The following is a 138,669-nucleotide window of genomic DNA, read 5'->3' as shown; positions in this document are numbered from 1 at the left end:
CAGATATCAGTTCTGAAAGAAAACAGGAAGTCCTATTTTGTCAACAAGACCATAAACTACTATGACTTATGACATACAACAATACACAGCAGAAAGGAAATTTAATGACCTGTTCATCTTAGACACAACACACCAAACACCCAAAGGATGTCAGATGCTAACTGGATGAGAGAACCACAAATCACTGTATGTAACCATAATATATACATTTATTTAAATACTTATTCAGATTCAACACAGCACATCAAAGTATTGCATAAACATCGGAAGGAGAGATGTGAGGACGGAACAGCTATCCAATCCTACTGTATAAAGAGCCTATACAGAGTAGAAGAGAGCCTCCATGTGTACATCCTCAAGCTACAACAAAAGGATTGAGTATGTCACATAAACAACAATTGCATTGCTTGAGCTTACATTTTAATCTTTGTATTCTATGCTTTTTAATTTATGTTTTGTTTTATTTTATTGTAAACTGGCAAGGTCAAAACAGTTTTCAGAAATTATCAAACTCGTGAAAAACAGTCTTTTAGCTACATGTCTCCATGGGATTCCATTTAATCATGGAATTTCCCAAGGAGTGGGCTTCTAGCAGTAAACAAAGCCTTAAAAAAATAAGCTTTGATAGTTTTTCACAGCTAAAATAAAAAAATTTTAAGTATGACATTTATAATAACAAAAATAATAATGCAAAATACATTCTTCATAATTTTTCTACAATTTTAAAGCTTAAAACAAAAAAGATAGAAACACTTTCATAAATTTCACACTCAGAAAATTGGGTAAGTTTTTTAAACATCATGGGCTTTTCAGAAAGATGAGCTCATGTGTTCCACCATGGCTGATTTGTTGCGATATGCCTAGTCAGCATTTGCAAACAGCTGGCAAAATGCTGACAAGAAGTGGAAGAAGTTATTAAGAAGTGGATGCCGTCAATATACCGCTAGTGGAGATGCCTAATGTGTGTTGCCTGTTGGGCCTGTAAGTGAGGCTGATGATGAGCCAGCAGAAAATCAGGGAGGCGACTTCCTCAGCTACCAGCTGAGGAAGTCGAACTTGAGGCTTATGCAGTGAGGCCAGCGGTCGAGACAAACAAACTGTCTAAGCAGCCCAAACCACCTAGTCGGTCGCAGCGTGTGCGACTGCGCATTTGAATGATTATGAGTGCTAGCCATTCGAGACCAACGTAGCTTTCTTGTAACCTTTGTAAGAAACTGGGAAGATGTGAGATATTATGTGAATATTCGAGGCGTTCCAGTGATTAATCGGTAATGCGGGTCTGGCTTTCCTGAAAAGCTGTGGGCATAGATCGCTGTGGTAGTAAAGGCTGGTGGCAAAGGAGAGGTTGGTGTGCCATCATAGCAGCATGGTAATGTGAAGCAACAAGGATGTTGCAACACATCACCAAGCTGCTACGTTGGCACACCTACAAACAACCATGTAAACAAGGATGTTGCTATGCAGCAGCAAGCTGCGTGCTGATGTTGCTGAATAAATAAAGGATGTTGTTGACTAAATAAAACTCGCTCTGTATTTTAATCCAAGTATACCAGCTAATTAGTGAACTATATAACAATTATATATATTAATTATATTATATATATATATAATAATTCATGAAATAAAGGTTGAAAATGTTTTGCTATTCACTGTTCAAAGTGGCGTGGAAATTGACACAAATATGATGAGCCATGCTACAAAGTTTAGTTAGTTAATGCTTGATAAATCCTTAGGTTGTGTAGAAACGAGAGGTTGACTTGTCTCTTACAATCTATTTAATAAACTGACAGCATGCAAGAAGATAGCAAGTTATGCCATATTAGGAGAATGAGTCACTCTAAGCAAAAACAACAATTGCGTAAGTAGGTCATTTCTGCTAGCTAGCTGACCTTGGGGAATAAGACAACACTCCTCCCGCACTAAATACAAAATACTAAATTTAAGCAATGTCTCCAGCATGTAATTATTTGAAAGTTGTATTTTGAGTAACAAGCGAACATAGTGTCTTGAGCACGAGCTTGAACGTTGTGACTGGTTAGCCCCACCGGCTATCAAGGTTAATACAAGGTGAGTTAAGTTAATAGTTTGATGCGTCATAGTAGTCAGGTTTACGATGGTTACGTCGTGGGTATCTAGGTGAGTTGGATGCCAAAACGGGTTGTTGTGGCTCAGGAACAGCAGCTGGTAGATTCTGGCGTATCGGAATATTGTTGTCAACAACATACACTCTTGGTTGCAGTTGATTGATATGGCGTCGCCAAATACCTCTATCTGTCTGGACCTCATACATTACACCACCAATTTTTGCTGTTACTTTGCCTTGTAGCCATTTTGGTCCTCCTCTGTAGTTTCGGGCATAGACCAATGAGTCAACTTCGTACTTGGTGCTAGTCATCAGAGATTGGTTGGGTGATTTGGTTAGTTGGGATGGTCCGAGCAATGAGAGCATATTGCGAGGTTGCCTACCATGAAGTATTTCAGCCGGTGACTTCCAGTTTAGCCCTGGGTGTGGCAAACATCTGTAGGTGTTTAGAAACTTTTGAAGGGCAATCTTTGGCGATTCTCCTCCCGCACAAGTCTTTTCAATGCTTCTTTTTAGTGACTGCACAAATTGTCATGCAAGTGCCAAGTATTATTGGTACTTTGCCAACAAACATTATGCTTTTTAGCTACAGCTTTATACAAGCTAATATTATATAGTACTGTCTCATTATAGCTATTAATAATGCTTGTAGCTTTTTACAAAGCTTTTCTATGACCAAACATATAAATACTTGGGTTTTCTGTTATCAAATCAGTTGTCTCTGGAGTGTGCAATAAACCATTCCTCTAATTTAATACTCTATTTAATTGCTTCTGTGCAGAAACATAACAGAAGCTAATTGGCGACAAGGATTTCTCTTTTGAACAGTTACAAAGAGTTTTGTTCAGATTTTATCATTGATAAAATCGATACAAAGAGTTCTAGTTTATTACAAGAGTAACTGTTCAAAATTGCACCACTACAATGGCAGAAGTAGCAGACCTGATCAAGCTAATGCAGAAGCAGCAGGAGGACCAGAGACAGCAGCAAGAGGAGCAGAGAAAGCAGCAAGAAGAGCATAGACAACAGCAGCATGAGGAGTTCAAGCAGCAACAAGAGGAATACAGACGTCAGCAAGATGAAAGAATGGAGGAGAATAAGAAACTGATGGAGCTACTACTACAAAACCTACAACGGAAACAAGAAACAGCTGCAACCGCTGTTCCAGCCTTCCCAGGTTTTGACCCAACAGCAGAGCTACTAACAGATTACATAGACAGATTCAACACATTCATTGCAGCAAATTCTATTCATCAAGACAAGATTGCTGGCACTTTTCTCACCAACCAACAGCCTACACTCTACAAGCAGCTTAGTAATATGGCAGCTCAGCTTTCAACACCCAAGCAGATCAACGACCTCAACATGGATGAAATACTGGAATTTCTCAAAGACCAGTATGACCCTAAGCGCTTCATTGTTAGAGAGCGTTACAAGTATTGGAGCGACATGCAGAGGAAACCTGGAGAAACTATTCAAGAGTTAGCTGCCAGAATTCGTCAAGATGCAACTACATGTGCCTTCATAGACATTACAGATCCATTAGATGAGGCTCTCAGAACAAGATTTATCTGCTCTGTAAACAATGAAGCAGTTCTCAAATCTCTCTTCAAGGTCAAGGACAATGAACTCAACTTCAACAAAGCTATACAGGTAGCACAGGAAACAGAAGAAGCAGCTAAAGTTGCCAAAGAGACAGTTTATGGAAACTCGTCTAAAGTCAACAAGGTTGCTCAACAGAAATCAAGATACAAACCAATCCAGAAAAACAACTCTACACCTGACAAGCAGAAGGAAGGAAAGCTATGCTACAGATGTGACCGAACTAACCATACAGCGGATGACTGCAGATTCAAAGCAGCCACCTGCAACTTTTGTTCTAAACAAGGTCACATAGAAAGAGCATGCAAGAAAAAGAAATCATCGGCAGCAGAAAAACCAGTAAAGATGATAGAATGCACATCAACCAAGATGGTGAAACTTGCTGAAAACATCAAACTGGAGGGAGACAACTTCACACTTGAACTGGACACTGGAGCATGTGACAACTTCATCTGTAAATCAATATGGGAGAAGCTAGGAAAACCAAACCTAAAACCTACTACAGTTAACTACAAATCAGCCTCAGGACATCTCATAGAGACGCTTGGCAGATGTGAGCTAACTGCCCAATTGGATGCACAGAAAGAAGTCAGACTACCATTTGTGATTAGTGCTGTACAAGATCTCAACCTACTAGGAAGAACTGCTATACAGCAACTAGGCATCTCTATTGATGACAAGCTACAACAGAACCTTGTATCAACAATCACAGAGAACCAGCCAGATGGGAGGTTACAAATCAAGTGTAAGGAGATGTGCAAAGAATTTCCAGAAATATTCAAAGACGAGCTAGGATGTCTCAAGAACTTTGAACTAGAGATAAACTTCAAACCTTCAACAAAGCCAGTCTTCTGCCGACCCAGACCAGTTCCTATTGCCTTGACAGAAGAGCTCAACCAAGCATACGAAGCAGGTGTAGCTAAAGGCATATGGGAACCAACTCAATTCAACCAGTATGGAACACCAGTTGTACCTGTACGCAAATCTACAACAGGTCAAGCTGCAGGGAAGATCAGAGTATGTGGAGACTACTCCAAGACTATCAATAATCAGCTAGAAACACATAGGAAACCTATCCCACTACCAGAAGATCTAATCAGAAAACTAGGTGGAGGCTATTGCTACACAAAGATTGATTTAGCAGATGCCTACAATCAAATATTGTTGGCACCAGAAAGTCAACGACGACTAGCACTATCAACACACCGAGGAGTACTACTACAGAAGAGGTTGCCCTTTGGCATAAGCTCAGCACCAGGGTATTTTCAAGAAATCATGGAGCAACTGACACAAGACCTCCCAGGAGTAGCAGTATACCTAGATGATATACTAGTGAGTGGAGCCAATGCAGAGAGCCATCTACAAAACTTACGTCGACTTCTTCAAAGATTAGAAGAAAGAGGGCTCAGATGTAGAAAAGACAAGTGCTGTTTTGCTCAACCTACAGTAGAGTATCTGGGACACAAACTCACTTCAAAGGGAATCACTAAAGGAAAGAAGGCAGATGCAGTACAACAGATGCCAGTCCCAACAGACTTAACTCAGCTAAGATCTTTCTTAGGAGCTACACAATTCTACAGCAAGTTCATACCCAATCTGTCACAACTCACAGGACCATTGCACAAACTGACACGCAAAGGAGAGACCTGGAAGTGGGGCACTGAACAAGAAAAGAGCTTCAGCAAACTGAAAGATATGCTATCAACTGATAGTGTCTTAGCACACTTCAACCCAGATCTTGACATTGGAATCTCATGTGATGCTTCAGAAACTGGACTGGGAGCTGTACTATTTCATCGTTATCCTGATGGAAGTGAGAGACCAATAGCCAATGTTTCAAAAACACTGACCAGCACACAGAGGAAATATGGACAAATACAAAAAGAAGCTCTCTCAATCATATTTGCTCTAAAGAAGTATCACCAGTACCTGTATGGTCGACGGTTTATCTTGGTAACTGACCACAGACCTCTTCTCACACTTCTAGGACCTACCAAAGGAGTTCCAGCTCTAGCAGCCAACAGACTAGCAAGATGGGCACTGGTACTAAATCAGTATGACTACACCATAGAATACAGATCTACCCAGCATCATCAAAATGCAGATGTCCTCTCAAGACTGCCAGTTGGACCTGATAAAGAGTTTGATGCAAGAGAAGATGAGGATGATGTCGATACAGTATGCACTATTCACACTATTGGACAACAGCTCAACTCTACAGACTACAATGTTCTAGCAAAGGAGACAAAGAAAGACCCAACACTAGCCACAGTAATGCGCTACACAGCAGAAGGATGGCCTGGTAACAAAGAGATGAAGGAGACTCAGCTGTCACTCTTCCACAAGATCTCAGATTCACTTTCTATCACTGAAGGTTGTCTTCTATATGGCAACAGAGTAGTCATTCCTGTCAAGTTACAACAGGAAGTATTAAAGATCCTTCACCTTGGACACTTTGGAAGGGAAAGAATGAAGAAGCTAGCTCGAACGGCTGTCTATTGGCCTCGCATTGACTCTGATATAGAGGAGACAAGCTGACAGTGCACTGCCTGTGCTGAACACCAGAAGCTTCCACAGAAGTATCCTATACATCCCTGGATGCTACCTGAGAAGCCATGGAGTCGTCTTCACTTAGATCATGCAGTGAACTTCATGGGCAGCCAATGGCTAGTGATGATAGATGCCTACTCAAAGTATCCATGCATACACAGGACGTCATCTACTTCTACCAGAGCTACCACAGACATCTTAGAGGAGATATTCGCACACTTTGGATACCCTCACACCATAGTCACTGACAATGCTACCAGCTTCACCTCAGGAGAGTTTCAGCAGTGGTGTCAAGAGAGAAGCATTGTTCACCTCACTGGAGCACCCTACCATCCAGCTACAAATGGCGCAGCTGAAAGACTAGTACAATCCTTCAAACAAGCCATGAAGAAATCGTCACTCTCACCTAAATCTGCACTACAACAGTTCCTGATGCACTATAGAAGGACACCACTTCCTACAGGATACTCTCCCAGTCAGCTGCTGAATGGAAGACAGATGAGATGCAAGATTGACACCCTATTGCCATCACCCGCACACATAGCACAGTTTCATCAATCCAGAGAAGTCAACCGATCGGCAGAAAAGACAGTTAGCAAGATACACAGCTACAATCTTGGAGCACCATGCTATGCCTTGTATCATGGACCTAGACGCAACAGACAACCTAGATGGGTTCCAGCCATTGTTACTAAGATATATGGAACTCGTAGTCTCAATGTCAAAGTGGTACCAAAGGGACCTACTTGGAGAAGACATGTTGAACAACTCAGACCAAGATACTCAACAGAAGAAGATCAAGACCCTGGAGATAAACCTGATATAACAGAGGAGACAAAACTGCAACTACCAGCCCCTACAACTGTAACAGAGCAACCTCCGTCTAGAAGAAGACCACGCAACCCTCGTCTACCTGATGGAGATGAGTATAGCAGAGACAAACCCCGAAGGTCTAAGAGAACCAGAAAGAACCTTTAGCTTAGTGAGGAGGTGTCATGCAAGTGCCAAGTATTATTGGTACTTTGCCAACAAACATTATGCTTTTTAGCTAAAGCTTTATACAAGCTAATATTATATAGTACTGTCTCATTATAGCTATTAATAATGCTTGTAGCTTTTTACAAAGCTTTTCTATGACCAAACATATAAATACTTGGGTTTTCTGTTATCAAATCAGTTGTCTCTGGAGTGTGCAATAAACCATTCCTCTAATTTAATACTCTATTTAATTGCTTCTGTGCAGAAACATAACACAAATCTTTCTGCTTCACCGTTGGAAGCTGGATGAAACGGTGCCGATGTGAGATGGTGTATGCTGAGCTTTCTACAAAACTCCTCAAACTCATCTGATACGAACTGTCTGCCATTGTCCGTTACTATAGACTCGGGAAGTCCTTCTGTTATAAAAATATGGCGAAGCATAGCAATAGTGTGGGACGATGTCATGCTTCCTACATCCATAATAGCTACATATAGATATTTAGAGTATGAGTCAATACACAGTAGCCACATTTTGTCTCTGAAGGAGCCAGCAAAATCAAAGTGAATTCTTTCCCATGGTTTTTGAGATACTGGCCATGCAGAGTATGTTTGTTGTGGTTCATTAGCTGAGAGTCGGCATGGTTCACAGGTTCTAACCATGTGCTCAATGTCCTTGCCAATAGAAGGCCACCACACATAGCGACGAGCGAGCTGCTTCATTCTAACGATTCCCCAATGGGATGTGTGCAGTGTATCAAGGACCTGAGGAATGGTAATTCTGGGAATAACTACTCTGGTGTGTGCATCTCGTTCTACCAACAGTATTCCTTTATGCATAAATAAAGAATCTTTCATTCTCAGATAGAGGAGTAGATGCAAAAGGTCTCCTGGCAGTTTCTTCGATCAGTTACCCTGCGTGATCCAGCCTCTGACTAATTCAAGGTCATCATCTTTTGTCGTTTCGTGCAGGATTGAGGAAGCATCAAGTGGTGAAGCCACCAAATCCTCTTGAATCATATGCAATATTTCCTCACTATCACGAGCTTCTTGTGAATCAAAAACAATGTCTGGGCCTTGGGGTAAGCAAAAAAGGCCGCCGGCATTGCCGTGTTGTTGAGTTGGTTTATATCGAATATCATATTGGTAGGCCATGAGAGTCAGTGCCCATCTCTGGAGTCTTTGAGCGGTGAGCAATGGGATGTGTTTGTCAGGGGAAAATATGGCAACTAAAGGCTCATGGTCTGTGACAAGGGTGAATTTATGACCAAATAAGTATTGTCTGAATTTGCTCACACTGTAGATAATGCTCAGCCCTTCCTTTTCAATCTGTGAGTAATTGCGTTGTGGTGCGTTTAACGTTTTTGAAGCATGAGCTATTGGCCTTTCTATACCGTTTTCTTCTTGTAGCAGTACTGCACCGATGCCATACTGTGATGCATCTGTGGATAAAATTACGGGTTTTCTGGAGTCAGAATGAGTCAGCTGAGTAGTGTGAATAACATGTTGCTTTAGCTGTTGAAATGAATTCTCACACTGTGGTGTCCACTGGAAAGTAACATTTTTGCAAAGCAGTCTGTTGAGTGGAGCTGCTTTGTCTGCGAGGCTTCTTATGAACCTGCCATAGTAGTTGATTTTTCCCAGGAAAGCCTTAACTTCATGGACATTCTGAGGTCTTGGTAGACGCTCGAGAGCAGCTATGGCTTCATTGGATGGTGTTTTACCATTTTTGTCAATGTGGTGGCCTAGATAGTCTACAGAGGTTTTGAAGAACTGACATTTTGACTGCTGGATACAGAAGCCATAATCTTGGAGTCTTTTTAGCAGTTTGTCTAGATTGCTCCAGTGTTCTTCACTGGTGCTGCCAGTTACTATGAGGTCATCCAGGTATGCAGCAACACCTGGTAAATCACTAGTCATTGTATCCATGCATTTTTGAAACTAGGCAGGACTGCATGCAACTCCAAAGCACATTCTAATATAATGAAAAAGCCCCAAAGGTGTATTGATGACGCAAAGTTGCTTAGCTTGTTCGTCTAACTCTATCTGTAAATAGGCATCGGCAAGATCGATTTTGGTGAAACGTTGGCCGCCTTGAAGTTTTTCCATAAGCTCATCTAATTTTGGCAAAGGGTGCTGGTCAACAGATATCTGTTTGTTTAGCATCTTAAAATCCCCACAAAGTTTCACTTTTCCATTAGGTTTTGATACGGCCACAATTGGTGCCGCATAGTCGCTGAAATCAATATGTTCCAACACTCCTGCTTTGACTAAACGCTCAATCTCTAGTTTCACAGCTTTCCGCCGGGAAAATGGTACTTCTCTTGGCTTGAAAAAAACAGGGCATGATTTTTCTTTGAGGTGTATTGAAGCTTTCAGTTTTTTACAGCAACCCAATCTTTTGTTGAACACTTCTGGATATTTTGTTGCCAGTGCACTGACTTTACCTGCCAAACCCATAACCTGGTCGCTTTGAATTGTGTTTACATTTTCTAACACCGCTGACAAGCCCATCTGTGACAAGGCAAAAAGATCACTCCAGTCTAAACCAAATAGGTTAGATCCTACCGGTGTATCGACTACTAACAAACACAGGTTTTGTTTTACCTGGTCTCCAACTCCAACATCTACATAGCATTCTCCTTTGACTTGAAGTCTACGGGCCCCATACCCACTGATACAAGTTTTTGTTTCCGCCAGTTGCGGTGAGCTGAGTTGTTTATATCCTTCCAAGCCTATCATGGAACATGTAGCTCCAGTGTCCCACTGAAACTTGGCGTTGATTCCATTGACCTTTAGATCTACCCAGATTTGTTTTCCAACTCGTTCAATTATGTCTACCTTTGTTTTCAGCTGGGCATGTTTTGTAGTGTCATGGCTATGCCTAACTGTGCACACTGATTCTTCAGCTAGATTTGAGTTTTTGACTTCAGCCTTTGTGGATTGCCCACCCTTCAATTTGCAAACAGGCGATATATGCCCTTTTTTGTTGCAGATTCTACAAACGAGTTCTCTACAAGAGCAATCTTTGTGATCGTGTTTGATAAAACAACTCGGACAGGATTTTAGCGAGTTAGAATTAGAGTTTCTTTGGTTACTACTTTCGGCGCTTTAGGCTCGTCTGGTTCTCTGTTCATATGTGTCAGACATTCTGTTAACTGAATCTGGAGGTAGTTCATTGAACTCACCTTTCAGCACTCTATCCGTTTTCGTAGTTTTGATGTATGTTACGGCTTTAGCAAGCACATCATCATGGGTAGGGTTGTTGTCCAGTAAGCACTGGCGCCTGACATCAGCATGGGGTATTTCTTTGATTATGACGTCTCTAATCTGATCATCTACATAGCTCTGACCCCAGCCATTATTTTTGCAAGTAAAATTGCAGTGGCGTGCTAAGCCCTGTAACTCTGCAGCCCAATCAGCATATGTTTGATTCTTTTTCATTTTACACTGATAGAACTCATACCGTGCTGCTTGTGTATGAACACTATCCTTATAGTGGTTGGTTAGTTTCTGTGTTAGTTCAGTAAAAGATTTTGTCGTTATATCTTTTGAGCCGAACAGGTTCATCATTAGGTCATACGTTGGCGTGCCTACCCAAGACAGCAAGCAGGCTCGCTTTTGTTTGGCATCAGTAGCATTGTAAACAGCAAAGTGTTGGTTAAAACATTCCAAATAAATTTGCCATTTCTCAGTCTCCTTGTCAAATGTGTCAAACTTCGGAATAGCTGGAGTGGAATTCGTACCTTGCAATGTTCTTGTTTCGGATTTCTTTATCAGCTCTAGCATTTGTTCCTGGAACAGAACCTGCTGCTGCTGCATAGCATCCATCATTGCCTTAACCGTATCCTCCATTGTCCACTTGAGCGTTTATTTAATTAAGAGTTTTTTTGATAGACATATCCGACTTCTGACACCAGTGATAATTCCTTAGGTTGTGTAGAAACTAGAGGTTGACGTTTCTCTTACAATCTATTTAATAAACTGACAGCATGCAAGAAGATAGCAAGCCATGCCATATTAGGAGAATGAGTCACTTTAAGCAAAAAACAACAATTGCATAAGTAGGTCATTTCTGCTAGCTAGCTGACCTTGGGGAATAAGACATAACAATGCTATATACCAGACCAATATTGAAAACCAATAAAAAATAAAGCTTCATGAGAAACAGAATTAAAGAGATGCAAAAAATTACATTAATAGCATGAACAGAAAAGCATGCCTATGATGGAAAAATGATATACAAAGTCTTCACTCAAATATATAGCATCTATAGCAAATATAGCAAGGTTCAAAATGGAAAAGAGCTGGCACAGTTACAAACAATCAGCCAGGGACCCGCTGCCGCTAAATCAAAGTGCTCAGCAGTAACACCCAGATACTATCAGAACAGCTGAAGTTGGGTGACCAAGAATCCAAAATGCAAAACTGTGTGCGTCGGAAGCCCTGTGGTCCGTCAAAATTAGTCGCGGTGATGCACTCTGTGACACTGGCTATGAGAAAGTTTGCTGAAAGTCAGACAAGAGGGAAAAAGGAAGGGGTGGGAAAGACAATGAGCTGTCTCCAACTTTCGTGGTACTGGCCCTGCCTGATAGCAACAATTTGTCGGCTGGTGAAAAGTTGTGAGATGTGCCGCTAAGAGAGATGTGCCGCTAAGTTGTGAGAGGCCGCTAAGCTTGATAGCACCAGAACGGCTGGCTGAAAGGAAAGACCATGGCAAAAGGTAGCCATCGAATTAGCCAGCCTTTTTTCCACTACCCTGAAAGATAACAGGTACGTGCTGGTATTCTTTGGCCACTTCACGAGATGACAGGGTGTGATGATCGTACCATCCTTAATCACACATCACCTCTATCATCCACTGACCAACGGAGTGCTTGGGAGAACTAACTGAGCGCTAGGAGAATCTCTAAGAGCCCTGTTGTTTATGTGAGGCCATTAAGAATGAGATTTTTTTTACCCAAAACTGAGGAGAGCCTTTTTTTGGCACACCCCACTTGGCAACCAAAAATATGGCGAACATGTCCAATCAAGTTTAATGCCACCCTCTCCCTACCGTTTTGCTTCAATGAAAAAGCATGTGATCAATCTGCTAAAAATACTAGAGAAGGCCCATGACACACTCTGGCAGGTACAAATAGCTATCAACCAAGGAGACCACTAGGAGCCTTACCCCTGTACACACCAAAAGATTTGCTGTGGATGAATAAAGAGGAACAACCCAAAGCATCAGGCAAAGTTTTTTGACTTTAACTAGGTCTTTAAAGCTTGGCAAAACCACCATATCTCATAAAAAGGCTGGGGTAATCCTTAATACAAATTGAAATACAACGGAAGCTGTACCATACCTGTCTAATGGAAATCGGATGAGCCCACATCACCTTGGAGTCAAGAAGAAAGTCAAACATGAAGAGAGCCAGGCCATCTTAAAGTAAGAAGGCACAACCTATGCTGAAACATTCCAAGGCCAGCTGGCCACCACTGGTACCTCAAAAACAAACAAAAATGATGAGAAATTTTGGATACAATAAAAGAGTTAAAAGTACAAAGAATTTCGACAAACAGGGCCCTCTACACAAAGTATGACAAGGACAACATAGAAACCAGACATCCTGCGTCTCCACGTCGAGCTGAGACGCCAAGTCTAGCTCTAGAATATGTTTGACACAATCTCAGGCTAGTTCAGATTGCCAGAAAGCCAGATTGATATGATGATTGGGCTTGTTGGGGTGTCACTTATGCAGGACAACCGCAGATTTATCTAACAAAATTAATTTGCCAGACGGATAAAAAAAGTGTAGTCAAGCCCTGTTTATGGGGAAAGAGAAATGAACGCCGAATACTACTCACATACCGTCATGCGCCATAAGCCAAACGTTTGTACACACCTCGCTACATAAACTAGAGCCAGAAATGCTGGAGAAAAAACAAAAGTACAGAGCCAAAGGAGAGACCAACCAAGCCAAAGATTGTGGTTGTCTGCAAAGGCCGGTAGTTTGAAAATGATATTGGATCAGGTTACTGCGGCCTTATGGAGCATGAGAGGGGTATGGTGTAGTATCTGTGGGTGGGCTACCAGCCATAGGAGAAGCAGGGTAACATGAACTACAATGCTTTTCTGTATTTGTATGCTCATGAAAATTTCATTACATCTCCCAAGACCAAGTCATGATCCAGCAAATGGCAAGTCCTGGAGAGGGATACGAGCCAGGCGTTTACTCACTGCATGTGTCAAACATTGCATGTATCAATATATTGGCTAATATGGAACTAAAATTGCATAATGCATATACGGTATATATGCATTTATATATATAAAATATTAATGCATTAATGTACATGTATATATATAGTTATATATACATTTGCATATTTATGTACATACATGTATATATTGGCTACAATATACATGTATATGTATATTGGCTCGTTACAATATGATTATATCTATAAATATATGTACATTTATAGATCTATATTCATATGTAGATCTCAACAGATCTGTTGAGATCTACAGCCTGATGATTGCGTAAGCAAGAAACTGGCAGTAGCTGACAAAGATAAGTACACTTTCTAATTCCCCACTAATTTATATATTTTTATATATCTATATATACACATGGTTTATAATACACTTAATAGATTAACTTATATTCAAATTAAATCATGCATTAATCTACCAGACTTATTTGTCAAAAGAGTGCATTCATATATATATATATATATATATATATATATATATATATATATATATATATATATATATATATATATATATATATATATATATATATATATATATATATATATATATATGTATATATATGCGCTTTTTAGGCAGATGAATTTGCTATTGAAATGACAAAATAAATGATTTAATGAATGTATATATATACTGTATATATGCATTATTCCATATGTATAATTGAATAATTTACACATTGTATATTATTCATTTATATGAATAACATATAATTATATTATACATCATTATATACAATATAATTTCATTCAGCCCATTTATATATAATAGATATTATATATATCATATATTATATATATTATAAATTATATATATAAAATGTATATAGATAAATATTATATATATAATACATATAATACATGCATGTATACATATATATATGTATATAAAATACGTTAATAATTAAATTTGCAAGCCATAGTTGCAGTTAAATTAAATTGAGCATCAAGTTTTCAGTTTCATTTTGTAAAGTGACTAAAATGTTTCTTGCACCACCTGATGTGGCATATAGTTGCTTTATTTTGATATTTTACCATCATGCAAATATTATGTATATTTGTATGTTTCATACATAAAATTTATATTTTTACATACATGTATATGGTATATAATTTATATGTAAAATATATGATATATATAAAATGTATGATATATATAATATTTATAACATACATTGCATATACTGTATATATAAAAATGCTGAATGAAGTTATTTTATATATTATATATATTGATATATAATTCATTATATATTAATCATATATATCAATAATATATAATGTATAAATAATTCAATATATAAATTTTTGATAATATATATTTTATATACTACATATATTCTTTATTATATCATATATATATTCTTTATTGAATTATATATAATATTAATTATGTATATAAATTATATATGCGTTTCATCTATAATATACATATACAAAAATAAATGTTATATATACCAATACCTATATATATAATTCAATGAATAATCTAGTTTCTTCAGTTGATAGTACATACATTGGAGTGCTTTTACGATAGACAGTTTAAGTAAAGGCACCCACATACGGTATTCAAATGAATATTACTGTGAGCTATTACCGGTATGTTGATATATCTGTTTAGCAACAGCACTTAGGGTTTTTACACAAAGATCAAAACATACAATTTCGTTAGAAACCCTGCTGCTATTTTTACTTATTAGAAATTTGCTGCTGTTTTTTGAGGAAAAATACCATTTCCTCTGAGTTCTGACAACTGGAAATGGCCAAGGAGATACAATTTTTCTGCTGGTGCACTGTGATGCTGGTAGACGGTTTGTAGACTAATGTAGACGGTTTCTAGCTTTTTGGTACTTGTAGAAAGACTAGCTAGATGCCCAGCGTTGCACGGGTAATAAAAAAAAGGTTTTTGGGCAGAAAATTTACTTGTAATCAACACATTCAACAGCAACATTTACCATTCTAACTTTTAAATAAAGGTGTTTTGTTTATTTCTGTTTACTATGTTTATTTCTGTGTAATTCATACGGCGCCGACCGCAGTGCCCTCATAAAGATCTATACTGAATGCAGTAGTCTTGCTGGCTATATGAGTTTAGGCATGTTTCTTCACATATAGGCATGCATTTTTCTTCTGGTAAGGCTTCACAGATTTTTTCTAATACGGCTTTACACATAAAGCTAACTGCAGTATTTATCATGAAGCCATGAAAAACTGGCATGTATTGCAAGTATGTGCCAAATTTATTCCATGGTGTAAGGAGTTGGGCAGTGTAGTGTATTGGATAAACAGATGTCCGCAGAACTGGAGGTTGAGAGTTCAAACCAGTTCGCAGCGGATTTCTCATTCTTAAAACTTTATCGCTATTACTGAACAGTCAGAAAGCCGGACATACGGAAGTACAGACAAACAAACATCAAGATTTATATATATAGATCCAGCAAAAATTGTAGTATGTTTTGTATTGTGCACAAGAATGAATATAACCATTAACCATATAGCTAGCAGAGGTATATCTTAGAGTGCAGGCCTTAACAAGTTCAAGAAGGCAAACAGGTTGGCTAGTTATATAAGAGTTATGATGAAAACAAGCCACACCCTCAGCCCACAGCTATATGATGGCTACTCTTAATATACACATATAATGATTACACACACAAAAGGAATAATTAAGGATATGTATAGTTTATTGTTTGTACCGGTCCACATCACTTAACCCAATTTTAATTTCTCAATAGCTTAAAACAAGATTTTAACAAAGCTTAAATTTTTCTGCAGTTATTTACTGTGAGTACAATAACAGGGCTTACAAGTTACACCAGTTACTAAATGCCCTAAAGGCCCCTAAATGATTACGCTCTGATGAAGATTAATCCCATCATTGTCGCTTGTTGCAGTTAGCTTTTCAGAGTAGATGACTCCAGAGTGAGATTAAACTCTTATTAGCCTTAGGAATAGTTACTTCATTTTGCGATACTTGAGAACGACTCGTGAATAAAAACCGTGTGACTAAATAAAACTTCAGTATAATTATCTCGTTTACACTATTTGTGTTTCTGATCAAACGACAACACAAGAGTAAGGGTAGCGTGCAGCGCTGGAAGAGAGAAGTCACTTTGTTTTTGTGCTTATGCGTCTTAGTCGGTATGGTGATTTGTTGATTCATTGTTTCGACTGCAGTGAAACTTTGCAGATTTCAAAAGTGTTTTAGCTCATAAAGCCAGCTGCTTGATGGCTCTACCAACTATGATATAGTTGCTTCGTTATAAATTGAATGCTATCGATTTTATTGCCATCCAGCCACTCTTTGTATGTGTGAATGTGCATTGAGACAGAAATTGCGTTGGTTCTTTTTGGCCGTGTGTGGATACAAAAGTTGGTCAAACTGTGATATATTCATATAGATAGGCTGAGGTCATCTGATAAAACTTTCCTTCACTAAAACATTGGCTATTAGCAGCTATCAAAAATTATTCTCTATAATAGGAATAATACATTTATGGTATAGTTTGAAAATATTAAACTCTTTTTAATATTTTATTGAATTTTTTTAATATGTATTCTGTGTCATTAATCATTCCTTAAACTAATAAAACTGTAGCTATTATATTGCTTTGAGGTCAGAGATATATGAAAATTGTCGCACTCATTGTATCTTAACATCGTTTGTGATTATGTCATGTTTCAAAGGTGGTAGGCATTTTTAAAAGGCATCACCATTTTAACAGGAAGCTATTTATCAGTGACAAACATAATTCCAAAATGAAAATTTATTCAGCATTAGCAGATTTAAGTCTGTATAAAAGGGCATTGCCCATGTATTAAAAACTTTTGATGTAAAGAATAGTTTTTATACTTTAAATGTACAATATAAATAGCATAGCTAAGGAAAAGAAGAGACAAACCTTTGAGTAATTGACAGTAGTAGGCCCTACTAGAACAAGTGTTTACATAGATATATCTTAAGCTTAATAAGGAATGGGAGCACTTCTGGGAATGCACATAGATAAAAAGTTACAAGTCAGTAAGTTATTACTTTAAAAATCAACACTTGTTCTAGACCCAAAGAGTATAGTTTAAAAGCAAACCTTCACAAAGCTTGCTGACGCATCAATATCTTCTTTGTAATCAATTGATCTGAGTTTCATCAAGTTAGTCATGCAGCAACTTGTACTAATGTGCTAATTATCACATTTCTGTAAATCTGAAGTGATTTTTTTCAGTCAATTTTCAGTATCACCAATGAAGATGGTATGTGATATCGAAATGGCTGAATTTGTAGACTGAACATCTAGATGAATTCTTACCTGCTGGAAAACTTCAGTATGCTTGACCAACAGTATGGGTTTTACTATGTTAATATATGATTTGTGTTATGCTAAACCATTTTTTCAAGTCTTATTCTTTGATAACCTTGATATGATTTCTATGAGTAGGTGTTTCATGGTATCCTGCAATGTTAGCTGCCACCACACTTTCCTGGGAGAGATTTATTGCGATCGACTGATATTATATATGTAATCCAATTATTTTACAAGTGGCATGAAGTTTTTTGTACGGTTAATAGTGATTCAACTTTATTTATCACAATTGAATATCTGTTCAGATGTGGTGAAGCTTTTATAGCGCGCAAAATTGCTTTATTCTAAAAAAATACTTGTTATATTTATGGAACATCAAGGCTGGGCTAATGGTAAGTAAAGTAGAAACTCCTATAATGTATACCTCCTATAACAAACACTTTAGATAATGTAAATAATTTATGTAAAAATTTTGCTTCGTACAGCGTAAAACATTTCATATAATGGAAATTGTGATATCAGCGCCAGTTCTTTAATTATATTTGAATAACGAGAATTTTGTAGTTAGCCTTAAAATTTTCGCTTTCTGTCTTGCCGCACTTGAGAGAACACGATAGATAGGGTTATCTCTATTATACATACTAGTACTGTGGTAGACTAGTTCGCCGTGAGTGATCGTCAGATAAAGATATGTCGATAAAGCGCAGAGAAATAAGTAGCTGTAGAGAATAATTGCCTACTCGGTGTAGGTGTTAGATTGTCACTCTACTGATTTGAATGTCATGAGTTGGGTTATCGTCAAAAGCTATCTTTAATCATAACCTTGAACCTTTTCGACAAATAGGTGGACGGACAAATAGACCTCGCTCTTATTATAGTAAAGTTATATGTTACTTACCTTATTTTAGACAAAAACATTTTTATTGTTTTATTTTTGCAAAATAATCCTTGCTGTCTAGAATAAAAGAAAAACTCGAGGTAAATTGCCATTGAAGGTGTGCGTTCTCTATAACTCATTGTGAAATTATCACAATCATGAACAACGAACTGAGTAGGAGTGATAAGGAGTGATAAGTTGTCAATATAAACCAATAATAGTACAGTTACGGTGAAGTCAGTGAATTAAAAAGTTAAGACTAGTCTTTTTTCTTTCTGAAGGTCCAAAGGGGTGAGTTTGGAAAGATCTAGGAGCGGATTAGGCAATTTACATGTATTTTACTGTTTGTATAATGTAAAATCCCTATAACGAAAACATTCCTGGAACAGGTTTGTTGTAGGAGCGTCTACTGTACTGTAAATCATGTCCAAGTTAAGCCTTGATAGGAAAGGCAGATTTTATCGATTTGGCGATTAACTTTATGATGTTTATACTGCTGTAAGCAATCATTTTTGCTTTTCTCCTGATACATTTTGTATATGTTAAACATTGGATATAAAACTGTTTTTTGTAGTGCCTGAACACGGTGGATGGAGTCGGTTTTAGATTCTGATTTCTCTGATCCTGATCTTCTTTCGAAGACTATTAGCAAAATGACTTCAAACATAAAAATTGGTTTGAATAACAAACTGAATGCACATTTTTTGCATGACCATTACGTGCACATCGATAGTGAAGAAACTGAAGATATTATTGACATTGAAACTTCTGCTGTTAATGCTGCATCCTTTGCAGAGGAGTATGTCATAGTTGATGAAATATCAGATTTTACTGAAGAGATCGTTGATGATTCAATAATAGAGTTTCATAGTTCGAATGAAAGAGTCATGGAGGAAATGGTTGAACAGATTCCTGTTGCAGCTGAAGAGGTCATTGAGGAAGCAGTGGAACAACCACTTAGATGTAGCGTGGATGAAGAAAATGTTGAAGAAGAGGTAATAGAAATAGTTCCCGGCATGGGTCAAGAAATAATTGCAGATTTCCTTGATAAAGCTCCCAATTTGGTTGAAGAAAATGAAATAGATAATCACTCCACTGTTGCGGAAGGATTGGAGAAGAATATTGTGGAAGAGTCACCAGAACAGTTTCTTATGGTAGAAACAGGAAATGCAATGGAATTTGTAACGTTACCGCATGTTGAAAATAGTATTTCAGCTGTTGAGTCAGAAGTCCCATACTGTGTCGAGGAAGAAGTTGTGTCTATGCCTGTAACAGCATATTCTGCACAGTCAGATTTAGGTATTTGCTACATCGCTTTCTTGGTCTTGCGTAAGAATTTGGATTTCTAATATTTTGAAGCCTGCGTCCAAAATAACTCAGAAACAGGTTTTTCCGCCTGATCCTATGCACGAGTAAGCTCGGATTCACAACTTCACTTTGTTTTTTTTTTTACTGCTGGTGTATGAAAAGCTATGAAGCTTTGAGGACTTTGTGTGGTATAGGATTTTAGTATAATTCCAAAATTTTAAGTTGATTGGACTATTAGTTTTTCAGATACAGCAAAAATACTAATGACACTTGTCTGAGCGATAAATTAAAAATGGCTACTTACGGAACACAAGTTGTGTTGGCGATTTAGGGCTTACATGTTTTCAGTGTAATTCTCAATTTTCAATTTGATTGAACTATTATTTTATGAGATATTGTTAAAATAAGGACACTTCTAGAAGACTTAAAAGGAAAAATGGCTGCAGACAGTACATTAGTTTTCTTTGTACTTTCTGTTTATGTAGCAAAACTAAACTTTGATCTCTTCATGAGGCGATACTGTCAGCATAATTCAACATTTTAAGTCTATTAAACTATTAGTTCTGGAGAAATTGCTGAAATATCAAGGACACTTTTAATTGAGAAGAAATGATAAATTGCTGTCATCATAACATTAGTTTTTGATTGAGTTCTACAAGCTTGGAGCTTCAATATGATATTCAGTTCAAAAAGAATTGTGCTATCTTAAGTACTTTCACAGTTAATTTAAAAGTTGTTAATATGGTCTAGGATCAGGAGGCTTGTTTGTGTATACAAGGTTAGGCTTGGCAGTGTTAAATATTAATGTTATTAAACTAATTAAATAATTTTTTCTGTAGCAGAGGTGAATGGAATCGTAGCAGAAGACATGAATAGTCTATTTGAGCAGTTTGAAAGTCAAGGTTTGTACAGTCCTTTTATATTTACATGTAGTTTAGTCATAAATATTGAAGATTAATTCTTTAAGACTTGAAATATGGTCCTCTTTGATCCTGCACCTATTTATTTCTTTCAGGTTCTGAATCTAAAACTGGTATATCCATTCTCCCCGACTCGACCAGTTGCTCTAACTCGCCTCTTTTGGATGCAAACCAAGAATTCCTTCATTCGGCAAAATCAACAGAAAACAACATAAGTAAAAATATTAAAAATGAGTTACCAATCGTGACTCTTCAATCAGCAGTTCAACTTATCGGTACTACTGAGACCAAATGTTCACCCAAATATGTCATAGTTACAAAGAATCTCAAAGACACCACCAAGAAGACTACGACTATGGTATCACTTCTAGGGCCAAGCAAGTCGGGTCCTTCAATGGTTAAGAAAGCCGGCAGCACCAGTCAAACTCTCCTATCAAACAATAAGCTGCCCTTACAAACTGTTCAACAACTTTCTACGTTACATAATTTAGCGACAGCTTATCCTAACAGATCGTTATTGAAGCCCAAATCTCTGGATGCTGCTCAACAAATTTTTTACACAGCCCAAAGCGATTTAGATAGGACTCATACAGATTCAAAGCTTCCAGAAAAAACACTTGATGATGAGATAGTGTTCGAAGAAGTGGACATTACACAAGTTCCTGAGGCAAAAACTGAGATAGAAGTTGGGTGTGATAATGTTGACCCAAAGATGATACCTCGTCGAAAAGCAAGCAGTAATAGATCCCTTCCCGTGTTGACTCATGCTAACACATGTGATATTTTTGGTGAGAAATTGAGTTAAAGCAATATGAATTAATTTTATATGTTCAATTTAAACAATACTCATTGTTTGAATTCAAAATCGTGTATCCCTTGACAGCATCTGCCGTATGCTTCCTTACCTATTGATCTATGCTTTATTGTGGAAGTCTTTGTCAATATCTAACAATTGTTATTTATTGGTAGTGAAGTTTATTTTAATTCTAACCAGATTTTATTTTTCCATATTGTATATCAATTATACTGTGAGGGCAGATTGTTTAACCAACTAGTCTTGTTTTTGCAGATACAGTTGAGATGGATTTGTTAGCTAAACCAACACCTTTCCTGTTTTCAAAACGATCATCTAAATGCTGCTCTCCGGAACCCTCTGCTCAACCAAAGCAGGACATGAATGTGCTCGACAAACTGCCAGGTTGATAGGCTTAGTAACCTTCATATCTATTTTTCAGTATTTTCATTATAAGTGTCACTATATATATTTTTATTTGGTCTTTTAGTCAAATTATCTTTTATTACTGTGGACCCTCGCCATACGATTTTAATTCGTTCCAGTGTGGACATCGTAAGGTTAAAATATCGTATAGAGAGATATGGAAACCCATAGTAATTACCTAATACAAACACGCCCTGCTAAAAATCATCAAAATTTTATATACGTACGCTACATTAAAAATTGGTAACAAAATAATATGTTAAAGGTTTACTTGCAACAAAATTTACATTACAGTTATTTGGTATCATAAGGTTTATCATGTCTTACTCTGCTGTGTAGTAGGTGCAAAATATGTGGAAATCTGATTACAAGCTCTTGAAAGCTCAAAAACGAATCGTTTGCAATCTCTTTATTTTGTTGACGTACTCAAACATTAGGGTTATTGTTTTGACACGTGATGTTATTACGTGAAATTAAAAGCCAATAAAAGGCTCAATATAAAACGTCTCGTAGCACCAGTTTACGACAAACACTTCAGGTTCTACCGGAAAACCCGTATTAAATATAGATGCTCGCTACTTTACAGTTTTGTTTTAGCCTGGTCAAATCATTTATTCGTAATCTGATCACGTGACGCATACTTCCTGCCAAATAGCGCGAACAATTTTTGCAGCATTTTTCCAAATATCACAGGTGACCAACAGGCTTGTCATGTTTATCAAAGGATGATTTGCACTCCTTCGAGCTAAGGTTAAAAAATTTAACTGTTTTTAGGCTAGGTTTTGAGATATCAGTGCTCAAAGTGGCAGCATTACAATGATGATGAAATAGACGCGTAAAGACGATAGACAAGGTTTTATTGAATGCGTGAAGTATATTTGTGAAAATATTTCGACGAATGAGGTTGCATGAAAGTGTAAACAGAAGCCATCATGTTCAGCTACGTCACATTTGAGCTATTTTGGAAAGGAATTCCAATCTATAATGTTTTCATGATGGCTGCGATTAACTGTTCGTTTTTGAGCTTTTAAGAGCTTTTAATCGCATTTCCGTATAATTTGCACCTGCAACACAGCAGAGTGTGAATTTCGTTGCAAGTCAACCTTTAACTTTAGTAACTATTGTTACCTACAATAACTATTATATGTAGTGGTTATGATCTGCACTAAATTAGAACACTGCAGTGTACTATGTCCAGTACGTACCATAGGGAGTTCTTACCTTTGAGACAGACGTGTAACGGATGGGAACATAGAAGAGTTGAGACAATCGTGTAAACATCGGTTTATATAAAGCCTCTTTTCCGGTGGCGGCATGCGTTCAGAAAATTTACATACACTTGCATGGAGCTGGATTTCTTTTTGCACTTTTTGAAGCTTAGAACCAGTGCTAAAAATATTGACTGGAGGACCTTTACATCAGTCTAAACTAGCAAAGAAGTCTAAATTCTATTAATAATAAAAATATTAATTATTACTCAAAAAACGGATTTTACCAATTATTTGATATACAATTTTAGAGTTATCTTTTTAAACATCTAGGAAAGAAAAACTCCCAATATATAAGAGTCACCAACAAAGTAAAGAATGGAGAAGTGGAATTGTTGTGGTTAAGTAACCCTAGCTACTTTTTGAAGTGGGTTTTTGAAGGGTGAAAGTTAGTGTTCAAGTAATATGTTATCAATTGGAGGCGTGGCATTTTCGCCGTCACGGCTAACTAGCTATGATGTCATGGTCTAAACTCTCATAATCGTAAACTCGGATGTGTAACATAAACATTGAATTTCACTTACCGGTAAATGAATTTGGCTTCCTAAACCTGCGCTTACAGGCTTAAAGCCAAGTTTTAGTATGTATTTTACTAAACTTCAACTTTATTATCGGCTAAAATTTTATCACCTATTAGTTTCCGGTTTCGTTTTTACTACAACTTATAACGAATATTGCTGAACTGAGAGAGTGAGCATCATATCTCATTCAGGCGTTGTGAGAGGAATTTGATGAATAGCATACCGGCATCTTTATTATTTTGACGTATTCAGCACACCGACTGCCCGATTTTAATTTCGAGAGAGATTTTTGTTGATATTGTATGGCGAAAAATTTTTACGTGGCGAGGATGAAAAAACATCGTTTGTGACATCGTAAGGCCAAAAAATCGCATAACAAGGCCATCGTAACTCGTGAGTGCCCTGTGGGTCTTTTTAGGCCTCATGCAAACTGCGGAAATAAATTACGGATTGTCTTGTCTTTAGGCTCAAACTAGTAAATCACATTTACAAACCACTATGTTGCAAAGTGCCAGATTTTCCACGCCCTAGGCGGCACCATAGGACCCAGTCATAGGCCTATGCCTAGCCAGTCATAGGACCTATCATAGGACCCAGTCTCAATTCCATGGTCTATTGTTGTACATAACCAACGTATAGTGGTGCACTGTATTATAAGACTAATTTTAAAACTTACGTAAAGTACGTTCATCAACAAAAGCAAAACATTGAATTTAGTCAACATTATTAGATAAAATATTTACTATTTTTTCAACATTCTGGGCTCCTCTTCATCATTGTCTGGGTCAGACTCGCCGACCATTTGCGGTTCAACATCGACACCTTTTTTCGAGAGCTCTGACAATAAATGCTGGATTTATCATAGCCCATGCATCCACAATCCACCAACATATGGTTGAGTAACTTGACCGCTGTAGCCTCAGTTTAAACTGACCTTCACATGCATGTCACTTTATTGGTGACATTTTAGAGTGTTTCAAACAAGCAAATAGCACACCGATACCTAGTCACTTATACTTAGCAGGAGTTTTCATTGTTTTAATGGGAAATAGTCCACGAAACAGTTACTGTAGTGCACTTACCAAAGGTCCACAACAGATTTTAAAACTCAGTTCATGCACAGACTACGAAGTATTAAATGGGCGCAGTCGATTTATTTAGAAAATTTTAGGCTTCTAGGTGTGGCTTATGGTGTGAAAAGTATGGTATTTTTATTTTGCGTATGTCATAGAAGGAGTGATAACATGACTGCTTACTCGGCACAGAGTGTTTTACCCTTTGTTTCTCTTCCTCTCAGGTTACATGACAGATTTGAGTGCGGGTATTCCACTCGACGATTCAGCTGCCACATTAGCCAGCTCAGCACTACTTGATGGCTCCGCTTGTTCAGCCTTGCTTCATAGGGACCCTTCACCAGACAGGGAGGCTGAATCAGTCATACTCCAGTATAACAGACTCCCAAATTACTGCAGGTTGTCCTCTGCCAGTAAAGTCCAAAAGTTCCGTTTGTCATTGCTAGATGTACCTATAATGTATGCAGCTCTTAGAGTATATGCAGCGGAGGATAGGATATGTTGTTCAGGGATCTAGTCGGCAACATGCCCAGCAGTTGATTTGATAAAACACCCAGCAGTCGATTGGATAACACACCCAGAAGTCGATTGGATAACACATCTAGAAGTTGATTGGATAAAACACCCAGAAATTGTTTGGATGTCATGCTTAGATATTTCCATTTGTTTAGAGGCAGATGATGGATAATATTAGTAAGTTATGTCCCTACATGTTGACACATTGAAATGTTATTTTGTTCAGTGAGTTGAATGCGGGCACCTGCCACAGTTCGCCTGATGGAGTCATGTCAAACAAAGCTAAAGATTATTTTCATTCTCGAAGCAAACACAGTTCTCGAACTCATTCTCATAAGCACTCCAGACATCACAGGTGAGTGATAACATCTTCATCAGATGGTAGATGGATATAGGAAAGACAACTCCATATTCTTGGCCTAATTTTAACCCTCATCACATCCAGATTTTATTGCTGAAATGCAGTTCAATTAATATTTTAATGAATTTATAGATGCTCTGGCATTTATTGTTAATATATAACATAAAATCTCTATTTGAATGTCATGGCTATGTATTTTTTCAACCTTTTCTCTATAGTGGCGTTTTATTTGAGGTGATGTTCAAATAAAGGGTAACACTGTATTTTTTGACTAGCTCATTAGAATTTTGGAAAGATTTTTGCGAACAAAAAACGGGAGAAGCAATGTCAATGTCGCCTATATTTTGTACTATCTTTCAGGCGTAGCAACATTAACGCGGTCGGCCTCATCATTTTTGCTAAACCGTTTTTCATATATGTTCAAGTATTAGACCGAGTTAAACGAGGAACTACTTTGACTAAAAAAATATTATCTGGATACAGTTATTAATTATTTCGATAGTGTCGATTTCAAATTTTTAAAGAAAAACCATAAAGCTTTGGAGTTAGAAAGCGGACTTCGATACACCATAATAAGGGACGCTATTACATCGCATGGTGTTTCTCAAGAGTATTCTCATCGTTCATCCAAATGCTTTAGTCCTCAAGTCAAATTGTAAACCACATTGTGTACGATTCTGAGGACAGTGGAGCAGATTTAGGCCTTGGTGACTTCGAATCAGAGTGTAGTTCTGATGATTGTAACGATCGATCATTTTAGGTATACCGTCACTAAAACCATGGCAACCACTGCAGCAGCAATGAAATAATTAATTGTTATTTATGTTACCGAGTCATTATTAATTTATTAGTACTATTTTGCGGACACTTTTCTACTGTTCACATTCGATTGTTGGTTCGTAAAGATCAAAGAATGTCAAATAAAGGTGGCGTTCAATTAAAAAGTGGCGCTGTGCTTTTCAACCCTTCTCCTGGCATGCTATTAGAGCTAGCATTCAAATAATGTTGGTGTTCAAATAAAGGTTTTATGATATTTGGTAATAGTCATATCATAAAGATAAAATAGTTCTGTTTTCAAGTTTTATATTTTGTAACCATATTTTGGTTGTGTTGTCATGGATACATGCGTTGTGATGCAATTTATGCTTGTAGTGGTGTGAAATACCTTATCTAGTTATTCAGTTAAACAATATTGATGTTTGCATAACTAGTAACTAAGGCAATTTTTAGATAATATGTATGAACTGCACCGTGGCCTGTCTATGCTCAGCAGAAATATGCCACTATGGACCGAATACAATGGACCCCGCCATATAACATTAATTCATTCTTGTGTTGGAATCATAAGGCGAAAATGTCGTATGAAGGGGTATAGGAAGTAATTATCTAATGCAAACTCCTGATAAAAACATCAAAATTTTGTATACTGACTACATATTAAAAATTATAATAAAATAGTATATGAACTATAATTATAGTTGCCTATTCAGTGGTTATGATCTGCAATAAAATGCAGCATTACTATGCAGCACTGTATGAAACGCTCACCTTCGAGACAGACGTAGTAGCTAATCACCTTGTGAGAGAGACTTGCACAGCAACACGTTCAGTACACTAAACATTTTGTGATACTACGTAACATTACATAAACTTAGAATTTACTTTAAATGAATTTAGCTTGGTGATTTTACACATCATTTACTTTATCATTCTACGCCGAACTCATTAAAACTTTTTTCCAACTAATTCGACGAGAAAGACACAATGATGTTGTTCAAATTTGAATTTTTGAGAAAAATGTGGAAGTCGTATGCTGGGGGAAATGCTGTAATGAGGGGCTGGTAAAACCTCGTGTTCCACATTGTAAGGCGAAAAAATCGTGAGACAGGGATGCCGTAACCCAGGGTCCACCCTACAGGGTTAGTTTAATCATGTCAGATTTGGTTTTTCTTTGTCTCATTGATGACACAACTTTAAATTTGATGATAGCCCTTCCTAACTGCTTGCTATTGCACTTCTTCACAACTCAATGCAATATATAAGTAATAAGTTGTTGACTATTACATGGTAATAGAGAACTTCAGTATTTGTCGAGCTGTGCATGATGGAGTGAGTGAACACTTCTACATCTACACCCCTTTTAGCAGACGGAGGAAAGTGTCAAAGTGACCACCTTAATTGTTTACGAGATTGTTTCATCGCTTTTCTCAGAAGTTGTTTTGTCTTGCTTATAAGGTCCAGGAAGCGCTCAAAGTTTCGTGAGTACAGTTCTAGCGGAGAGAGCAGCGATGATGATTTATTGAGAGTACGTAGACGAAAGAGAAGCAGTTCCTCCAGCTCTTCTAGTTCCTCGGGTCATTCTTCTGCTAGCTCCGTATCGTTCAGTGACTCCAATACGAGGTGAGCCTTTTAAGAATTGATTTGCATAAAAAGGACTCTGTGGTGTCAGTGATTGACTCTGGTAAACTGTCTGCATTAACTAAATTCATAGAGAAGACCGTTAAATGATCTTGAATCACTAAGGAAATTGTTACAAAAATCGAACTGACATTGTTGCTTTTATGTCGTCCAGTGATACGAAAGTATGAAATTTAATGTGTTAATTTTAACCCATATCTTTGTATATTGACGTATCATTAAATGATAATCTCTAAAGAGAAATTTCCGATATCAGCATACCATTGAGAAATAAAAAGAACTTCATGTAGCTAGCATGTTTTTGTATTGTCTATATTGCTTCTGTAAGCCTATTAGATGTTTACAGTAAGTGATTTCCTTTGATTGCGTTACTGAAAAGACAACATGGTTTAATCCTATCACATTTCTTCATTCATTAACTTAGGGTCAGTTGAGCATTGCTAAAGAGAAACTTCACACTTTACTAGCATACAGTATAAGTTGAAAGGTCATTTTGGAAAGCAGTTTTCCAATGTGGTTATTGTATTAAAGGTATTTTTTTGGCTGCTTTGACAAAAAAATATATATACAGTATCACTCGAAAAAATTTAGGGATAGTCTAGTACACAGGTGTCAAACACATGGCCCGCGGGCCACATGTGGCCCGCCACCTCATTTTATGTGGCCCGCGAGGACTTAATCACTCATTCGCACGAGACTCATTCTCCCATATTTATAACGTTGCCAGGTACACACCAACGCGAGTTATCTTGCCTCTGAAATTTATCTATTCCTTGTGTTGTTATTCTTACATTACTTAAGAATAATTTTGATTAGTCAGAAAAAAAATTTCTGGCTAATCAAACAAACGTACATAGATGCCTCAATGATCTCTCTGGCAAAAGTTATAACTAAATTACTACGCCCATTGCGACATCTAACTGAACCGAAAATCATTGCCGTCACTTTAAAATTTATCGTTCGCGATCAATTTTTTTCAACTCCAGAAGTAAATATGCAGATTCAGAAGGGGTAAGACAGTGAAAGACTGCATAAATCAAATTGAAACATTATTTTTGTTTCAAAGTTTTTACTAACTTTTAATTTTGTCAATTTGAATCGTTACACTCGAATAAAAATGCACTTTTTAGGCTGGCAACCGTAGTCAGACAAAAGTTATCATTCAATCTCGACAGGATCATATTCATTCTTAGAGCGGCCCCTGAAATCTGAAAAGTCAAGAACAGAGTTACTGAACATATTGTTATTGTTTGAAACATGTTTATGACAGTTTATTTGAGTTATATTGGAATGTAGATTTGCTATGCTTTGAAGATAATACTCGCGAGGAAAAATTCGAAATTATAGTTTCGTGATTTTCATGTTCATGTCTAACTACATGTACATGTATAAATAATATTCATAACTTTGTATTGTATGTAATAAATTGCTAATTTTAGTCAAACACTGTATATTTTGTAATTTCTTTGGTGCAAGTCTAACTTTGTTTCAGCAAATAACAAATAATTTTTTGATTTTTTGCTGCTTACATATTGATTTTGTGTTGCTGCTGTTGCAATTATTTAGTGTTTGCAGATTTAACGTGTGTATGCAAACAAATTCATGTTCTTAGCAGCTCACAATTTTTGATTTTACTGAAAGTATGCCCATGTTGATGGGTATTGTGTAACTTTTCTGATTTTTTTTCAAAAACAAGCGTTCTGCATGTTTTACTGTGCAACTGTTCTGTTTGCAACTTTAAGTAATAAAGTCAGAGTTATTTAATATCAAAGACTAGTTTAAGTTATTTTACATTATTCGATTACATTTCATTACAATTCTATGTTACATCTGGCCCTTTGAGGACAGCCATTACGCTGATGTGGCCCTCGGTGAAAATGAGTTTGACACCCCTGGTCTAGTATATTTGCTACTAAAATGCCTATGGACTAAGTTTTTAAGGAAAGTTTGTATTATATGATTAAAACACAAATCTTTTTAAATATTGTGAATGATGGGCGTGTCATTGGATGGAGAATTTCATTTAAGCTGACTTCGAGAGACTCGGTGTTTTTAATAGGCAATAGAATTTTGTTCCTTGTGTTGCAGTTATATATACGAATCTGTTACAATTTGTAATCTGACATCACTTAACTTTCTTCCACTAATGCTTGTTTGCACAAACAACTAGCAAAAGTGGAATGTATCATTAAAATAGCAGCTACAGTAATCCCTCTGTAGTAGCTCACTCTTTGCGTGTCATTTTTTAACCGTACACTGCGGTTAAAAAACCTCATTAAAAGTAAGCATTAATAAAAAAACATCAAAAAAATTAAAATACATGATGGTACATAAAATATATTTACAAACATGTGACTTTCTTCTCACAACGAACCCATTTAATCATAAGCAACAGTATTCAGACCAGATAAGGTCCGAACTATGCCTGTACTACGTAAGTGCATTCTCTGGCTTAAAGTACTGGGACTGAACTTGAAATATACATGTAAACTGAAAGTCAATCAAGATGAATTCAATTTACTTATTATATAGGAAATAAATACAATATGCTTACAAAGAAGCTTAAGTGTTCTAGTGTTAATATGTGGCTCATACATATACAGTCAAACATGGATAACTCAAACTTCACGGGACCGAGTGAAAGTGTTCATGTTATCAGAGCGTTCAAGTTATCAGAGCACTGTCATAAGTCCATGTATATATTAGTAGATACATGTACATATACCAACTATAGTATAAATCAAAAGCATGAATGCCTTGTTTCAAGTTGAATGCTTCTAATATAAAGTTTAAAAATTTTTTATCAGAAAGTATAGAGATTTTTCTATCACTTGAGATTTGTTTGTTGTTTTATGTGATGTGACTGACTGCCAGGATGTTTTCAGATTAAAATTGGCAAAACTTGATCGCTGTTAAAATGCTCCGAAGAAAAGACATATTTTTCTTTTGAGCGTTTTAACCAAGATCAATTTTGCCAAATTTTCTTGAAGTTGATGGGAAGGTTACCTCGCTTTTCCTAGCCTTCGTAGGACCATCGCTAAACGGATGTTGGTAAAAATCAATTTTCACCAAACCTTTAGAAAAGTCATTGATGAAAATATTTTGCCGATGGTGATAATGACGCCTACGAACAACTAAAAGTTGGGGTTTATTTCTATGGCTTGGAATAAAGTGAAATTCTAAAGCGATAACAACCATCTCGGTAGCCATTGGGCAAAAAACATTTCGAGTTAACGAAGTTGAGGTCGAGTTATCTGAAGCAATTTATCATTGCGTGGGAACCGACCAAACAAAACCGTTCGAGTTAACCATGTGTTCGAGCTATCCGAGGGCGAGTTATTCATGTTTGACTGTACTATAAAAAGTTAATTTTTATTTTACAGATTTTCACTTATGATGAGGCACACCGGCCCACAGTAAAAAGCTAAAAGTGAGGGACTTCTGTAATATATAGAATATACTACGAAAACAGTTACCTGTCAAACTACTGTTGTTGTAGTAGTACACATGGGAGTTGTCCTTCCTCACGACATAAACGTAGGAGTCGCTCTTCTCCAAGACACAAGAATCATCGTTCCAAATGTCGTCGGCATATCTTGAACTCACGGAAACATCAGAAGAAAAAAAGCATGCATAAATCCTGCAGACGACACAAAGAGAAGTGCAAGAAGAGACGTTACAGGTATTACATCCATCAGTCTCTCTACCTGCTGTCTACAGTCTAGTAGGCTCATTATACTTATTGTACTGTCTTCTACAGCTAAACTAATAGTAGGACTGGAGAGGACACGCAAGCAGTTGCCAATGTGAATTCTGTATTCGCATGGCCATCACATGTGTTCAGAATGCTATCACATTAAAAATATATTAAATCATGTTTAAGGATAATGCTCCTCATACAGCGCATACTTAACTCTTTCTCTTATGAGGTAATAAATTTAATTTTTCTACTTATTTTATGATTTACTATATTAAGTATCACCTCGTTATTAGTGACACCTATCGGCGTTGTCTATGGAAGCCCGAGTCAAATCTGTAACCTGATCAGCATTTTATTGATAAGGTAAGAAAATACACCCACACGAACATGCACATTGATTCTCATTAATCCTGATGGCCACAAAAGGTGCAGGTCTTGTAAATGTCGTGGAATAAGTTCAACGACTAGTTGATGAAAGACTACACAGTCCTGTTTCTAGCCACGGGTGGAGGCTTAAAAGATTAACAAATGCACTTTTTGTTTAGATCACTATTCTGAACGGCAACCATACTTCATCTTTCAATGTCTGTATTTCAAGAAAGCTCAGATTAGGAGCCTTTTTTGCTTACTAGCACTACAAGAGCCTTGTGAAGCCTAATCTATATAAAGTATGTATTTAACATGTAGTGGGGGGTAGGAGGAACATACTCCTTTGCGGGATTTATATCGAAAACCCATGTGTGAATGTTTAGCAGGGTATTTGATGGTTTCTTGCTAAGCTCGAATAGCGCGAAGTCAAAAGGAAAAAGTTTTAAAGTCCTCATGTCATAACTCTCTTTCCAGCAATCATAACTACCATAAAACCTCTATTTGTTTGCTACCTATGTTTGAACGCCACATCTAATAGAACACTATTATAGGTGACGTTCAATTAAAGGCGAGGGGTTGTCTTTTTCAACCCCTCCCTTTTAATTGAACGTCACCTACAGTATAATAGTCCGCCACATTGACATGTATTCTATATACAGTATTTGATCTTTATGAACCTATAATAGAAAGTGATCAGTGAAAAATATTCCACAAAATAGTACCAAAAATGACTAGAATACATCAATAACAATGAATTATTTCATTGTTTTTGTCGTGGCTCCTTTGGTTTCAGTGATGGTATGCGTGAGGCAAAGATCGACTGTCTAAATCATCAGAACTACCCATTGCCGTCAGATTCGCTCGGTGGTTACAAGGCGGTTTACAACCAGACCTAAAAACTTGCAAAAATACTGATGCTAACAGGATTAATGTCGATCTACCCTAGGGAAAGTGCAAAATATAGGCGATATTAGCTTCGCTCGTAACTTTATTTTCCCAACATTCTGATCAGCTAAACAAAAAATAAAGCGCCACCCTCTATTTGAATGTCACCTCTAGTTGAATGCCACTATTATAGTGGAAGAGTCGAAAAATATAGCTGTATGGCGTTCAAATAGAGATTTTACGGTATATAAATTTTCGACATTTGATCTCTGTATTGTAACTTCTTTTGATAAGCGTACTAGTTAAGTAGCATGAAATGACATCCACCTTTCACTTAAAGATCATTTGTTAATTGATAATCATTCTTTAAACTGATGCTAAGTATCAGCCATTATCCATAGTATTGTGTGATTAAGAGTCATAACTGTGGCCATAACTGTTACCAAGATTGCATTGTTAATAATAGTACACTGGCAGTTGAGTGTGGCGTGAGAGATCGGCAGGTGTAATAACTAATGGCACAATTATTCCAAAATTTGGATTAGGACAGATGGTAGTGTCATGTACCAAGCCAATAGTCGTGAGTTCAAATCTCGTTAAAAGCGATCTATCTCCTAACCTCCAAGTGTGGCTTCAGACAGGCACAGCTCTTATTATAGTAAAGATTGTATATTAATAACCAGTGTGACTCCATCGTTAAGGGGTGATGAGTGAAGCGTGTGAATGAGTGGTTTAAGGAGGGAGTTGCATCATGGTTGTTGTAGACTAAAATCACTAGTTCGCTGTCACTCAATCTTTTGACAAAAAATAATCTGCAGTTTTCCAGCGGATGAATTTTTACTCTTGATACATAGCCCTGCATTGCATGGGTAATAAAAAACAGCTTATAAACATTACTTCACCCGCTGCATTCCTTGCACACCACATTACTTGCAGCTGTTTGTAAGCTGTTTTTATTACCAGTGCAACACCGGACATTCACATAGTGAGACCAGTTGGTAATCACCACATGTGATGCAATGTCGTTATGAGTGTTTGAACTGATGTAATGAATATCTTCACCGTTATTGACCGCAATGCTTAGTCTAATGGAAAAGCTCTTCACCTCCAGAATTGGTGGTTTTGAGGTCAAATCCTAGGCAAAGTGGTTTTTTCGTAACAAAAACTTTAACGCTATAAGTGGGCAGGCGAACACTGAGATTTATATAGATTGTTGATTTATATATCAAGGATTCTTATACCGTTAGTATGGTGCAATACATGATATTACAAATGTTTCAGAAGTGAAGATGATTCAGAGACCCAAGAGTCAAGGTCATCCTCACTTGACAACAGCCGGCTTAAGGGACGCAGTTTTCGCAGAAGCCGTTCATCCAGTAGCTCTGTTTGGTAAGTAAAATAGCTGTCACTGTGGTACCCACTACCCACCATATCTGCTGTAATATGTGAAAAAGAGCTGGTTGTATTCTACGAGAAACTTGAGATTGCGTTGTCAGATCTTGTTTATGTTTCAACAATAGTGCCAAGACAACCCATTCATTACAAATCGTGCATGGAGAGTCCAAGCTGTGCTTAGTTTAATAAGAGTTGTCTTCTCATTTAAACAAAAATCTTTGGAAACTGCTAGCATCTTTCAACTTTAGGTTTTGACTAAGGTCAATAGCACTAATCTCACAATAGCTGCAGTGTTGGTAAAAAATGTTGAAGCATCAATTCGTATGCATTAATAATTAGCACGAAAGCATTCAACAGCTGTCTTGGATTGTGATGACTAGTGATTTCATTTGACTCGTTGTTGACCTTAGCCATTTATAATAGTTTTTACAACTGCTTACAGTACAGATATACGAGATAGATCAGAGGGTCACTGCACCACTGCATGCTCACCATATTTGCTGCAAGTCATACAATGCTAGACTCTACCTTTTGCATCACACAGGTTCTCACTATTTCTCAACAAAAAAGATAAAAAAAAGCTTCAAGACATTTCCATGGAAAAAGAGAATTTTTGGATTTTTCATCGTGTTGTTACAAAATGAACAGTGCTGCAGTATTCTCACAATACTTAGCTTGTTTATCTTCCTGCTGATTGCTCTTCATAATTACACACTCTTGCGCTCTCACTCTGTGGTCAATGGTTGGTATCTAGGAAGGTTAGTTGTTTGCAGTTCAATGACTCTGGAAGAGCGTGAACAGGAAGAGAAAAAACTGGCTCATGAGCGGGCGATGGCTGAACGGAGGGTTGTGTATGTCGGAGGGATATCTAACAAACATACTCCATTAGAACTTCGCGAGAGATTCGGAAGGTTTGGTGAGATTGAGACTACAGCAGTACACTTTAGACTTCGAGGGTAAGATAACTCCTGCATGCTATTCTTTTTTCTTTTATTATGTTTATTATTTTATTATATTGTGACAAGCATGTGAAATTTAATTTAAATTTATGTACCAATGTAATTATTCCTTTTTAAAATTGGCGCACATATGTACATGGGCATGTCCATAAATAATAGTTTGACATTTAGAGTTATTTGATGCCACTGCACATGCACATTTGCTCCCATTATAAAACTCTTTGAATTAATTGATGCAATATTTTCTTGGCTTTCAGATACTATAAAATTTACTGCTAGCAAAATAGTAGTTGTTCCAGGCGTAAATGATGGGACATTTTGTGATGTCCCATCATTTACGCAAGTTGCACTTCATAGCTCCGGAACTACTATTCTGAAAGCAGTAAATTTTATATTATCTGAAAGCCAAGCAAGAACTGCATCAATTAATTCAAAGAATTTTATAATAGGAGCAAGTGTGCATGTGTAGTGGCATCAAATAACTCTGAATGTCAAATTATTATTTATGGACATGCCCATGTACCTATGTGCGCCAATTTTTAAAAGGAAATAGTACCATTAGTACATATGCATTAGTACATTATGGCACCATTAGTAAATCTGTACTATGTACATGTACATATTTACTAATGCTCCTGCTGTTTTTAAAGTTTTGTATATGGTTAATAAATATTATGAACGGGTAAAGTTTGTTAAATCGTGGAACTTCTGTTAGATTCAAAGTTCTTTTCTTGTGTATTGTTAGATCATTCAAGTCTGTTTGCTGCAGTAGTTTAAACTAAAGGTTTCCATGCAGCATTTTTAGAGATCTCAAAAGTCAGCAAAATTTAGCTCTTTAATTTCTTAATTTTAATAAAATATTTTAAATTATTCTGATAGGTAGCTTAATTTGTTTTTCACAAACTACTGTACAGGCAGCTTGGAAAAGGCCTGGTCGTAATTAGTTTCTCATATCAATAGAGAGAAACGTCAATTATGTTTTAGTTGTAATCACAAAACAGAAAAACCATTTATTTACTGATTTACAGCAGCTAATCAGAGTAAAGCATAAAGGTCCGGCCACACATAACGCATTATTTGTTCAATCTGACCGAATTCACGAATTTCACAGAATTCACAGATTTATTCGGCCGAATATCACAGAATCGTTTGAGCTGTGCATGTACACCGAATTCGTCAACGAAACGGTTTTAATTGGCTTACCAATTTTTTTAGCGAGCACGATTCTAGTAGCTTTGACAAGTGGTATAGTCCAAGACATGTACGACGACACACAATAAAAGTATCGCCGCGATATGACTTGATGCATACGATGCAACTGCCTATATGCGCTAGAGATAACGACTGTTTTTGCGACGGAGCTTTTGTTGCATAAAAAGAAATTATTATTATTGAAAAAGAAACAACTTATAGCTTCTAAAACATCTAAAAGAAAATACTGGATTCACGATGAGAAGTTTCTGCCATGGTGAACCAACGAGAGAGAACCAACAATAGCGCGTATAGGCAGTTGCATCGTATGCATCAAGTTATATCGCGGCGATACTTTTATTGTGTGTCGTCGTACATGTCTTGGACTATACCACTTGTCAAAGCTACTAGAATCGTGCTCGCTACAAAAATTGGTAAGCCAATTAAAAGCGTTTCGTTGACGAATTCGGTGTGCATGCACAGCTCAGACGATTCTGTGATATTCGGCCAAATAAATCTGTGAATTCTGTGAAATTCTTGAATTCGGTCAGATTGAACGAATAATTTGTTACGTGTGGCCGGACCTTTAGACAGCTCCTCATTCATCATCATCGTCTCCTTAGTAATCATCAAATTATCCTTGCTAAAAGCGTTGTTCAATAGTAGCTTTGTGGGCACCAATTCTACACATTGTTGTTAATCTTGTTCTAGTGACAACTACGGGTTTGTTACATACACTTCCTCCCAGGATGCTCAAAGGGCTATAACTAGTGAGTACATTTTACTCCTTATAGAAACAATGATAGATGGGTCTGAGTCTTTTCTATAAAATCCTGGTAGAGTTTCCAAGCTCACAAGCACCAGGAACATTTTGTTTTGGTGAAATAAGAGTAAATCCTTGGGAACTCACAAATAAAATGCATTGCTGGCAAGTGACGTAGGTGTCTTTATGGTGTCTTCGCTGGATTTTCCAGTACAGTTATTGAAGTAACATCAGGGTATTTATTATCTAATATGGGTCATCAATAATTGGTGATAGTATTTGTCTAGCTATTTGCATGTCAATATTTGCCTCAAAAAATTGCTACACAATAATGATGAAAACAGCCAAGTACAAAACTCCTTGAAGTTCATGTCATAAATTAGACAGAAGCAAAAAAGATTTTAACTATTTGGTTACTAAAAATCATTATCTGAAGTTTTTCTTAAGCAGTTTCATTTTATACTATTTTATATTATTGGTTTTCATATATACGAGCATGTTCTAAGTAAAAATATCCTTGTCCATGTATTAATTGTTGTTTGTATGAAGCCCTCCTGTCGTTGTCATTTAAACGTCATTTCTGGATACAACCCGCTTGTATTGAAAAGGTATAAACTTGAATTATGATAATCATTACTAACTTGTTCAGCCAATCACAGATGCATAGTTTTATCTCTACCAATGTGGACCAACGCTTTCATTTCGAAACGACGTATCGACAACTGTTGATTACATTTTGTCAGTGTGTGTAGCCACATCTTAAATATGATTCAAGTGTAACAAAGCCAATTTTTGGCTCTAATATCAAACGATATCATTCATAGAGGTGCCGTAGCAACGAGTTGCATCTTTTGCCTCACTTTTTTCCTAGCTTGGTTATTGACTAGCTCCATATCTCAGTATGAGCAACCCTTCTGTTTTACTAGATGGCAACAAAGTACCTGGACCAACATACAACCTTTGTTATGGCGGCCGCAGAATATTCTGCAAGACTGATTATGCTGACCTTGGTAAGCACTGGTATCATCAGTTTGTTATGTAGGGGTCTCACCATGTCACTAGGTGTCACATGTCTGTTGGTTATGTAGGTGTCTCAAGATGCCACTAGTTGTCACATGTCTGTTAGTTATGTAGGGGTCTCACCATGTCACTAGGTGTCACATGTCTGTTGGTTATGTAGGTGTCTCACCATGCCACTAGGTGTCACATGTCTGTTGGTTATGTAGGTGTCTCACCATGCCACTAGGTGTCACATGTCTGTTAGTTATGTAGGGGTCTCACCATGTCACTAGATGTCACATGTCTGTTAGTTTTTTGTGGTTTCAACATGTCACTAGGTATCACATGTCTGTTGGTTATGTAGGTGTCTCACCATGTCACTAGGTATCACATGTCTGTTAGTTATGTCGGGGTCTCACCATGTCACTAGATGTCACATGTCTGTTAGTTTTTTGTGGTCTCAACATGTCATTAGGCGTCACATTTCTGTTAGTTATGTAGGAGTCTCACCATGTCACTAGGTGTCACGCATCTGTTAGCTATGTAGGGGGTCTCGCCATGTCACTAGGTGTCACATTTCTGTTAGTTATGTTGGGGACTCACCGTGTCACTAGGTGCCACATATATGCTAGTTATGTAAGGGTCCCAACGTGTCACTTGGTGTCATGGGTTGATTAGTCAGGCAGGTTGTCACATGCCTCCATCTGAGCTACGATACTTTGGTTAGCTGTGTCTGAAGCCACAGTTATTGCTTGCAGATGGTTGCACAGCTGTCAAGGAGGAGTGGGCATTGCATGAGATGAAAAGGGAGCAGCCAGCAGAGGACTTTGATGCTCTCCTGCAGCAGACGCTGAGAAAAATAAAGTAGACTTGTAGACTGTAGGCTCAACTTAGTTACTCGTAAACCGTCTTCCATACAACTCGCTGTGTGCAACAGTCTTGCTAAACAAGCATACAGTGGAGTCCTTTAGCTATTGCTCTCGCCAAGCTGGCTGACACACACCATTTGTCATTTACATGAACTGCAGCTTTTTTAAATGTTTTGAGATTAATTGACCTTGATGTTGATAGATAACGTACTTAGCATCATTTTCTGTTACTTTAGAGTTTTGAGTGATTTTCATTTCAGTATTCTTTATTGTATTAGTTCAGTGAACTCTGCAAGTAGTAGCAATGTTAACTTAGTCATAAGTAACTAATCTACTGGCACGCTCATCCGAATTTGATTCACAATGGGTGTTCAATTTCTTGAGATCGTCTGTCACTCATGTTCATCTGCTTTTTATTGTTCCTCAGTGTACCCGCTCGAGTTACTAGCCTGATTGACATCGTAAGTGGCGTCATCAACATGCCAGACTGAGAAAGGAATGTTACGTACCTCATCAGCATATTGGCCATACACCCCATTTTTGTATTCGGTGTTTAAAGCTGCTTTGTATTTTTGTTCGGGATGTATGATTACAAAAATAAACTATTTTAAATAATACCCAATAAAATGCCGATTTTCACTTTGCAGTTACAACTATTTGATAAGCATTGGACAAGAGCACTAAGAAAAAGCATCTACATGTATGTTATCATATAGGAACCATGGTATTGTAATTACTCCGCTCACTTCTCCAGAGCCTGGTTAACTGTCCCAGATAGTTCATAACTAGTGTTTGTGCTGTACTCATGTTTCTGTTTTCTCTCATTCACTACAGCATTAAAGATATCATATTTAGCATCCAGCGTTCCACTCTCAAAAAGGCGCTTGAACAGGTAAGACACCATCAGTATGACTAACAAGCCTATCAGCATGCAGGACGTCCTGAATGGAAAGTATTGGGTGTTGTATTCCTCGTCATACCATGGCCACTTCATAACAGCTGGGAATGAAAGGTAGCTTTCTCCCCCCAGCAGTCGTAGGAGGAGGCTGATGATGTAGCCTATAAAGTATCACAAATCATTGGACCAATTTTTTTTAGCATATATGTGAGACATTCAGAGACACTATCTAGAGACAGATAATTTATCACTCTTGTAGAGAAAGAGGAAGAGAGAGAGAGGGGGGAGATACATGTAGTTCCTTGTTGGCCCTTTTCACAGAAGTGAGATTTGTGACATTTTTTGGCTCCAGAACAATCAGCTCATATATTTTAGTTGGCACATATGAAGCTAGCTTGCTAAGAATTTAAATTCTTATGTGGCACCATGAACCAATATTAAATTTCAATTGAGCATTATAAATAATGGAAATATTCATCTCATCCATTGGAGCTTGTTTGTTATTACAATGTATCTTTACACTGTACCCAATTTATTCGGACAACCAATCAGCCTATGTTACATTCATGACTGAGTGGAAACATGCATGCTGCCAGCAGAGCTACAGTATAGCTCCTAGTAGTAACAAGTGTGCTTTTTTTCACCTGGCATCTGTAACATTCACAGCTTATCCATTTGTGCATGGGCACTCAAGAATTTTAAATAGCGGAATCTGGACACACAGTAGAATCTGACACCATAATCTATCAATTTGAGCATACCTATTATATATCAGAAAAATGATGGCATTTCTATAGTGATAGACATCTTTACAACCAACTTGTTCACCGAGTGTTCACAGTGAAGGATTTTGTTTTATTCATGAATCAGAGGTCACATTAAATTAGGTGAACAGTGATTCATTGCTATTTTTAAATACAATAGTTGTCTGTTCTATTCATATTTTGATTAAAGTGAAATAAAAAACAGTTGATTTCGTATACGGCCATGGACTATTGCTAGCAATACATTTGCAATCCGTTCACCAAGCAAGTACTTTGATTAGCTAAACACCAATTTTTGAAAATACATCGTGAATTTTCTCAATTGTAGCAATCATGTTTTGAGGAAAGAAAGGGTAGTAATGGAACGATTGTTTCTCAAATTGCTGATCACATTTATCAAGGGTGTGGTAGCAGACACATACCTGATAAAGAGCCATAGGTGTTGGTCCAGGGTACATAAAGGACGAGGGTTAGTTGGGGGAAGAGAACAACATAAACAAAGTCAGCGCAGAGTACAAAGAGTCCGTATATCGAGTTTATATAGATAGCCATGACCGTGGCGATGATACAGAATACAAGCTGGCCTCCACGCATCACCCAGACAATTTCTCTTTCACTTGCCTGTAGTAGGAAGCAGAAGCTCTTGCCAGCAACGCAAAGATTCAAATTAATTCAAAGCCTTGTAGGTAATCCTGAGCAACGTTTTGAAAGACTCATACATGTAAATTACACTATCTAATATTGATACAGTAGATAATATTGATACAGTAGATAATATTGATACAGTAGATAATATTGATACAGTAGATAAGATGAAACAGTCTTTATTCTAATAAAAACTGTATTCATCAATCATAAGCCACTGTTGGAAGTTCGGGGGAAAAGATTGCATTATGCAGGATTTGAACATCATACTTCAAGCATGATAGACCAACATTCTAACAACTGCACCAACTGCAGGACTTCTTTAAGGATAATTGTACTTAGTTATTACACCTGATCTCCCACAACACTCACTAGAATACTTGGGTATTAGTTTGGGATAATTATTCAAGGTGAGCCTTAGTTACATTCAGATATGTAATATCGTAAACAAGATAAAACATCTTGTGCATACAGTTGAATAAATTATCTATTTGAAAATATGAGATTTGAATGCAAATATTTGGGTGATATTTAAATTTCTATGTAATAAAAGCCTCAAAACAACTATTTTTCGGGGTTTTAAGGATACATCTTGGAGTGTGGAGGCCTACACCATGATTACCTATGCAGCAATCTGTTAAAATATTTGTCCACTCAAGGTTCAAACATACTTGAGAGAAGAGTAACAGCCAATAAGGACACCTTTTGGATGGCTGCATTTAATCTACCAGAGTTCTGTTTTGCTAAATGAAGTAAATTGAAATCCATCTATTAGACATCCTAGCTGTGTAAAAAATGTTGCAAGTTGCTTGCTAGCAAAGAAAAGTTGTGTATGCCTAATATATATATATATATATATATATATATAATAATAATAATATACATAATAATATATATAATAATATATATAATAATATATATATATATAGCATTCAGTATGCATACGTACATTTGGTCTAAAAACTAGCTTCCAGATATTTCTAGCAAACAAACAGCTGGAACTCAGCATGCTAGAGTCAGCGGATGACATCACAGCTGCTGATACTGCTCCAAGGCCGATGGCTGCTACTGCGGGTGGGGTGAGATACTGCAGCACTAATGGTAAAACTAGCCTATAGTCCTCAATATCACCCGTGTCAGTGAGGGATGAGGCGTAATCTGTTTGGTTCCAGTCTAAAAAATAACGTTCTTTGTTAAGACTAAAGCCTAATCTTGTAGGAAGAACGTAATGATTGAAGCACACCGAGTCTGATAGCGTGTGTATATACATGTATTTGTTATGAATAGAAAAAACATAACTTAAGTATAAAGCTCTTGTCACTGAAGAGAAGCTTTCTAGCTTTTCTTAATTTAAATCCTTCGTTACCATAAAATGTCAAACAATTTGCCATTAGAAACAATGTTCTATCAGAAGTCGTTTTTGGTCGGTTTGATGTGCTCTCAGTCTTGTGACAATATTTCAATAACTGATTGTCCAATCGCCTTAAAACCTTGGAATTAAATTGAAAAATTATTACGAACAAAGTGCCCAAAATTTCATACTTCTACATCAACCGGACACGTAGAGTTCACTTGGGCGTAGCGTCAGGTGGGAAGACAATTCCCTGAATTATCTCTGGTCCGGGCCTCAATGTGTCAAACAGTAGGACTGCCATTGCAGCTTCACAATCTAAAGAATGCTCCTAGGAACTCTAAGCTCAGCATGTTGATTGCAAAATGTATCTATGGTATGCTTATCCTATATGCAAGCATAAAGCGTCCACGACTCTGATGTAATTGATTACGTGATATAACATTTTAGAGTTCCGGCTAAACTGGCACAACAGCTATATTATACTAATTATTGGTAGTAATTTTTACCTGCCGAGTAGCCTGCTGCACCAATGAGGACTGGAGGGATGGCCATAACGATGCATCCAATCGCCCCCAGAAAGGACAGCACCCTTGCGCCATCTACTGTCTTGCTAGACAGTACTCTTTGGAAGTAGACCTTCAAACCGAACAGCAACAAATTCATATCATAGACATTCATACCATATACATTCATATCATATGCTGTACATTTATACCAAACACTTTTATATCGTATACATTCATATCACACACATTTATATCGTATACATTCATATCGTATACATTTATATCGTATACATTCATATCGTATACATTCATATCGTATACATTCATATCGTATACATTTATATCATATACAGATACATCGTATACAGATACATCGTATACATTTATATTGTATACATTTATATCTATGCGCCGGTTCCTTCTACTCATCCATATATTTCACAAATCAGTAATCTCAGAAAATTGCCATAATCTATGTATATGCATTGTACATGTATACTCTGTGTAGAATCGAAAACATTAGTTTGAGAAAGGTCTGATGATAGAGAGAATTTCCCACTCAAAGCAGCAATTGTCAGACAAATGGAAGAGATCAAGTGGCATTTAGCAACACGCTAACAGCAACTGGCAATCCCAAATGTGGGCAACTAGTGAATGAGAATTGACATCAAGCGTTCGTCGCTTATTAATTTTATAAGTGTGGAGTCAATAACTGTACGCATAGATACATCCGTGTTCATTTCTAAACTCGGTTATGTTATTATTACTTGGAGGTTACACTTATCAATGCTTTTATGCTTTTCACCCTAAATTTGGCACCTGCTCAGCCATTTACAATGTTATTTTTAAAGATTACTTGGCAACTTCCAGCACATTCCATTTGATTTGAATATACACTTTTTTTACATTTTCCTTTAGAGGTCAGTGATACCTCACGCCTGCCATGATATTATTAGAGCAAAACTTTACTCAACCTGATATAACATCAGTTTTTTCTCTCCCCTCCGCTTTATCGATTATATTACCAATAGTTTTAAGGCTAGGAAAGCTATGATTACTCTAAAAACAACTAAAAACTTATTATTGGAGAATCTCACAGTTTGCTCCTCCGCGTCCGCTAATTTGCGCTATACTGTTTTTATAAACTCAACTTTGGAGAAAGATGGGCACGTTCAGCCTAGCTTCCTTCCCAGATAAACACTGGCTGCTGTTATATAGCTAATATTAGTCAGGGCTCATCCAGCTCATATAAGGATGAATGTAAAAAATTGCTTTAGCCCAGTCTCCAAGCAACACTTATAATGAGATTGCAATTGTAAAAGTAGCTACGAGCTCATATAAACCCTGACTATAGTCCTAAGTCTATCAGTCCCAGATCAGCCCCAGCAACAGCAAATGAGACGTATCAATGTGTAGAACGTCTGACTGGCACTATAGCCAGGAATGAAGGTTGGTGAAGGTTGGTTATATTTTGGCATTTTCACTGATTGATTGCTTCTGTTGATGCAGCTTCCTATAAAACTTCCTGAATTTATTTTAAATTATTTCAATTAATACAGCCAAACCTTTACATTCAAAGTTAAATAATAGAGTCAAACCTCTAAACTCAAAATCAATTAATACAGTCAAACCTCTACAGCCAAACTTTACGGTTCAAGTTAATTTGTTCCAACCAAACAAACAGTCTCGTAAGAATAGATAATAATTTGGTCAAGTCATTTTTCAGTCTGAAAACTGATGATAACTCCTGAATAGTTCTTCACAATGATTTGCACATCATTTTCACTTAAAAAATGTGACTTTTTGAGAAGCTTCAAGCATCATATTTTGGAAATTACTCAGAATATGGAATTGCATGTTTGCTCTAATTTTACACCAACTGTTCAACGTACATTAAGTAGGAGGGATCATGTCAGGTTCGACGGCATTTTTTTCAGCAAACAGAACCTTTCTTATTCACCACTACTAAATTTAAAAAAACATTCCTTCAATATGGAACTAGCAGCAGGTGTTCAAAAAGACCACTGGCGGTGACAAGAATCACCTCCCACCTCAAGTTGCTTTCCGCAACCGGGCATGTCTTCAGTCGAAGTTCCCTTGACACTTAACTCGCGTGTCCAGCCATGATCACCGAGCCAGTGGTTGTGCAACAATGCTCTTAAAAACTTGCAGTAAGCTAGCAGACGCACTCCATCATTGAATGATTGTTTATACAGTAGTGGATGTCCAGCTGAAACCTCTATTGGTGTCCGGCTGACACCTCTATGGGTGTTCGACTGACACCTTTATGGGTGTTCAGTTGACACCTATATGGGTGTCCGGCTGACACCTCTATGGCACATTTTTAAGCTAAAAGCCTTGCTGGCTGATTATATTAAAATTTAGTTTTAATTTATTTCTCATAACTTGTCTTCTTTGTTATGGTGCACTCCCAAAAAAAAAAATTTTTAAATTTATCTGGAAACATAGCAACTGCGGCCGTGCAGTAACTGCGGCCGTGCAGTAACTGCGACAGTGCCGTAACTGCGGCAGTGCCGTAACTGCGGCAGTGCCGTAACTGTGGCAGTGCCGTAACTGTGGCAGGGCAGTAACTGCGGCCGTGCAGTAACTGTGGCAGTGCAGTAACTGTGGCAGTGCAGTAACTGCGGCAGTGCAGTAACTGCGGCAGGGCAGTAACTGCGGCAGTGTAGTAACTGTGGCAGTGCTGTAACTGCAGCAGTGCAGTAACTGCGGCAGTGCAGTAACTGCGACAGTGCCGTAACTGCGGCAGTGCAGTAACTGCGACAGTGCCGTAACTGCGACAGTGCCGTAACTGCGGCAGTGCCGTAACTGCGGCAGGGCAGTAACTGCGGCAGTGTAGTAACTGTGGCAGTGCTGTAACTGCGGCAGTGCAGTAACTGCGGCACTTGAGCAGCACTCGAGCAGTTAAAAGTCAGGTCTTTTTGACAAAACCTCTAAAATTTTGAATTTTAAACTCTCATCATTAATCTTGTTGCCAACAAGACTTACCAAAGTTGAGTTTTGTTGTATCAGGTCATGACTTGTATGACTAATTCGTATTTTAATAATTTAAAACATAATATCATAAATATCTAAGAAAACAAGCATACAAACACATTTTAATTTAAAAACTTAACCTATTTCAAGCAACTTCTTCAGATTACAAATTTTGTATACTGAATTTTTTATACATAAATGAATGTTAAAGACAACTGACTAGCCAAAATACTAGGCAGCACGTAGTTACAACTTCTGTCATGGACATCATTACTTACTTGCCATGGGATTCCTCCAAAGATTAACAGCAGCGCAAAGTCTATATAGAGGCCCCACCCTACGCCATCAAGATAGCCTTTCCACCCACCCATATCATACATGGACGTTTCTGTGATGGGGCTCACTGCATCATGGGTCAATGCAAAGGGGATGGCTAGCACCTGCAAATTATTTTCTGTATTAAGAATTTGCTTAGACTGCTACAAACTTAGCTAATAATATATATATATATATATCAGACTTGTATTCCGTTGTCCATAAAAGTGCTCGAAGTTTCCTGAGCTGATCTATAAAATAGATATAAAAGAGCGGTGTAAAATTTAATAAAAACTGTATAACTTAGAGTTTCATGCTAAAAAGATGTTAAAATATTTAACACTCATCAGACACTGTGTCAGACACTATATATATATTTATTTATCTATATATATATTTAACTATATATATATATACATATTTATCTATATATATATATATTTATCTACATCTCTATCTAGCTCTCTACATCTCTATCTAGCTCTCTACATCTCTATCTAGCTCTCTACATCTCTATCTAGCTCTCTACATCTCTATCTAGCTCTCTACATCTCTATCTAGCTCTCTACATCTCTATCTAGCTCTCTACATCTCTATCTAGCTCTCTACATCTCTATCTAGCTCTCTACATCTCTATCTAGCTCTCTACATCTCTATCTAGCTCTCTACATCTCTATCTAGCTCTCTACATCTCTATCTAGCTCTATACATCTCTATCTAGCTCTATACATCTCTATCTAGCTCTATACATCTCTATCTAGCTCTATACATCTCTATACATCTCTATCTAGCTCTATACATCTCTATCTAGCTCTATACATATCTATACATATCTATACATTTCTATACATATCTATACATAAATATATATATGATATATATATATACATATATACATATACACATATATACACATATACACACATATACAAATATATACATATACACATATATACATATACACATACACATATATACATATACACGTATATACATATACACATATACACATATATACATATACACATACACACATACACACATACACACATACACACATATACATATACACATATACACATATACACATATACACATATACACATACACACATATACATATACACATATACACATACACACATATACATATACATATACATATATATATATATATATATATATATATATATATATATATATATATATATATGGAATAAGAATTGAATGAAGACAAACAAGACAAACAAGACAAACATTTATTTTACATTGTAGCCCTAATAACACAGTTTAACATTAAAGCCGTGTATGCCAAAAATTTAGTAACATACCATACTATGTATACATACCATAACATACCATACCATAACATACCATACCATACCATACTACCATACCATAACATACCATGTGTTATTATTTACTATTTGACAAAGCTTTCTATTATACTTGCAAGAGAAAATTTTGTAAAAATACCCAAATTCACAATTATCATTAAAGACATGCTTCTCTGTGTGTAGTTGATATAAGCCACAACCAAACGACACCAAGTTTTTAGTTTTATAGATGGATTAGCCGATGTGTGTTTATCCGATACCAAATGTAATAATGCATAATAAACTGTGTTGTATACATTTAGGCAGAATGCTGTTAAAGCTAAAAAGCTAAAAGTAACAAGCTATCAAGCTTTAAAAATCTAATATGATCAATTTTATTGGCTCTGTGTTGGCATATATAAACTATTGCTAATTTCGAACACCAAAAATTCCGAACATATTGCTAACTCCCTGTAAGCTTATAATTCCTGCGTAGATAAATCTACATTTATTAATTATCTATAAATAAGTCTATATATTTTTATTTTGTATATATTATTATAATCTGGGGTTTACGAAGGAATGGTGTTTGTTATTCTTATAAATACCTAGTCTCCAAAGAGTAGAGCTGAAAAAATTAGGTGCAAGGATTTACCTTTTATAAACAACTAGCAGTGCCCTGGTAGTCCATGCATGTTTGTTGGAATCATTTGGTCAAGTGGTGCAGTTGTTAGAGTGTAAAGCTTTCATGCTGAAAGTCATGAGTTCTAACCTTGAACCATGCATTTTTTCCAGCATGTAACTGTGGTTTGAGACAAATAGACACGGCTCTTATTATAGTAAAACTTTGTAAGAACATTCTTAGGTTTTCATTGAAGCTAGGCTTTGATGGTGAGCCAACCAGCCTTAATGTTGAAAGTTGGGCTACCTCTAACCCTAACACCATGATAATCAGTGGTGTAGATGACTGTCGAATATTAAAAATTTGCCCTTAAACAAGAGTTGATCCAAAATCCTACCCAGTAAAGTCCTACACTTTAGCACTGAGCAACTTCAGGCAAACCACCTGCACTCACTGTCAATGTAAACCACCTGCACAGACTGTCAATGTAAACCACCTGCACTCACTGTCAATTTACTTACAAGGCCTATGAACATGAAGATGAGCTGTATTATGTCTGTGTAGGCAACTGAGTAGAGACCTCCCAGGACTGTATAACAGAGTGCAATCGCTGCCGATACTATGATAGCCAGCCATGTCTCCAATCCTATGATGACTGCCAGTGATGAACCTGCACAGAACTCAGGCTAGTTGTTAGACAGAATACATCTTGGGCTATAAATAGTACCCAACTAAAGGAAGCAGACTGTAGCCTATGGTGTTAGCTTTTGTTAACCCCATCCATTACAGGCAATATATCAACTATACTAATAGTTAGAATCTCTAATAAAAATAAAGCGTATATAATATCTAACGAAAAATATTTTGTAGCTTGTGCCTCTAAACATCCAAATCATCGTTAAGACACAACATTCCCCTTCCACCTTATAGGTATACCATGCAATACAATGTTTGCCTAGATGGCTATGCTATTATATAGTATGTGAAAACAAAGCTTCACTATGGCCTATTATGGTAGGAGAATGATGTTTCATCCTTGTCACTAAGTTGAATCAAGCAGGATAAGACTGAGGATTCATTGTTGGAGTCACTTCCTCTTGCGGAAAAAAACCAATATGAAGTCTTATACATTTAGCCATGAATTAAGCCTTTGACGAGACAGGCTAGTGTGTCTGTGCACTGAGGTTGGGTAAGGGAACTCAGGCTAATGCTTGGGTGTTTCCACAGACTAAGCATTTTTAGCTGTAGAGGGCAAGGTTTAGTGCAATTAAATTGTCTGTTTCTGTTTAATTTTATTTTCAATAATTATTCTTTGTTTTTAGCTGGTAAAAAAAGTTAGAACTGTTGGTAGTTTGTAAAAACAAAAATATTGAATTCAGTGATAACAAATTACTCAATAAAAAGATAACTACTACATAGAGTTATGAACAAATGCCTAATGGCAGTCTTAGCCTCAGTGCCTCCATAGCATATGCTTCCTACATCCACGTTAGTATTGATTCCAAAAATTTGTTTTTGTAGTTGCAGACTTTGGCAGAACCGTTATGAACACTTCAGCTTAGTATCTCCAACCTATAGGCAGTAACTAGGACAGTTTTTAAACATTATTTCTGACATGGCAGACATTGCAGATATGTTTATTGTATTTGGCTAAAACTTTGTTTATAGCCACTTGCGCTAGAATGAAGATAAAAGAATAGTTTTGACAGGTTGTTACTTTATATTTTATTTGCTTTGATTCAAGTTTTCTTACCCAATGCCGACAGAATAGACGCACTCCAGAATATTTCACCGCATAGTGCGGGCAGAACCAGCAACGCCCCCATCCGGTCTCCAAATTTTTGTGAAAGTGGATCGATCATTGTTACATAACCAGCACTTCTCATTTTCTTTGCATAAAATAAGCCACCTAAAAGAAAAATCACATAAAAAATTATTTTGTAGAGATTTTACTGACTTTTTCATATTATATTTTGCTTTTATTTTGCAGTTTGCTTCATAAATAGTGATATACAAGTATGTACTAACATTGCTATTACAAAACAATTATTGTAACTGCATGTGAATTACTGGGAAAAGTGAGTGGGCTAATCAACAGATCATAAACAATGTATAAAATGCATATCGTTTCTCCTCTTACCTAACACGAGGCTGATGGCAAACCCAACTGGCGCCTGCACCCAGATGAGACCAGAGCCATCACCCCTTCTGGCAGCATAAACCATCTCAGCAGTGCCGTTTATGTAGCCTCCGCCCACCCATGTTGCTGTCATTGTAAACACTCCAACAAACTAAAGATAATCACAAAAAGACAAAGTTGACAACTTCAAAATTATTTCAAGTACCTGCTAGCACTTGCAGTTACCTGCTGGCACCTGCAAGCAATAGTCGAAGCAGTAGACAAACTTCAGTGATATTTAACTCTTTCATACAGGACAGATATGTGTCAATTCTCAAGTATCAGATTTCCACGACACGATGCTTTTATTTTCTACTTACAAAAAGACGCACTCAAAAATTGTTTTGCTAATTTCTTTAATCTTTTGTGAAAAGAAATGCCACATGACAATACCTTTTTATTTATTTATTGTTTTTTTTATAGCACCATGCGTAAAACAAATTTTCTATAAAAAAGATTATGGACTTTCCCATAAAAACAATACATAGATACTAAAATATATACTAGTATATATACTAGTATATATATTAGTATAGTAGGAGTAGCATATATACAAAGAGTATATATGTATATTGTATATTATTATATATACAAATACATATAAAACTGAAAGTTTGCATGTCTGTGTGTGTGTATACTTCGGTTTGTTCAACTAAAGCTATTAAAAATTTGGAATGAAAAGCTTGCTGTGTGCTGGATTTGAACTCATTGAGATTGCAACTGCAAGTTGCAAACCACACATTTAACCACTGAGCTATACTGTAACAGTCATTAGCATTGATTTGCTCTTATCATATACCGTATACCGTATGTACACACTAGATGTGCACATTTGATTATTAACTAATATTACCTTTTGCATTTGTTATTTTTGGAAATTGTTTAAAAAGTAATTTTTTACTACAATTACCTAATTTTTAATTTGTAATTTTTAAATGTGCCGTTTCAATTTCAAATGTGCCGTTACACTCTTATTTCCGGTTTTTCGTAAGGTCCGATAGCTAAATCGGTGAAGGCTAATACTGTTCAAGCGGTCAATTGTATAATCTTGAGTAGGAATAGCCTCTACATTCTCTCTCCATTCGGTCTGACAAAGTACCGGACAAAGGCAGTCCGATATCTCATTTTCACATTTGTATCAGTATAGAGAGGTACTAGTATATATATATATATATATATATATATATATATATATATATATATATATATATATATATATATATATATATATATATATATATATATATATATATATACTGTATATATAATGTATATATACTGTATATATAATGTATATATATATACGGTATATATAATGTATATATACTGTATATATAATGGCCTATAATGTATATATACTGTATATATAATGTATATATACTGTATATATAATGTATATATACTGTATATATAATGTATATATACTGTATATATAATGTATATATACTGTATATATAATGTATATATACTGTATATATAATGTATATATACTGTATATATAATGTATATATATATACTGTATATATACTGTATATATACTGTATATATAATGTATATATACTGTATATATATATACCCACTGATTATTATACATATATCAGTAGATATATACATGTTTGTAAATTATATATATATACAGTTACCTACAATTATCTGTACAGTTATATACAGAAATCATCTACTGATTTATATATACTGATCAATATATATCACTTAGTTTGTCGATTTTACGCAGTAAAATGAAAAATGCATGATTATTTTTTCTCATTCATTTGTTGACTTGAATAGACAAGTGAATATGAAGCAAAATTGGAGTATTTATATATAGAATCAATGATCATACAGTTTAGAATGTAGGTGTAGCTCATTACAAAAGACACAATTTTTGCACCTAGTTGCAGAGTTTATAGTAGCATGAATTGTACATGTAATAAATCCATTAAAAATGAGTGTGCGAAGTTATTAATGAAGTTATTAACGGAATTAAATGGAGTTTTTAACGAAATTTGTAACAAAAGCTCGCAGTTATGCTCTACCTTGCCGATGTTCCTCCCAGCTAGCATTACTTCCTCCGTGTCTGCATTCTTTTCAGAGTGTTTAGCCTTCCTGCCAGCTAAGATGCCAAGCACGAGAATAACAACATAGCAGACAGCCACAGTCACGAGTGCACCAACGTTCACTATCATTGTGTCTCACAGGCTATGGAAAGAGTCCACTCACCTGTATGCAATAGAAACAATCATTATGTAGACACTTGCCAGTCTGTGTTAATCGATACATATTGCAATGTCCTCTTATTTGATAGCAAGCCTCACTAGAAAGGATGTAGTTGTCTTTCCCTTCATAGCAGGCAGTTACAAAAGCTATTAAATGTGCTAGCATCAAAAGCGTTTTTGAGCATTTTAACCGCAATCATGTTTTGTCGATTTTAATCTTAAAACATCCTGGCGGCCAGATCACCTCAAATACCAAAAACAATTGCAAGTGATAGAAAAATATCAATAAATTCTGATAAAATCTACTGAAATTTTGAGAAAAGTCATTATTAAGAATGTCTGTTCTTGTCTACTTTTCTAAGCTCTTGAAAACATGTTAAAAAGTTTTAATGTGAAGAATCAGCCCAATGCCTTTCATTTCATTGATAGCTTGAGAGAATCTACCCAAACGGCAGCAGTGTTTGATAGTTGGGGTTTAGCTATTTTTAGAAGCAGGAAGCTTAGTGACTCCAATAATAATAAACCTGACCACTCAGTGTTTGTTATGTAAATCTACTGTATTCCGAGAAAACTAACTGTCATCATTATCATGTTTAACATACGTGTGCTAATATTATAGATCTATATTTATGGCTACAGCATTTTGCAAACTCTATGGCCTTGATAGAAACCAAAATCCATCTTTCGATGGTATTGTGAGCGACTTGGAATTGCATTTCCTTTCATTTTTTGTTACTGAAGTCTACCATTGTTTTATAGAAAAGTTTCATCGCCTAAATTTTATCCGTTTTAGAATATCCACTTAACGCAAAAGGTCATATTTTGTAACGTGAAAGTGCGTCATTCGCAGGCAAAAGGAATTATGCAAATACATTACATAAACATGATTACAAGACAGCACAATTGGTAGAGCGTAGGAATTTGGAATTACAGTATACAAAGCAAATGATCCTCGACTACCTAGTACTTGACTACTCTACTTTGCGTATCAATTTATGTCATAATTGCTAGATAGTTGGTAGCGATTGGAGATTTATCAGTTTCTCTTTCAGTCCTATATTATAGTAGTAAAGTTAATAATCACAAACACAAAAGCAACAGTCTGTTGATAATAATTATCCCACTCTACAAGCGTGATAATTATTGTTAACATCTCCTGTGATGCTGGTGTAAATTATAACAAACTAGAAACTCAATTAACGTATTAATATTAGGCAGCAGAAATAATTGGAATATAGCATGGCACAACGAGTACTACTCCTTCAATACAGACAAATATCTTACTTGGTACAATAGCTGTTGCTGTTCAAATCAGGACATATAGGCATTTATAACAACACATGACAATACCTTTTTTATTTTTTTAGTGTGGTACGATACGTAAAACATTTTTCAATACAAATGGTTTTAAACAGCCAACTACAAGTATATATATATACATGTACCTATATATATTACACATATATTTATGTAAATTTATGTATAAAAAAAGGGCTGTCTATCTAAAAACGGGTCCTGTCCATTTTGCTATGAAAACTTCATGCAAAAAAGAATATTTATTCTATTAGCTACTTTTTAAAGACTGTCAGAGTTTGTCAGCGTTAGAAACAAGAACACGAGATTCCTAAGCTGCATTCAGCTTCAACTTTTGGTTGGTGTAAGAGCAGACTTTGTCATACATCCAGTAACCATAATAAAAACAATAATAATAATACATGAAATAATAGATACAAAGGCAGGTTTCTTATACCAGAGCTAGTCTGTAGGCGATTGTTGTTCTATGACAAACTACTCCAAATTAGTTTTTTATAATTTCAAAAGAAGTACAAGCATCTCCAAATAATATATATTTAGATACTATCACTGCTAGTATTCCAAGATGTAGTAATTGACTTATCAAAGATATTGTAAAAATTTGAATACATAGCTTACCCCCTTAGCCTTTTTATGATATCAACTATCCCTTGTACAGAGCATTGGTTCAACTAAAAGACAGCGAGCGGATCGGGTCACAATGGAACCCATTCATGCGTGAGTGAGCGAAGGTATTGTAATGCTCGATTAAGGCTGTCATTGCACCTTCGTGAGCCTCTCTCGAGTTTGTTGATCCTTGTCAAACAGTTTGCCTTCTCTCTCTCACACAATAGACATTTGTTAATATTTTCGTGTTTCACAATCAGTCATGCATAATGCTCTCATGTTATATTCTATTACTGCGAAATTTGTATTACTTATTATGCGCTAATTTGGTAGATTACTTGGCTTGTCTAAGATTACAGGCTATTTACGATGTAGATGAAGCCAAAGATTTGTACAAAAGCTTTTGCGATATTTCAAGATGCATATAAAATCTAACCTCAGGCCAGGGCTTGTAATGTACATTTTACGGAGCAAGCTACTATTTTGTTGCAAGATATTAAAACAGAACCACTGTCATGAATATTGCCAACTGATAGTATTTCATCTTTGAGTTAGCCATATAATATGATAGAATTTACACCGGTTATAATAATATTGTGGTCCTTAAAACTGTGTTCAAAATTGTAATTTTAACAATATTTACTAAAATAAACCCCTCTTCATTCAACTGCTTGTCTGTCTGTCTGTCTGTCTGTCTGTCTGGAGGTTGGAGAAAATATATTTCATTATACAGAATTTGAACCCATGACATTCAGCTTGGTAGATCAACACTTTGATAACTGCACCACTCAACTGCCTTACTGCGTCATCTAGAATGATTGTGCACATAGTTATTACACCTGATAATCTCCCATGGCACACTAGACTGTCAGGGTACTACTATGGATGTAATGTTAATTATACACATAGTTATTACACCTGATAATCTCTCATGGCACACCAGACTACCAGGGTCCTACTATGGATGTAATGTTAATTGTACACATAGTTATTACACCTGATAATCTCTCATGGCACACCAGACTACCAGGGTACTACTATGGATGTAATGTTAATTGTACACATAGTTATTACACCTGATAATCTCTCATGGCACACCAGACTACCAGGGTACTACTATGGATGTAATGTTAATTGTACACATAGTTATTACACCTGATAATCTCTCATGGTACACCAGATTACCAGGGTACTACTATGGATGTAAAGTTAATTGTACACATAGCTATTACACCTGATAATCTTTCATGGCACACCAGACTACCAGGGTCCTACTATGGATGTAATGTTAATTGTACACATAGTTATTACACCTGATAATCTCTCATGGCACACCAGACTACCAGGGTACTACTATGGATGTAATGTTAATTGTACGCATAGTTATTACATCTGGTAATCTCTCATGGCACACCAGACTGCCAGAGTACTACTATGGATGTATTGTTAATTGTACACATAGTTATTACATCTGGTAATCTCTCATGGCACACCAGACTGCCAGGGTACTGTATTTTATAATAATATTATAATTAAATAGTCTTATCAATAATATAATCGAGGCTAGAAAATCATTATAAAAACATACCTGTTAGTTTCAAATTGCTTGCTTTCGGTAAATTGTCACACAGGAAGGTATTTGCATGTAGAGAAAATATTTCTGCTGTGTATTACTATAAAGATAATAGTAATACAATAATATGAAGTTCTAGCTAATATTACACTGAGCTTGTTCGCAGTGTTCTAGTCTTTTAAAGGTTTCAAAAAAGCAAAACTTTCAGTCACTGTACCACAATTGGCTATCATGAATGTGTCACTTCAGTTTAGACCAACCAAATCACAGGAATCTATTATTTTTGAGTCCGGATGTCTGCAAAAGCTGTATAAATCAATTGAACTACCTATAGAGCTGGTGGGCATCAAATGCAACAGTTAATTGCAAGATGATATATTAGTCTAGGGTGGTGAGAAGAGACACTATATGCAGGCTGATGCTGAGATGAATACAGTACAGTGTAGTCAACCTGTGGCATATTATAACATGCACCTGTTACAATGACAATTGTTTTAAGACTGTATCTCTTGTCGTGGATGATTAACATTCACTGTAGTAGATTAATTACAACAACACAATATTAATGAGCTCAACTAAAATAAATATTTAGCGAGTTCTCAAAGAGCAATTAAAGTTTCTAGATTTTCTGTAATGTACTATAAACTATACATTGTAGATTATAAACTTTAGATTTTAGGCTGAAGATTATAGTCTATGAATTATACACTATTAATTATATATTATAGATTATAGACTATATGTTATAGATCATCCATTATAGACTATAGACTGTAGACTATGAATATAGACTATGGATTATACACTATAGATTATAAACTATGGATTATAGAAAATAGATCATAGAATATAGATTATAAACTATGACAATAATAAAATAATAAACAATATAGACTATAGTTCGTAAAAACTGCATTATACTTCTCAGATTATAGACTATAAATTGTAATCTAGTTTTGACTATAGAATATAAACTCTAAACTATAGATTACATTATAGAATATAGATGATAAATTACAGATAGTAGCCTATAGGCTCTAACTTATTTATGGGTATAATTATTATTATTTATTTACTGGTATTTTATTTATATATTTATTTATAATGAAGTTTAAATTACATAATAAATAATAAACTCAGTACAATGTATGTGTACATGATAGATTGTAGATGATTGTCTATAAACTGTTTTTAGAATATAAGGTTTGTGGTGTTTTTTATTGGTGGCTCCTGTTGTCATACATTAAATCTCTGCACCAGTTTTATAATATATTGTTTTTGTTACAACTTAAATAGGCTATACGTCATTTCGAGACAACTACGTAACAACCTGAGTTATTTCTTTCAAACAATAGTATGTTGAATCAGACAAAGTCTAAAACAGAAGCTAGCATTAGATTAATTTTATTTTCATCTAATTGCTCTGGTGTCTGTAATCTAAGATTATTATGCTGCATTTCTGGGGTCGAGAAAACCATACGTGATAAAGTTACATTTTCGTGTGCGGATGGGTACTGATATGTCCCCGATTAGAGGTCTATGTTACTAATTCAAAGTGGTGCTTAGGCTAACTATTCTACAAGACCTTTAGCTAAAGAGTGGTATTAACCAGGTTTATGTATAAGTAAGCACATATTACAACGGCGAATGCTATTTACATTCTCATGAAACTCTATGTGTATACAACGTATATGCTAGGTAAATTTAAATTTGTACCACAAAATACCTAATAATATATTTAGGCTGCCGGTATTTTTAATCGTATATAGCAAACAATACTGTAGGAGCCCTCCCTTTCTCTTGCAATCAGCTGAGTTGACTCGAGCTGTTTCTGGTTATGGCTATAGAGATTGTTACATTTGCCATTTATTCCATAGAGCTAAGTGAGAATGTTGAAGTGATTTCTGACTTTTGCTAGACCAGAGCTGGACCTTTTGCTGGATCACTCTCTCGACAGAAAGAATATGATATCCAGCAAGCAAGAGCAGGTCAAGATATGCTCACATTTTCATTCTGTAGGAGCTGCTGGCCAATATATAGGTTGGTTTACCCTCACCCTCTGGATCAGGAATGTCAAACTCAATTGTACAAGGGGACAAAATTCAAAACACACCTTAGGTCGCAGGCCGATCAGGATAAACATTTATTGAATGCACTAAAACTAAATGTTTTGGAACATAAATATGTATAAAAAACAAACAAAAATATTATTTTGAAACAAACTTAAACCTTAAATTCCTTCTATTCAATTTTTTGCTTGTCATAAAAATGTATTGTTAAAAATAAAATTCAAATTTCTTTGCTCCTATGTCAATGTATATAAAAAATAAACTTACATATCCCAAAAGATTTTGCTCTGTTTGAAAATATCTCCTGTCAAAATTATACAAGTTAGAAATATGAACACGCTAAAAAACCTGAAAATATACATAAAATGTGTGCTTTTCAGCAATAATAATTTAAATCATTCAGTTTTCTTTGCTCTTATGACTCTGATCTAAGTATATGTTCTGACCGAAGCCGGATACCTGGCATCTTTTTTGGCAACAAGTTTGTTTATGTTTGGTATAAAGTCCTGTGTTGTGGAGATTCTCAGGATGGACAGCAGGTGCTCATCAGGCTAACGGCTATCTTCGTAATATCTTGTAACAGCTAGACTTAACTGATGCGAGAAGTATGGGGCAACGCAGCTGGAGCACTGCATTATGGGATTTGCAGTTTTGTTCGTGCAGTATTATGTTATCAGCGCTTCATATTGAGGAGTCAAGAATAACGATAATGTAAAATGATCTTGCGGGCCAGATATGATCACAAGGCGCGGCGGATATAGCCTGCGGGCTGTGAGTCTGATACCTACGCTCTAGATGCTGCTACAGAGCATGACTGGTATATCGCAGTGATTTAACAAATGATGTTTTGGTTCTGCAAGGTTGTCCAGTTCATCCTCCCTATTTATGTATAGGTTGACAATATAGTCTGTGTCTGTCCAACCCAGGGACGTGTGGTACTGAGTTACATTACCTGTAGCAGGCCTATAGTTGGCCCGACCTGACTAAGGAAACAAAAAGGTGATTGTTTCTGACTTATTGATGCAAACTGTGTAAGACTATAATTAGATGCACATGGTTGCAAGGACAACAGCCTGTAGTTATAAATAGTTTGTATAAGGCTTGGCAAGCAGCCAACATTTGTAATGCCGTAATGAAATACACAGTCATTAATGATGCACTAATTGATCAGTTTCAAGCGCTTATTGCGTGTAGCAATCAACTCTTTATTTTGTTAAATAAACAATGTTTTAACGAAATTCAATGTTAAACTTTGGGTGTAAAAGCTTTGGGGTTATTCAGCTTGTGAATATTGTATGCTTCAAGCAGCAGCGGTCAGAATTATTGAAAAGTATCTGTATCCAAAGTCCAAGTATATAAACCTGTGGGCTTTTACACCTAAGCTACTATTTGCTGAGACAACTACCGACTGTCATCGTGACTTCTGTTCAGCACACTGTTGTCACCGATCACCATTGTCACAGTTCATCAATGTCATGGATCACCAGTGTATCAGCCTATTAATTAAAGATAAAAAGTTGTCTTTTCTGACAATGAGTACAGACAACTCTTGGGTATAAAATAAATTGTTGGAATGCAGTCCAAACAATTGGAGTTAGTTGGATCGAAACTTTATTTTACCAACCAATACCAACAAAAGGACATCAGACTGTGTAGAAAAAATGAAATAATAACATGGAAATTCTATAGTATTTAAAAAGTAATTCATATGATATATTGATCATCTAGATGTAGGATTGGCAAGATGTTTGTTGTTTATGAAGTGTAGCAATTAGATATAAGGAATAGTCTGTTAGAGTACTTCAGACAGCAGAGATTTAGAAATACTAAAAGTTCATCGAGCCTGAAGGCCTCTAATCTTTGGTCATAGCTCTCCTTTTGAGACATCATCACTCTAACACAAAGTATTTGTAGCCTTTTTAGCTTTTTTATCGCTCTATCTGATTAGTATGGAAACTTAAAAGAAGTTGTATATTAAATTAAATTTTACACTTCAGAAAAAGATTAAATTCTGTGTGTGTGCAATAATATTATATCATAATATGTTATACCCTAAAATACAGTATTATATTCATTTATTCTATATTAATTTATGTTATATAGTACTGTATGATATTCTATTAGCATATATTAATTTGCTACAGGTAATTTTATACCAGTATATATCTCAGTGTTTGTCTTTTTGTTAAACCCTGTGTCCAGTTATAGCTATTGAAATCTAACAATGAACAAATTCGCATGGCACTGAATTTGACCTCAGAACCTCCAGATCTAGAGGCAGCAAACTTAACCATTAAGCCACACACAATACAATGGATTCATGGGGCAAATAGTCATTACATTGGTTAAGATATTCTCACGCTTGCTTCTAGTTAATAACTAACACTGTTGACCGTTATGCGTAATGATAGTTAAGCTGGCTCAAAACGCTGGTATTGTTTTAGTAAAGATTTTAGTAAAGATCTAGCTTTGTGGGTTGGCAGTATTTGATGCCGTAAGAGATCATCAATCGTAATAATTATACATAGAAATTATTCTAAAACTTTGAAAAGAGTCGGGCTGTTAAGCTAAATGTTACGAATTGGAATCCTGTGCGAAGCAATGCTTTAAAAGCAGCCATTTGAATTTGACTCTGCATTAGGAGAAGACGACTTCTCATCTAGTGAATTATAAGCATTAGGAGATGGTAGAATAAGCTATTTCATCTTATTTCAAGTTAGTGTACTTTTTCAGTTGCTGTCTGCATGACTGACAAGCCTCAAGCTAAATTAATATACAAAGTGTGCGCATTATAAGTTGGGTGCATTCGTACTGCAGGAAGTAGAGGTATAAAAGGACAGGTATATAAAATGTGTTTAAATTTTTTATTGCGACAAAACAAAACTTCTCTATTTATAATGAATAAACTTGTTTTTTACAGCATTTCCTAGATTGTCTAGCCGTAGTTCGAAATGTCATTCGAAATATGTTGTTATTGAATAGTTATGCTGGTAGCTGGCACAAACAGCCTCTTATAGCCCAAACTTACCATCCACATATCATAATCAATTGGATTGCTAACACAGAAGGCAAACATTTTGTTGTTTTAAGCTCTAACTCACATCAAACTGCTTCTCTCCTGCGAGGTTTATAGTTTTGCAATGGTAATAAATTGCACAAATCTATTTCTGTTCAAAAGACAAAAGAAAAATTATAGTCAATGGGCCGGCTTATGCATGTCAGCTATTGAGGATTAAGTACTAATAGCCTGTGTTCCAGTCATCAAAGCACTCTTGTACATCAAATTCTGTAAGTTATACTCTATCTTTCTAGATTTCTTTATATAACGAAACAGAAGTTTGAGAATAAGTTTATTTATTCTGTTATATGTACATATATGACTTTGTTATGTGTACATATATGACTTTGTTATGTGTACATATATGACTCTGTTATGTGTACATATATGACTCTGTTATGTGTACATATATGACTCTGTTATGTGTACATATATGACTCTGTTATGTGTACATAATATGACTCTGTTATGTGTACATAATATGACTCTGTGGTACAAGGTCAAGTCAGCTAACTAGCGTTAATCTCTGTGCAAATCCTTTTTCCAAAACTGGCTAGCTCTGCAAGTGAAGGGAACTTGATTTTGAGAAAAGGAAAATCTCTAAAAGGTGAGCATTCATAACTTACAGGGGAAATATTCATGAGTGTAGCCACACCTATCATTCAAGCTAGAAGATTAACTGCATATGTTTCTGAGAAGAATGAATTTTATGGTTCCAGCTATATTCTGTTATCTGTTATATTTATGTCCTACTGAAAGAGATAATCTGTCACAATATTCTGAGCTTACCTCTGAATTTATGTTTCATACTTCTTGGCAGGTAAAAAAGGTACCAGTAGGTCACACAGCTAGTTGGTCCTAAATGAATTCTAATTTCACTTCACAGACTACAGAGCTTAGATTGATTCGTCATAGTGCCATAGCTTGCAAACGACCATGAGCAAAAAGCCTATCTTGTGTCTATGTGTAGGCCCTATCATCTCATAGACACTGGCAGCTGACGCAGTGTTAATTATACAAACAGGTAATAAAAGACAATAGCTAGTACATTATTGACAGTTAGCGCTGAAGTTTTATCAAACTAGCAATGTCAACAACAGCCAATCAATACCTCTCTAAAGGAAGGCTTTAGCTGAGTGGCAGCGAAAGACATGACAGCGCTTGGCAGCAGGTGTATAAATCTCTTATAGCATTATTGTACGAATAGACAAGGTAAGATGGATTGACTGTACATTGCACGGATAATGACTTGAAGCGAAATTGATTCTATAAAAGTCACGAGTCGATGAACTCATGAAGTGAACTGAATTAGTCTATAAGGTGTGAAATAGTAAGTGTGTGCGACAAAAAGTCTGTCGCCTTTCTTTCGCAGGTAAAAGTATGTATAACAGTTACATACTTTTAAGCGTGCAACTGTTATACATACTTGATAACAGTTACACTCTTATATATATATATATATATATATATATTATTTTTAAAATATATTATTTTACAAACATTTAAAAAAAAGAGGCACATCATATCATTTTGTTAAGTTGTTTTTCCAGTTTTAATGTGAACAAGAAAGCTATACAATACATTAAATATGTATTCTTTTAATGTCTAATTTTTGCTTTCAAGTTTAAAAACTTTTGATCTTTAATCATAGATGACTGTCAGTAGCGCTAGCATATTCGTCAACCGGCAGCACATTATTCATGTCTGCAGGCAGCACTGAAGTTTATGTCAATCTGCAGCACTAATATACATGGTTGTCAGTAGCATTGAAGTACATATCTGCAGGCAGCACTGAGGTGTATGTTTATCTGTAGCACTAATATACGTGGTTGTCAGTAGCATTGAAGTACATGTCTGCAGGCAGCGCTGAGGTGTATGTATATCTGCAGCGCTAATATACATGGTTGTCAGCAACATTGAAGTACAAGTTTGAAGGCAGCACTGAGGTGTATGTTTATCTGCAGCACTAATGTACATGGCTGTCAGCAGCATTGAAGTACATGTCTGCAGGCAACGCTGAGGTGTATGTATATCTGTAGCACTAATATACATGGTTGTCAGCAGCATTGAAGTACATGTCTGCAGGCAGCGCTGAGGTGTATGTTTATCTGCAGCACCAATATACATGGTTGTCAGCAGCATTGAAGTACATGTCTGCAGGCAGCACTGATGTATGTTTATAACGCTCGCTCATATATATTTTTTTGGCAGAGCTCCAATACTTATCTGTCAACACTACTGATATACATAACTGTCTGAAGCGTTGAAGTACATGTCTATCAGCAGTGTTGGTGTATATTTTGTTGGCAAAGCTCATATATATATATCTGTTGGCATCACTGATATACACGCCAGTCGGCAGCGATGAAGTGAATGTCAGTTGACAGCACTAATTTACATGCATGGCAGCATTACTGATAGACATTTCACTTGTCAGTATTTATGTGAAAAGTAAGCTTCATGCAGAGGGCAAAAGGAGATAAAGGCATGAAATCGCTACACTAATCCACTGACTGCGATTGATTTCTAGTCGGAAATGTTCAAAAGATTCTATCGTCACCGGCAGCCGCTGTCGAACACTTGTCCTACTCTGCCACATGCTATGATTTCAAAGGCTATAACTTTTTGTCAAACTCACTGATGAGCTTGACATTTCCCACACAGTAGGACAAGTGAGTGGGCTACTAAAATGAGTCCTGCAGTCTATGCAACCTGCCGGTATTGTCAAATATCCTGTTCGTATATTGGCACCAGCATGTTGTTGCCAGCTCTGCAGAACCTTGTCAAGGTCATTGCTAGTTTATATATTTATAAATTTTAATTTGATAAATTTATATAGATATACATTTATGTATGGTATATAATGGTATATAAACTTACATATCATTTGTGTGTATACCACACGGAAATGGTTTCCCAAGAGCTCACTCTATTGTGATCGGTTTCATGGTTTCCAGAATCCATTCGGCTTTTTCAAATATGTTGAATAATAATGACTTTTTATGTAGCTGAATTGGTCAGCTACAAACAAGCCAATTGAAGGATAAGTTGCCATGTGTTAGTTAGCATCCATGACAATGCTTAAAATCATTTTTAATGACTGATAAAATAGGAGTCGTCTGACATTATTTAAATAATCTGTGTTATGCATTATTTAAGACAATATCGAAAGATTCGGCGCTCCTCATCATAACTTGCAAAACTTTATTTCAATCTTGACAGTTAGGAATACTAGATTTTCGGTCAAATTTGCTTTGCTTCCAACAACTTTCAGTAACAACAAAAATTACATCAATTCTGCTAGAATTTTCAGTTGGAATGTCACTACGCTATTTATCTATGAAAATGGTTTACCCATAAACGTGAGAAAGTAGGTTACCATAGTATATATGCTAGATAGACCAACACAGGAGTATATTAACACTCTGTACCAACACAGGAGTATATAAATACTAAAGTCTAACTCAAGGGTATATAAATACTGGAGTCCAATGCAAGCACCTACAAATATATTAGAAAAGAATTGTGTACTACTCAAGGCATTTTTTGTTACATTGTCAAAAATGCCCATATTTTTTTACTGTGGCACAGGGCTGCTTAACCATTTCATAATCCATATTTTTCACGGTGTAGCATTAACTTCAAAGGACTATAGTTAAATATGATATACTTATGATCTACATATATCTAAGTGTTTGTCTTTTTATTAAACCCTGTGTCCAGTTATAGCTATTAAACTCTAGCAATGAGCAATTCGCATGGCACTGGATCTGATCAGAACCTCCAGATCTAGAGGCAACAAACTTAACCATTAAGCTACACGCAATACAATGGATTCATGGGGCAAATAGTCATTACATTGGTTAAGATACTCAGCGCTTGCTTGGGATTAATAACTAACACTGTTGACCGTTATGCGTAATGATAGTTAATCTGGCCCAAAACATGAGCATTGTTTTAGTAAAGATTTTAGTAAAGATCTAGCTTTTCAGGTAAGTTACAAAAATTTATTAGGTAATTGTTCTATTACCCGTGCAATGCCAGGCATTCCGGCTAGTTTTATATTGGTTGTCAATTTGTAGCAGTCAACTAGAAAAACAGTTTCGAGTTGTAGTTGTGACCCAAATCACTTTTCAATACATAGTGTGATAAACACTAATAATATGTGGCCATGGTTTTTCTATTCCGCCAAAAATTCTTGGCAAAACACCAAAAATCTTATCTATAACATCAAATAACAAAATGAATATTTCGTAAAGCCCAAACATGTAAGGTCAGCCACGTTGACACATGAAGTACATAATTATATTGATCAAGATACGCAGGCGCGACCAATTACCTTACAAGTATCTAGAAAGCATGACTTGTCAAAAGCACTTACACAGTATCAGTTCATCCAGCAGACGGTAAGCGCTCTGCAGCTCATTAGCAAAGCAGAAAGTTTTTTTTATAGTCTTTAAGGAGAGGTGAAGGTAAGTCTTTAGGGAGAGGTGAAGGTAAGTCTTTAGGGAGAGGTGAAGGTAAGTCTTTAGAGAGACGCGAAGGTAAGTCTTTAGGGAGAGGTGAAGGTAAGTCTTTAGGGAGAGGTAAAGGTAAGTCTTTAGGGAGAGGTGAAGGTAAGTCTTTAGAGAGAGGCGAAGGTAAGTCTTTAGGGAGAGGTGAAGGTAAGTACTTGCATTAACCTCATTCAAATTGCTGCCATCAATATCTTCTTCTAAAAAACAATAAAGGCTGACACTATTTCATTTTAGTAACAGCTGTTTCAAGAAACTTCATGCAATCTGGAGATCTTTCTAGAATTTTTGTCCTTGGCATAACTTGATTTGATATTTTATCTCGACCACTATATACAGCTGTAATCACTTAGTGGTGATAGTTTTCTAATTGTGGCTGTTAAGTTTTTTAAAAACTTATAACCACAGAGGTAGTTTGGGGTAAGGAAAAACCACGACGAAATGATGCTTCTATTTTAAGATCTAGTAGTGAGATGGGTGATCCCTATAGTGGTATGTACCAGCATCTTAGTGCAATGAAATGTAAGATTGCATAATACAAGTATTAAGAAAAACCTTAATGCCACTTCGCGATTACATGAAAACAAAGTTTGGCTTGGTTCGTTAAACGAACGCTGAAGAAAATGTTTTTTTTGTTGTACGATGTTCTATAAACATTTCAGGTTCAGTGATAAGAGGATTCAGTGATTTTGAGTTTTTCCTTATGTTATGCAAAATACCAATTTGATCTTTAAATACATTCATCAAATCAAAGACTAATTCAAAACTTTAACTTCAATTCGCAAGTTATGTCGCAAAGGTACTTATTAGTTGAGAATAAAGCGTTATTATGCTGAAAAGCTTTAATAAAAACATTCTCAGTATGTTGTGATTGGTTATTCGATATATTAGATGAAATAAAAAACAATAGCACTTTAAGATTACATTTGAAAAGCATTTGACAACCGCTCGTAGATATTCCTCTTGCTACTAGCCCACTTCTTGAAATCATAGGTTAGAAAATCATTTGATCCCGAGGGTCTCAGCTTACCATGATGTTTGCAGTGTTCTTATTGCTATTGTGTCTTTATTGTTTCCGACAAACAACGAACTTATTGTGACTAAATTATTTAAGCTTCCCCGAGGAAATGATACAAAATCCCTTTTTAGACTGATTGATAGTATCAATCCACTTTTCTCTTTATGCAGATCACCTGTGGTCATATGTCGACATAGTCAGCATGTTTGCTCGAGCTGCCATAGTAGGCCGAGTGGCCAGAGAAAGATCTGAAGCGAGGAGACATTTCTATCAACCGAAACGAGAAAACAAAAAGAAAACGCCTCAAGCTTCTCTAAGAAAACGCTGTTTCATACCGATTATTCGTGGTCCGTGCATGGTTGTAGCTCTTGGTTCATTTTTCATACTCATTGGCATGGTCATGTGTAACTTTGCTTATCACGCCAAGGACTTATCCTCAACCACTGTAACACAACAAGAACTAAACGCAACAGTTACAGAGGTAAAAATTAACAGGACCAAAGAGGGAGCATTACTTTCCTTGACTTACGTAGGGCCATCTCTAATGGGACTGGGGATATTTATAATTATCATAGCTTGTGTGCTGCTCTTAGATGAAAGAGACAAAATCTTAAAACAGTACACCAGAAATGAAATAAAAAATCAACAAGAGCTCAGTATGGAGTTATCTCTCCACGCCGCAGCGAGTCCAAGTATAAGGAAAGAGCTGTACGAAGCCAGATCTCCTCGTACGCCAAGCAAAGTAGCCTATGCAAAAAATTTGAACTCTGCGACAAATTTGCAAGAGCTAAAAAGCCAAATTGAGAGCATGAAGGACAGTTCCAGTGAAGACACAATTGCTCTGTTGAATTTGAAAGGTCATAGTTCAGGCGATAGCTGTAAAACAGACGCTGATGATGCAGTTAAAATAATCGTACCAGAAGAAAGCTCTACGTTAGTTGAACAAAATGAGTTTATAAGCAATTGTCAGGGAGGAGCCGAAATATGACTGGCTGACTTGTGTTCCCAGGTGACGATTTCTTGCTAAACACTAAAGATTTGTCAAGTGCTATTATTATTAGAATAAGCCAAAGGCAGTATATACTTGATATTTTTTAAATATCTGACAAATTAGCTTTTCTATTCTCTTACAACCTTACACCTCATCCCAAGAACTCTTGGTCAGTATCTGAAATAGCAACCGTATTAGCTTATTTATGATCTCAAAGCTGAGGTGATGAGATGATTGCTTTCAGCTTCTTTAACGCATGGGAATATCTATAGTTTGACACGTGAGAGCCGAGGGAATGGCAGCTTGTAGTGTAACCCTTATAATAGGCATGATAAATTGATCACACCTCTTCTATCTTCAACTAGATAACCTTCGATGGGAAAACTGAGTGCAAATTATCAGGTATTGGAAAGAGTAAGAAAGGTGTAAATGGATAGAGGTGTGCATTGATGTTTTGCAGTTGTTAGCTGGTGTTATAATTAACAACACACTAATTACAGATTCTAATCTACAAACCAAAAATATTGGAACTAACTCAATACTGAACCATCTCATTACACATTACACACTCACTACACATTACACATTACACACTACACATTACACACTTGTTACACATTACACACTTGTTACACATTACACACTCATTACACATTACACACTTGTTACACATTACACACTCACTACACATTGCACACTTGTTACACATTACACACTCACTACCCATTACACACTACACATTACACACTCATTACACATTACACACTCATTACACATTAAACACTCATTACACGTTACACACTCATTACACATTACACACTCACTACACATTACACACTCACTACATATTACACACTCACTACATATTACACACTCACTACACATTACACAGTCATTACACATTACACACTCATTACACATTACACACTCACTACACATTACACACTCACTACACATTACACACTCACTACACATTACACATCCACTACACATTACACACTCACTACACATTACACACCCACTACATATTACACACTCACTACATATTACACACTCACTACACATTACACAGTCATTACACATTACACAATCTCTACACATTACTCGCTCATTACACTTTACACACTCATTACACATTACACACTACATATTACACACTTACTACACATTACACCCTCATTACACATTACACACTCACTACACATTACACACTCATTACACATTACACACTCACTACACATTACACACTCACTACATATTACACACTCACTACATATTACACACTCACTACACATTACACAGTCATTACACATTACACACTCTCTACACATTACTCACTCATTACACGTTACACACTCACTACACATTACACACTCACTACATATTACACACTTACTACACATTACACCCTCATTACACATTACACACTCACTACATATTACACACTCACTACATATTACACACTCACTGCACATTACACACTCATTACACATTACACACTCATTACACATTACACATTACACATTACACACTACACATTACACACTTGTTACACATTACACACTTGTTACACATTACACACTCATTACACATTACACACTTGTTACACATTACACACTCACTACACATTGCACACTTGTTACACATTACACACTCACTACCCATTACACACTACACATTACACACTCATTACACATTACACACTCATTACACATTACACACTCACTACACATTACACATTACACACTACACATTACACACTTGTTACACATTACACACTTGTTACACATTACACACTCATTACACATTACACACTTGTTACACATTACACACTCACTACACATTGCACACTTGTTACACATTACACACTCACTACCCATTACACACTACACATTACACACTCATTACACATTACACACTCATTACACATTAAACACTCATTACACGTTACACACTCATTACACATTACACACTCACTACACATTACACACTCACTACATATTACACACTCACTACATATTACACACTCACTACACATTACACAGTCATTACACATTACACACTCATTACACATTACACACTCACTACACATTACACACTCACTACACATTACACACTCACTACACATTACACATCCACTACACATTACACACTCACTACACATTACACACCCACTACATATTACACACTCACTACATATTACACACTCACTACACATCACACAGTCATTACACATTACACAATCTCTACACATTACTCGCTCATTACACTTTACACACTCATTACACATTACACACTACATATTACACACTTACTACACATTACACCCTCATTACACATTACACACTCACTACACATTACACACTCATTACACATTACACACTCACTACACATTACACACTCACTACATATTACACACTCACTACATATTACACACTCACTACACATTACACAGTCATTACACATTACACACTCTCTACACATTACTCACTCATTACACGTTACACACTCACTACACATTACACACTCACTACATATTACACACTTACTACACATTACACCCTCATTACACATTACACACTCACTACATATTACACACTCACTACATATTACACACTCACTGCACATTACACACTCATTACACATTACACACTCATTACACATTACACACTCACTACATATTACACACTCATTACACATTACACACCCTCATTACACATTACACACTCACTACACATTACACACTCACTACATTTTACACACTCATTACACATTACACACCCTCATTACACATTACACCCTCATTACACATTACACACTCACTACATATTACACACTCACTACATATTACACACTCACTGCACATTACACACTCATTACACATTACACACTCATTACACATTACACACTCACTACGCATTACACACTCACTACATATTACACACTCACTACACATTACACACCCACACTACACATTACACACTCATTACACATTTTGAGAGGTTTTGAAGATTAGACTAGCTGAGGATAATATCTCCTTACCCTACGCATGACACAAGGAAAATTTTAGAAAATGTAATAGCTTATCAAATCAATTTTTTGCGCTATCAACATTTAATTCTTGCACCAAAACTGGAGTTATTACTTAAAATAAACAGACTATGCTAGTAAAACTGCAAAATCTATGCAGTTATCAACTTGTGAACCAGCATTTTGGTGCCATGAGATACAGATTTAAATTTAAAACGCTAAAATGGTCTTCCATGATTAGATCGCAAAGAAACAACCCATTGGCTGCTGTTGAATTTAACTTCTTCAAACTACATGTTAACTAGTTACATGCAGGGCATGAATCTTATTTTTTACCAAGAAGGGAAGGGTTCAACCAACTGGCTGTAATAATCTGGTTGCTTTAACAAACTGTGACTTATATGAATACAGTAATAGCCGTGATTTAATACAACTTCTACTCATTGCTTAGCGTTTGTTGACTAGAAGAGAAAACAAGAGCAGGCAACTGCGTCTACCAGTTTACCTTTGGTATGTCTATTCATTATTATTCTTTAGCCTGCATATAGATTGTCACTTTGTTCAGGAACTAAGGCTATATTATCAGTATAATTTTATATATCCGCAGAGTTGTGTAACCTTGCAACATTTAAGCACTGCGTCAGCAAGGTAATTATTATGCAACTGCCAGGTAAACGGAATAAATAAATATGAAAGACAGCATACAAGACTATTAGATGGTTTGCGAAGCTTTCATATTATTATTATTTGTACAGATATGATAAGAGGACGAGGTGAAGGCATATAGAAATACAATCATATATGGCTAGAGCAACAGGTTGAGCAAACTCTCCTAGCACAAATACACAGTACCAACATATGATCTGACGCTCAAAGCAAAACTATACTCTAACTAACGAATTACATAGGCACATGATAAGCATGTGAGACGTTAAGCATGTTAGAGAAGATAACGATCAAAACCCTACGCATATTTCACAAGATATGAAAGACTATTCAGTGTGCCACATAACAAACGAAAGAAAAATGACAATAAATGTTTTGATAAGAAAATAGATTCGAACACTCTATCTATCACAGACATAGAGATGTATGCACACCTCTTACTAAAAATAGAACAGTAGACCACAGTGCATCGCGCGGTGGAAGATAACTTCAAACAAGAGAATGGTGTGAGATTTGTATACACTAGCTGAAACTGCCCTGATCTCAATAGTTAAGTAATGATAAATGATTGATGAAAACTTCAACATTATTATAGAAATGTTCATAACGGCAGCAGTAGTAGGATAGAAAAATAGATCACATCTAAAATAGCATTTGTATATAGTAGTAAGCTCGGTAAATCTAATAACAAAATGATTGTAGTTTTTAGCTCTCGACAGGCTCTGTGATTTTTTTGTAATGAAGTCAATTGTATAGCATCGGTAGGTTAAATGACAGGCTGGTTAAAAGGCTTTCCTGAGAGACCTAGTAGAGTGTGTATGAGCCGTGGATCGCCTGCAACAGATAAGGGAGTTACATGTAAAAACGGCAAAAGATCATTGGTTCACGGGCTAAAGTAGAGATTGACAAGAAAATAAAAAAAGAAACCAAGCAGCCAAAGAAATACTACACTAGCAGCAGGAATGTTAGTGACTGCAGACACGAGTGTGTCCAGTTTCAGCAGCCTCCAAAATGGTCGAATCTACGGAGCCAGGTAACGATTACATGTCTGTATACTCTGTACTGTAATTTGACCAAGCTTCTCGGCACTGACACTGAGCAATTATTAAATGAGTGATTCCAAAAACAGCTTTATGAAGAAGCTGAAAATTGACAACCTAAAGGTGATTGGCTAGAGCATTCATAATCTACGTATCAAAAATATTCTCTCAATCTACTACCAAAGTTCATTTTGCAATTAAAGCTCACAAAAATTCTATACCATTAGCAAATGTTTCACAAGTGAATAATTCCATCAATAAAAAGTTTAAAAAGCATGACCTGGGGAGAGCACAACTCCAAGTGAAAATAACTTGATTAGCGCAATGATTGCAACAGGCCCATTGTCTTGACACTTGTTATAGAATGCCTTGCCACAAGCCTGCCCATATACTAAAGTGCTGATGCAACGACTATCTCTCACTCGCAGTCAATAACACACCCAGAATGTTCCAAACGAAATGCAATTCTAATAGCAAGAGAACTAAAAGAAACTAATGGCAGCAGAGCGACAGAGCATTGACGAAACAGAAATAATAGAAAGTCAGAGATAAACACAAACTACCACTAATATTTCTGATCTGCGCATTTGACTTGCAGCCTCCAACTTATAAATGTAAGAGAAGGCGAATCACAGCAGTGGTTAGGAGCGTTTTGAAAAATTGTAATTTTTTTCAAAATTAAAAGTTATAGAAACTGCAAAGTAAGCATGCTATGTGATGTCCGTTATTTTTTGAGCAGCTTATCAGTTAAATTCAGAGTAAAATACCAAATGTTTCAACAAAATCCGATCTCCGTTCAATGTACAATCTAAATTTTGTTTTTTGATCACTTTTGAAAAATTCTTAACTAGCATGTCATTTAATTTGAATAGAGCATTAAATCTCAATCTGCAAAAGTATTTTTATGCTAAATTATTTTTAGTAAGCTTTGATCAAATGGTGAATGTTTTATGTTATTTATTAAAAAGAACACAAGTGGAATTTAGCAGAATGAGTTGGGACATTCTCTCCAAAAATCTAAACTAGCTGCAATCTTTTAATGCCTCTGGAAAACTGTATAGAGCAAACCACTGTACCATGTACATGGTAAAGATAACTTCTCCTGCGCAGAGAACAACAATTCGGGATTAGTCCCACTGCGCCACATATACAGAGAAGATAACTCAAATGGCTGCATATACCGTAAAGACTGCACGTGGTGTGCAGCGTAGACGTAAGGGACATGGCATGCTGTGCAGTAACAACCATTCTAACTGCGGTTAGAATACCTCCCTAGTGCAAGGTACACGAGAAGATAACTCTCAGTGCACAGTGTATACAGAAAAGATATTTTTTCCTATGAACTGTACGCAGTGCGACAGTTCACGCTGCAAAGCGTATAGGTACACGGTGAAGGTCATAGGACTACACTAAACAATAGCATGAGGACCAGCGCGGACAGGGACTACAAAGAGCGGGAGTTGATGGAAATAAAAGGCGAATGAAGAGAAAAGAGCAAATAGGGTAGAAAATGGACAAAACTAGAAACCTTAGTAGAAATCTCGATATACTCGATCTTGTTGCTCAAAATTTCTCCACATCCTATACGGGTCGGTATCCTAAAAGTATATCCATGCATGACTAGCGGTATGACAGATGCTAGCAGGTGCCCAGCAGGAAGTGTGTAAATGACAGTCTAGAAAGGACTAGGGTAGCTACCACAAATGTCTATGTTTATGCAGATAATAGTCAGTATATATGTCTGTGTTGATGTAATTGGTATATATGTTTATGTGAATGCAGTATATCAAGTTTATATTGGTATATCTATGCTTTACATTGTTTATGTTCATGCTGTAATGACTTCCTATTTTCTGTGATTAATTACGTTTTGTTAAAGCTCCATAGTCGCATTACACAGCTCGATTAATGTGACCTCTACTGACCTAATTCATAGTAGTATTAGCTCAAAGTGCTCGACTTCCTATGACCTAATCGATAAAGACGTGACATCTCCTGACCTAATTGATAGCTAAAAGTACATGACTTTCCATGACCTAATTGCTAGAAACTGATAGCGGTAAATGACTTTTAATGACCTAGTTTAATAAACATTGCTACTAGCGTGAGAGGAGAATCAAGGTTCCAAGAGCTATAATCATTTGGTTAGTATAATGTAAGCATTGCTGCCTAAACTGTAAACGCAATCAACCTACATGTCTACATGTTAAGGTCTTTAAAAGATAGAGGTGTCCGTTTCTTAACACCCAAGCACTTTACATAGATGTAAAATGAGTAAAACCTAAATTTAGCGGAGGTGGTCTGATGTCACATTTTTGGTCTTTCTAGTTGCGAAATAATTTGAAAGTTTCCAAGAATGTTTGTAGCTATTTCGCTACATAGTTTTTACAACATTGGTCCAAAGAAGTGTTCACATTAAGCTAAGGCAATTACAGTAAAATGCCATGTGGTAAGGTGCCTGCCTTGTTTTTCGTTATAGTTGAAATAACTGAGAAGACGATTCTCAATTTCATGCTGCAAAACTGCTGTCATATTTGACCTTTAGCTCGGCGAACACTTCATTGAATTAACATTCTGAGGATAGGTCAGTTCTAGTGTCCTATGATGAGGTCATGAACCTTCCTACTATCGTTACTGGCATAGCAAGGTAAGAAGACTTATGCCTTGAATAGCTCTATTCGAAACAGTATCTATGAATAGCATATCTATGAATAGCAGTTGAACTCTGTAGCCCTGCAGTACTTTTGTTAGCTCTAATTACACATACTAAACAAGGCTTGATAACTTTGACTGTTTCCTACGAGTTACTGGCTTTAGAACTTTCTAGAATTGTGGCAAAACATTTCTTAAATCTTTACAGAACAACCTCACGTAATTGAAGCCCCACTACTGAGCTACTACTGATGATAACAACATAAAGAACAGGAAAGATCTATCAATATAATGTATAGTACAACGTACTACTATTAGTCAAATCTTAGAAACATCCCTATAGGCATATATCGAAAGTTTGTCAAGCAATTACACGTCTACCAAGAGTCGACTAAAATAACAGGACTAGTTAATTATTTGAAAAGTAAAATAAGGCTTTGGAGTCGCTTTGATCGAGCTTACTAATGATTTCCTAAAAAATTTGATTAGCGTATTGGAAAAGATTCAAGGAAAACTTGAAACAGAGTCAACACAAACACTCAACTCTGCCAAAAATTTGAAAAACTTCCTTTCATTCCAAACAAGTTGGAAGATCAAGAATTCTGTTTCCACTATCCACCGTGTGAGTTCCATATGGTGATATAACTTGTAAAAAGGTTTAGTGATCATAAAAATTGTGGTATAAACAATGGTTTTATCAGCTACCCAGTATAAGGGAAGGTGCTGAATTAATGTTCATAAACCTACTGGAATGCCCTTTATAGCTCTTTGTTGAAACTGTAAAAAATTTTAAAAATTATTATGTAACAATTTTCTCAAACAGTGTTTTGCGATTTGAAAACATAATAGGCTAACTTTTGTTTCAAACATACAATTATATCGCTAGAATGTGGAATAGATTGAAGAAATCTACACCACAAACAGACAACCACTACTAATCCTTGGAAATCGCCTGACACATTCTTACGCTAGCAAGCATTTGTACATAGTGAAACACACTAGCACTGCAAACAAGCTTGATGTTTGGTTCTGTGCCAAACAAGCGACTCAGTGTGTGGCATGTGACATGTGCCAAGGATTCAGCTGACACATGAAACAGGTGGATAGCATTGAGTACAGTAAATGAATGTGCAGTGAGCATGTGAAGAGCTGGTTTAATGAAGCACTTACTGTAGCGTGAGTGTCTAAATAACCGCTTGAAGGTGTTTCGTAGTCTCTTTTTGAATACATATCGCGCAAGGCTGACGTATACGATGATGAACTATGGCCACCATCGTTAAATTGGTATAGGTATGAGTCGGCGCTAGGCTGCGTGTCACGCATGTGTTGACCACCCCTGGAGATTAGACAGCAGCAACCAAGTCAATCCAGTCTAAAAGGGAGCTCTAAGCAGCAAACTGTTGTTTAGTAAGCGAAAGAGCTAGAACTACTGCTCGTGCAATTGATGTCTGGATGGCGAAAAAATTTAGGGATGTGTCTATGTGATCGAAGGCGAAAACCACATCTGTGGTCATTTGAAACAATTTTTGAAGATTTCTAATGACTACAAATAGATATTAACCTCCATTACACCAGTCAATGCCATTTAAAACAAATTAAATCATGAGACAAAACAAAAAAATATTTTTTTAATAAAAAATAATTTTGATTCATAATCTAAAAAGAAAACTTCACTACTAGGTAAAAACTGCTTAAAATTTGACTGGCTTTTTTAAATACTCGATGTAAAATGACTACCTACAATCTGTATTATTTTATGTCATTTTGATGCAACTCTACTGCTGTTCAATACAAGAGATGACTTCAGGTACTATAGGCAAATTTCAAGGCTAAATAATAGAGCATTTTTGATAAAAAGCCAATTTGTAAATGTGACATTTCTCCACAATTTCATCTACAGATTGTCCTTTCCCCAACAGTTAGTAATAGGAGTCCTTCAGTCTGCATATTGATGAAAACAACCACTATGTGCTACGACTATGAAAGATCAGTCTCAAAGTTTTTTCCAACCCTTCCCACTTCTATACGAGGAGTTGTATACACTATCTATGCCAATAGTAATCTGAAGTAAGCTAAGAAAAGAATATTCTAGAAACAAGGACTAGCCAGCAGTTATAAAGAGCAAAAAGGTGGAAGCGAGGAGCTAATTAAGTGTATGTCTGGCGTTGCACTCAGGAATCTAGTCTACACTCTATGTAAAGGGAGTGAGAAAGAGCGTGCTGAATGAGAGTCACAGGCTAAGATGGGAGTTATAGGCTAAGATGCCGAAATCGTACTCACAGCTTCAGAGAGCCCCTCATGCCTGAAGAGGAACTTCCATGTCTCTTACTGCTAGAGTGTGAGTCAACGTTGTGCCCAGAGCTAGGAGATTTGAGAGGGGAGGACACTCCGCCCTGCCTACCAGAGGAACTACTAGCTCGAGGCGGCTGCGTACTAGACCTATGGTGATGCTCTGGTGGGTCAGAACTAAAAAGACAAAGAAATAAAGATAAAAACAAATTGGAACTGAAGCTATGGTAAACGTACAACTTGTGATTTCATGAGTCATATAAGTATGGCTGACAATAAAATATCAAACAAACTAAGATGGCGGCGGATCACCATTCATGCAGCGGGCAGACAACTTCTCACTGGGTGACAAAATGCTATATCTATAATACAAACTTAATCATCTAGGAATGCAAAGTTCTAAGAGAAAAAGGGGAGATCTATGATAGTAAAGGCATAGAAGGCCACACCTCCAGTAACCCTGGTAACAAATGTACACAAACAAGAGGCAGAGCGGTAGTGACCACCAACCAAAACAATAGCAAAAATGCAAACCAAAGCGCAAGGCTAGAGATGAAGATGAGTTGTGTGGGTAAACGGGCATATCAAAGAGAAAACTGTTAGTGTGCACAAGAAAAGAAACATAGTACAAAGGCCGAATAGCCAGATTCAATAGCGAGCAGGCTTAGCCTTAGGCCAGTGTACTTAGACTAATACATTGAGGAGGAGCATTCAACCCGACTTACACCCTCCAATTATTGTTGTATAACCTCGTGAACTGACCAAGGTCGTAGTCAAAACTCCTGGAAGGGTTAACACACACAATATTAATAGACATCCGCATGCATGCGAGGTTGATAGCATGTAACTGCATTGAACTAACTGTATCACATTGCAGGCAAACCTGAGTATAGATTATTCGTAATAAAACAAGGGCTGAGAATCTCTCCATATATTTAAACAAGGATTTCATATTACAAGACAGTCAGGTTTTATAAATACTTTTTTATCGAATCAGTGATAAAGAATCAGTTAGTGAACTACAGTTAGTTAGCTGTCTGTGATGTCATCAATCCTACTCTCTGATTCAACACCAGCTCCACAGTTCATCGTTTCCTATACTTAATACAGCATAGAGTTGATTATACACAATCCTACTAAAACATTAAAACTCCTCTGGTTGGCAGGTTCTTTAAAAAACCTATGAGAATGATCTAATTTTAAAGTCAGCAAGTCATTAGGAGTTAGTACCGTGCTAGTATAGTGAGAGACAAAAGTGTTCAAAGCTCTAGCGCTTCAATGTTACACCTGATGACTAGAAACTACATACAGAATTTTGCACGCTTTGCGTTGAGACTTGTACCTTCTGCGACCTGATATCCATCAATTTATAGGGTAGATGGTACACATTCCTTACCATGTAATTATGGCTTCCAATAGACTTTTATATTTTTGCAACTTGAAGAAAACAGCAGCAAAAACTCTGAAATCTACATTTTGCAAATTAAAATCTAAAGTAATCTAACTGTTAATATACATGTAGTATCTCTTCTCCAAAGAACATTACAGAATTAATGTTAGAGGAGACCTTGTTCTAAATGGTTCAGGTAGGTCACTTTTCTATCATAGAGGTCTGCCTAGTGACTAATAAGTCTCACTCACTCTCTCAAGAGCACAGGAGCATACACACGCATGCACACACGCGCACATACACGCACACTCACGCACGCATGCATGCACAGACACAGGCACGCATACACACACGCAGGTAAGCATACACAGACACATGTGCACAACCACACACACACACATGACCACACATGCATGACCACACACGCACGACCATGCACAACCACACATGCACGACCACACACACACGACCACACACGCACAACCACACACGCATGACCAGACATGCACGACCACACCTGTGCATCTGTGACCTTCTGTGAATACCTGTTAAAAGCTTTCTTAATACTACTCATTAATAAATACACCAGCAATCTTTTTTTAAATCTATTTCTAAATAACTAAATATATTAGGAAACATTAAGACCATGTAAACTTGTGATTCTGCATCCCCCTTTAGTCGAACGCTGCAAATGGGAAAAGGTAATAATTATAAAAAATTCTATAAGTATTTATCAGAATAATATTTTTTGATTTGAATTTGATTACTGCTAGCGCTAATAGTCCCCAGTCAGTAAACAATGGTCATAAACGGTAATGTGAAATGCTAGAATACAAGCTAATACAGTGTCTTGATATAGCTTGTATTCTGACACATTGCTTGTTTTATCATTCAGCATCTGATCAGCATCAGCAGTCTATGATTGATTGAAATATGACGCATTTCCTACTAGCTACTAACCAGCTAGTTGCTAGCATCAAGTTGAAATGATCATTGACATGAACTTACACGTACGTGATCTGAACATTGACATGAACTTACATGTATGTGATCTGAATTGAACGTTGAGCATTACATCAAATAAGATACAATTAAACAACTACATGCTACAAAGTTTGTATTTTATACAATAAATGACTGTTTTGCTGCGAGGCAGCATTAGATGCAGAAAACTGCAGTCTCAATATTAAGACCACCCACCTGGAGCCAGTAGTCGCTGCTCTGCCATGTCTTTGCCTTTGATGCGCTGCCTTCAATGCATTCAACCTGTCACCTTGAGTGACCCCAAGTGACCTTGCGGGAGCTGCGCTTCGTTGCTGAAACGGTACACAAAATATTTACGATAAATGACAATTAAATTTATGACGAGTAGGAATGAAATTCAATAAAAAATTGGTAGTTGAGCCGACCAGAGCATCAGTAGCCATTCAAGAACATTACCGACTCATCGGTCAGATATTTTGATGTCACATCAACATCGTTATTGTTGGTCAGTGAATAGTCGTCGTTGGCTAGATCCTTGATGCGCATGCCATCGACTGAGGAGGCAAGATGGTCGTACGCAGAAGTATGCAGCTTGCGACCTAAAGAGTTATGGGAATGCTTGTCGTGTTTGTGCTTGGCCCTTGCCATATCTCCTTGCATCCAGCACCAGGCTTGTTTGCTGTCAAACAGGTCCAAAGCATGGGTCCAACATGTGTGTTAGATACACAATGGGTAGTGCAACCTTTTATATAGTGCGAGTACAGCAGCCATCCATTAGTTGGTGCTGGTCTGCAAAGTTCTTCCTCGCAAAATATCACAGTAGAGGTAATACTTTACATATATTTTAACTATAGCGACTTCATTAACTAATAACATTAATATTCTAACTATTTTTAACATATATTTTCAACTTTACAACTATTTTCAATTTGTTGCTATAGTCAGTGATATGGTCGAAGGCTATCGAATTAAAAAGATGTGAATTAGTTTTATTTTCGATAACTTTACATATTGTCAGAGGTTCTTATGATATCGAGTTATGACACTCAATCTATTAGCCAGTCATAAGTGCATATTGAAACCACATCAAAACTTGACTTAAAAAAGATTTTGCATGTGTTAGTATGAACTACTATAATATGGTCACACTTTTGTGTCACAGAAGCTATGGAAACAGCAAAGACACAACAAAATTATTCTTATACAATAACATTGGGCTTTTGCATTCACTCATTAAACAAAATTTTAGTAAACAAAAATTTGTTTATGTTACTATGTACTCTATCTCTGTTTAAAATAACTAAGTCAGTCTTATAAAGACTGTGATTTCCCATAATCCATCAGATAATAGCTAGTTAAACTCTCTTTCTTGTGACAAAGGAACGTCTCCTTTTTACAATTTGGTAAAATATCTTATTACTTCTCTCCTGTTTTACGCCTATTCAATGCACAACCAAAATAATTGATATCAGCACAAATTACAAATTGAGCAAAAAAATTAGGTATGAGCAAGAATAAAAAAACATCTATTTGACATTTTAAACAAAATCAAAATATTGGAAACTTTTTGAAAAGCTTTACATTTGTTAGCAGCACAAATCTATTATCTTATTATATTAACATTATTAACATATTATTATCTTATCATTATCTCATTATATTTAACAAATCTATTTAGCAAAGATTTGGATTTTAAAAACTAATGAAAAGACAGTACTTTTTTTCGAGTGATTAAAATGCAAAGAGATGATAAAATAGCTGGCAAAGACAGAAAGGGTTGAATAGTTTGATGAACTAGAAGAGCCTGGAGGGTGAAGAGAGAATAAGACTCTGCTTAGGTTACTATAATTTTATAGATTTGCTAACTATAAATTATCTTGCTTTACATCCTTGAGCTCGCGACTGATTAATTGACTCCTACGTATGCTCAGCTGACGCGTTCACTGTACTTTCACACGCGTCTGCTTCCACTGAAACTTGCATAAACCATTGTTTACCGGCTCGAACTTGAGCGCACTCCCGCTGCAAAGCTGAAAGGCTAAAAAACGATTTCTTCTTAAACTAGTGAATAACTATAGTTAGAGGAGTTATGACAGTGGCCATGTCTACGCATTTTATAAAAATAGTTACAGGGGAAAACTTCACCATAATCAAGAGTTATTCCCTCGCGTCTCATATAACGCATTGAATCATTATATGTAGAATATCCATGTAGCAATTTGTGGCCTAACCCAATGAAGACCGCTCACAAATGCTGCAACACATGGGTAACAATTTTGCTTTGAGACAGAAAAACAAAATCTCGAACATAAATTTTAACATGTGCGGTTTTTCAATATCGCTAAAAAAAAATTTAGAAAGTATTTTTGAAATGTTGGAAGAAAATTTTTTTTCGCAAAAAGACAATTATTATCAAACACTTTAGGTCTTAGTAATTCAAACGTTTGACGATTGAGAGCATTTTACTATATTATTGTAATATATATTATATATAATACTCAACGAACATTGGAAGCCCAAGATGGCCCACTATATTATAAAATATGAATACCTACAGTGTAGTTGTATGTGATAGGGTAATTGGATGAGGCATGAGACCTGCTTGTCATTGGTTGAAAGAAAGCTGACTCAATAGGCACGGCATCGTCGATGAAATCGCTCAGATCTACAGAGCTCTGTGACCGCTCGTGTTCGAGAACTTTCTGCCTCTTGTTACGATCTACCTTGCCGAGGTTCCAGCACCAGGTTTGAAGACTAGTGAGAGTGTAAAGGATTGAGACAAGAGATGAACGATGAGAAAAGATAGGTGACAGGATGATGGATGAGAAGGATGATGATATAAAAACTGTTGACTCATCAAAGTTAATTGGCAGTGAAATGGACAGCATCTGATTCATCATAAAAAATTTGTAGACCAAAATTTAAAAATAGCAGCCAGATCAGTATCATTGCCTATAAACTGTGGGAAGGTTAAAGAAAAATTTAAAAGAACATTTTTGACCATATTAATAGCTTGCTGTCAAACTAATCTCCAATATTGCTAAAATCTTACATGAGTGCAAATGAAGAGACAACTCCGTATATTTTACAAAATTCTTCCAAAATCATTAAACTCTTGATATAAAAACAACTAGAAGCTATCAGAAAGTTTTTGTGTTTGTATATCTGTAAAACGAAGAAAAATATAATAATAAGAAAAAGTATTTTATGACAGACTAGACAAGATTTTTTGTTCAATTTAATTTGAACAATTCATGAAAACCCAGTCTTTATCTCGTTATTCATTTTAATTTTTTAAAAGCTTATTTTATAATATAAACATTTTAAAGAATACAACAAAATATTATGCCATTCAGAATTCTTGCTTTAAAAAGAGCATATTTTTTGTAAAAAACACATTTTGTAAAGTCTGCTTTTTTTATATCTGCTGTGCTATAAAATTAATTTTCAGTCATAACTATAATCACGCAATTATTTAACAAAAAGCCTCTATTCTCAATCTACTCTTAACTAAAGTTCACCGAGCGTAACCCAAGTTTTTTTCACTCAGTTATCACACAAACCACCGAATCACCCCAATAAAAAAGGGTGTTGCAAAGTAATTACGAACTAATCATGCACAGAGTAAGGAAACTCACTCTTCTAAGAAGTTTTGTTGGGGGCCAATGACAGAACCTGGCCTGCAGATTCTGAGCCATGCAATAGTCTCAGCGGCTGTGAATTTGTAATGCTTCATCATGTAGAGCCCTATCAATGTGCCTGTCCTGCCGAGTCCAGCTGTATTACACAAATCACACTACACTGTATTACACACTAAAAAGCCTAAATCGAAAATAGTGGCTGAAGTTAAGAGTTGTCTACCAAATATATGTATATATATATATATATATATATATATATATATACAAGTCAAGAGGAGATGACTCTTAAAAGGTCATAGAGTAGCATGAGACTTGCTTATACGTATGTTCCCCAAATCTTACATTATAAGTCAATGGTCGAATACAATAAATTTCATACTACGTTTCAGTATTTTAAAATACATAATACTAGAAATTCCACTGTCATACAGCCCACGACCAAAGAGATGGCCAGAGATATTGGCAAAAAAATAAAGGGTACTGATGGTTGAGAAATGCAATATTAGCAGTCAAATGGCCCTGCAGTGCAATAGGATAACTACAATGGTAGCTGTAATGTACTGGGTGCGGGTGTTATTATATACAACAAACAGCAATAATGAATGAAAAAGATGTTTATATTTTCCCCCTGCAATAGGAGAAATGCAATATTGGCCAATATTAGAAGTAAAATGCACTGATATTCTTAGAATAATCAATGTTATTAATATAGTAATAATAGAAAACCAATACACAATTTTGTTTACATTCCAAAACGTAATAGGTAGCAATATCGAGAAGTTGTGGTATTTATATAGATTTTTAGAAAATTTATTTAAAAAGTGTTTGGTCATGACAAACAACAACAATGAAAGGAAAATATTACACGTTTATATCTCTCCTTTGCAATAGGAGAAATGCAATGTTGGCCAATATTATAAGTAAAATGCACTGATATTATTAAAATAACCAATATTGTTAATATAGTAATACAGCAATAATAGAAAACCTATGAGCGTTCACGCGTCTGGAAGATTTCTGCAAACTGTAGCAAAATAAAAGCTGTTATAAAAGTGTTATAAAGCTGTAGGCCGAATTTACTGTAATGTATGTAATTGAACAACAATAAAAAAATATGTTTATTATAACTCTGAAATGCAAAATTAGAAGTAAAATGGCAAGCTACTGTGTACTATACACAGTTTGAAAGTTGGTTGCGTTGAATGTAGAATGGTTTCGATAAGCGATCTTTAACAGAAAGCGAGAAGGAGCATTCACGCGTCTAAAACTGTAGCAAAATAAAAAATGTTCTCGTCATGAAGGGGCGTTGTAGTTCAGCCCTAGCTTGTACATAAGTTGTAAAGAATTTTGGCTAACGTTTTAAATATTGAAACCTTCGGTGATTGGATAAAAAACATAGGCTGATAAACTGTGTACCACAATTTCGTACCTGTAAATCGGTCTACGCCTCAAACGGCCTACGTTTATTACAGAAACCTTCGAATAAATTCGATTACAAGTAAAAAATGCCATAGACTGATGAAATGAGCACGGTTTTCTCGTGAAATGCGCACTGCTAAATAGTTCTACTATCTGTCGCACGGCTTTATTGGCGTTTCAAATTTCGGTCTTAACTTTTATTAAACCGAACTTTTCAAGCGTTTTGTAGCAATTTTCGTCCAAATTAATCTGTCTATTTGGGTATAATCCGATCAGATGGGTAAGTTTAAAGATAATACCGATGGTTTACAAAGACTTGGTAACATATTCAAATAGGTTTAAATGTGTTTTGTATCGTTATTATACTTTACCGACTTTACAAAACGATGCTTAAATTTGTTGATGAAATTTCTAGCCAAGGGTTCGTCTCATTGTTGATGAATAATTTTCGTAAGTTGTGTGCACATGCATTTATCATAAAAACTCCCACACTTCGCTCCGCTCGTTTGCTCGTGGGATAAAACCTTAATTACATTTTTGCTTAAAGCATATTTTTATATACTTTATTTTACATAGTACTTAGCACTTATCAAGAACGACATGCACTAAGTCGGAAACATCTGGCAACTACCTAACTGTAGCTAAATGTATGAGTTTTATATTACTCGTTGAGAATATTCCCTGGCTATGTGAATGTTTGCACACAATACAATGAGATAAAATTTGGTCCCAAGTACATCTGATCACTACAGTGCAGAAGTGCATCATCAACAAAGAGTTGACGAATCCCAAGAGACACTGAACAAAAGGACAAACTGGCAGCGCGGCAGCTGTTACGACTGACCTTTGCAATGGACGGCAATGGCTCCATCAGTCGACTCACATATTTCGAGGAAGCGTCTGATGATCGCATCACTCGGTGTTGAGCCGTCGACGAAGAATAAGTCATGATGATCAAAACCTCCGTCGGTAAACCTCTTCGCGTCGTATATCTTTTTATTCAACCTGATGACTGTCGTGATGTTGTGCTTGCGAAAATATGGGAAGTACGCCTCTGGGGCGTGTAGTGGGTATCCTATTAAACAACACCAGTATTATAATTACATGAACATTGTTCGTAACACAACAAAAAACGGAGTACAATACGTCAGTTGAAAAGCTAAATAGCAAAGACCACACAAGCAGCAGCAGCTGCTGCCAAGTAGAACAAAGAGCAGAGCTAATCAAATAAAGCCAGCGAAGCAACAAGTAAATGTAAGCAAATGGAGCAACAACTACCATTTTCAATCTTGCTTTGAGCGTGTGGTCCACTGAAAGCCAAAAACTTTCCAGGTATAATCCAGTTAGAATCGCCATTTGCTATATTCTGGTAGCGAAAGGAGAAGATTATGAGAGAATGGAAAAGCATTGAGAAAGGTTAAAGCGAGGCTACCAAACGAAAGTAAGTAACACAGGAAGAAAAAGTGTTAGTATCTAAAATAGAACGAGGAGGTAAATCTTTGGTGAAAGAGGTGTAAGTTGGACGATATGGCGTGGAGAGTGCCGCAACTAATACATAAAAACACAATGTCTGGACTCGCAGTAAGGCTACGAAAGCTCGCTCGTGGCGTGATTAGCTAATCAAATCAGCAACTCTCAAATGAAGACAGTTTCCTGTTAAACAGCATCAACAGCATGAATTCATTTCCCATATACAAGCCACATGAGCCGCTTATAGCCTCACTTAGTCAATAGGAAGTGAACACCCTAACCCCACCATATCACAGCTACTAATCGTTACCATTCTCAATGCAGCTCTTTGGATGCGGCCCGCAAAATGACAGAAACTTTTCGGGCAATGTCCAGTTGAAATCTCCATTTTCTACTTTCTAAAATCATTCGAAAATATGCATAGCGATGACTACATCATCCATACCATGTTTTTTCCACATGAGGGCATATCATTAGGAATATGATAATGCAGTCACTATTGCAACAATATCCAGTCAAGCATCACTTCTCAACGCCACCACAGCATTGTTTGATGATATGTGTACATGTAGATTTGCAAACACCTGCCAAAACTACGCATTATTGATTTGATAGGACAGGTCAGCAGCTATGGTGATGGTAGCTGTTGCCATAACAAGTGGATGCACGAAAATCAAAAATTCCTCCTTGTTTACACTTGTCACTTTCTAAACAGGAAGGTTGAATCACCAACTTTCCAACCCAATCCATATTTCTACATTCTTTTCACCATCTTGCAAACTTAACAAAACTAGGGTTTATCCCTGACAGCCTGATGTTGTATCCAATGAAACTTTAAATCGCCGAGATTAACTGAATCTACTATTCACTGAACTGTAAAATATTTTACAATAAATACAAGCGAGTGAGCAATACAACTGGAGTGTTTCAGACCTTCTTTGGATTCACATAACTTGGTTTGGCAAATAAGCTCAATGAAAACGCACTGTCAGCACTCAGAAGAGCAGCAAAACTGAAATTTTTTAATAACTTTACTATAACTAGTCAGCATAGTCATAAGCCATGTACAGAAGGTTAATAAGAAGAAGGAGAGGGGTGCAAATTAGACATTTTAAATGGTGTTATAAAAAATATGCCTCTCACTGCACCTCCATAAAGCAATAGTGTTGAAATGTTCCAAAGCTTCTGATTTATGCACATGAAAATACCAGAAAGGATCATCTTCAGACCAATATAAGCTCTTCCAGTTAAATGCTCAACCTGGATATCTGGATAACTTTTTATCGAGATATTTTTTTATCTGAATAACCATTTAGTCTAGGTAGCCTATCTATATGAATACATCAGCTAAAGGTCACCTTAGCATGAAAACTATATTCTCAGAATATTTTGTGATACGAGAGTCAATTGTAGTTTATATTTGAAATAGCTTGGTGGAACAGCGATGTCTTCAAAGACCACGAGGATAAATGTCCGAAATGCTTTTCGGTAGGGAAAACAACTCCGTATTCAAACATTGGAAAAATACTATTCGGATAGAAATTTTAGACAATATTGAATAATTAAAACCAGATGCTGTGCAAACACCTATAACCACATCACACCAGGTCAAACAGATGAAGCAGAATAGAGTTCAGTTTCAGGTGAATAGAGAAAATCGACACAATTTAGCATCTGCAGTATCATACACAGAAAATGTCCGATACATGATTGAAATAACTGATGTTTCATTTTATCAGCCCATATTAATACCGTTAGTAAAAACTTCTTTGATCGAGACCTCCCATAGTGAGAGATGATTTCAAATGCATGCTCCAACGTCTCATAAACACTTTTCATCATAAGATCAGACAGTCTTGAACCAAAGGCATGCCAATACAATTTATTCCATACCAGGATAGCAGTGATCTGTGTACTAGCTTCAAAAAAACTCATTATACGCACGGTAAGATAAGATCTTGTAACAGCACACCGACTACGTTCACACTTCACAGCTTACAAGCTTACACATACACCTCTATATTGACTGTCAATCAGTTTTGTCAACTGAAATAAATAGCGAATCTTGATTGAAAGCAAAAGCAGATGGAGTTGATTAAATTTCTCTGAAAATACTTGGATCCAGGGTGGTTTATATAAAAGATATGTGAAACTCTCGGCTAGGTGTATAACTGGTTCGGTGGTTAGTATCAGATCTGTTAGCTGTAATATTATAGGCTGAAATCTGAGGCTAAAGTTTTCTGACTCAGTCAATTTTGTCCTACAGTGTCTCATGAAGGTAACTGCAACACGTTAGTTAAACCCTGCTTGTTCAAAACAAACACTACACCCATAATGTCTAATTTTGAAACATTGTAAAATAACTGAAAGCTATAGTGGCAATAGTTCAACTGCTATTCTGTAGTCAAATGGTACGCATCACTGGGCTGGTTAGTCGATGTAACATCTGGAACATAGCCAACACTATGCCCAATTTAGGAGCCAGCATTCAAAGGGTTAATTCAGCACTGATCTCTAATATTGAACTCACTGTATTTCCAAGCTTTAAAAACAGGCTTTGAAAGAACCCTTTTAGTGTCAGAACAGGAAAAATACATAGATGCTTATCTACCAACATAGCTGATGTGTATTCATTGACAAATGGAGTAATTTCATGAATGGAGTCAGCTCATTTCTAGTACTTCTAAAGCTAGCATTTGACAAACAAAAGTGTATTTATACTAACTCAACATCATTGCGGCTTGAAACTCAAAATCCAAACACCTGAGCGTCACTCAGTAGTTGCACATGATTAACTATGCTGCCGCTATAAATACAGCCAGAATCAGTAACAACAGCGGAGCATTTGCTCTGCAAATTACTCCAATCTACATGTATGCATTTTATCTTCAGTCAAGCAACATTTCGAAGTCAACAAATTTGGTTTACATCAAACCTACTCCTCTGCATAGAAATCTAGCGATAAGGAAATACTGAAAAATGATGAAATATGAAGAATATGATCATAGAAAGGAAAACCTAATCACTATTTAGGGAAGAGGTAATCAGTCATACTGTATTGCGTATTGGCCTGATATGATCATATGAAAGTATCATATGATATAATTTCAATATCATGTTACAGCCAAAGATGGATGATTGTGAGCTGTAATAACCCTGCAGATATGAACTCACAAATGATGTGTGACTTTACACAGCTATGTTCACATCTGTTCCATTGACAAAAGATGACATGATAACATTTGTCCTACATGGCAGGACTATAATAACGGTTGACTATGGCTAAAAACACCGTCTAATCTCAACTCAATGATGAGCAGAGCTGAGTAAATACTATTATAGTACAAAGTGAAGTACAGAGTGAGTAGCTTTACAGTACATGGTGAAGTACTGAGTGAGTACCTTCGCAGTACATGGTGAAGTACTGAGCGAGTACCTTTGCAGTACATGGTGAAGTACTGAGCGAGTACCTTCGCAGTACATGGTGAAGTACTGAATGAGTACCTTCGCAGTACATGGTGAAGTACTGAGCGAGTACCTTCGCAGTACATGGTGAAGTACTGACTGAGTAGGTACCCTCTGAGTACTGTGCATCATAAGTAAGACTGATAAGGAGTCTGATCTGCATGGTAATTATGTACTAAATTACATGAAAAAAAAACATTTCAGCTATATCTACTTTTCAAAATAAAAATGGACAACCAAAGCTTAACAGTGATGAGATGTACTAGTTTAGCTCTGTTATAGTGGTAGGATACTGCTGCGTACTAGGGAGTCGCGTGTGACTGCTAGACTCACTGATGATCTGCAGTCATAGGGGCAGCAGTCGGGCAGCTGCTGTAAAAAACTGATGAGGTTAGAATATATCTCGGATGGCATCCATACCAAAACCAACACGATGAAGTTTGTTTAAAAAGCATATTGTTGTTTGTCTAAAACATTTCAAACCACTCATCGGGTAATACTAGCACCTGGTAGTCTAGTGCACCATTAGATATCCTCAGGTGTAATAAGTATCAGCACAATTATTTTAGAGTACGGCAAGGCAGTTGAACGGTGCAGGCGTTAAAGCGTTGGTTTACCAAGCCAAAAATCACAAGTTGGAATCTCGCATGATGCAATATTTTTTTGCAACATCCAAACCTGGCTTCGGATGGATGGAGAGACGAACACAGTTCTTACTATAGTAAAGACTAGATGAAGGCCCGGCGTTGCATGGGTGTTAAAATCGGCTTATAACTAATGAGAGGTAATGAGAGTTGCCTGCCACTTGCTATTAGCCTGGTACATTGCCAATGGATAATTTGAGTAAGCTTACTAATAAGAGCTACCACTTCTCATGACTTTGCATTGAGACCGAAAGCGTAGCGTATTTGCTCCTATATAGCGACATATATCGCCTAGCTAATCTATTAAGCTCGTGTGTCGAAGTTGGTAGGGCATCGCACCGGTGAACCGGCGGTTCCGACATCAAACCTTCTGCGATACAGATTCTTTATTTCAAGATTTTAATAGCTATAGGTGGACATATGCAATGACGACAAACTTTGAGAAATATAGATGGAAAGATTAAATTTAGCTGGCTGAAAAAACGAGTAGGAATAATAAGACTGATATTACAACAGAACACAAACCAACGGCCTACCCACAATGCCTAGCAATAAAACTTGATTAAAATTTATTAATGGCTAAAGTTTTATGAGATTTTCCTTTTTAGTTGCTCAGCCTGAGATCTGTTAGTTGGTGAGACCCTAAAGGCGTGGTCACACGAGCACCGAACCGACATAGGATCGGTTCGGAGGCTGGTTCGGTTCGTGGCACATGTCACACGGCATCCGAAGTCACTTCGCTTCCTAGACACCATACGTATAGAGACAGGACACGGCTTCATTAGTAGTTGTTATGTATTTGAGTTAAATATTTCTATTGTAAACAAAGAACTTTGCGGAACAATTATAAATTATAATTACACAGCAGATTTATCAGAAGATCGTTCAGCTGCTCAAAATAAATCACTCGATACAAAGATTTTGCCAACCCTTCCCATCAACATAATTATATTTTTTTATTAACATATGAATGTTTTTCTATGCTGAGTACATAACAAACAAAAACAGTCTTTATCATAGTACGGTGGTTTTACATAAATAAATCAGTCAACGATAGTTCATCAGGATGAATATGACACATTACTTATATTCTACACAAAAGAAAAGCACAACCATTCTCTTACATTTATGCAAAACTTAAGTGCAACATCTTACATTTATGCAACACAATCACAAGTCCTGGTGAACCTTGTTGTAAATTGCTTCATGTTGTTTATTTAACGAAATAAAAGTATCGTCCCATTTCTTTTTTAACTTTACTCACACGCACGTAAGGAGAAATGTGACGCGTGCTCGCTAGAATTCTAGAATTTTAATCAGCCAATAAAAGCAAGGGTTCGGGCACGAAATTTCGAGCAGTACCGAAATGGTTCGTTTCGGCTAGAAATGTCTTCGGCCGAACTTTTTACAGCTGAGAGCGACGTCGTTTTGCGTCATTTAGTTCGGTTTGGTGCTCGTGTGACCACCCCTTAAGGCTACCCGCTAGCAATGGTAATTGAGCGCTATGATAAAATCATACAACTTCATATGGACCAGGCTCGTATTTCATAGGCAGGTTAAATCATTCTGTATAGCAATGCGTTCTTGTTACTAAATGAATATTGGTTTACAAAAACATGGCAGCGCATAGCCAAGCCTTTATCAGCCGGATCGAAGAACGAAATCATACTTGGCCGTCATTGTTTCATCATGAAGTAATAACTGGTCATGTATTGAATATAGCTAATCAATTGATAGCTCAAGTGGAACCTATCAAGTGAGCCCAATAAAGACAAACACAGTATTCCATAGAATTGTGTAATAACTCAGTCGAACTATTCCTTTTACAATATAGATATGGAACGTGCAATAACAGCAAAGAGCAAAGCCTTTGGCAGCGTTGACGATGAAGCTGAGATGCCACCTCATTGCCTAGATACCGCGATAGATCCGACATGTTCAGAGGAGCCAACACATCACACATGACAGTGAGACACGCAACAAGAAACGTGTTGCTAAAGAAACGAGTTATGTAGAAAACAATTGCAAACAAGCTTTCCAAGAAAAGCTCTAGAGCTTAGTTTGTTATCTTATAAGGATGCTATCAACCGCGAGTAGCCTTTACACAGGCAAGACGATAGCCTGAGAACCACAACAATGTAGCTCCATGCAATCTGGAAAGTCATCTATAGTGTGTAAACCGACACTAACTGATGCAGCCTGTGATCCTAAATAAGTCGATATAAACTCACCTCATAGTGTTCATATTCGTCTACATTGAACTTGTCAAAGTCGAAGAATCCATGCGAAAGAGCCTGCAAGGACCACAAATGAGACTGTATATAAACACCTTTGAGTGCGTGTTCAGTTCTCAGACTAACAGTAAACAAGAATTTTTACCAAATTCACTCGGAATTTATTTTGAAAGATTTTCAGAAAATTTCATTATAGAAAAAATATGACAGAAAATGATTTATTCCAACTACAGCTTCTGTTGGCAATCAACGATTTGGAGGAAAATCTGATGAATTTCATATTTGGTAACAGTTTAAAAATAAATATACAGTAAGTCGTCAACTTACGACTGCGTTTGGTTCCAGCCGGTCGTAAAACGAGTTTGACATAAGTCGATTCTGTCCATTCTGTCCTAACTTAAATGAATTTAGCTTACTAAACACATACTAAACACATACTTGAAGGAGGTTTTAATATGTATTTTAGTAAACGTCAAACTTTTAACAAAGATTTTATCAGTTTTCTGTGTGAGAATCCGTTTTTACCATAACGGATAATGTATGTCTCTTAATAACGTATATAATCAGTACACAAATCACCAAATTTTTATTTCGCCCTAACGATTCTTATTTCGCCCTTTTATTTCGCCCTATTTAAAAATTCGCCCTAACGAAAAAGCGCAACAAAAATAATGCCTGACCTTCCCACGTATATCGCATAGGTCGCAAGTCGATGACTTACTGTACTGTAAAAGCTGTTATTAATCCAGACAGACAAGCGCATATGTCACAAAAACCTGGCAACTACCTAACTGTAGCTAAATGCATGAATTTCATATTACTCGCTGAGAATATTCCCGAGCTATGTGGAATGTTTGCAGCCAATAAAGTGAGATAACACCCAGTCCCAAGCGCATCTGATGATTACAGTACAGAAATAACACCGTTGTTGACAATTCCAGAGCGACGATGAGGAATCCTTGAAATACAGTCTACCTACCTTGTTGAGACCATGGAGACAGTCGAGCACACCTAAGTTGAAAGTACTCACTCCAAACGAGGCATCTCTGAAACAAATCAAATCTACTTGTTATCAAGGATACAACAATTCCATGAATGCGCACAGCCTAGACACTGATTATAGACATTCCATGGATGCATACTCTGTAGATACAAATTGGCTAAACCCATATTCCACAGATACATACTTCATAGTAATATATTCTATAAACACATAATCTGTCAACACATTCCATAGACATATATTCCATAGACAAGCATTTCACAGACACAGAAGTCTTGGATATGCATGAGAAACACATACTCAATACACATATACATGTACAATGTACTCCATGAATATTTACTTAACAGATATACTCCACTGACACATTATCATAGATATGCATGATAGACAAACACTCTTCAATAGACATGTTCCCTAATATAGTCATATACAAATGCTCTATAGATACTGGTATGAATATCAACAAAAGATCCTGACACGAAATACGCGAGTAACACAAAATCAGCCATTTCTCATGACCATAATTGTCACCCTTGTAACAAATCGATCTCACTAAATTTTTAAAGTTGCGACATTTGTTAGTCGGTCTATAGCTCTTCACAAGATCAATATTTTCTCCTCCGATTCATGCCAATAGGCCTACACTCTATGTCAAGGTAACAACTGCTGGCACCACGCCAGATGATGAACTAGGAAGGATTTATTCAATTGAAGGAAAACCTAATAACTATTTAGGGAAGAGACCATCAATCATACTGTATTGTGTATTGGCCTGATATGATCCTATAAAAGTATCACATGATATAATTTCAATCTTATGTTACAACCAAGGATGAATGATTGTGAGCTATAATAACCCTGCAAATATTAACTCACAAATGATGTGTGACTTTACACAGCTATTTTCACACCTGTTCCATTGACAAAAGATGACCGATAACATCTGTCCTACCTGGTATGACTATAATAACGTTGAATATGGCTAAAAACAGCACTGTCTAATTTCAACTCAATGATGAGCAGAGCAGTACTGAATAATTACGTCAAAGTACACAATAAAGTTGTGAGTGAGTACCTTTGCAGTACATGGTACTCACTCAGTACATGGTGAAGTACTGAATGAGTACCTTCGCAGTACATGGTGAAGTACTGAGTGAGTACCTTCACAGTACATGGTGAAGTACTGAGCGAGTACCGTCACAGTACATGGTGAAGTACTGAGCGAGTACCTTCACAGTACATGGTGAAGTACTGAGTGAGTACCTTCGCAGTGCATGGTGAAGTACTGAGTACCTTTTGGTACATGCTGAAGTACCGAGTACATAGTGCATCCAAAATCGTTCCATTATATTTTGCTCCTTTATCTTTCTAGTTTATAATTTATTACTAGAAAAATGTTCTTGCATCGCATGTATGACACTTGTCTGTTATGTTTATCGCTTTGCAATGCTATGGCTGTGCTTTGGCATGCTTAAACCAATTTTTCAGAACTTACGTTCCTCTATGAGCAATATTTTGTCGACAAGATTGATCGTTCAAATTATATTGAAACAATTCTATCAACCGAATTTTCATTGATATTTGCTAACGGTCCAGGGTAACGGTAAGTTGGTCCACGATTGTTTTTATTGAACTTTTGTTAATAGCCCAATGAGAGGCACTAAGCAGAGAGGTAAAACAGATAACCGAAATTAGCGCCGCTAAAGCTAAAAGGTGTGGTGAGACTTTATAATAGAGTTCACGGTCATAGCTTCAAGCCTGGTTTCCATCTACACCGCAAGCACTGACGACGACAGCACCGCAGGGCTATCAGCGGTAAAATGTGAACCTATGCGCCGAGTACCGCCGGTAGTTGCCGTCGGTCAACGCAAGAGTTCAGCGCTGTTCAACTTTCGTGGAGAGTCGCAGGCAAAACTATCCCGGAATGCACTGTATAGCTGAAGGCCGGCATTTTCGAAACGGCACGGCGAGCGAACAATTTTTATGCGATTGTTAGCGATGCCGCTTTATGTGAACAAAATCCGCCAAGTCTAGCGCTACAAGTGTTTTGCTGCGTGAGATTACGACGGGGTCTCGCATTCGACATGGGAACCAGGTGAAGCATGCCAATTAGTGTGATGATATGGCCAACAAGCTGACAGCTCTACCTGACAGCTGACAACTTTCTATCTTGTTTTACCATCTACACATCTTTTCCAACTGCTACCCAAAGATTCTGACAGCTTCTGTCTACACATTGATTTAAAAAAAACCTGATCAGAAAAAAGTCTGGAACAGGACAGCTTTAGGCGATGATAATGTCCTGATGTTAAGAAGAGCTCTTGGACAAATCCAGTTTCCTGGTCAGCCATCATTAACTAGTTGTAATCATGCTAACACCCGATGAACCTCTTTCCTCTGGTGTGACAACACCAGAGGAACCCAGTGGACCATTCCACTGGGTCCCTTCAACTGATCCCTTTCAGGAATGCCATGTATAAAAGTGCACTACGGAGAGCTATAATCGTAAACCGCTTTGATCGTAACAAACTCAATGACTTTGCCAGACTCACGCAGTTACTCGCAGCGAATAGAGAGAGGTCAACTGCAACTCGCTAGCGCTGGGAAAAGAGGTGGAGGGGCTAGAGAGGCTGTAAGACGTAATTAAATAAGGTAGCATTCCTAACAAGCAGTGACTGATGCCCTCTCTCCTATACAAGAGAGAGAGAGGGTATTGATTGCCAATCAAGGTTCAATTGAATGAACACGCGCAGCATTCAAGTATTGACGGATGCCAAAGAAGCGATGCCAAAGAAGCGGTAATAATATCATGAGTAAAAGTAAGGGAACAAAAGGTCTCACAGAGCGGAGAGAGTATTTGGAGCGCTAGAAGGCCATGTATCCGGGAGAGAAATCAATACATTGTGTAAGATAGCGACAAATGACAGCACGCAGCATTGATAGAACTAATCATCACACTAATTAAGAATTGGAGATTTTTCTTAAAACAATCCGTGTGATTGGTATGGCCTGTCCTTAGGTCGCAGGCATACAAGCGTCTGCCCGAATGGGTTGCTAACCGTTGGCTGACAATCGTAACAAAAGAAGAAGAAAAGCAAGGCTTCCTGCACGAATTTTTGTGGTAAAAAGAATGTTGTCGGTTATTCTTCTCACTGATTTATTTTAACAAACATTTTAGTAACTATAATAGGGAGAGACAGCTAGGTATTTCGCAATGGACAATGTTTATGTTTGGCAAAGAGATTCCTACCTGAACGGAAGAAAAGGAGTAAGCGATCCTTTCTGGAAAGGTCTATAAGCTTCTTCGGGAGTTTTCTTTAGAAATATAAGCTACAATAAAATATTATAGCTGAAGCCTTCTATTGATGACTATATAACATGACAAACTGTCTAAGAAAAGGAGTAACACCAAAGTTTAATTCATTAATTAAAAAAGGAACGGCATTTTGCACTACCTTGGAACCATGAAAAGTACATAAGTAGCAACCCTTGATTATTCATTTTGATCATTCAAAACCCTGCATAAACTACTCCTAGAAGACTTATATTTATCCTTCAACACATATGACAACATCGTTTTCTATTCCTTGACAACAATATACTACATCTGCCAATGAAGATTTCAGTTTATGAACTTTCTGTTACTACAACCTTCAGTTCACTATCCCGGCTCCTTCGTAATACTATTAGATTACCAACTTTTAAAACGTGTCTGTTCAACTCACTCAATAATTCCTGATTTCTGTCTTTTCATTTTTGTTTTGACATTTAACGAAAAACATCATTTTGTTAATTATTACTGATACCGATACAAATAATCATACATACATTTATTAGTTTATGAAAATAATTTACTAATTTTAATTGCTATGTTACCAACTGAACACAAAGAATCTGTCGTGTTACCTAGGGCTCCTTGACATAAACCAAATCATTAAAAGCCTAGCAACCAATCACATCATTCGGACGGCTTCCCAATGTGTGAAAAAAACATTAATCTAATTTTCTGTAACGAATATTCTTGACAGTAGTTGTACTAATTACGCTTTGAAAAACAATCCTCAAAGTCATGTATTACAAACGCAGAGATTATGTTTTCCTGAACTCATTTCCTTAAATGTTAAGTGCACGAAGTAACATCAGTGAGGTGTTGGCTGGTTTTTAAACTTTCCTTGACTCGTCTGTAATGATCACAACTTTTCACCCGAGTCACCCTATCAGCTATTTATTGGAAGGATGCCAAGGTAATTAATGTGCAGATATGAGGGGCAGCAGTGGACGGATCGCCAAACCCTCGATGATTGATAACAGAGTCGATGACATTATCAGGCTGACATTAGCAACACCCTATTAGAAGCTAATCAGGACAAGCCTGTGTGCAGGGAGGTAGGAAGGAGAGGTACTTACAGCGTAGGCTCCAACTAGGAAAGCCGCATTAGACTTTTTCCGTGCATCAAACGATGTATAGTGAACTATCCTTTTACCAGAGAGATTGTGTGACTGTCAAAAAACAACATACCCATTGGAGAGGCAGATATTTTTGCAGATGGTAAAACCTATCACCACTAACCAGTACGATATGAATGCGCTGACATATACACTGCGATGTAGTTTTATGTTGATACGTCTCGATAGAAATGCTAATGTCACCATGCTTAACATTTGGATGTGTCGATAAGTCGTGGCAAAACAGGGTCTTCAATGTACCCTTATAGATGATAAACAGGAACGATATTGCAGTATAAACACAATCCAGACATTCGCATGAACTAAAATGAAATGGCATACATGCTCAACGATATTGCTATACTTCATGTCGACAAAGGTCATTCATTATTAAACTATATTAAAGATCCAGTTTTGTGGCAACTTGTCAACACGCTAAATCATTTTCGTTACAGTGCTGACGAGACAGTGCAGCACTGCATTGATTTTTGACAAATATTATTTTATTAAAGTATAAAATTAGGAATCAGACCAACGCTCATAAGAAAAAAAATGACATATAATAGTTTTGTCCGTTAAGCAGTGCCTTAACTTTTTATGGATGTGAAGGCATAACATTGTATGGGTAATAGGAAACTATAGGGTTATATATCTATATTGAATATCAACATTTGAGTGCCTATGGCGAGGTAACACAGCAACCGGACCTTTTGAAGTGTCCATATCCAAACTGAAGCAAGCAAAGTTTGAAATGAACAGGAAAAAGAAGACTAATCAGAAAACTAAAGAATAAACTAAAGGATAAATACGATTATGGAAAAAATAGAATCAAATTAAACTAGCTAATAACAAAACATCCAATCAAACTCACTTAAAAGCGTTGTCATACCAAACATGAAACAACATTTTTAAATTTTTTGTAACATTTTATTTTTATCAAGTCAACAACATAAATAAAAGGGCAGTGGAGAAAACAGTGATTGCTGAGTTTACTAACAGTAGAACTGTTCGATCAAAAGTGACTTTCGATTAAGACTGACGGAACTAAATTAAGCATGGCCTAGGATCAGCCATAACAAGACTTTCGATGTTGGTTGCTTTAATGGCTCCTACTGAGCTCTGATCTAGATGCGACCCGATAAATCATTGAGCAACCCTCTTTTTGTCAATCAAGGTCAAGGTCGTAAAACTGCACAGCCCTTTGTAAAATGACCGGTTTTTGCAAAGGGGCATTGTTGAAATGCTGTGCTACATTAGAGCCTAGCCCTGTTCTCACGATAAGCACATGTATGTGTCATTTATTCTAATAATAATTATTATTATATGCATCATTGAGCAAAATAATAGATGATGATTGGTGCAGGTGATTAGTCAGAGGATGCTGGCAAGAAACATAAAATAGTAGATCAACTAACTGCCCGACTATCTGTAAAATATTGAGTGAATTCACGGGGTTGAAACTAGTGCTCATGCCAGCAGTTAATGCTACAGTATTTGTGCCGTTAAAAAAGTACTTGCTATTTATGCCTGCAGCTTAAAGCCAGACCGCACTCCAACGAAATGCGTCTTTCGCATTGGTTATGCATCGACAATGCATCGTGTAGAAACAAGCATGTTAGTCTACATCAGAAGAGATAAAATCAAAGGATCTGTGATTGGCTGACATTTAAACATTTTCTCGATTCTGTATCATTCATTTCCAATGCATGCTATTACATCGAAGAATCACATCTGAATGACATGCCTGAACAGGGTTTCATACAAACTACCATTTAAGCATGGACAAAGACAATTGTCTCATTTGTAACCCTTGTATGAGAACCCATGGGATACATTAAAACTGCTTATTAAGCATTTCAGAGAATTCTTTAGGTAATAAAATCTGTTGAAACTCAGTTTGTGCTAGTATTGATTCACGCCATGAACGCAAAGCATCGTGGTACTTTCCTTTAATCATGATTAACATATAAAGTTTTTTTAGCAAAAATATAGCAATGCAAACAGCTAGACAATTGCTGAACATGTAATGCTGGTCTGTGTCATATTAAACACAGACCAGCATTACTTGACGACACGATGCATCGAGTTGACAAATATCTGTTCTACGTGTCGGCAATGCACTTTGTTGGTCTATGGCCGTTATTAGTTACCCAATTATTGTCAAGTATGTTTAAAATTGAAACAAAAACCTCAATGAAAAATTCAATTTACAATAAAAATTGAGATTCTTTTAAATAATATTAGGCAATCAAAATAAAAAAAACACTTTTTTTGAAAACACATTCATTAAAAACAAACACTAAAAATTATAAAACATTACAATAAAAATTGGATTTTTTAAAATGCAAAGTAGGCTATACAAGATTAGACACGACTAGCCTAAAGCTCTTTCCAGAGCAATCGATGCTAGAGTGATGTTATTACTAGCGCAGCGCAATGCCTCGTATTTGGTCTCCAGAGTCCTTCAGTTTTAGGACAGCGATATTTTCCCCTGCTAAAGATGCGCTCGTTTATAAAAAAACTTGGCAGCGCTTCCATGTAAGAGCTAACTCGCTATGACTGCTGCTTGCATAACAAAGTGCACGCAACTTAATTCTATTCTACTGAGTTTTACGCGTAGCGAACTTGGCCTAAAATCAAATCTATCTCAGAATTAACAAGAGCGCAGACGAGCTGCCCTCGTAGATCTAACGGTTGAAGATGAATCATCGAGCGCAGTTGACTCGTCACATGCAGGCAACTCATAGGATGACAAGCAGCACGCCTCTCGAAAGTGAGAGTCGATTCGAGAGGTTTCCAAAGTAACAAGACAGAGAATACGAGTGGGCTGAGTGGACGGAGGATGAATGATGTGAAATATAATACCGGTAATAGAATTTTGACAAATAATTTTATTTAAAATGGAAATTTGGAAATAAAATCTAATAGGTATTTTAACAACATTACGATTGATGTGATATTCACTTGCTAGATAGGGTCAGAGAATATATCATAATATCAGCTTACTCTATATTCATACGGATCAATTATAATTAGTTTACTCCATGAGTTTAAATTTATTATTAAAACTATAGTCACAGCCACAGTTAGTCACAGTTACAGTCATAGTTACAGTCATAGTTACAGTCACAGTTACAGTCACAGTTAGTTACAATTGAAGTCACAGTTGGATTTACAGTTACAATCACAGTGACAATTGAAGTCAGTCCAAACAGGGAATAAATGGCAAAAACTAATGTTTTTCTGTTAAATGTTGAAAACTTACTGCAGTATAATTGGCTGCAAAGTTAAAATTGAGGGAGTAAAAACCCCTTTTACAGTAGAGCCTATAGTTTTGTAAGCGGCACACGTTAGATTGTGAAGTACGGCTGCTGCCATACAGCATAGCCTATCTTCAATCCCTAAAAACAGTCAACGAGTCGCAGCAGCGCAGCGTGGTTGGGTCGAGACTTACCTTGAGCTTACGATTCACCTTACAACAGTAGCGGTAAACATGTGACAAGTTCAGTGGGCCGAAGTCTGCATAGAAGCTGCAAGCATCAAGAAACAACATATAGAATACAAGTGGAGACGATAAGTCTACCAAATGGTGTTACACACAGGTTTCATATAGCAGCAGACCATAAATTTGCCAAATAGTAAAATTTTCCTTCGAGAAACCCAGAAGCGAAAAGTCGTTTGGGACCATTATAGTTATGAATACTTTGACAAGGAAATGGGAGTTACACTTCCTGTATGTAATACATTGCCGAAAATTATAGGTACATAACTGAGGTGACACAAGCAGGTTTGACCAATTAAAGGCATACGTCTAAAAACATGCATTTTGATTGGTCTAATCTATTTGTCATCATTATTTTATTATTAATTCGAACAGCTTTATGTTTTCACAGCTATTACTTGCAGACGAACAGCTATTATTTTTGGTAAAGGTCCTTATAACTTGAATAACAGCGACATATTTATGATATCAAAATTTTATTATCTTTCCTGATACGAACTAATGTATGGTATATATCAGCCCCTTAAACATACACTCACAAAGTTTATCATGGGTTTAAGTTGACACAATCAGTACAATAGCAGTGTGTTTGCGTTTACTGGAAAGTCATACAACACGCTATGATATGACCTTCAACTATAAAATCCTTGAAATAGAAGATTCAAGGCAGCAAAGAGAACTTGGTCACAAGTTGCAAGGCCTGAATGTTTCTCAATATAGCGCAAAGAAGCAGGTAAAACTTCTCTAGCATGCTATCTTTACTTCTTCTGATGCCGTGCCTAGCCTATTTTTCTTTCCTTTGCGATTGTTTCTGATGTTTGAGATGATCTGACTGACAGGATGTATGAAGATTAAAATCAACAAAACTTGATCACGGCTAAAAAGATCAGATTCAAGGGAAATTGCGATTATAGCATCTATAGTTGCACTTCAGGAAAGAAGACAGACAATAGAGACTCATAACCTGAGCCTGAAACCTTGCGAAGTTACAAAAAAACTCCACTAAAAGATCTAATTTATGGCTGGTTTGTGCCATATTCTGTCGACCTGCGAGGTTTGTAATTTGTATCGTCAAATAAAATGATTAAAATAATAACACACATTACAAAAAGGAACATGCTGCCCGGTATCTCAGCCGAAACTGGTCAGTTGAAATAATTGTTCGAATGCTGCCTATAAGAGGCAGCATCAAGTAGGTATATGTGTTTTGTATTTCATTGATGGCATAAAAAACCAATTTTTGGTTTCTACTTCAGCATCCTGATGAAAGATTGACAGTATGCTGGAAAAGCATATAAAACAGATACGTAGGCCTATCTCTCATAGACGTGTTCTAAAACTATAAAGCATTTAAGGAGGCGTCGCTACTAGCATCCCCTAGTGCCTGCAAAATAAAAAAAACTAAAAAATAACTATGTAACAAGTTCACATTTCGCTATATCCATTACGTGGCACGCAACAGGCCTCCTTGCGTATTTATATATGAGAACCTTAGCATCCCCTGAATAAGTGCACTGTATAAGCTTTGGGTTTTTATAATAAAAATATATAATTTTACATAATATTCAACAAAATACTGCTATTAGTAGTAGTCAACAATCTAAAATGAATTTGATAAAGTCAATCAATCATAGGGTAGAGAAAAGCAAAAAACTATACTTTTAAATATAGCCTGAGAGTTTAGCTTATTTAATATACAGTCAAACATGAATAACTCGCCCACGTATAGCTCGAACACATGGTTAATTCGAACGGTTTCTTTGGTCCGTTCCCACGTAATGATAAATTGCTATAGATAACTCGAACTCAACACTGTTAACTCGAACTGTTTTTTTGCCCAACAGCTACCGAAACGGTTGTTATCGCTTTAGCAAATCACTTTATTCCAAGCCATAGAGGTAAACCTCAACTTTTCGTAATTCATAAGCGTCGTTATTACCACCATCGGCAAAATATTTTTGTCAACGACTTTTCTAAAGGTTTGGTGAAATTTGATTTATATCAAACATCCGCTTAGCGATCGCCCTTCGGAAGCGAGGTAATGTGAGGTAATCTTTGCACAAACTTCAAGAAAAATCGGCAAAATTGATCGTGGGTAAAATGCTCAAAAGAAAAAGATGTATTTTTTTTTGAGCATTTCAACAACGATCAAGTTTTGCCAATGTCAATCTAAAAAACGTCCTGGCAATAACATCACCTCAAACAACAAACCAATCTCAAGTGATAGAAAAATCTCTATACTTTTTGATAAAAACGTTTTAAACTTTACATTAGAAGCATTTAATTTGAAACAAGCCTTTTGTGCTTTTGATTTATATTATAGTTTGTATATGTACATGTATCTACTAATAAATAAGTAAATACATGGACTTGTGACAGTGCTCTGATAACTTGGACGCTCTGATAACTCCGAACCCTTTCGCTCGGTCCCGTGAAGTTCGAGTTATCCATGTTTGGCTGTAGTTTGAAAGTTTAGCTTATTTAATATAGCCTGAGAGGTTAGCATATTTAATATAGCCTGAGAAAGTAGCTTGAACCCTTATAAGTTCACAAAAGATAAGTAGAGGTTATATATTCATATTAGGTAACCACACATTATAAATATTTAACATAGAATTGCATTCTTGCGCAGGGAAACATTAACTGGTTGAGGGGTGTTCAATTCCCTTTAGTCATTCTCGTTACACAAAAACCTGTCAGTTTACACCCTAAGACTAACAATTTATTTGACTAGAGGTGTTACAGTCATATACCCACCGTGCTACCGACCACTGAACAAACAAATGCCTCAACAGTATTCATAAGTTCTTCAAAAGTGAAATGTTCAACATATTTTCATATACTACATTGCCTATATTTGAGACAAGATGTGCAAAAACAAAATCTAAAAATAGAAATTTTTGTCCATGTTGTTTTCGCAGCCTTCATCTAGAAATGCAGGTATGTCAACAATCAAATGCGCTGCAAGGAAATTCCAGATAATGTAAGTTTCGAAATATTTGACAGTAACAGCTAAGTAGTAACAGCTTCCACTACACATACTCAACGTGGTTGTCATACGAAAAGAAATCAATTTCTAAAGTACTAGTTAGTGTTGCCAGGAAAGGAGATGAGAAAAAAAAAGCTACACACAAAAAAGTTTAAAGTTGTATACTATATATATAATTAATATAATAATACGAATATAATAATATTACTTGACTTTCTTTGTTTGGTAAGTTCATATGATAAAGAGTACTGTGAACAGTGATAAAGGTTTCTGTTCACAGTTTACAGGAATAGCCTCACTATATATGTACAGACCATTGTATGACTCATATGGGTGAACGATAATTTACACACAAAAAATGTGAGAATTCAACTTACGCAAGCAACTTTTAAACAACACAACAATAATGGCACCATCCAAAAATCTTACACAGCCACATTAAGCTTGCCAACTTTATACCATTTTACTAACAAAAGACTGGCCAGTTGATACTGATGCAGCAAGTCAATAGTCTTGGATTGGATTAGTTGTCAACACTACATACTAGTTTTAAATTCAGTTGTGTTATATTCGATCCTCCGAGTTTCAACATCTATTTTCAATCATCATGACGGCTGAGGCTGGGTATTAAATGAACGTCCCACAAGTAATTCTTGTATAAATACACCTCAAAGTGTGGTAAGTTTTCATAACTGCCCACTGTCATGGCTCTATGTCATACATCTCACAAACTCGTCTCAAACGACCATACACAAAAGCGACAGAGATCAACTGATGTTTTATCGTCACGATACTTGCATTGACAACAAAAATTGCTTCATGTCAACTATAAGATTGTTCTTGCTGATATATTCTTTGTAATGCTTTACATGAAGTTGTTATGTTTAGTAATAGCTGCAGAGGTTGTATACCGACCAATAAGGAGATGCTTTAAAAGTCATCTGAAATGATCTCCTCAATTTATGTTAGTTGCAAAAAAAGCTATGGTAGTGGCGAGCTTATCATTTTCTGTAAATTTTTAAAGCGTAAAAAGTGTACTCGTCATTACCAGAATTAGCCAGTCAAATGTAAGCCAAAAAGCACACTGAACAAACGCCAATATTCGAGACCTAGTTTCGACGACATCGGCAGCATTTGTTGATAACACCAACGCTTGCAGCGATGGATGCGGAACATCGCATCCACCTGTAGGCACCTTTTATGAAAAGCTTGGAAAACTGGTCAAGGTTGATATGCTTAACATCTGATTTATAAGATGAATGAACTCACTTTTCATACACCAACTCATCATCGATGGAGAAATAATGCGTGCTTGATGTTGATTTGCATTTGCCTCTCAGTGTGACAAAGTAGAAGCGATCTAGAAAGAAAAGTCATGACACATATAAGTAGGTAGGGGCAAGGTCAGAGGCAGCGGCAGCAATAGTAATCGAATAGTGTGCATTGTTAATGCTGCTAGGCTACGGGCACGCCATCTCAATGGCTGTGGCATAATGTCAAAGGTTTATCAGAGGAGCGTGGTGTACGTTACCCTGTTTATCAATGAATTAGGCTATTATTGTTTATCTATGAGCATTAACACTTGTTCTCGTATGTGATTGTTACAGTTCTTCTAATATCAATGCGGATAGCAAACAATGTTCTCATGTAACATAGTTAAAATGATGAAGTATTCTTTTCTTAAGAGTAATTTAAGTATGACTGCCGAACAAATGCGACCATGAGGTAGTATGGATACCGGACCGTGAGACCATTAAGCAGCGCAAAAGCAACTAGACAATGAGGATACTAGGCCACGAGATCGCTAGGTTGCATAAATGCTGGGTTATGAAACCGGAACATCGGGGGAAACCGGAACATGCATAGGGTAGTGAAGGTACTAGGAAACACCTAGGTAGTGAAGGTACTGAGTCTACCAACTACTAGATTACATGGAAGCCTAGTAATGCTGTATCTGGATAATTTGGATGCTAGGTGGTATGAATTATGGGAATATTGAATCGTGATAATACCGCAGGTACTGTAAAGTGTGCTAATATTAGGTAGGGTGGATGGTCTGAGTAATGTGGAGAAAATTAAGAAGATTGATGTTCTCTAGTTAAATTTGCTTGCATGAAGTGAGAAGATGAACAACCAAGCATTGAAATCCATCAAAAGATTGCAACATCCAATAGAATAATTGAAGCCAAATTTAAATTTGAAGTCTACCTTTGATTATTTCGCAGGAACTGCCTAAAATATCGTTTCCATCGTTCAAGGAGTGGGGACCCATCGAATAGAAATCCTTCTGTACGGCTCCGGCCAACCGCTCTTGTCCTGTCTATCCACTATTGGCTACTCGATGACAGGTAATTGTAAGATCAATGGATAATAGGACTCATTTACCTGCATAATCAGCATTTAAAGTTTTAGTTTTTCAAGAATCAATAAAGATGGCCTTTAACTATTCAAGTCAGAGAGTTCCAATGCTAATATCGATATCAATCAGCTTAATTGCGTTTGAGTGTTGTCGATATTCACTCATCTTATGGTTTTAATATATAAAAAGCTAAAAAAAATACTGCAGCGGTCATTTTATTTTTGAGATGACAAATGTAATCCAACTTGGTGCTCAACATGTCATCTTTCTCTAGGCTTAGTAATGATAAAAATAGTCACGAGAAGGGGGAGTAACAGCCACCCTCACTTGTCGCACTCCTCAGAACTGAAGGTTTACAACAAACAATGTTCTATCAGCTTATTAAAGTGTTTTAAAAGTTAATTATAAATGTCTTCAACTTGTGATAGCATTCTTCAAAAAATAACATTGCATCATGAATAACTTTCATCATAATTATGTTACCAACTAAAAACAATTGCTATGGTAGATACATTTATTTAAGGTTAACATAAAACTTAACTCAGCTGTATGATAGTGAGACCTTGAGTTAATTGAGACGCAAAGCTCTTTCAACTGACAACTATTTGCTCAGGGTTCAGTCTTGTCAATACAACGATTTTTAATGACAGCTAGTTTTTAGTATTGGTATGTCAATCAATGCCTATTGTTAGAGTGTGGGATGGAAGTGCAACCGCACACCCTATTGATAGAGTTAAATGAAATTAATGTCCATACAAGCAATAACTAGTAGTTCTTTTAACATCCAGCCGAAAAGAAAATTTAAGTATCTATGGATATGCTGTTTTAAATGAGCCCATATTTATTGGCGAATTGTTTGCCATGCTTATAAAATTTACAACGCCAAACTTTAAAATTAAAAAAATAAAATTTAAAATGCAGATCAAAAAAATTAACTCAAACTACTTCTGCTACATACTTTTCCTGAAATGCAACGTGGTGGAATGAAGCAAGCAGATGGATGCACAATCATCTGATCATAAAATGCTATGCTAATGCAACATTACAAGTAGATTAATAAGCAGATTTGAAGCCTAACCCAATTAGCATACAGTTCAAATTCTAAAATTATGGCTAGTATGTCTACATCAGATAATCAAAAGTAAAAAGAATAAAAATACTTTGCCGTTTTTATGCAAAAGCTACAATCAAAACAGAGTGGTATTAATTTGCATAATCGCTTCATACCAGTACAGTATTAGGAAAACTCAGTATTATGAGCAAATGATAATTTTTTTAAATATGATGTCAGTGTGTATATGACGATCAGTAAAGCAAAAATTCAATCAGAAACTTGTGGTATAGTGTAGTGTATGGTAAGGTACTGGGAATACACTGCATGTCAGTCAATACCAGAACACGGCGTAATGGTTTTTAGCGATTTAAGCGAGTCGTTTTCACACTAGCATTTTGTTTCTTTGTCCGTTGTGAAACACGCATAAGGATTGATTTTAGTATGCATACCAAATGTCTGGAAAACACGGTTTTTAGTTTTTATGGTTAATCATAAACATTATAATAAAATGCAACTGCATTGTGTTAGTTTGATATCGGCACATTAGTCAAAAGTTAAAAACACTATAACGTACAAAAACGTTCAAAAGTTTTCTCAGATACCAACTTACCTATGCTTCTAAATTTTAATACCTTTAGCTGCTGGAATTTGCACTGCACTAGTCTATATCGGAAATAAAGTCACATTGCAGCCATGTTGATAATCACGTGGGGCACTAATGAGCCAATCAATATTCGGTACCACAATGGTTGCTATAGAGACTAAACACAGCCTATTGGCCGTCATTATTTTGTAAAGGGAAATTGGATCGGTGCCAGGGAGAGTGCGGTTTTCGTACCACGATGTGACAACTCCAAGCCAGGTTTACTGCAGATTACTTCATCCTGTATTATTAATAGTAAAGATGTAGTGAGAAGCAAGGGTATATAAGCATAAAATCTTTTATTAACAACTAAGCAGATAAATGCATTAAAGAAATATAAGAAATTAAAGTGAGCAACAATACATGGGAATAAATTAATCAAAGAAACAAAAAGGAAGTCTCATTAACGAATGTAAACTATTTTTGCATAAAATCTGTTTACTGCAAGCTTGGAGTTGGATGTTGCATATTCTTCCATATTTTAGTTACAAATGAACGAGACTGCATGCTTTTGTAAAAGAAAAAATAGGGAATTCTATACAAAAAATGGTCAATTAGCTATGGTGCTTGTCAATATCATGGTGAGCGGTCGGTACTAGACCTCGATATTGTACGACTGCGACGACTATCTTGTACAAGATCATCAGAATCCTCCATTACGTCACTATGCAGTACATCAGAAATCGTCGGTCTTTTTTTCGGATCTTTGGTTAGCATCCATTTGATGAACTTGTGCTGCAGAAGATTGGAATGAACATTGAAAACATTGCATTTCATTCAATCTGTTCAAATCATAGATATACATACCTAGATTGGCCAATAATTGCTATTCCCATCAGTTGCCTTGTCAGACTTAAATGGCACGACGTAACGTCACTGTATAGTACCTCACGCTTGACTGCACTGCTGTTTACAATGAATCTAATGGGAAGAAGGTAACAAAATTACATTTGTTTTCACATAAAAACCTTCTTGGATACATAATCCAGTAAACTAAAGCAATTCTGTGATAATATCTGATAACCACCATAGATTAAAACTATAAAAGCTATGAATTGTTACACACAAATCATGAGCCATTATGGCTTTATTTGCAACCCTCTCTTATCCCCATTCTCTCTTATCCCCGATACGAATGCCGAAGAAATTTTAATTAGACAAGTAAAAAATGAAAGTTTGCTTTTAGGTTTGCTTCTGAGTTTGTCTTTTAAGACATTGATAAAATTCAAATTTATCAAAGACAACTGTTGTAATGAAGGATAACTTATATCTCCCTCTCTCGCAAATGCTAGCATTAGCTGCTATTGTATGTATTTAATTTTACATTTTAAATAATCACATTTCCTTGTATTATTTTTTGATTGTTGCTTTTTGAAAGCATGTGGTAAATTATGACAATAACCAACATGTTCTTTCTGTTACAATATCTTGTTTTGAGTGTTTTATTTGCATTTTTAGAGTATGGAAACCAAGCAATAGATATTTAATTGTTCGATATATAAATAAATTGCACCAACATGCGAGTATATTAACATACGAGCTCAGTCTCGGAACGCATTAAGCTCGTAAGTTGAAGTATGACTGTATAAGTTTTTAGCTTTTAAGAGCTTGTAATCACCTTCTCATATATTTCACACCTGCAACACAACAGATTAAGGCATGGTGAATCTTATGATACCAAATAACTGCAATGTGAAGTTTGTTGCAAGTCAACCTTTAACTTGCTTATGCATATTGTACAAATAACTTGGTATTGTCCTTTCGTGACTGGCTTCTTAGTGGTGGCAATTAGTGCTAGCCTGGCAAAGTTTTTCACTAATCCAGCACTACTAAGCAACACTCTTGTCGCTTTCTCGCTGTGGTTGCAAACCTCAATCACCACAGGCGAAGACAAAGTCAAGCCACCCTGATTCTTAACTGTAATTAGGGAATTCGTTGCTTGGTTTACATCAACGTTGGTAACATCCACGATGCTAGTGATACAATCATTACACTTCAGCTTTGGTGACCTAGCCAGCTGTAAAATAATCATTCTGTCTTATTTTTGACTTCAGACATACTTGCATACTCATCATATTTAGTCATGTTTAGTTCAGCATATTAGTCTATTTACCTAGCCAAGGTCTGGCTCTTTGAGTGGGTGGGCTATTTCCCCTCTCCTCTCCATTCCCCTCCCCATTCTCTCTTTTCCCCTTCTAACTTATTCTTTGGAGAAGGGGAAAAGAAAAAATGGGGATAAGAGAGGGTTGCAAATAAAGCCATGATGGCTCATGATTTCATAGCTTTTATAGTTTTAATCTATGGTGGTTATCAGATATTATCACAGAATTGCTTTAGTTTACTGGATTATGTATACAAGAAGGTTTTTATGTGAAAATAAATGTAATTTTGTTACCTTCTTCCCATTAGATTCATTGCAAACAGCAGTGCAGTCAAGCGTGAGGTACAACACAGTGACGTTACGTCGTGCTATTTATGTCTGACAGGCTTTTTCCCTATTGGCCAATCTAGGTATATATATCTATGGTTCAAATTGTCCTCCAACTTAAAAACTTAGCAACAAACATTTCAGATAGGTAAATATGGCAATAAAACATCATGTAGAATTATGTGTAAAACAAAATGTAAAAAACTAAAATATTTGTAAAGAATAAATAAAGCAATAAATCACAGAAAAGGTTTTTATTATCACAACTATTTTACACTGCAGAAAGGCAATCAGAGGTACAGCCATAGCAATACAGAAAACAAATCGTGCGTAGCAAGGTGTTTAAAGTGACACAGAGCTAGTCTAGCTTGGACTTATCATAGCCTATTTATAGTTTTTGCTAGTTTAATATACATCATTTCATATTTTTAGTAGTCGCTATTACTATTATTACTACTGCTACTATTACTGCTGCTACTACTACTACTACTATTACTACTACTGCCACTACTACTACTATTACTACTACTATTACTGCTACTACTACTGCTACTAATACTGCTACTACTACCACTACTGCTACTACTATTAATACTGCTACTACTACTGCTACCACTACTATTACTGCTGCTACTGCTACCACTACTACTGCTACTACTACCACTACTGCTACTACTGCTACTAATACTGCTACTACTACGACTGCTACTACTACTGCTACTACTACTGCTGCTACTACTACTACTATTACTACTACTACTATTATTACTACTACTACCACTATCTACACCAGTCTTTTTCGATCCACAATTAAAAAAAATAAGTACTGCTATATATTACTCAAAAATCGTGGAACCAAACTAAGTGCAAAAGAACTGCTAGCATATACATGTATATTGATATATATATATACACAACAGCAATACTTCGAGAGAGTTTGAAGGTCAAATTTTTTGAAATTTATCATAAATCACTTCGGGTGAAAAATTACATATTTACTCAAAGTTTGCATTGATTGTTGAGAAATCATCTGTCAAGAAAATGATAAAGAATTCAAAAAGATGACAGCTTTTTACAAACTTAGTTTTATATATACATGTAGATGAGATGAACAACAGGAGCATCTGTAAAAAAAACTCTCATCCCAAATATTCAGTTCAAATAGATCTTACAAGATGTATTGACAAGTTCTTTCTCACATGAGATTCAAAGACATAAAATGTTATCAGATGTATGAACAGAGCTGCAGTTCACCTAGCTGATTTGTTAAAGGTTTGCTTGCAACAAAATTGGCATTAGAATTATTTGGTATCAAGAGGATCACCATGTCTTACTCTGCAGTGTAGTAGGTGCAAAATATGTGGAAATGTGATTACAAGCTCTTAAAAGCTAAAAAACGAACAGTTAATCGCAGCCATCACGAAAACGCCGTAAGTTGGAATCCCTCTCCAAAATGGCTCAAATGGGACGTAGTTGAACACTGTGCTTGATACACACTTTCGTGATGGCTGCGATTAACTGTTCATTTTTGAGCTTTTAAGAGCCTGTGATCACATTTTCACGTATTTTGCACCTACAACACAGCAGAGTAAGACATGGTACTCTTTTGATACCAAATAACTGTAACGTGAATTTGTTGCAAGTCAACCTTTAATTTTCTCATATACACTGACTATTTAAAGAGACAATACCATGAATAAACTGAGTATGCGGCAAATAATAGACTGAGAACTTATTATTAACCTCTTGACATTGTAGCCATGGTTACAAGCAATAAAAATAATAGAATGCTGAATCAAACAAACGTGACAGCAATTGCTAAACTAGTAAAAACGGCCCGAGATATCAACACCGCACACATTCTCTACAGCTAAACTCATCACGTTTAATAAGAGTAGATTACCTCCTTGGGCAATTCTCTCATAAATCGCTCTGGATATTTTTGCTTTTTGATTCCCTGCAGGGTGTAGACTCTTTCCATGATCGTAGAGAATGGATACTTCAGCTCAAAGAACAACATGCCCAAAGCGAAAATATCCACCTTGTTGTTGTACTGTTTGCGGGACACCTGTAATATTTCCTCCGTTACAAGCAAAACATTTATACCAGTCATCTCTAAAAACAGCTATCAAATTAGACATGCGCTGAGTGAAAACAGACAAGGTTTTATTTGAACATCCATACATATTATATAAACCAGTTACGCATACAAAAAAACGTACTTTTTTATCAGTTGGCCATAATCTTGTATCTCATTTTTAAGCTCAACACATAAACGCTCCAAAGTTGTCTTGTCTAGAGTTAACAATAGGTTAATAGATGAAGCTGCACAGCACCGCGACTGACATGTAATTTTACTATACGAGTTCTAGCAAGGCTTTACCAATACAATGCTAAAAAGCAAATATGAGAAGCATTCACAAACTGGAACTTCAGCATGATTACTAGAGCCATAGACCTATTAACTATACATATATACTACATATAGTATAGTTAATAGGTCTATGGCTAGAACACGCTAGACAATGCAGAAGAGTATCGCAGTACATGTACGTACAAGAAGGATAGTAAGGCCCATGAGAGCTAAAAACATCTATGTATATTGGAATCAGGAAGAACAGTAGGCTGAAGTAAAAATACTTTCCAGCCTAAGAAATCATAGTGTCCAATCAAGTTTTGTCTCAGCATTTAAATGAAAGAAAGCTGCAAACCTCTATAATGAGCGCACGTTGGAAGTGACAGCCGACTTTAAAAAACAACATATAAAGTGCGGATAATACCAAAGATTTAACTAAGAGATTCAGTAAGTTACAGTAGGGTAAAACCTCTGCTAGTTGCTTTCCACCATCAATAGCAAATATTTTCATATGTCATTCTACAATCTCTCCCATCTCCACCATCTTTATGTAATACAATTTGTAAAAGTTCACATCACTAAAGATTTTGCTTCCTCTGTACAGTTATGTATGTAAATCCTTAAAACATATGATTAGTTAGGTGAACTGTTAACAACTGGTAATCATCTGTTTATAGTAAAATATGACTACCGTATTAAGTAGCTTCTTTAAAATACAAGCCCCAGTATCTGATTATCATGAACTAACTTGAACTAACTTGAACCCATCATGTTGATCCAAGGACAAAGCTATCACCCTCCTAATATAAACTAGTAAATCCTGTCTCAATGATACATAAAAAATTTAAAAACTCTCTAGTATATAAAACAAAATTAAAACTTTCGATCTGTATATAGTTCTAAGCTCATAATGCGTACACATGGAAAGGTAGAGGTACCTGTGAATTAAACTTAAGGCCACCAGCACCATCACTAGTAGTTTCACAGAACAAGCCATAACACACGACTGAGAGAGAGGTTAGTATAAACAACAATACCTGCTCAGGACTCATGTACAGCTGCGTGCCAACATTGTTAGTTAAGTTTACTTCTGGCAAGGTGCTCCTGTCTTCAGCGGTATCACCTTCAGCATCAGGAAAATTGGAGAGAGCTACGACGAGGCCAAAGTCTCCTACCTTGATTGTGTTTTCCGTGGAAAAGAATATGTTGGTAGGCTGTGAAAAAAGATTGGTTACAGTTTAAGGGTTCAAGGATGAGCGCTTTATCACTCCATCTCTGTATTTCCTTGAATCAAAGTACCCCTATTAAAAATTTTGCCACAAAATTTTAAAGATTTGACAGTCATATACAATACCTTCAAATCTCGATGTATCATTCCTTGTGAGTGAATGTACTCGACAGCATCACATATCTGTCTAAATATTATCAAAACTTCTGTTTTGTCACGGTGCAGCGTGTTGGCATTCATGTAGTCTCGCAGAGTCTCCTTCTTGCACAACTACAAACAATTTTTCAAATGCTTAATTTGTTACATGCTAGCAATATTTTATACCAGTATATGATTACTTGAGGTTCATAGAAGGTTTTAGAGAGAGTACATAGCAGCAGTGTTAATATCAGTAACTAGTAGTACATAATAGCAGTGTTAGTAGCAGTAACTAGTAGTACATAGTAGCAGTGTTAGTAGCAGTAACTAGTAGTACATAGTAGCAGTATTAGTATCAGTAACTAGTAATACATAGTAGCTGTGTTAGTAGCAGTAACTAGTTATACATAACTGCAATGTTATTAGCAGTAACTAGTAGTGCATAGTAGCAGTATTAGTATAAGTAACTAGTAGTACATAGTAGCAGTATTAGTAGCAGTAACTAGTTATACATAACTGCAATGTTATTAGCAGTAACTAGTAGTACATAGTAGCTGTGTTAGTAGCAGTAACTAGTTATACATAACTGCAATGTTAGTATCAGTAACTAGTAGTACATAGTAGCAGTGTTAGTAGCAGTAACTTGTAGTACATAGTAGCAGTGTTAGTATCAGTAACTAGTTATACATAACTGCAATGTTATTAGCAGTAACTAGTAGTACATAGGAGCAGTATTAGTAGCAGTAACTAGTTATACATAACTGCAATGTTATTAGCAGTAACTAGTAGTGCATAGTAGCAGTATTAGTATAAGTAACTAGTAGTACATAGTAGAATTGTTAGCAGCAGTAACTAGTAGTGCATAGTAGCAGTATTAGTATCACTAACTAGTAGTACATAGTAGCAGTATTAGTAGCAGTAACTAGTTATACATAGCTGCAATGTTATTAGCAGTAACTAGTAGTACATAATAGCAGTATTAGTAGCAGTAACTAGTAGTACATAGTAGCAGTGTTAGTATCAGTAACTAGTAGTACATAGTAGCAGTGTTAGTAGCAGTAACTAATAGTACATAGTAGAATTGTTAGCAGCAGTAACTAGTAATACATAGTAGCAGTATTAGTAGCAGTAACTAGTAGTACATAGTAGCAGTATTAGTAGCAGTAACTAGTTATACATAGTTGCAATGTTATTAGCAGTAACTAGTAGTACATAGTAGCAGCGTTAGTATCAGTAACTAGTAGTACATAGTAACAGTGTTAGTCTCAGTAACTAGTAGTACATAGTAGCAGTATTAGTGGCAGTAACTAGTAATACATAGTAGTTGTGTTAGTAGCAGTGTAATAGCTGTAGTAAGGAGTGCTAACTAGTAGTACTAACTAGTAGTACTAACTAGCCACAGTAGGCAGAAGCAACTAGTGACATAAGCGAACAGTAAAAATCTGTCACCTGCATCTGGATGTATAGAAATAGTTTTGACTGTGACTCCTTTTTAGTAGTTTTGCTTGTTGTTGATGCTGCCGCTGATGATGCCGGAGAGATTGATGACTCAGTCTCCTGAGACTCATCCTCTCCTAGTGACTCTGTTGATCCTACCTAAGAAGATGAATTACATACAGGGTCAAAAAATCAAACAAATAAGGTATAAAAATGCATCCAACATCTCTTGATAACCAGACCATCCACCAAAATGCATGTCCATAAAAGCAATTCGTCATACCTACACAGATTAATTGATGTCTAATGTACATATACAGATGTGAAAAAATTGATATTCATTCTATTCAAAGCAGAAAAAATGCAACTGAATTATATTTCAAAAGCTGAGGAAATTTTTGAAAGCTTCTATAATGTAGGAGTTATATTTCTTTTTAAAAGCAAAAAACATGACTCAAGAAAAAGATGAAATAATTCTTGCTGACTTCAAGCTACATGTTACCATCTCAGTTGAGCAACACAAGCCTAACTAAGAAGAAGAGATATGACCTATTCTATGTACGACCATTCTCCTAGCTACAGTTCCTTAATACTTTTTAAGTAAATCAATTACAAATTAAACTACCTAGCCTTAGTACCAGAAGTACTGTCTAGTAGTCTAATGAAAAGTACATTGAAAGTCTGTAAATCGACGCTACCAAAACTATTCTGTTCTTATGATATCCAGAGTCCTCCAGATGGTCCCACTCGCTGTCGCTCTCCGTTAGATCATGGTCAAGTTCTGCTGGGGCAACAGCGTACTTGTGAAAAGGTTGATTGGCAGGCACAGAGATCTCTCCACTGTGACTGGCAAAGACAATGTCCAAAGAATCATCCGCCTTGTTTAAAGGAAAACCTATAACATCAGTCGGGCATGCAGCTTCACATGATGAACTCATAAGTATGCATGTTTCCAAAGACACTTTTTCCAGATCTTTACTAAAACAACCTTCCACTAATGACCATGACCAGGCACAGCCAAAGGTCTTCTACTAGTAACTTACTGATATCATACACATAACTTACCAAAAGAATTATCACTGAGATTTGGTTCCTCGATTTTAAGTTTTGGAATAAAAAACTCTTTATCTTTTTCTTTAGCTTTGGTTCGTAATTTGCGAGACTCAGTCGCTGGAGGATTGATGTAAGGGCAGCCGCTGTTCATAGGAGTAGGTAAAAAGTTTTCTCTGCAATACAAAAGCACCTGCAGAAACATGAATGTTATTAACTAATCTGAGTGTACAAAGAATGTATGTACAGCGGGTATGCATAGACATATACATATAGGTAGAGTAGTAATACAGAGACATATATGTAGAGTGATGATACATAGAAACATAGATAGGATGGGCATGCATAGACACATAGACTAAACATGTATAGACATGTAGAGAAACTTATTATGCATAGAAACATACGTGGATTCCCAAAGCTTGTCTTGATCTTCTTGCCATCCGAGGGGCGGTGTTTCAAACCAAGCCTGAAAATATCTAACAATGCTAGGATGGTCCAACATGGCGAGCGCCTTCACCTCTCGCATCACTTTCTCCTTAGCTTCAGCACTGTAACACACCAGACATCAGGTGTAAATAAGTTTTAGAGTCAAGCCTGAGCATTCCATAAAGTATTTTAAAGGTAAGCTCAAATATTGGCCCACAAATAAGCTTTTTTCAGAAACCTGTCTAGTTGCTATCTCAGTCAAATTCACTGCCATCAAAGACATGTGCACCTCCTTTTACCTATTTGGCAGTGAAACCCTCTTTATCGCGTAGTCCCGCTCATCCAATGTATTTCGTGCATGGAATACGACTCCGAAGCCTCCTTTCCCAAGACATTGAATGTGTGTGAAGTCAGATTGGTACCTGACAAGAAAAAAAACCAGTCTGTAACTGGAAGGCAAGAGGTTTCAACTACGAAAGAATAGGTCTATCAAGTTTCTATAGCACTCCAAATCTTGAACAACAAAACCTACGTCAAAGTTACCACCTATTGTTAAAACAAACTGTGTCTGTACTATATAGGGCAAAAAAAAAGTATTTACAAATGCCAGCACCAACTCAACAACTCAATAACTCATCATCTACCTTTTGTGGTGCACCAGTACTCCAAGTGTATGCCGATTTCTATACCTGCATACACATGCATGCAATTACATATATGCATATACATATATGCATATACATGTACATATATGCATACACATACACGCATACACATACATGCATACACATATATCTCTACATATCTATCTACATACCACATCTCTACACATACATGCATTAGGTGATTATTAGCAATAATTATTATTATAAAAAGGACTCAGTTGTGTTGTCTACATTATTTAAATGATTGGAAGATATATGAAGAGTATAAAATAATATTTCAGAGTTTGTTCTCTTAACCTTTTGAATATTATTTTCTGATAGGGAAGTGACTGACTGCTGAGTAGCCTACCAGACATCAGAACATAAAAACTCAAATTTTACCCACTTTTACATATTACACAGCAGCTGCAATCGGATCAATTTATATCTAAAAACTGTTCTTTCATTGCTTATCGAGTTTAAATCCTTCTGAATATAATATATGCTGCCCTACACCAGTTCTATCTATGATCAAAGTCTCATAATTGGATATAAGTTTAAAAACTACAGTTTTTATGCAGCTCAGTTTCTGAAATTCAAGAAAGCCTGCTGCCAAAGCTTGTGTGGGACACAGCCCTGCACCCTCTCCTACCCACCCACCCACCAACATCTCATCTTAACCATTTCGTGGGCGAATTTTCAGGACTATATCAGACCACCCTGGGCGAATTAATTTTCCGGAAAATCAATTTCTTTTAAAAGGTTTATAACACTCTTTTGTATGTTATTGTGTGCATATATCTATGTATAAACATGCAGATGTATACATGTATATGTCCAGATGTATATATATATATCTATATATTATAAATGAATAAAAATGTATAACATAAAAATATTTATATATGTAGATCTACCAAGATAAATATACATATTGTATATCTTTTTATGATACAAGTGTACACTTTAATAAGCACAATTTCTGTATAATATATCCAAAAGCATTCTCCTTTACAAAAGCCTACATCACAGTCTTTGCACCATGTGCTTATTCTTGTCTTTTTGTATCAATCACACAGCATCTACTGAAAAAATACTGGACCTGTCATTACTACAAACTGATGAATGGTAGGAGATTTATCTCTTTTCATTATGGTAATATTCTTCCAGGCACTGGCATCACCCAACCCACCTCATCATCATTACTGCTACCAGCTTTTTCATCAATATCACTTCCAGATGTAAAATAATTACAATCACAATTTGAACCTGATTCATTGTCATTGGCTACTAAATCTAAAAAGTCACAGTCAGCCGTGATTCTCTTAGTAACTCCGGTACTACTACTTGCTCTATTAGAATAATCACGGAGAGTTCTCTTAGAAGTCGTCATGATGATAAACTAAATTAAAACTCTCGAAGCTTTCAGTAAATAACGGCTAAAACAGAACCAAGAAGAAAAAAATAATTAAAAATTATTTAGAACGGTTTTCTAATTTTTTTCGCAATTTTATTCATTTATTACTGCTAAAAACGATCATTTTGTGCAAATAGAAAAATTTTTTTAAAGGCTAACCGAAGCCAATATATCGTAGCTTGCTATCGATAAAAAAGTAAACAAAAAACGGCATTTAGCTAACCAAAAGCCGCAATAAAAGAAATATGTTTCTACGGCGACAAAACTTTCGCTCTGCCCATTTGAAGGAGTATCGCTAAGCGACAAAAACGTCGCTTTGCCCGCTAAAGGGTTAACTTCAAAACATGAACCTGTAAAAAATGTTAGTATACTTTGAGTGCTGCAGAGCAATATTAATAATGTTTTTTGTTCTGGTTATAGAAAAAGAAGAGAGACCCATTTGAGGTGAAAAGATGAAAATGTCAAAAGGACAAACCAAAAAGTAGAAAGTAGCTAATCTGAGTGAAGAGATTAAACTGGTCCTAGCAAAAATGGATAAAATAAGTTGTCCAGCACAAAGGAAGAAACGAACCCACTCAGAGAGTGGCTTACCTAGACTGGTAAGGATAAGGAGGAGGAAGAAGAGGGGCAGGAGCCTCCTCGGTTTTCACAGATTTTCTTTTCTTCTTTTTTTTCGTGTCTCCACTGACATCACTCACATGACTGACATCGCTGTCATCCGCTGACCCACCCAGACACTACATCAGAAATGCAAAGCTCACGACACTGAGCATGTGTCTTGTATGATAAAATAGCAAATGCAAATCAATACAATCAAATGTTTTAAAATTTTACATGAAAAGCACTGCGAATGAATATTATGGCATGGCTGAACAGGTGTCATTCCATAGCAATAACGCTTGAATCGGACTTAAAAAACTTGATCTGATTAGCTACATTGAGAGAGTGATCTTGCTATTATTCATTATTTATAAAAATTGTGACCCCTCAGTAGTACCTGCAAGGATAGCATATTAGCCGATGAGGTTGCATATTGAAGATCACCGTTCACTATCTTTTTCATTTGTAACATGAGCAAACGCAAGTCCTGCAATGTTAAACGATGATTTCTAGTAACTAGCACTAATTGAACTAACCAATGAGATGGGAGTGATGCAAAAGTATTTCCAATAAACTACAGCAGTACAGACTTAAGAGCATAGACTTCAAACCAAAGTCTATGTACACATACCTATGCTCATCTCAGAAGAGACTAATCTTAGAAACTCACCTTGAGTCGATTCTGGAGCCTGCGACGATAGGCTCTTGTCACATATAGAAAGCCATTGAGAATGACAGCAACTACAATGCTGATAACAACAACTTCCTTCCAGTAGTACTTGAGAGACACAATCTGCAAGCGTACAACTTATTAAATTACTTGTATCATTCGAAGTTCACTAAAGAGGAGATAACCCTTACATGATAAAAAACTAGCAATCGGAAAAATGCAAAAAATCTGACTCCAATTGGTATCTAAAACTAGATAGCCACAAAATCAGTGAACCAATCAGGGCCAGCAAATTATTAACTGCAGCAATGCTTTTCAGCTGTAAGCACGTCAAGGATATACGATACCCGAGTTGAAAATAAAACAAAGATGCTTTGAAATACATGTAGGTTTGAAATTGTAGACTTCTCTTGATAGTTCAACATCCAAGTTCTGTTTAGTATCAGATGAAAAACTACTAATCATTGGAATTGTACTAGCGCAACAAAACTCAGTAAGATTAATACTAGCACAATCAGACGCTGTATGACTCTCACGATCATAACCATAATCAGTACAACTCATATCTGTATGACTATAGTCGCATGATTTATAGCTAAATCATCCCAATCAACACAACTCACGCCTGGGCAATCATAATCGACATGACACACACCTGTCCGATCATAATCGACATGACACACTCTTTATGTGTGATCATAAGTGTGATCATAAATGTGATCATAAGTGTGATCATAAGTCAGATCATAATCAGCATGATGAATGTCTCCATGATTCTAAAGGCTGATTCACACTATATCGCCATATCTCGTCGTTGATTTCATAATACTTTGGTGATCGTCGATGATAAAAATGTTCACACTATCACAAACCCATCCGCGTTTGCATTAGTGAAGTAATGCTCTCATTAAAAAAAAAAAATTTCATGAAGAAACTTTTCAGTTTTCGCATGACTGAAATCAAATATTAGTCCTGCAGCAACGGTTATAAACGGAAATAATAAATCACGCTAACGGCGACCGCAAATTACCATCGCCGAAATGGTTCATATTTAAAAGGCAGTGGTCGGTGCTCAGTGAAATATCGGGAAAGTTTGACAGCTACAAACTTTCTCGACGTGTCCGCTTTGCTTCGTCGATGCCATTGGCTTACGGTTCACATAATCACCGATGAACGCCAAAAGAAAAACGCCAACCTACGGCGATATAGTGTGAACCAGGCTCAATTGACATGACTCTCACTTTTCCATCTCTAGTCAGAATGTCTCACACATGTAAGACCATAAAGACATGAATCCCATCTGCAAGATCATAATCAACATGATTTTTGCCTGCCTGAACCATAATACCATAACTGACACTTGCATCACCAAAATCAATTAACTCGTGCGTGTATAATCCTAATCAAGAAAACTCATACCTGTACAACCATTATGTTATCAAAATCTTCAAATGTTGGAAAGCCAGTATCTTCAGTTTCTTCGTCAACTGAAGCATCATCTGCATCTTGGACAATAAGGTAGAAGCCCTGGTCTACAAGTTACAAAAGTACTCGATATGTTTGTTAAACTATAACAATATATAACTAATATATATAATAATATATATAACAATGATATACTCATTAAACAACTAACAGAGGTTTACTTGAAACAGAAACACAGAAAAATAGAGTTAATGATCGTACCATAAGGATAATCCATAGTGGGATTAAAGACAGATAAGGCATGTCCTTCGGAATGAGATGGTGGTTTCGGGGACTCTAGGCTAGGATCGGACTTGCCGTAATTAAGCCAAGGAGTTCTGGACGGACCTGCAGACATATGGATGCTGAGAGAGGTGAACAGATAAAGGATATCAGCCAGTTCGCTGCTGAGTTAAAAGTATTAAAAATTATAGCAAAATCTTACTGTTGTTTTCCGACAATTTCAAAGAACATGCAAAATGTAATAATAAAAACCCAGATTTTATTTTCTACATTTTTATTTAGTAAAGAGCAGCAATTTAATTTTTTATATACTTCACTTTAGCGAAGGAGTCTAGAAAATCCCTTAATTGAAAAGCTAACCACTTCAATGGGTTGTGAAAATGCTTGACAGAGTCCAGCACCATGAAATGTGAAAAACAATTTGATAGTTTCACAAGGTATTCTATTCAACATAAATAATAACAACAATAATTTAACAGCTCTCTGCTTAGACTGTATCACGGAGATGCTCTCTTCTCCACATTTACTAAACCACATGAAATGGCGAACATAAAATCAAGAGTAAAGTCTCATTTAGGAGATAACACTGCAATAGACCATATTTTTTAAATTAAATTACAAATTGACATATTACTGTAAAAACATGACATATTTTTTACACAGGTTGAAAAGACATCCTAAATTTGGATGAAAAATTAGAAAAAGAAATCGACACCAACTTGAAGTGAGATAGGGAGCCCAGCGAACGCGTGGGGTGGCAACGAATTCAGTGATCCCGTGTTGGTGGAAATTGCTTATCGCTGACATATTCTTCCTCACTCTCTCAGAAGGCTGTAGATATACTTGCCTCTCATAAACACCTGTAAATATATGTCATCAGGTTGCTCATAGCCTGGTATCTGCTATACATTGCCTGCCCTGAGAGCCTTCAATTATCTAGCTCTAAATAAACCTTGTGAATCTAATACCAGTAACACACTTTTGAACTATATGTCTGAGTACATAGTCTATTGGCTTTGCATCAATGTTAATCCCTATTGGAGTTGAACCAGCAAGTTTCTGTTGAACAATAATTACATGCATACATAAATTGCTGTTAGAAAAGTTACGGAGCAATATAACAGTTAATAGCTGCTACAGAAAAATAATCCCACAGAAAAGAAATAAAGGAGTAACCAGACTTAAAAATTTGGAACGCTTCCAGTTTTAATCGCTCACCATACACCTAAAAATAATAATATTATCTACCAGAATGTCACTGAAATTATCAGGCAGTTGAGGTCATTAAGGACAGAACCTATATATAAAGAAGGAGCAGGTGCATTGTTGTCTTTCTCTCCATTATTCAAATTCGAAGCCTTCCCTTGCAGCATCAAGTAGTCAGTATCCAGCAAGTCCAGCATCTCTAAGTGCCCATTACTCAGAATCCAGGATTTTGCCACAGGCGCTCCGAGCTGAAAGAAAAATAATTGGCATTATTGAACTTCAACAAGTGTTCAGATTTGTCAGTGACACTCACTTCTATGCATGATATTTTATTAACAGTCTTAATGGCTCAAGGTGTTTGTAATGAGAAACCCTTCGTGAGTTAAACGATAAAAAGTGAGTTCAAATGGTTATCGATCAAGCCGATCTTTACTGACATAAGAGCTAAAGCAGAGCTTACTATGATCCACTTTTGACCTTGGAACTGTCTGAGTACCTAATCTTCCAGATTTGAGCTGTTGTGAATACTGACACTCAGCCAGTGGATTCTGTTAAATACTTGAATGATTTCAGTGATGGATACAGCCAGACAATAGTGTTACGTTGAAAAAAAACTTATTTTCAAGAGCCCAACAGTCAGTGTTCAAACTAGTGTGGCATGCAAGCCTTTATATCTCAGGACCTGAGTCTAGATTGCATATAAGCAGGACTAGACTATATAGACTATGTAGAAAGGCAAGCATAAAAATATGCATATTTACCATAGTTTATTTATTTAGCTATTTATTTGACATCCACCTACTTAAACAACCTGACTTCTTTTGACATCCTACCTATCTAAACAACCTGACTTCCTTTGACACTCTACCTACCTAAACAACCTGACTTCCTTTGACACTCTACCTATCTAAACAACCTGAATTCCTTTGACACTCTACCTACCTAAACAACCTGACTTCCTTTGACACTCTACCTACCTAAACAACCTGACTTCCTTTGACACTCTACCTACCTAAACAACCTGACTTCCTTTGACACTACCTACCTAAACAACCTGACTTCCTTTGACACTCTACCTACCTAAACAACCTGACTTCCTTTGACACTCTACCTACCTAAACAACCTGACTTCCTTTGACACTCTACCTACCTAAACAACCTGAATTCCTTTGACACTCTACCTACCTAAACAACCTGAATTCCTTTGACACCCTACCTATTTAAACAGCCGGACTTCCTTTGACACCCTACCTACCTAAACAACCTGACTTCCATTGACATCCACCTACCTAAACAACCTGGCTTCCATTGACATCCACCTACCTAAATAATCTGACTTCCTTTGACACTTTATCATAGACCTATTAACTATACTAGACTGGGCAATCTAATGCACCACGGCTCAGCATTTTGTCCTACTTAAATAGCCACATTCTTTGCGACGTAACGTCATTGCTTTGTTCACTTTGCCTAGTCCAAGCCGTAGTTTTTAGTAGGAAGCCATGGAGAGTGGAGCAACTACCAGCACTGGGAATGATTCGAAGGTAAAGTTTGCTCCAATTGTTTTCAAGTGTGGTTGTGAGAGGTGTATCTAGATATAAAGAGCAAGAAATCTTGCGGATTTTTCCGAGATATGCATACAGATAATAGTTTTTTCCAAAATGTTTTCCCAATGTTCATTGCTGGCACTAATATTTGAAAAGTTGTTTCGCACGAAAAGGTGCCAAGCGCGAAGTAGACGAAGTGTTGCCCATTTCATGAAGTTTTTCATCACCATGGCAGGTGGACATAGGCTAGTAAATGAGTATGGCGATGGCTGTGCTATATTTGAGAGTGTAGCTAAACCCAACCAGAAGGATTTTTACTTTATGATGGTCTCATAAGGATGCAATCATTTACTGATTATTTTGCAGGGCAAGAGGAGTAGAAATTTTTGCTGTGCATTTGGATGTTCTAATACTCCAGCAAAAGACAGTAAACTAAGTTTCCACACCTTTCCATCGGAAGAAAAACACCTAGACAGACGTAACAAGTGGATAGACGCCGTGAAACGTAAGGACTGGATGCCTTCCAAATACTCTGTGCTCTGCAGTGATCATTTCACAATAGACTCTTATCGTAGATCTCCTGGTATGCAGATGGCTGCCATACTAAAGCCTACTGCTGTACCAAGGGTATTTGATTCTCTGCCAAAATATTTACAGCCGACTCAACCAAAGCATAGACGACTGTTATGCCGACCAACACCATCTCCACCAGACCGAGATGAGCTGGTCCTGGAACCTCCACTTTGGTACGAAGAGCCAACAGTCGCCAAGCAATCTGTAGAGACCATTCCCGACCCTCTACATAAGCGCACACGAGGTAGACCAAAAATCGCACCAGAGATACGAATACCAAATTTTTTAAAGAAAGTAAACACACTGAACCACAAGCTTCAGAGGCTTCAAAACACCACACGTATCCAGAAGAACTTGCTTGCATTACTGCAAAAAGAAAATAAACTCCAAAGCGCTAAGCTTGACTCGATAGATGGTTGCCTGCAAGAGCTAATAGAAAATGAAGCCAAAAACAAAAATACAAAAACTAAAGTGGTCTACAGTCCAAAAATCAAAGAGTTTGCAATCACCATGTACTACTATTCTCCAAAAGCATACGCCTATCTCAGAACGTTGTTCAAACTTCCTAATGCACGAACTATAAGACGCTGGCTCGAGTCTGTAGAGTGTGATCCTGGCTTTTTAACAGATGTCATTGTAATCATCAGTAAAAAGTCATGTGCAATCAATGTATACAGTCTCGTGATAGATAGTATGGCAATCCGAAAGCAGCTTAGTCTGGAGAAGTCAACCGACTCTGTGCAGGGCCATGTTACCATTGGGGACAAAACTAAGTTAGCCAGCGAGTCACTGGTATTTCTTCTTGTTCCAGTGATGGGCGGTGTGCGACATCCAATTGGCTACTTCTATGTAGACAAGATTGACAGTGATTTACAGTCGCAATTGATACAACAGTGCCTACGCCTTACTGCCGAACACGGAATCAGGATTATAAACATAACTTGCGATGGTGCACAAGCAAACATCACCACTCTGAAAAAACTAGGTGCCCAAATCCCAGAAAAGCCATACTTTCCACACCCAATGATGGACCACAAAGTGTATGTTACATTGGACCCGGTACACATGCTAAAGTTAGCGAGGAATGCGCTGGGCACTTTGCGGAGATTTAAATCCCCAGAAGGCGATGTAGACTATACCTACATTGAAAATCTTCATAAGCTCCAGGAAGATATCGGGCTAAGACTTGCTAACAAGCTGACAAAACGGCACATGAACTGGAAAAATATGACCATGAAAGTCAAGCTCGCCGCTGAGATGCTTTCTTCTTCTGTAGCAGATGCCATTGAATATCTCTCTAAAACAGATGCAGTATACAGAGATGCCGGCGCCACCATCACATTCATAAGGAAGGTTGGTAAATTACGACACAGCCACTCACGCGACATGTTAATGTTTGATGTGGCTACAAAGCAGCAATAGTATTTACTAATAAAGTTACTCAGTATAGTATTCTGAAGTCTGTTGATGCCGCTGAAATTTGCTTTTGCCAAAAGTCATTGAAATTCATCAGCATTTTGGTGTATGCGCCAAAATGTTAACTGAAAAATGTATAACTTTTGCTTATTTCTAACTTTTCATTATAGATAGATCAACTGTTTGACATTCTGAACTGCCACAACCCTTATGGAAAGGGTTATAAAAGTCCACTCACAAGAACAAACTATGGATATATAAGCAACAAAATTGTTGGCATCATTTCCTACCTAGAACAGTTGAGCTTGCTAGATGGACGCTCTCTCGACACCAGCCGACGTAAAACTTTTATAATTGGATTCAAAACTGCAGCTGCTTCGTACCTTGGAATAGGGAATTACATTTTTCAAACATTTCCCGAGGCCAAGTATTTGCTTCCGTACAAGCTTGGGCAAGATCATATAGAAACACTGTTCTCAAAGATTCGGGCCAAGGGAGGTTTCAACAATAATCCAGATGTCCGTAGCTTCAAATCTGCACTGAAAGCTCTCCTAGTGAAAACAGACATCACACCTAGCTCGAGTGCTAACTGTCTTGATTTTGATGACTCAGATGGCTCCTGCTCCCTACTTCTCTCATCTAAACGGAGAAAAGATAATGTAGAAAGTGACGATGACTTCCATGATGATTTGGAATCAAGCGAACGACTGGAAATCGATCTGTCAAAATCTGTCTCGGACATAGTGGAGTACATCGGTAGGTAAATACAACAAATTCCTCCACATTTTCTACAAAACAAGAGATTTGGCACACATTGCAGCCTTGCTGCATGTGCTAAACTGCATGGCTGCTGATATAATTGTGGTGCATGCATGTACATGTATTTTGGTATTAGTTACTTTCACTAATTGTTAGTGTATAGAGCAGATATACAGAAAGCAGAGTGGCTTAAAATAATACTGCAACAGATCAGTGAGATGTAGTTAAATTTATTTTACGGTTGATACATATCCTTTTTATAATAATATTAGCATATGATATTTATTTAGCAGGTTATGTGGTACGGAGCTTAAAACTCAACTGTAATGACTGCACCAGCTTTATAGCCTCCTGTCCAGGTTTACGCACCAGGGATGATGCGACACTAATCAGTGTGAAAGATAGAGGTGGTCTGTTTACACCTCATCCTGCCATCACAAAGATATGTCTAGGCTCAGAACAGATCGTCCGGCAGTGGGTCGACTTAAAAGGAATCACTGCAGACATACACAGGCTGATGGTCACTAAGACTCTTTCATTCGTTTTACAGAGCAATTTGCATCAGGAATTTCCATGCTCAATTCACAGCTCAGCGTTAGTTAAAACTATCACATCCAGATATGTCAGAATTAGAATTCACCATGAGGCTACAAAGGTAGCAGCTAACAAAAGTAATCTTAGATCAAAGCTCAGCCGACTGGTCGTCTTTAGTCATGTGTAGCCTGTCACAATATGTCTAGAAAAGTGTACCATTTGTCGTTTGCTTTCTACGATTTTTCTGATGCTGTTTGCATTACACCTTAGACCCAACATTTATATTCATGTCAGACTGCGATCAGTGTACCATTTACCAGTGTGTATGCATTTGAAATCAGTTTGTACACCTAGCTACCTGGCATGTTAGCCCATAGCATAAGGCAACATTGATAATTTTGCAATATTTTTTGAATATATCAATATACATTTTTACTGGCACTTTACATATGAAATATTCAACTTTATGGTTATAAATTTGCAGGGTAGGAAATGCATAGTGTATAAGCTTAGCATCTAAAATTTTAAACCAATATCTTATGTACTTTAGTAGTTATGTCAAATTACATGTAGCAACAAAGCTGTCTCAGCCATTCTTTCAATGTAAACAATGATGACTCGCTTGCCTGACCAGCTGCAAGTGAACAAAGCGTTGACGTTACGTCGCGAGGAATGTGGCTATTTAAGTGGGACACTGTGGCTTGGCATTGCCCAGTCTAGTATAGTTAATAGGTCTATGCACTTTATCCACCTAAACAAACACACTCGTACAGTCAAAAAGTGACGCAAAAAATCACTTAGAGTCATGCAAACTTTTTTACTGTACCTTTTTTTCCCAAGAGACCTGATCAAGGTGATCTAGTCTGATAACAACACCATCTGGAACACTGAACTTTACTTTTGGCTTGTCTGCAAAGACAGCAAAGACAATTGAATAGCTGGGCAGTTTTCTGCTCACTCTCATAAAGGTGGAGCTAGCCCATAAACCCTTCCTTATCATACAGCAATTCCTAAACACTCCTCTAATAAAATCGAGGACTACATGTCTATAGAGAGACAACTTCCAGCTATCTCCAACTTCCTTGTTTTACTGGATCTTTTGAAACAGTCAAGGGTTGTATGGAATTATACCTGTTTGATCTCAGACAGCATCAGTTAGATGCAAGCTATGAACACATGTTGAGGCCGATAAGGCTTGATGCTCACCGCAAAAAGTGTCAGCCCCATCAGTGTACATGGGCATGCTTGCTTCCGAGAAGGTTAGCTCATGGTGACCTACACTGAAGTTCCACCTGTAAAGTCATCACAAACTTTAATCAACTACAGAATTAATCCTCTAATACTGGTTAACAGAATCGAGCCTACTCTATTCTAAAAACATAATATCATAATAATTGTTACATTATAAGCCCAAATGAATGTTAGTACATGAGTGCCCCAACTGATAGCGCACCTGTAACTGCATCAAATATTCGTATTAGCAACAATTATATTACTATTAATAATTTAGGGATGGCAGCTTGGGTCTGGTAAGAACCCACGTGAGTGTATGCAGAGATAGCGAGACTTTGTATATTGCTCATTTTGTGGTTTTATTTGTCTATAAAAAATAACAGCACTAACAACAATCATATTCAAATTTTGGGAATACACAAAATTCAATAAACATTTTTGTGTGCTCTCAAAGCTTGATTGCTTAACTTTGTGTATTCCCAAAGTTAACAAGTGCTCAAACTAAATTCTCAATTTAGTTGGAGCAATTGCTAACTAACGTATAACATACAGGTTGTTCTCTATAGCTCGATTTAGACTCATAATATATAATATATTAATATATTATATGCATATTATATAATACTATGACTTGCGGAAGAAATTCTAGTTAGCGAGTCGACATAAAATACACTTTTTACTTGATTAAATCCGGCTGTATATTGGTCAGAAAAGTTCCTACCATATAAGGACATATGCTAAAAGTGATGGAAAGATTGTGTTTTAGTTTTTAAAGGAAGAATATTCCTGTCCATAGCCGCTCTGATCGATACGAGCAGGAAATAACATGTAGACCACTTAACTAAGCTTTTACAAACAAGGAGTGATTGCAATAAGCCTACACTAAACTACATCAAAAAAGGTTTGATAGCTTCACCATATCTAAAATAATAAAATAGTTTTCCTTCTCACTTTTCCTCTCCATTGCGTAATGAGGCAGCTCGCACGGTATGTGTGAGATGTTTAACCACTAGGACATCCTTGTCCTGCAAGTCGTGACGTTTCACTCGTTCACAGCCCTCCTTGTCACACTTGTAGTAGACATCTCCGCAGGTGGGGCTTAATCCGATAGTGCGCAGTTCCTTAGAGCCGACAACAGTCGAGTCTCCTGCGAGCTTGAAAGATGACGATAATAGTGTTTCCGCTGAAAATGGCAAAGGCTCAAAGCTTTCGTCTTGAAAACGAAATAAAGAGCCGTCTAATGAAGGCACAAGCCTTGTAGGCATGCCATTGTAGACCACCTGAAATTAAACTCAGTACCTTAAACATTGTGCAAGAATACGTGTTGACTGATAACACGGCTCCGCAGGAAAGTCGACAAAAAGATTTCAATCTCTTCAAGTACATGTAGATTCTATATTCTAGTCGTTATAATGTCTTTATCGAATGGCAAAACAATTGTATAGCACTTCTGCTAAAATATTAGCTTGTTCAATATTACTATAATTTGAAATGAGTCCTCACAGGAAAGTTGCAGTAAAACCTCTTTACTTAATGATTTAAGTTGAAACTAAATTAGGAATAACCTTGTTTTTTGCATAACAATTGACTTAACAATATGTTCAAACTTCCTTACTACAACTACCTTAAAACTGACTACCAAGTAATCGAGCTTAATCGAAATAAAAAATAAAGATTTAAAAATGATTAAAAGGTTCATTTCATATATCCCATATATATACCCAAATCATAAACAATAGAAGCAAAAATGCTGCGCCTTTCCTCCAAAGTCTTGAATCTATCAATACTAGTCGAAATTAAATTGAACAACGGAGTGACATCACAAGCCATCAGTTGCCTGGCTGTACGATGAAACTTAAATACAGATGAACGTACCTCTAGACTTGATATGCTAGAAGAGAGCAGCTTCTGTCCAGTGTGAATAACCCATAGAGAACTTCCAGTGTCGTAGTCTATGGCCTTGACCTCTCCATTCATTAAACTGACCAAAAGTATATTGCTGCAAACACAGCAGGAAACTTAAGAGAAACAATCAGGAGCTGATGGAGACTCTCTCATAAGTTTTAGTTCCTGAATGAACAACCATAGAGCCCATGCAAGTCGTGGTTATCACACCTCTAACTTTGCTATAGCCCTCAGAACATAAACAGCACACATGTTTATTGTAGTGGGTTTTCATTGGCCATTTTGGTGCAGACAAACCTCTGAATAAGGAAGTGAAAGATATAAACCAGTCTGAATGTCATATGTACCTTTTAGTGTTGGCACATCCACCTCTGTTAACCAATTCAGTATTCGACCCGTCAGGTTGAGCGATGGCACACAGCAGTAGAATATAAAGAAATGCTGCCAGGGCAAAGCTATGCTTCGCCATCATCTCACTCAGCTAAGCTGACAAACATTGTCTAGCCATTTTGGTCCGTGCCTACCATAAAAATTTATTATTTAAAATGGTATTATTATATAATGACATAATATATATTCTATATATAATAAAATATGTATACTAATATACAAAGAGTAGTCAGCGTAATGATTGGGTTACGTTAAAATCAATAAAATACTGATAATTGACTGCTATTTTCTGCAAGTATATATAACGACGATAGGCCTGATGAAAACATGAGACTTGAATCGCATCAGTTGGAATAATAGATTGAAGAAACATCTGAAAAACGATTGACTAACTTAAAAAATCTCTGTTGCAGCTATGGTTTTTCAATCAGCAAAACCTTTATTTTAGATGATATTCACCGCATAACATAAAAAATATACAACAAATTAAGCCTAAATGAGCTGCAAATCAATCTGAATCATGTACTGGCATGGAATGTAAGTGTTGACAAAAATCACTTTAGTAATAAATTTAGGTCTCCACTAGATAGCCAATGAACTAAAAGAAGTTGTACTACTTCAGACACATAAGGTACAACACTGCTGTGTCATGAGGTTAATTGCTCTCCAAAGTACAAGCGTAACAATTAGAGAAGCTAGAGTGAATAAAACTAGTGTAACACACATGCAACTACAGTTGGGCAACTATATTACCATCTAAACGTGCGTATGAGTGCATGTGTTTCTACACGATTCTTGTGTTGTTTAGACTTCCACCCAGCGCAGAATTGCTTGGAACTCGGTATGTAGCTACTGACCTTTTGGTGAGGGTTTTAGAAATAGAATTTTCAAACATTTTTCAAATGCAGTAAAATTTGATTCCAATTAAATTAAAATATAGTAAGTCATGAAGAATAATCTCTGCTACCATCTTGAATTTTTATGAGTCCGCTTAGTCGCAGATGTGCAGGTCAAAATTTGCTATTTATTTAGTGTAATAAATTAAAAAATAAATTAGTTTATTAGTGAAACTTCTCAGCTGCACCATTCTTCTTCTTTTTCTCTGTTTTTCGGTGTTTTTGGCAGTTTCAGCATTTTTAACAAGTGTTTGTATTTTGTGATTCAGAATTTTATATACTTGTGCTATAAATTTACTCATGCATTTGAGAATACAGGTAATGAACTTTGTGCTAAAATAGATGTATGTACTCAAGCAATTGAGAATACATGTAATGAACTTTGCGCTATAATAGATGTACTCATGCATTTGAGAATACATGTAATAAACTTTGCGCTATAATAGATGTACTCATGCATTTGATAATACATGTAATGAACTTTGTCCTTTAATAGATGTACTCATGCATTTGAAAATACGTGTAATAAACTTTGCGCTATAATAGATGTACTCATGCAATTGAGAATACGTGTAATGAACTTTGTGCCATAATGAACTTTGTGCCATTAATTAACTAATTAATTACATGCAAGTATTATTGTTAGTTATGATGAGGGAGCTTCAAATATTACTAAAATCGAAATCTCAATCTAATCTTGTATGTCTATATCGACCACTTTAAGAAAGGCTGAAGTAATTGCATTCAACAGCATCTGTAGATATCAAAAACAAAAAAAAACCAACTTATAGAAATAAAAGAATGAAATCATGGAACTAAGGCATCCAATTCTCATTTAATGGACATCTCTGAACCCCCATAAAATTGTTGGGCTTTTTAAGAAGGCTGTAAAACTACCAACTGATGATATGGACAGAAAGGCTTGAGTGTCCAAAATTATGGATGTCAATGAAAGTCATTTGAAAATTTCAACGATCAAATGATCTTTCAATTGGATAGTATGAGTGAATTCATTTACAATATTAATTTGCAAAAAGACACTATTGATATTAGAATTTGTATTAGACAGGTTTAACGCAATGTTGAAAAACGAGTTCAACATAATTGGTGATACTGTGAGAAGGATACAAAAACCTAGAAATCTGCCAAAGATGCTAACTGACATTAGCCATTTGCTTACATGTATGGATGGGTGTAAACAGCAAGCTGTAGTCATAGTATTAGATAGAGAATGGGTTAGCACGATTATATACATGTTTAAACTGAGTTCTTTTTCAAAGTGTTCAAGCAAAAATCTATATTTCTAAGTTATTTGTAATTATAACTACTGACTAACTGCCACTTTAAGGTTGCCTATTTAGGTCTAAGGTTTAAACAGCTAAAGGTCGCATTTATGAAAAAACTGTTGTCTAAAATAATGATCTGTAAGTGCTAGATTGCGTTTTTGACAATGGCAGGCTTGTATTCCCTGGTTGCAAGTTGAGGCGGCAAATGTTAGGCGACTAGTTGTGAACACCTGAGAGTTTGGGGGCGGTATAAGCCCCTAATGGGTTTCGGGACAGCGCCCCGAAACTCTGGAACTTTTAAGCATCAACAACCCTCAAGTTTGCATAAATGCTATCAATTGTAAGCATCGAAATTTACATAAATATATTGTTTATGGTTCATGGAAGGGTAAACTTTTTTTATTCAACGAACGATAATAAAATTACAATACAAAACTCATGACACTACAGATTTCTGTAAGGGACATTGACAGAATAAAAGTTAATACTTTTTTATTGCAATAGCTCTTGTTCTGTCAATCTGCCCATGGCAGAAATCTTTTATAATTGATTCTGTATTTATTTCAACATCTTTATATATGTGTAATATTAGAAGATTACGTATTTAGACGAGCCTGCCCCATAGTGCTCCTCATCAATGTTGTGATTCGGTTATGTTAGGATAAGGAAAATGCAAGTTTGGGGGTCTTCTTCATGACCCCACTATGAGCAATAGAGTTCAGTTTCCAAGTCTTAACAAAGTCTCACAAGATCACTCATTTGGTAAGACCACCACAGAGAAAATATAAAACGCTAGTTGCTAGTAAATTTGTTGCTGGAAATTCCAAGTGAATGAGCTTAGATTGCAATTCTTAGTACTTGGTCACCAAAAATCACTAAAAAGTGGGAGCGGCTCAGCCGGCCAGCCACCCCAGAAATACTGGTCTGGACAGTGGTAAGGTTTTTGTTTGCTTATAGTGATAATGGCTTAGTTTATCCTAATTGAGTTTGAGTTGTACCTCATGAAAAAAAATGATTGCTTTTGCAGCTCATACTGTTTTCAAGTTATTATTGAAAGGAAATGCTTCAATTGCATTTTAAAAGATATAATTACAGCAAACATCTGAAAATCCTGACATTATCAATAAATAGTAAGAGAATTTTGACACACTATAAAGGTAGTTTACATAGAGTGACGAGTATTTTAATAAGTTCACTGCCGTTGCATAAGTCAGTGAATAAAAATAATGATTTAATAAATTTAGATAACGCAATCATCCAAAATTAAATTCAACATAAATTAAACAAGGAAAAATGAAGTAGGTACAGTACTATGTGGATAGCCAAATAAGGATTTATTGGAATGAACATTCAAGCAGAAAACTTGGTTGGGGCGAAAAAATTGTAATACAAGAAAGAAAATTAAAAAGTCCCTTAACAGTAATATTAGTAACACAATGTGATGACAATTTTCCAATTAGAAACAGTTTAGATTTACAACCAAAGTAAGTTGTCAAAATAAGGTTACGGGCAAAACCAATTTTTTGATATTAGTAGTGTGCTAAGCAGATCTCAAACACAAAAAAACAACCTAAAGCTTAACTAGGGCATCGGGTAGTTAACAAGAAAAGTTGTTTGTTCATAAGCGTATTATTTATTAGAACAATGTATTATTTTGACAGTATAACTTAAGACAATGATCACAAGTAGAAATGTTTTTAATGTTGAGAAAATGCTGTTTATCATACTTTGCAAACTGAATGATAACATTTAACTGTTGAAAGACGAAGCTTGCAGAGCAGTATTGCAGTTGTATTGTTGTATGAAAATATCACAAAAACAACATACCGATAGGGAATGCAGCCAGACCACAAGATAAGCATATAATACATACAAGCAGCAAGTCGAACACAAAAAAATCCAATAATTAGAAAAGGCCAAAGGCAAATTAGAAACTCTAAAATTGAAGGAATCAATCATAGAAATAGCGTCAACACCAACTGGAGAAACCGCAAAAGGAATGTAGAAGCAACTAAATCTACCAAGCACCACCAGAAAACCACCAAAGAAACATAGGAGACAGATCAAATGATTACATGTATGCAGATCTGTCTTCCTCTTTCAGACACGACCTAGATACCAATAGTAAGTCGCAAGCTCAGCCCTACATGTTTACATCGCGCACACCAGCTGAAGACTTATGCAACAAAATATCTTCGCATACCTGACATACAGCATTGAACCTTAACACTCAACCTACTGCCACAGGCTAGCCTCCCCACATGCTAGACATCTATGAAAAAGAACAGCTCCAATGATTCAGCCTCTCGTTTCCTAGGGCCTGCAAAGCTTTTTCTCGAAGGCCCGCTTAGGCGTTCTTTTCTCTGCCTGTTGTAAAGCCTCTCTGTCTACCCAGCCTATGGAGTCTCATTCTCCTTCATCATCTATGCCCTTTCTACGTCACTATCTCGACTGCTAAAACTTTTTATCTATGAACTGTCACGGCTCTCGTTAGACTGTCGAGACTCACAGCCGTACGGAACTGAGCCAACAAACATGGACGACCGTTCGAGTAAGGATCTAACATTCGTTAGCTCTTTTAACCTTTTGTCCTTAATATTACTGTTTTAGAATGTTACCTGTGTATTTAACTGTTTGACTTATAAAATAAAGAAGTAACGTTTACTGGTAAATATCAGTATTGCTTACAATTGCTTAACACCTTCATTAGTAGCTGAACCAGTAATAACCAAATTAGTTCCCACAAGCTAAGCAAACGTACACAAACTTAACATAGTCAAAATAGAATAAAATAACAAAGCAATTTCAACACTGACGTTGTGCGTGGATTCGGATTAGCTATGCATAACAAAATTTCTCCATATCCATTTATAACAGCATTCAACTCTATATTGTTCTGCAAATACTTTAATCTTTCAGATAGACAGGTACTGAAACTTAACTTTATCAAAACATTGAAAACTGTGGTGCCAAAAATGTGCATCCAAACTCACTATTCGTAAATTATGGTCAAGCCTACAGCGGATCTCAGAAAACAATAAACAGGAAACATACAAAATTAAGCGAAGTCCATATTTTTGTATTGTGTTACTGAATATGCAATACAAGGCCACTGATTTGGGACTTTATAATATGAAAAGTAATTTGTAAATTATTTGTAATTTGTAGAAAACACTTTGCATGAGAAGTAAACACGCAACTTACAAACTTAGCAAGATTGTCTTATATGTACGTATTTCTAGAAACGACTCTCAAAAATTCCCAACGTTGCATGACGTGTTTATTATTATTTTGTAAACTACCTACCGTATATACTTGCCGTTGTAGGTAGTTGCATACTAAACATTATACGCACAGGCTACACTAATGTTACCGAAGATTGTTTTTCTTTGTAAAACTTTATATGTGAACTTATTGTTTTCAGTTTTGCTGTCCGGTTTTGTGAATAACCTTATTATTTGTTTGTATTCAAGTATAAAACAATGCAACACAAAAGTATTATATAATAATTAATTTTTTTTCACTTCTGACCTAATGTAGATCCCGTTACTTTTGACCTA

The 138,669-nt window shown here is 36.4% G+C and overlaps 4 protein-coding genes across 7 annotated transcripts; 1 reads left to right on the top strand and 3 right to left on the bottom strand.

The window, feature by feature from the left end:
- The first annotated feature begins 16,549 nt into the window (after positions 1-16,549).
- LOC137406650 (protein SON-like) lies at positions 16,550-39,413 on the top strand. 2 transcript variants are annotated; one of them, XM_068093264.1, is made up of 14 exons: positions 16,550-16,615; positions 19,224-19,948; positions 20,800-20,859; positions 20,973-21,665; positions 21,947-22,075; positions 25,183-25,357; positions 25,701-25,829; positions 28,071-28,235; positions 31,756-31,935; positions 34,489-34,596; positions 35,376-35,558; positions 37,464-37,522; positions 38,442-38,525; positions 39,273-39,413. In XM_068093264.1, the coding sequence occupies exons 2-14, from the start codon at positions 19,240-19,242 to the stop codon at positions 39,380-39,382; spliced, it is 2,784 nt and encodes a 927-aa protein (XP_067949365.1). In that variant the 5' UTR covers positions 16,550-16,615; positions 19,224-19,239; the 3' UTR covers positions 39,383-39,413. The 2 variants fall into 2 exon arrangements, with proteins under 2 accessions (XP_067949365.1, XP_067949357.1); XM_068093256.1 differs by having other exon boundaries at positions 31,753-31,935.
- A 40-nt stretch (positions 39,414-39,453) lies between these two features.
- Positions 39,454-55,224, bottom strand: LOC137394320 (high-affinity choline transporter 1-like). The gene is made up of 10 exons (XM_068081041.1): positions 55,127-55,224; positions 53,015-53,198; positions 50,940-51,090; positions 50,553-50,708; positions 49,321-49,469; positions 46,826-46,987; positions 43,551-43,680; positions 42,640-42,863; positions 41,468-41,666; positions 39,454-40,442 (listed from the first exon to the last, which is right to left on the bottom strand). The coding sequence occupies exons 2-10, from the start codon at positions 53,162-53,164 to the stop codon at positions 40,126-40,128; spliced, it is 1,638 nt and encodes a 545-aa protein (XP_067937142.1). The 5' UTR covers positions 53,165-53,198; positions 55,127-55,224; the 3' UTR covers positions 39,454-40,125.
- A 16,874-nt stretch (positions 55,225-72,098) lies between these two features.
- On the bottom strand, positions 72,099-109,328 carry LOC137385313 (dual specificity protein phosphatase CDC14C-like). 3 transcript variants are annotated; one of them, XM_068071750.1, is made up of 18 exons: positions 109,228-109,328; positions 107,413-107,589; positions 106,474-106,564; positions 102,168-102,243; positions 98,675-98,767; positions 97,518-97,597; positions 94,241-94,307; positions 93,259-93,321; positions 87,229-87,316; positions 86,293-86,523; positions 84,027-84,165; positions 80,845-81,067; positions 80,605-80,720; positions 78,740-78,796; positions 78,006-78,191; positions 76,896-77,061; positions 74,602-74,671; positions 72,806-72,867 (listed from the first exon to the last, which is right to left on the bottom strand). In XM_068071750.1, exons 2-17 carry the CDS (start codon positions 107,474-107,476, stop codon positions 74,603-74,605), a joined length of 1,809 nt encoding a protein of 602 aa, XP_067927851.1. In that variant the 5' UTR covers positions 107,477-107,589; positions 109,228-109,328; the 3' UTR covers positions 72,806-72,867; position 74,602. The 3 variants fall into 3 exon arrangements, with proteins under 3 accessions (XP_067927852.1, XP_067927853.1, XP_067927851.1); XM_068071751.1 differs by lacking the exon at positions 74,602-74,671 and having other exon boundaries at positions 72,099-72,867; XM_068071752.1 differs by lacking the exons at positions 74,602-74,671; positions 76,896-77,061 and having other exon boundaries at positions 72,099-72,867.
- A 229-nt stretch (positions 109,329-109,557) lies between these two features.
- Positions 109,558-138,364, bottom strand: LOC137400426 (eukaryotic translation initiation factor 2-alpha kinase 3-like). The gene is made up of 21 exons (XM_068086756.1): positions 138,314-138,364; positions 132,885-133,057; positions 132,508-132,631; positions 131,584-131,912; positions 130,606-130,691; positions 130,226-130,308; positions 124,662-124,818; positions 124,084-124,224; positions 123,344-123,469; positions 123,077-123,189; positions 121,658-121,780; positions 120,979-121,124; positions 118,626-118,748; positions 118,305-118,448; positions 117,913-118,073; positions 117,546-117,742; positions 116,860-117,006; positions 115,399-115,542; positions 115,082-115,258; positions 113,592-113,756; positions 109,558-109,995 (listed from the first exon to the last, which is right to left on the bottom strand). The coding sequence occupies exons 2-21, from the start codon at positions 133,007-133,009 to the stop codon at positions 109,837-109,839; spliced, it is 2,970 nt and encodes a 989-aa protein (XP_067942857.1). The 5' UTR covers positions 133,010-133,057; positions 138,314-138,364; the 3' UTR covers positions 109,558-109,836.
- Between the last annotated feature and the right edge of the window lie 305 nt (positions 138,365-138,669).

Source organism: Watersipora subatra, chromosome 1, assembly GCF_963576615.1.
Source record: "Watersipora subatra chromosome 1, tzWatSuba1.1, whole genome shotgun sequence".
NCBI lineage: Eukaryota > Metazoa > Bryozoa > Gymnolaemata > Cheilostomatida > Watersiporidae > Watersipora > Watersipora subatra.
The sequence above is the reverse complement of the archived record's forward strand: the minus strand, read 5'-3'. Positions and strand labels throughout refer to the sequence as shown.

What these genes read in the sequence shown, in the direction of transcription:
- LOC137385313 (XM_068071750.1), bottom strand. Translation starts at nt 107,476, where the DNA reads ATGGGTCCCCACTCCTTGAACGATGGAAACGATATTTTAGGCAGTTCC. An exon ending in CATTGCCGTCCATTGCAAAG is followed by an intron (nt 84,166 to 86,292) that starts GTCAGTCGTAAC and finishes TGTGTAATACAG; the next exon opens with CTGGACTCGGCAGGACAGGC. An exon ending in GCAGCGACTACTGGCTCCAG is followed by an intron (nt 78,797 to 80,604) that starts GTGGGTGGTCTT and finishes TAACCCTTCCAG; the next exon opens with GAGTTTTGACTACGACCTTG.
- LOC137394320 (XM_068081041.1), bottom strand. Translation starts at nt 53,164, where the DNA reads ATGATAGTGAACGTTGGTGCACTCGTGACTGTGGCTGTCTGCTATGTT. An exon ending in TTGGAGGAATCCCATGGCAA is followed by an intron (nt 43,681 to 46,825) that starts GTAAGTAATGAT and finishes TTCGGTTTGAAG; the next exon opens with GTCTACTTCCAAAGAGTACT. An exon ending in TGCAGCAGGCTACTCGGCAG is followed by an intron (nt 42,864 to 43,550) that starts GTAAAAATTACT and finishes GTTATTTTTTAG; the next exon opens with ACTGGAACCAAACAGATTAC.
- LOC137400426 (XM_068086756.1), bottom strand. Translation starts at nt 133,009, where the DNA reads ATGATGGCGAAGCATAGCTTTGCCCTGGCAGCATTTCTTTATATTCTA. An exon ending in AGGTCTCTTGGGAAAAAAAG is followed by an intron (nt 124,819 to 130,225) that starts GTACAGTAAAAA and finishes TTTTTCTTTCAG; the next exon opens with CTCGGAGCGCCTGTGGCAAA. An exon ending in TTCTATACATCCAGATGCAG is followed by an intron (nt 115,543 to 116,859) that starts GTGACAGATTTT and finishes AATTGTTTGTAG; the next exon opens with TTGTGCAAGAAGGAGACTCT.
- LOC137406650 (XM_068093256.1), top strand. Translation starts at nt 19,240, where the DNA reads ATGGAGTCGGTTTTAGATTCTGATTTCTCTGATCCTGATCTTCTTTCG. An exon ending in AAGCACTCCAGACATCACAG is followed by an intron (nt 25,830 to 28,070) that starts GTGAGTGATAAC and finishes CTTGCTTATAAG; the next exon opens with GTCCAGGAAGCGCTCAAAGT. An exon ending in TGCTCAAAGGGCTATAACTA is followed by an intron (nt 37,523 to 38,441) that starts GTGAGTACATTT and finishes CTGTTTTACTAG; the next exon opens with ATGGCAACAAAGTACCTGGA.